The sequence below is a fragment of the Podarcis bocagei genome (assembly GCF_964188305.1).
Source record: "Podarcis bocagei genome assembly, chromosome: 1".
NCBI lineage: Eukaryota > Metazoa > Chordata > Lepidosauria > Squamata > Lacertidae > Podarcis > Podarcis bocagei.
The window spans coordinates 116,046,082-116,189,593 of NC_138125.1; the positions used below are offsets into that span (position 1 = coordinate 116,046,082).

Here is a 143,512-nt window from a genome sequence, read left to right on the forward strand (position 1 = left end):
GTTCAACTCTTAACTCTTAGAGAAGGCACCATTTTTGCAGCCTCAGAACCCGTCTGCAATATGGCATAATGACTGTCCAACCCTACAGGGTTGTTGTGCGTATTGAGGTCATTTATGTGAAACAAATGCTACAGTCAAACCTCGGCTGTCAAACGTAATCCGTTCCGGAAGACCATTCGACTTCCAAAATGTTTGACAACCAAAAACTGAAAGCTGAAGCCTCAATACAATGGGGAAACTCAAAAACAGAAGCCGCACAGCACGTTCAGCTTCCAAAAATCGTTCGATAACCGGAACAGTTACTTCCGGGTTTTCGGCGTTCAGGAGCTGAAACATTCGAAAACAGTCTCGTTTGAGAACCGAGGTTTGACTGTACAGTGATACCTTGGGTTACATACACTTCAGGTTACAGACTCCGCTAACCCAGAAATAGTACCTCGGGTTAAGAATTTTGCTTCAGGATGAGAACTGAAATCGTGCTCCGACGGTGTGGCAGCAGCAGGAGGCCCCATTAGCTAAAGTGGTGCTTCAGGTTAAGAACAGACCTCCAGAACGAATTAAGTACTTAACCTGAGGTACCACTGTAGTACTATTATACACCATGCCCCTGTCTCCCTGAAAAGCAACGGCATTCTAAGAAAGCCAAATTCCCACTTTCCTCACATTGGCCAAACACAGCTGCCATATTGTTTTCAGCATTGCAGAGAATCTAGGCAGCGGCATAGTGTGTGGGGTGCCAGGGGGTCCGTTGCCTTGGGCACATAATTGGGGGAGAACCAGGCAAATATCTCTGCCGTACCCACCCTGCCTAGCTCCAGCAGCAAGGGCTCAGGAAAGCAGAGGGTAAAGAACGCACTTGCCCCAGGAACTGGCAAATGTTGCTGTGCCCCTGAATCTATGCCATGATTCTTTCTAAATAAGTGGTTTTAGCGGGAGGTCAGTTTTGGTTTTCGTTTTGAATAGGGCTGCCATACATCCGGGATTCGTCCATCAAAAACAGCGTCCGGGTGGAATTTCCGAAAATACAGTGGTACCTTGGGTTAAGTACTTAATTCGTTCCGGAGGTCCGTTCTTAACCTGAAACTGTTCTTAACCTGAAGCACCACTTTAGCTAATGGGGCCTCCTCCTGCCGCTGCGCCGCCGCTGCACGATTTCTGTTCTCATCCTGAAGCAAAGTTCTTAACCTGAGGTAATATTTCTGGGTTAGCGGAGTCTGTAGCCTGAAGCTTATGTAACCTGAAGCGTCTGTAACCCGAGGTACCACTGTATGTCCTTGAAAACCCGGGTGTATGGCAACCCATGTTGGAAGGGTTGGTTTTCGCTCAAGAACACTTCAAATCTTTGGGAGATTTTGCAGAAAAAAGCTCCACAACTTTGCCCCACCCCCAAAAAAGCTCTATAACTTTTGAAATATGGTAACCCTAGTTTTGAAGATCATGTAACTGCCGCCAGTGCCTGACCAGATATTGATCCCATCACTTATAAAGGGCCCGTTCTTTATCGGGCAATGCTTAGCAGCACAGAGTGTGGACAGTTCACAAGCGTAAGCATAAGAAATTATCCCTCTGCATCTGCCGACACGTCACCCTTTTCTGCTCCACCAAGGTCAGCCGAACAGCGAAGTTTCTGCAAGCACCCTGGCAGGGGGAAACTCTACAGGCACTTTGAAACAGCCTTGACAAAGGCCACGGAAAGGGCAGCCGCCGCCTCTGCGGGCGAATCTGATTCCAATGTGCAATTCAAAATCCTACCCTGAACGTTTTTATTCCAGCCCAGTGTGCATTTCAGCGTATCAATTTGTGGAAGGGCACCAAGGAAACCAGCCAGGGAAAATGCTGAGGGGTTAGTGAAGCAATTGCTTTGAACATCTTAGGGCTTGCCGCCTGCGCACTCAGAGAGCCTCGGAGCTTCGCTTCTTTCAAAGGAGCCTCGCTCCATTTCTACCTTTGCGATGCTAAACTGCCTCGGAGGGAAAGAGTTTGAGGGGAGCTTGAAAGGAGCATTTGGGAACTCGCTCAAGGTTTCAAACGAGAGCTGCTGCTTTGGTTGGCCTGAGCCATTTTGTTACCTGAGGCGAAGGACAAGATGCCACTGCTATTCCTTGCCCTACCCCACCCCAAAAGCTGACAGAGCTGAGAACTGCTACAATTCTGGCTATGAGATGATATCTTCTTCCTCCACGCCATGGCATGCAAAGGTTGGTCCTTTGACACTTTGCTGCTGCATCCCCCCTCCCAGCATTGCAGTTATATAGGGCAGCTGCCTCATTGTGCCTAATGGTAGGGCCGGTGCTCCTAGAGCACAGATCCAACAAAGTCAACCCATTTGTGCAAGGGCTTTGGCCTGCACAATGCAATATCCCTTCCCTCTCCTCCCACCAGTGCAGCCCAGTTTTATTCTGGGGTTTCCCCAACCCTCAGGAGCACATTTCAGCCATCACAGAGAAAGGAGACAGTGCAGAAGTGTGATTGCACAAGTGGAAGTCTTTGCATGAGCAGGGTGGCCTCACTGGGTGCAACCTGTAGACTTACATATATATATATTCCTTCAATGCCAGTATAACATTGCTGTAAACTGGGGTAACGACTCAGGGCTGCAATACCTCAAAGACTGCCTCTTTCCATATGAACCTACCTGGAGTTGTTGTTTTTATTATTATGTATTTTGTGGTTTTATATCTTGATTTTATTCTGTGAACCGCCCCAAGACCCCCTGGTATAGGGCAGTTTATTAACAACAACAACAACAACAACAACAACAACAACAACAACAACAACCAATGTGGTTCTACCCAGATTTTTATATTTGCACTGTTCCTGAGAGCTTGTACAACCCATGTTACCTGAACAAATCAAGACAATTTGCAAACTCTGCAATGTTGAACTACATGTTATGCAGGAGCCATGAACAGGGTCGTCTCCAAGCGACCTGTTTCTTGAACATCCATCCTGCTTTGTTTGCAGAATTTGGCAGGGTGGTTAGGCGGCATCAGTTGTTTACCAAGCATTTGTTCTGATTTGTTTGCAGGGAAGTTATATATTGTTGTGAAAAGGAAAGAACACACTTTTGAGAGCATTTTCCTGTGACGTTGCTAATTGCAAAAAAATCTGGGTTGCTGGGGGGGTTTTTTGGGGGGTGCAGTTTTTATGTGCAAAAGTGCCAAATTGACTTTAGTTGTGCAACCCAAATTTGCAAGGATGTGATTGAATCCCATTCAAATATAGTGACCTAGATCATGACCTAGATCTTCCAGTTTGTTTATTTTCACATAAAAGCAGGCATTTTTAGAGTTTTCCTTTGCTTAGATCTCACATCGACCACAAACTCCTTTGGGGGTCCTTAGGCACCCCCCACCTATTTCTCAGAGATTTCCTTGGTTGCTATCGCCTACCTAAATGATTTTAATAGACTTTCACCCTATCAGAATTCTGCATGATTTTGAGGAGACAGATAAATAAATACGATAAAGGTTCTATGACCAACCTTGGCATCAGTTTTAGAAGAATGCTGCAGGCTTGTTTTGTTTTGCTTTTTATTGCAAAGAATTCACCTTCTGTGGGGGAAAGAAAAAAACAAATTGGTGGTGGTGGAATCAGGCCTCAGAGGTTGATGTTTCCTTAAGCTAAATGAAAACAGCATTAGGATAAGGCAGTAAAATCTGCAAGAAACATAAATGTGTACACAAGGATATCATAATGCTGAATTGGTTGTTCAAATAATTGTCAGACATCTAATTTAGGATGGGGAAGTGAAATCATACATCCTTTAAAATGCACACAAATTCTTTTTTTCTTTTTCTTTTTAATAATAGTCATTCATTCAGAAAACAATAGGAAAATTAATGTTTATTTCACTGTTCTCTGGTACTCATCGTAAATCTGACCCCACATGCTGCTTTCCCTTTATCGTCTCCATCCAGCAAATGAACACGTTATTATGTTTATGTGCGCAATTCAATTACAAAGAAATAGAAAATGGTACCTAGAATCAATAGCCTATTACAGTACTGCAATGATAGGTCATTTCAGCTCTGTTTAGTCTATTGAAATATAAGCCTGCACTGTGTGTGCTTGGAAGTTCCAAAGTACCAAAGGAAAATTCCTGTTGACTTCACTGTTAGGCTTTCTAACGCCAAAGTCTGCGAAATGCTAAATTTGGGGGGGCCTACAGGAAGAACTACAGGAAGAATGTATGGTCTGAAGCTCAACATCAAAAAAACGAAGATCATGGCCACTGGTCCCATCACCTCCTGGCAAATAGAGGGTGAAGAAATGGAGGCAGTGAGAGATTTTACTTTCTTGGGCTCCATGATCACTGCAGATGGTGACAGCAGCCACGAAATTAAAAGACGTCTGCTTCTTGGAAGAAAAGCAATGACAAACCTAGACAGCATCTTAAAAAGTAGAGACATCACCTTGCCAACAAAGGTCTGTATAGTAAAAGCTATGGTTTTCCCAGTAGTGATGTATGGAAGTGAAAGCTGGACCATAAAGAAGGCTGATCGCCGAAGAATTGATGCTTTTGAATTATGGTGCTGGAGGAGACTCTTGAGAGTCCCATGGACTGCAAGAAGAACAAACCTCTCCATTCTTAAGGAAATCAGCCCAGAGTGCTCACTGGAAGGACAGATCCTGAAGCTGAGGCTCCAATACTTTGGCCACCTCATGAGAAGAGAAGACTCCCTGGAAAAGACCCTGATGTTGGGAAAGATGGAGGGCACAAGGAGAAGGGGACAACAGAGGACGAGATGGTTGGATAGTGTTCTCGAAGCTACTAGCACGAGTTTGACCAAACTGTGGGAGTCAGTGGAAGACAGAAGTGCCTGGCGTGCTTTGGTCCATGGGGTCATGAAGAGTCAGACATGACTAAACGACTAAACAACAACAACACAGGAAGAACTGGGAAAAATCAGCTCACTGCTGGAACCAACAAGGCTAGCCAAACTCCAGCTCACAAGGCTTATGTGCTTTCCAAGAAATTCAGAAATAATGTTTATCCCTTTATCAGATAACCTATAGGCTGTGGGAAATCTTTTCTGCATCGTGTGACCATGCTATCAACTTTAAACTGGTTAGGGAAACACTCACAGATGTAAGACCACACTAGGAATGGGCGGATCAGTCTGTTTCTGGTCTGGGTCATTGGGTTCATTCATAAATCTGATCACTGAAATACATCTGGGAATTAAAAAAAAAGAAATCTGCACAAAGGGTTGTCCAAAGTAGGACTTCATGAATGTCTTGTCTGTACAAAGATTCTGGTTTGCACAACTGAAAGGAAATTCTTACCGTGAATTTCTATTACCAGAGACTCTGGGAAGACAGCCTTTATGCTGAGCTTGGCTTCTCCCACTGACTAGACAGGCAGGGTCACATGAACATCCTTGCTGGGGTAGGAGCCATCCCACAGTCCCCAGACCAGCCCTGCTTTTCAAGCTGGGCAGATGGGGTCCTTGTCACTGTAAAGTCCTGCGCCGCTCCACGTGTTTTTAAACCTACTTTTCCTTGGATTTTAAGATTTTTTTTCCTTGCTGTGGATTCCCTCTATTTCCCTGCCCCCCTCAATTCTTTTACCTTTTGTTGATTAGTGGATCCCTTTTCCTTGCTACTTCCTGGTTCTTTCCTCAGTGAGCAATGGCAAGAAACCCCTTTGGAGCCTCAAATGTCCTTTGGAGATTCCCTTCCCTCTGGACCAGCCTCCAAATAGAGCGGTGGCCTGGATAAGGACCCATGTGCTGAGTCTGAATCCTGGCCTTCTGGCTAAGTATCCTTGTGTCTCAAAATAGAGGCCAATTATCTGTTCTGGATGGGATCACACTTCTTCTGAAGGAGCAGCTATAGAGCTTGGGGGTACCCCAAGATACCTCTTTGCCATTAGCGGACCATGTGACTTTTGTGCCTAGGAGGTGCCCATCTGGATAGCCTGATCACTGCAGCCCATGCATTGGTAAGCTTGAGACTTACCAACAATGTACCCTATATGAAAACTCCAGCAGAATGCAATGGTTAGACTCCTGGGCACTGGTGGAGGAACGCACCGCCCCCGGCACCATTGGGGTACCATCGCAGCTGCCCCCCTGGGCACGCGCCACGCACCCCCGCACCACGGGCTTCACCCCAGTGGACACCACGCCCCCGCGACGTGCACCAGCCACGCCCCCACCTGCTCTCCACCACCGGTGCTGGAGCATACTGCTTTCCCACTGCTTCTGGGTGCAACACAGAGGCAGAATGCTGTCCCTTTGCCAGGCTGCAGCCGCTTAGAATTCCATGTACCCATTGACTAGTGCTTAAATACAGTGGTCCCTCGGGTTGCAGACGCTTCAGGTTACAGACTCCGCTAACCCAGAAATAGTACCTCGGGTTAAGAACTTTGCTTCAGGATGAGAACAGAAATTGCGCAGCAGCAGCGCGGTGGCAGTGGGATGCCCCATTAGCTAAAGTGGTGCTTCAGGTTAAGAACAGTTTCAGGTTAAGAACAGACCTCCAGAATGAATTAAGTTCTTAACCCGAGGTACCACTGTACAAGGCTGCTACAAATTTTTAAACAGCAACATCCATTTATTTGAACTGCCACCGTCGGTCTTCCAAGCCTTCCGTTAACTTGCAAAGGATATGCTCTATAGGGAGCGGGCACCAGGCCTGTTGGCAGACCAGCTCTGCGTTACAAAGATGTCTGCAGACGGGAGATGAAAGCTGGCAACGTTCACCCCGCCATGTGGGAATCCCTTGCAAGACGACCGCGGTGCCTGGAGACAGACCGTCAGGTCGTGCATCCACAGCAGTGACCAGAGGAAGAATAACTGCTGGGAGGAATGCAAAGAGAAGGGACGCCATGGTGCACCTGCATCACAACACCATGGGCACGTTCACCTGCTTCTGCTGCAGCAAAACATGTCTCTCCTGTATTGGTCCCTACAATCAAAGTGGAAGCTGCAACTTTCCAATGGTTTCAATTCACCTCTGAAGGCGCACTCTTCAATTGCCTCCCAAGACAGACGGATGCCAACCAGTTTACTTGCATAGCAGAACAGCTTCAGTAAGACACCACAAGGTGGCAGTCATCTATAAGTCAAATTTATGTGAAGAACCGATTTTCAGATTTAAAAAAAAAACCAGTGTTAATTAAAGATTTTCTTTGAGCAGTGTTTTTATTTCCCGCTCCTCCTGTGTCCACAAAAGGTTCAGAGGCACTTTCTGTCAAAATAGGGTTTACAGCGCTTGAAACATTTACATCGCCTGCACAGGGAGCCTGGAATAGAGGGGTAGAATGGGATGCACAAATTAAAATGGCAGCTGTATAGGAAAAGAACTAAGCCATAAGAGGAATGAGTGAACGCAGAAAAGTACACATGCTTACTTTTCACAACATGGAACAGATGAGCACTACTAACTGTATGCTATTGTACTGGACAGGATTACCGAGCTAGCCTCTGAGGTGGTACCAAGGATGCCCAGGCTTACTGGCCCTGGAAGCAAGGCTGTAAAGCAAAGAGAATTTAACAGATGCAATTTATTTCATTGGAATATCTGTGCAATACCAAGTACCATCAATAACATTACATTTATCTGCCATTTTTCCAAGCTCATTTGTCTGAAATGCACTTCTAAGTTATCACTGTAGTATTGCATGTTATTTTTATGAAAACCTTGTTTAGTCGTTTAGTCGTGTCCGACTCTTCGTGACCCCATGGACCAGAGCACGCCAGGCACTCGTCTTCCACTGCCTCCCGCAATTTGGTCAGACTCATGCTGGTAGCTTCGAAAACACTGTCCAACCATCTCATCCTGTCGTCCCCTTCTTCTTGTGCCCTCAATCTTTCCCAACATCAGGGTCTTTTCCAGGGAGTCTTCTCTTCTCATGAGGTGGCCAAAGTATTGGAGCCTCAGCTTCACGATCTGTCCTTCCAGTGAGCCATGAAAACCTACAGGTACTAGATCTCAGTGCTTTTTTTCTGGGGGTACACATGCCCCTAAACATTTTGTGAATCTTTGTACTTTTGTCCATTTGCTGAAATTTCCCCCCCCCAAAATTGAACTATAAAATGGTGTTATTTTTGAGTCAAACTTTTTTAAAGAAAAAAAGCACTGCTAAAACTTAAGTGGAAAAAGTCAGATGAAGCCTGTGTGAAAAGCTGGTATATTTTTACATGCTTTCTTAGTACTAATGAATCAGTATTTCTGTAACCATCTTAAGTTTCAGTTCAAGAATACTAGGCTTTATAGGTGTCTTAACACAAAGCTATCTTAGGCCTGCAGGTTACACACAGCTTTGACAAAAATGAGTTGAACGGAAGATCTAGTACATGTAATTATTGCTACTCTGTGGATCCATGCAATTTGTTCTGAAGTGAAAGGGTTTTTAAACAGTATGCTAACACTCTGCAAAGGCTGCCAGTAAATGGGCAGATGAGACACAACTCAACAAAATGGTTCATTAACGATGCAGAGTATGTTACTATTACACTTTATGAAAGCTTTAAATATTGATGATTTTTCTTCATCTGAAGTGCTTATCTGATGCCTTTCAGTCGGCACACAGGTAAAGTTCCTAAGTCTACATAGATAAAATGCAACATCAGTTTTCACTGTTCTCAAGAACTAGAGATGTCAAGTAGCAATTACAGAGCTATGTGACTCCACCTTCGCTCCCACATCATCTAGCTTAAAATGCCAAGATACCAGAGGATTAATAATTCCAGAGGGGTACCTGTATGCCAGCTGAGAGCACAAAGTAGGGAAGCCAAATAAAAAAGGAAATCTTGTTGCACTTCAAAGATGAATAAACTCCTTATAGGTGTTCATGGACTGATCTGCGTTCACGCTATTGCATAGAGAATAACCTCTTTGCCCCAGTAGCTAGCTCACGTTAAGAACTCCATATAATGTAGTTTTAGGTATCTGCCATGATAGAAAAGTGAGAAAATAAAGTCTACTTCATTTGCACAATTTTCCAATTGCAGGGCTGCAGGCAGATAAATTAATGAAGCAGCAGCATTTAAGCCATATTGTCACAGTATCTGGAGGGGGAATTTGTTGTCAGGACTAAATTCTAGGCACCCCTGCTGGTTGGCACATTCCTGCAAAGTATCAGACAAGGTTGCTTTGTATTCTTGCCGTTATTCATTTCGTTGTACACTGCTCAAAAATATGTATGTGATTTAGTGAGCAAACCTATATTCCCTGACAAGGGTAAGAGAGAAAGATCTGTCCTGGGCCCTGCAATTATACTGCTGCCAAGACAGGAGAGAAGCAGCACCTACCTTTCCCCCTCTTATTGACTGCAGTGTGAGGGAATTTACGTTCATAGCCCGAGGGCTGCTTTAGCGTTAATGGCCATGGCCAGGGGAACAGAGGCACTCTGGATACAGTGGCATGGCATCCTGCCAGCAGTCCTCCCCCTCTCAGCTGGCATTTAGCCTGCTTAAGTCTCTAGGTGAACCTAGGATTGCTCCCCAAGTTACCTAGAAGGTTTTGTAGTGACATTTGTACAGATCTGATGTTTATTTGAATTGAATGACTTATATAAACTAGAGGCAGCTCACAAATCAATAGCACCACAATTTTTTTTATTAAGAAAGATACAAAAAGGTTTGACACTTGCAGATTAAGAAACAACCTGTCCAATCAAGTTTATATAAACACGATTGTGTTTGGAACAACATTCAAATTAAAGTATTTGGTTTAAAACTAGCAAAATCTATGCCAGCATTTTATGCAGCAACCTCTAGAGAGTTTATACCACATTTCCAGGCGAGAAATAAAACCATGAGAAATTACAAACAGTGTTACCACGTCCTGAAACCAAGACTTGCTTGTCAGGTAAAAGTTCATTTTTACTTGAACCATGCATTCACTATAGAAGGTAAGACTATTAAACACTGGTTTCAACAGTTTAACATCTTAAGAATAAAGTATAAATCCAGCTGCCGGTTAAAGTGCAAATTACATGTGTGCCAAGTTCTTTTTCAGAAGGCAGAGGTGATGTTGAAATGCTGCCATTAATGGTTATACAACTAACCAGAGGCACTGACAGCCTATTACAAGCTCCAGCTAAGTTTAGTTCCTTCTGCTACCAGCCAAACATGTATTCCAGAGCTTTGGAGACAATGCTTTCATCTTTCCTTGGAGTCTGTCTGTCAGAAACCACCTAAAAAAGAAACACACACAAAGTAGCAGATCTGTATATTCTAAATGAACAAATACTAATTCCTTTAATCCAGCGCTAAAGGTGACTTTTTCACAGTATTCCCTAAATACCTGGTAGTCACTGGTTGATGCTTTGTAAGCTGTAGCAAGAGGTCTCATAGTAGAGATTCTTTGAGCGCTTGAAGGCTGCACTGGTGTGCCCAGTGTTTTCATTGGTGGCGTAAAGGCTGAAGATGGGGACGATACAGTGCATCTGTCTGTGCTTTCCATCACATTCTGCAAACAGAGATCAAGTAGTCCATTCAGACAAAGTAGTTATCAGAGTCCAAGCATTTTTGGAAGCCTAAGAAAGTAAGGTTTCATCACTAGAACTAGTCTCCCTTCTCACTGAAGAGACAGTACAGAAGAGTTCACTTACTGGAACTTGTCTGATTACCAAACTGTGCTAGTGAAATATGTCAACAGTGATTTAAAAAGCCATGAGGGCCTGATACCAAACACAGACATGGCTGAGGAATACAGGATCATTAGAAGCTAGAATTCTAATGATACTTTTGAGGTAGGCTGACATGGTAAAGGTTAGAGTTTGCGTTTTTGAAATATGATATATATTGACATTGAAAAGCTAGCTATTATGTTTGGCACTCAATCTATAAAGAAGATTTTCCTTTAATATAGCGGCCTCCAGATATGCAATATGACTATTAGTTCACCACTCTATCATTCTGGAATGGAAGCAAAATACTAAATACAGTACCCAAAACATTGTAGTCAGCTTATCTACCCAATTCTCCACATTGTTATTCCTATAATGTCCTGTATTGGTAGTTCCTCATGTTATCACATCAGGCCAAACTTCAAATTAAGATCATTGAGGGACTCTGCTAAAGTGCATTGAGGCGCTCGGCTAAAGTGTATTGGCATACAGAAATTGCCAATCTGTGCAAGACAAAAATGGTGGTCATGGGATTAAGAGTCATCCACACTTTGTGACAAAGTCCAGAATTTTTATACAGTCATCTTATACTTGCTTAACTTACACAATCACAACTTTGCACAGGTGGTGGTGAGTAAATAAATAAATAAGTAAGTAAGTAAGCAAGCAAGCAAGTAAATGAATGAATGAATATTAAATCAACTTACTTTATCTATACAAGGCTTCACTCCAATCATGATGGATTCACCAAAAATTCTTCCATCTTTACTCAAGGCTTTCCGGGCTTGCAATTTTGACTGATAGTGAATATGCATCCAGTTTCCTGTGTTAGACATCTGTAAAGTTTAGTAGGAAGCAGTAAGATTTAGACAGTAAGCTAAGCATAATGGCTGAGCTTCATTTTTATATATATAAAAGAGGTACTAATCTAGACTTACAACATGCTTTAAAATGTTTCCATACTGTGCAAACTGTAGTAGGATGTACGAAGCAGATGCTTGAGGAAACCTGAAATATTGACAGGAAATAAAAAACAGAAATAAAATTTAACCACTCAAAATTCAGTCAACGTTAAACCACTGGCAGTGTATTCAGAAGGGCAGATCAGTGTCACCTGTATCTCCAAACACTGCCAAACCTGCTACCTATTTCCCATCCCTACATTTTAGTTTGTCTCATGGAGTAAGATGGGAAAAGGAGAGAGGTCAAAACACAGCACAGTTTAGCCCAAGTACAGTACTAGAATACTGAAGTCCAAATACTTCTGTTTAGCATTGATTATAGACCAGGATGTGTTTCAGTGTACAGATAGGAGAGTAAAGATGAAGAATTAAGATGTTTAGAATGTGTCAATTGTCCTATTATATAAACTTTACTATGTTAATAAACAATGAATCTCCTAAATTAATAAAACATGAATAGCCAAGACCAAACACCAAATATAAGAGGAATCTGAACAAACATCATCCAAGCTGTATGAACTGCAGAAATCCACATGTCTCATCTCTTATATTTTTTATCATCATCCTATGCCCCAACATAACTTGAATCCCAGCCCCTGAAAAGCTTAGGTAAGCCTGTTAAGACCCATGTTTAAATGCTCATCCCTGGCAACATAACCACCTCTCAGTCTTACAGAACTGCAGCTCACTTACCCAAACACTGTTACCCAAGTGTCATCTAGATGATCATCGGATGTTAGGGCATCTCCTTGAGTATAGAATGGATCTAGTTGAGCTGGTGACATTGTGCTCTTCCTGGGTTGTGCAAGAGTCGCTGGACTGAAAACACTGGCACCTGTCAAATTGTGGTAAAATGCACCTCAACTATCACTATAGTTAAAACTGAACTAGGCATTTTAATTTGAAACAAAGAGCAAATACCATGCATTAACACAGAACTCAAGTAACAAGAATCAGACTGTTGTTCACATGTTAGAATAGTAGGAAAAAGCTGCTAGTGTTGACAATGGCATCTCAAAAGCCAGTAGAATAGCTCAACCTCCCTCTATAACTAACGTTCTATACAAGAACGGTTCTAGGAGCAAGCTATCCCATCTTCCATTAAGCAGATCATATATACTCTGGATCCCGTTCGCATCCAGAGGTACCACTGTAGCAGAATCTCAGACCAATATTTTCACTTCTGAAGACAAACTGTATCTGGCATCATGACAACAACTTTGCTACTATCTCTCTGCCTACTTCATAACAGAAGCCAAGGCTCAGTTAATGTGCACCAGGCTGTCAGGCCTACAGGAACATTTTACACTGCAAACCTATACATATTCTCTCATAAGTACACAGTATTTTTTGCTCTATAAGACTCACTTTTTCCCTCCTAAAAAGTAAGGGGAAATGTGTGTGCGTCTTATGGAGCGAATGCAGGCTGCACAGTTATCCCAGAAGCCAGAACAGCAAGAGGGTTCGCTGTGCAGCGATCCCTCTTGTTGTTCTGGCTTCTGAGATTCAGAATATTTTTTTTCTTGTTTTCCTCCTCCAAAAACTAGGTGCATCTTATGGTCTGGTGCGTCTTATAGAGCGAAAAATACGGTGAGTGTTATTGATTTTAATGAGGTTTACTCCCAGGGAGATTGGTATAGGATTGCAGCCTTTGTCAGTGCCACATGCAGATGTCTGGTTTGCCTATAGAAAAAGCATATGATTAGCATGCTAGAGCACTATATGAAGCAGTATGATGTCCTACCTGTTCCAGGAGTCACTGGCATAGATCCAACAAGTGGACTCTGTGTCACCGAAAAGCTGACCTGCATTAAAGTGCAGAACTTGGTTTGAAGCTGTTTTGAAAGTCAGAAAATTAACTATTCTGCACCACTTAGATAACATTTCCACAGTAAAAATCATACAATATTATAGATTAAAAACTTGTACAGGCATGCATGTATCTACTGAACTGCTGTGAAAGGGGGTATCTTCTATGTCCTTTTTAGAACTAACAAAACTGAATTGACTACTAAAAGTATAAAGTTAAATGGTACATGGTATTGGGATTCCTTTTACACACGTCCTCCAAATCCCCATTTTGCATCCCAGCTATCATATTTAGCCCCAGTTGATATACTACTCTTCTGCAGTATTGAGATGCAGACAAGGTTCATCATCAGCCACAGAGGGTAAAGTTAGGCAAAACTAATAGATGGATATTTCAGCCTACATATTTTCCAGCAACATAGCAATTATAGTGTGAACTCATCTCTCTACATCTCATCTACCAGGCTGACCCTAGTAACAAGCTGACAGTACCATTCCAATTGCCATATATACATATACATATACGCATGTGCACACACACGCGCACACACACACACACACACACACACACACACACACACAGAGTGCAATTGCTTGTGCACCTTTATTTGCCTTTAGAACTGATGTATAGCCCACTAAAAATTAACATAATGATGAAAGCAAGTTTTTAAACATTTTCCACACTGAACATACAAGATGACACACACTCTAAACTGCTTAGCATACTGGAAGCACTTAGTTTTTCCCACCCACAGCAAATGTATCCAACAGCTGAAATGTCTATCAAGCTAGAGAAGAATGAGAATTAGTTACCACAAACAGGTTTAACTTTGCAACCTCATTAATGGTCACTTACGGGCCTTCTTGAAGTCAGAGGTGTTGATCCAAGACCTGGGCTGGCTACTTCATCATATATACTTCTAACTGGTGGAGCACCACCTTTATCTTTGTGTGTTGGAACTACTGGCTGTGGAGGAGATCCACCTATATGAAATACAGCACAACATTACAAGCTGCTGGTGTGTCCTTCTTTCTGATCCTAAACATCTTTTTACACCCAAACCAGGTATACAATTCTTCCAAAACTAGGCTTTATTAGGAACGGACATGCATTATGATTTAAATGAATGAAACCTTGGTAATGTAATCAACTGCTGGCATAGTATTAAGGTAATTCCTGCCATTTATTGGGAATTAAAATACAAATCCATTTTGTTGTCCAACAGGGCTGTCCAACAGGTCGATTGCAATCTACCAGTCAATTGTTTCCCTGGTCGATCCTGGACAATCGTGGGACCCCGGTGCCCCTCCCCCAATAATTCTTCCATCTTTGCTCAAGGCTTTCCGGGCTTGCAATTTCGACTGACAGTGAATATGCATCCATTTTCCTGTGTTAAGACATCTGTAAAGTTTAGTGGGAAGCAGTGGTCCCCCAAAAAGCTCAACAACTTTGATGGGTAGATCACTGCCAGTTTTTTTATAGTGGGAGTAGATCCCAGTCTCTTGGAAGTTGGATACCCCTGGTTTATATGATGCAACATCTCTAGCAGCACCATCAGATTACCTGAGGAGGAGCACTTTGAGAAGGGTGGGAAATTCTCTCTCTCTCTCTCACACTCACACACACACACACACACACAGCAAGGGGGAAAACATGGCTGGCACTTGCAAATGGGAAAGCCCTAGTTTTCAATGCCTTAATTTTTAAAAATTAAAATTCTAACAATGAGGAAGTATTCACTATTGAATTCTTCTGTCTGAAAATATTCACAAGTATTCCAATGAAATAATTTCCAGTAACAGTTTGAAATTAAGTTCAGGGCATTTTACTGTGCGTCGTCCCCATCCCCCCCATCAAGTAGTTCACTTTGGGTTATTGGGTGGGATGCAATATTTATACAGCGTATGAATTTAATGTGACATACTTCTAAGGCTTTGCTTATGAAATACAAGTAAAACACAATGAATCTAATCCAAATACAGTGGAACCTCGTGTTACATACCATCCTCTTAGTGAACATGTTGGGTTACGAGCTCCGCTAACCTGGAAGTAGATGCTCCGCTAACCCGGAACTTTGCCCCAGGATGCGAGCGGAAGTCGCACGCCAGCAGCGCGGCAGGCGCCATTAGCGAAAGCGCACCTCATGTTACGAGCAGTTTCGGCTTAAGAACTGACCTCCAGAACAAATTAAGTTCGTAACCGTCTAACTATAGACGGACTCTTGATAAGGCAGGAGTACATCCAAATAATGAATGGGATCTAATTGGTTTTGACAGCAGCCTCCCTTCTTTGCAAGTGATTTTGGGTCTAACAGCAAATAAAGGAGGTCAATCACTGTGCTTCAAACATGCAATAATGGCACTTTATTTAGCCTCTGATCCTTGGAGCTAAAGGCAAGAGGTACCGGTATATTTGAACTGTAGCACACCAAAATGGATAGGCACACTCTTCCCCTACCACCCCAATACTAGAGGTTTCAGTTCAGAACCAACTTACCAGCATGCAATGGTGACCTCACTTCCATCACACCAACAGAAGGGCCGCTGAAGGATCGAGGCTGTGGTGTCACAGGAGTTGGTAAATCGCCCATCAAAAATCCAGGCAGGAATTGAGCACCAGCACCAGGCTTGGGAGAGGTAGGGGAACCCAATGTCATTGGCTCAGTACCTGCATTGGGAAAGGGTGTGCATGGCTTACTAAGTCTCCACAGACTGAATGATCTATCTATCCCCAAACACAACTTCAGAGAAACACTGTAAAAGGTGATCCAAAACAGTTAGCTAACCAACTCATTTAAAGGTCTAGTCATCTAAAGAGGTCAACACATAAAGAAAAACAAGGAGCAGGCAATACCTTTAACAAAATACAAAATGGCAGCATCAATGTAGCTGCCCCATTTTATCTAACAATGCTCTGAGGGTAATTGACAGAAAGTGAACTAGCCTGAAGATCTTATTTTAGCTTTTCAGAAGTTTCAAGATTATTGTTGTTACTTTTTCTTAACGATAATTATATTGCTTTTTATTACTTTGAGAGTTTGTTTCTATTAACAGCAAGCAATGCTTAATTTTCATGAAATAAACACAGGCAACCCTCATTTACGCAGGGGTTACATTCCAAACCCCCATGCGTGCCATTGCACCTTCAGGTCAAGAGGAGACCCTCCCCGAGCCCGAAGATGATGCCCCCTTCAACCTCTGGGGTCTCCTCACAAGCTAGAGGTGCAGCAGGGCTTTCCTGAGGCTCATCAAGCCTCTCTCCCCCCACACACTTATTGATTTCCAGGGCCACTCATATGCACGGTTACACGTGAACTGAACACGTGTAAATGGGGGAATCCCTTCAAACAACATCACTCATATGCTTCACAAGGAAACAGGAATTATTATTATTAAATTTGTATCCCACCCTTTAACTACAGATCTCAGGGCAGTTCACAAGATAAAAATCCACAGGGTCCAAATATTACTTCCCCTGCAGGACGCACCTGAGCCAACAGGCCTAAAGGTCAACGTAACTTCCCGACCAGGGGCCGAGGTGGTCGTCTGAACGCGCATGAAGACATCTTGGGGTTTCATGGCTCCCGGCGATGGGCTGGAGAACCAGGGCGCTTATCTCCCCCCGCCCCCCACTCGCCCCAAAGCAGTCAAGGAATCCCGCGTTCCGACGCCAAAGTGACGTCACAGCCACCGGTCGCCAGGAAGAGGCCCCGCCCCTCCCCACCCGAGGCAGAACTGAGCCACGCCCCCTCCCACGCCACGGCTTCAGGGCGGCCGTTAAACGGCCACAAACTTCTCAGGCGGGGAGAGGAGCGGCAGGAGCCGGAAAGCGAACCCGCCGAGAGAGACACCCTCAAGGCTCGGCCCAGAGGGTAAACTCACCCACGGAAGAGGAGGAAGGCAGAGACAGCTCCATGGCGAAAGCAGCCGCGCGACCCACTACACACACCCAACTCCTGCCCTCAGCTTGCCGCTTTCAAATGCAGCGCAAGCGCAGCGCCGTGGTTGGGAAAACGTCACTTCCCTTCCGAGAGCGAGCGAGCGTCTTCACTTCCGCCATAGAGAGGAGAGCGACGCGGTCTTTTCTACGCATTTCTTCTCTCTCTCTCTCTCTCTCTCTCTCTCTCTCTCTCTCTCTCTCTCTCTCTCTCTCCGAAACACACATTCTCACTGCGATGTCAAAACACTTAACGTTTTAAGGCATAGCAAGGGGGTGCTAATAGGGGGACAAGAAGGATTTTTTTAACGAGGCTGCGATTTGTGTGTGTTCTTCTGCCCCACAAGAGGAAGAAAAGAGAACTCAGGATGCAGCTCTGCACTCCCTCACTTGGAAGGAAGCCTTACTGAAACCAACATTTGGGCCAGTGTTTCCCAAGCTTGGGTCACCAGCTGTTTTTGGACTACAACTCCGAATATCCCTAGCTGGCAAGATCAGTGGACAGGGATGATGGGAATTGTAGTCTAAAAGCAGCTGGAAAACCAACACTGCTTTAGACATTTGCTAAATTGCCTTGCCATGTTCTTTCAAACTCAGGTCTTTAAACATGTTCAGTTTAAGTTCTTGAATGCTTTCTGCGCTAATGATGGTGTAATTAAATTGTTGTCGCCCTCCTATTGCAAATGCAATATGAGTTGGGTTGAGGAAAGGAAGGCTGATGCTGAGAAACAGGAGCATTACTCACAACTAAAAGTGCCTGAACTGGCGGTGACTGACCAGGGACAAGACCTTGGTTTGGGGTCCAAGTGGACGGCTCAATCAAGATTTCAGTGTGTGTGTGAAAAAGACAGATTCAATGCTAGGGGTCATTGGCGAAGGAACTGAAAATAAAACTTCCAACATCGTGTCGTTATACAAATCAATGGTGTGACTGCGTTCGGAATGATGTGTTCCAGTGGCCTCAGCTCAAAAAAGGCAACCAAAATGATTGAGGAGATGGAGCAGTTCTTGTATGCAAAGGTGCAAAGCTTAGATAGGTTTGTTTGTAAAACAACCAGTGGAGAGACCATTCAAAAAGAGGGAAATGACACTTTTGGATTCCCATTCTTCACAGCCAGAAGGAAATAAAATGCATAGGTTTCATACTGGCATCCAGCTTCAGACCTGAGTCTTCTAGCACTTTTCCTCCCCAGCCTTTTCCCGAAAGACCTGAATGCAACTCCACTTCGAAGCTGGCTTGAACCAGAGCATTTATGTAGAATGGAAACACATTGCAGCATTTTGTTACAAGTCTCACTCGTAATGTCTTATCGAACAGTTTGTCTCTAGAACATCCCTCATGTCTTCTTTCTAGGTTACGTAGAAGCAAAGGCCAGGTTGCCAGGGCAACCCACGAATTCACTGAACAAATCCTGTGATGTGGATGTTTAAAAATAAAGATCATTTTGTTGAATCTGGTCAAATCTGACTGCTGATTGTGTGGGGATCTGCTGTTAGCTGCACAAGGGGGTAGCTAGTGTATAATAGAACATGAACAACAGAGGTCATAGGGGCCAAGGTCCCTTCGCCCTCTCCCATAAAATATTTGACAGAGCCAGGCCCCGACCAAAGTTGATGGGCATTGCCATTCAAATGGGGGGGGGGGTGTCATGTCATATCATGAGATTGACTATGTGAGCGTGTCATGTCATGTGATCAGTTACCTCCCCCCCCCCCCCCGGCCCCATATTTTATTCAAGTGGGCAGCCCTGAGAGAGGTTCTGTGGAAGGCCAAGGAAGATGCTAAGCAGGACAAATCATGATGTGGATACATCATTCACTGGATTGTCGTCATTTTAAGATGTACTAATAGCAAACCTATGTGCTGAGTTATACCCATGCAGCTAAAGCAACAATACTGAAAAACAAGTGGTATTTCTTTTTTTAGAGCTATTGGACCCTGCTCTTCAGCCAAAAAGGCTCCTTGACCAGCTTACAATCAAAACAGGACAGTCCCTACCTGTAGACTTACAATATAGTCGAATCTTGGATCCCAAACGCCCTGGAACTCGGATGTTTTGGCTCCTGAACGCCGCAAACCTGGAAGTGATTGTAATAATAATAATAATAATAATAATAATAATAATAATAATAATAATAATTTATTATTTGTACCCCGCCCATCTGGCTGGGTTTCCCCAGCCACTCTGGGCGGCTTCCACAGAAACCAAAAAACACTAAAATATCATACATTAAAAGCTTCCCTGAATAGGGCCGCCTTAAGATGTCTTCTGAATGTCAGGTAGTTGTCCATCACCTTGACATCCTATGGGAGGGCATTCCACAGGGCGGGCGCCACCACCGAAAAGGCCCTCTGCCTGGTTCCCTGTAGCTTCGCTTCTCGCAATGAGGGAACCGCCAGAAGGCCCTCGGCGCTGGACCTCAGTGTCCGGGCAGAACGATGGGGGTGGAGACGCTCCTTCAGGTATACTGGGCCGAAGCCGTTTAGGGCTTTAAAGGTCAACACCAGCACTTTGAATTGTGCTCGGAAACGTACTGGGAGCCAATGTAGGTCTTTCAAGACTGGTGTTATGTGGTCTCGGCGGCCGCCCCCAGTCACCAGTCTAGCTGCCGCATTCTGGATTAGCTGTAGTTTCCGAGTCACCTTCAAAGGTAGCCCCACGTAGAGCGCATTGCAGTAGTCCACGCGGGAGATAACTAGAGCATGCACCACTCTGGCCAGACAGTCCGCGGGCAGGTAGGGTCTCAGCCTGCGTACCAGGTGGAGTTGGTAGACAGCTGCCCTGGATACAGAATTGACCTGCGCCTCCATGGACAGCTGTGAGTCCAAAATGACTCCCAGGCTACGCACCTGGTCCTTCAGGGGCACAGTTACCCTATTCAGGACCAGGGAGTCCTCCACACCAGCCCGCCCCCTGTCCCCCAAAAACAGTACTTCTGTCTTGTCAGGATTCAACTTCAATCCATTAGCCGCCATCCATCCTCCAACCGCCTCCAGGCACTCACACAGGACCTTCACCGCCTTCACTGGTTCTGATTTGAAAGAAAGGTAGAGCTGGGTATCATCTGCATATTGATGGACACCCAGTCCAAACCCCCTGATGATCTCTCCCAGCGGCTTCATATAGATGTTAAAAAGCATGGGGGAGAGGACGGAACCCTGAGGCACCCCACAAGTGAGGGCCCAAGGGTCTGAACACTCATCCCCCACCACCACTTTCTGAACACGGCCCAGGAGGAAGGAGCGAAACCACTGTATAACAGTGCCCCCAGCTCCCAACCCCTCTAGACGGTCCAGAAGGATGTTATGGTCGATTGTATCAAAGGCCGCTGAGAGATCCAGCAGAACCAGGAAACAACTCTCACCTTTGTCCCTAGCTCGCCGGAGATCATCAACCAGTGCGACCAAGGCAGTTTCAGTCCCATGATGAGGCCTGAACCCTGATTGGAAGGGATCCAAATGGTCCGCATCCTCCAGGCGTGCCTGGAGTTGTTCAGCAACCACACGCTCAATCACCTTGCCCAAGAATGGAAGATTTGAGACTGGGCGATAGTTGGCCATACTGGCCGGGTCTAAAGATGGTTTTTTAAGAAGCGGTTTAATGACCGCCTCTTTCAGCAGATCTGGGAATGTTCCCTCACAGAGGGAAGCATTCACCACCCCGCAGAGCCCATCGCCCAGCCCTTCCCGGCTTGCTTTTATTAGCCAGGATGGGCAAGGATCAAGGAGACAGGTGGTTGGTTTCACGCGTCCAAGCAGCCTGTCCACATCCTCGGGGGTAACGGATTGAAATTGATTCCATGCAACTTGACCAGACAGAGCTCCAGCACTCTCCCGCCCCAGCCCTGCTCCCACGGTGGTGTCTACCTCCTTCCGAATATGAGTGATTTTATCTGCAAAAAACTTTGCAAAATCGTTGCAGGAGATCTTGGGGTCTTTACAAGGCCCCGGTGGTAAAGGTGGTTCCGTTAAATTGCGGACCACCTGAAAGAGTCTCCTGCTACTATTTTCTGCAAATGCAATAGAGGCGGTGAAGAAAGTCTTCTTCGCCGTCGCTATCGCCACTTGGTAGGCTCGACGTTGAGCTCTAACCTGTGTCCGGTCAGATTCGGAGTGAGTTTTCTGCCACCGATGCTCTAGCCGTCTCAGTGATTGTTTCATCGCCCTCAGCTCCGAAGAAAACCACGAGGCTGTCCGGGCTCCATGCAATCGGAGAGGGCGCTTTGGAGCCAGACAGTCAATAGCCCTGGTTAACTCTGCATTCCAGCGGGCCACCAGGGAATCAGCTGAAAGGCCATCAACATGGGATAAAGCTGGTTTGTTCTGGTTTGTGAACGTTCTTTTGGAACCTGAACATCTGATGAGCCTTCCGCGGCTTCTGATTGGCTGCGGGAGCTTTCTGTAGCCAATCAGTAGCCGTGATTTGGTTTTGGAAGTCGAATGGACTTCCGAAACGGATTCTGTTCGACTTCCAAGGTACGACTGTAAAATAAAATGATGCACAAGGGAAAAGCATTAGGGAGGGAAGAGCAAAATCAAAACCCAGTCATTCCTTTCTAGTTATGCCTATAATGACCAGCTGGTACAACTTATGGGCAGGATGTGCCTGATGGAGCTTGGCCTCCAGCAAAGCTGATGAAATAAGCCCCGATTCCTACCTCTCCCACTGAGGCCCCTGCTTTTGACTATGCATTTGCTGCTGGTCCTGCCAATCCTTATTTGCCTGCTCTGGAGTCTTGTCCCTGCCTGTTTTGAACCACAGGTCCATCTCTACCTTACTCTGACTGACTGTCAGACTCACCTTGGGTTCTGGAGCCCAACAATCTACTGCCTGATCCCACTGAGGTCTAACACACCCACACCATAGTTGCACATTCTGATAAGAATTGACTCTTGAGATAAAACTGGTCCTGAACAGAATGCCTTACCAAGGAGGCTGAATTATTTTATAAACAGGTAATACAGGTGAAATGGGCTGGGAACAGGTCACATGAAAAATTGACTCCTCCTATCTATGCCTACCTGAGCTGTAAGAGGCTTTTTGGAGGCCCTAATCCAGGTGCTCCCAGAAGAGTGAAGTGAGGCTGGTGGCTACAAAAGAGAAGGCCTTTTTGGTAGTGGCACGTTGGCAATGGAGTAGCCTCCCAGAGGGGCTTCTCTTGGTATCTCCTCTATGGCACCAGGTGAAGGCCTGTTTACTCACCCAAGCTTTTAATTGGGTTTTAAACATAGGCTTTTTTCTTTTACTGTTTTAAATTATTTTTGCATTGTTTTGCTAATAACCTGCCCAAAAAATAATTATTGCTGGTCAGCTATAACATTATAATACAAATACTAATGTGAAAGCTTTAATTCTGTTATCCTAAGCAAACTTTTATCAGTAGAAAAACATTCCAAGTGATGTAACCTTGCTGGTGCTTTTGTTACTGTTCTGTATTACTTGTAGATTTCTGTGTTTCTAATTAAACAAATACTTTTAAAAAAGGGATGAAACAACCACCAAACCAATGAGGCTTTGCAAATCCATTTTGATTCTTTATTGTTCTATCCCCTTTTTTGAAAATTAAAAAAACCACAGAATATTTATTTTGAGGTGTTGTGAACTTAAAATTATACAACAAATAGAGTGAAGCTAACTTTATAACAACAGTTTTAGAGGTGTAATTCAGGGCATCTCATTACAACGCAGTAAAAAAAGAAAAACCAACAGCTTCTCTCAGTACAGTGCAAGCACAAAGGCTATTTTTTCCTCTTTCATACTTATATATTGTTTTAGGTTTCCATGCTTTTATTATTGCACTGATGGTATTTGTGGAGTTGCTCCATGAAGCCAGGATTTGGACAGATAGCAGGTCTTGCATTTTTCACCAAAGTAAAGGCCCTGGAAAAATTGAGTCCTTCTGAGTGCATTAGGAAGCCTATGATGATAGCTGCTGCGCGAGAGACTCCTGCATTACAGTGAACTAGTACCACACCATCCTCCAAGAGAAACAAAGAGAGAAAGAGAGTGAGAGAGCACATTTAGAAAACCATTATCAATAACAACTGATATCATGCCATTTTCTCTACAGGTAAAAAATTCTAAGCGCCAATCCAAGAACAAGTTGTTCCACCCATATATATATATATATATATATATATATATATATATATATATATGCTTTCGTAGATTTTCACGGGTACAGGAATGCAGGTTTTGGTGTCTTCGGGTGTCTTCCCGTGTAAGAGTTGGGGTGTCTAGGCGACGTTTCGACGAGGTCTCACTCGTCATCTTCAGGCTGGTGTTTTCGGCTTCTTGTTACTGGAACAGAGCAGGATCTCAGTGTTTGAGTTCCTATAAATACACACCACACCCCCTCAACAGTATTTATAGGAACTCAAACACTGAGATCCTGCTCTGTTCCAGTAACAAGAAGCCGAAAACACCAGCCTGAAGATGACGAGTGAGACCTCGTCGAAACGTCGCCTAGACACCCCAACTCTTACACGGGAAGACACCCGAAGACACCAAAACCTGCATATATATATATATATATATATATATATATATAGTATCATCAAATGTAGATCTTACAATATTACACACATTTGCCTTCTGTTTCATATACTGATCTTGAATTTCTAGTAAGCGGCATGCACTCAAAGATCCTTCCACTGAACAGATAAGTGAGTACTATCAGTCTTGCCTGTACTGATCACTCGCTGGGTGAAGTTGGTTAAAGGGAGGATCAATTCCAGTCATCCTATCTCCCAAATAGGTGCCTGATATCTAATCAGCTTTTGCTGATTGTATAGAAACTAACAGGATAATTTCCCGTTCTGCCATCTGTGTTAAATTAAGTACCCACTTCCAAGTTTAAACTAACTACCGTTTGTCATTATGTCCAAACTGGGAACTGTGGTTAGTTTCAACTGTGATTCATTGGAACAAATCAAGACCAGAAAGCATGGTTTCTGTATCAATAAATCATAGTTTAAACTAACCACAGTTTGCCCTTTTGGAAAGTATCCACAAACCTGCAGTTGGTTTTAACCAACTTCTTCTGATCTCTACCTCAGATACACACCAAAGGATGAGAAGGGAGAGCCTGTCTCTGAGACCAGAGTGGAGTTGTTCACAATCTAATGCTTTATTAATTTGTCCTGCTTTATTTGGTGGAGAGTTTTAATCAGAAGTGAATAAATTATGTTATTTTTCCTACGGTAACAAAAGCATCTTGTATTATGAAGCATTAGTATAGTTAGAAAAGATTATATGGGTATTCTTGAGTATAAAGGACTAATCAAACAATTAAACCTCCGAGGTAGAACAGTGACACTAAGCTACTTTGAATGGCAAATCTAATTTAGAAGGAAAGTGGAAACCGTAACTTGAAACCTCAAGGAGGGCATGAAATGAACACACGTTTCAGGTAACTTGTAAACAATATGCTGTGTTCCTTCCTTCTAAAATAACACAAAGCTTGATGGAGCAGTATTATCTTCCTCAATTCCAGACTATGTAAATAATGAAAATCTCACGGAATCACCTGGAGTTAGATTTGAAAAGCCAAGATATTGTCAGCTTTTAGCATCAAACATGCTGATTATGGGAAATGGATCAAGCTTTGTTTTCCTTGAACAAGTGGTTATGTACAAGAAGTGCCTTTCAGAAATAATTGTTCTAATACAGTGGTACCTCGGGTTAAGAACTTAATTCGTTCTGGAGGTCCATTCTTAACCTGAAACTGTTCTTAACTTGAGGTACCACTTTAGCTAATGGGGCCTTCTCACTGCCGCTGCGCCACCGCTGCATAATTTCTGTTCTCATCTTGAAGCAAAGTTCTTAACCAAGGTACTATTTCTGGGTTAGCGGATTCTGTAACCTGAGGCGTCTGTAACCTGAAGCGTCTGTAACCTGAAGCGTCTGTAACCTGAGGTACCACTGTATAGAATTCTACCTTTCCTTATCAAAACGTATGTGGGGGAAATTATATTTCTGTTTGCACACCAAAACTTCCTCTCCCTCTCCTCTCTCCACCTGCCCTCTCCAAATCTGCTTCAAAGGGTTGCGAAAAAACTTAAGACAGATTATGGGGAGTTGCGGTGGTGGACAGGGAGATGAGAAAGAAGGGCATTTCTGCTGTATGGCCAGAAGTCTTTGTGCTAACGGAACTACCTCACAGGTGTTGGCATCTCTAGTAATGCTTGTTATGTCCAACACAGTGTGGTCAGATTTGTCAATAAATGCCATGGAGATGTCAGCAGATCCATCAACATCAGCAAAAAGGAGAAACTTCTGGATCTACATGCTGGATTTCAACCTGGAGGACAGTATCACTTAGCTTCAGCGACTGAAGGCTTTCTGAGCCTTCCATCCTCAAAGTTCTGTAACGGCATCATTATTTCATTTTGATGGAACAGCTAGTTCCATCTAGTTCCTTTTGGAGTTCCATCCAGCTAGTTCCATCCAGCTAGTTCCATTTGGAGAATCCAAAACATTTTGCAACATAAATTTAAAATACCCTGTTTTGTTAATCACAGTATTCATTTAGTGATTAACAGGTCCTTAAAGGGATCCAGAGCAAGCCTGTGTGAAGTACAATTTGATGTTTCTATAACAGTATTTAAGAGTGGAAGCTCAAAGAATTTTAATTTATCTTAAGAATACGTGCAGTGTAAAATATGTACATTGTTCACACACACCCCGCCTCCAAGCACTCATAAATGACACACAGCAACAAGTTACCTTTAATTTGACTTGCTCAATGAATTCAAAACATTCAGGGAAATAGGAGGCAATGTCAGTCTCTGGCAGGTCAAGAATAGGAATGGTCTTATATATGTAGTCATTGGGGAAGGCATTCGCAACTCCATAGGCTACGTTGAGAACGTGGGTAACCTAAAATACAAAAGAGAAATCAAGACAGAGGCAGCTTTGCAACCTCTACATTCTGGCATGGCTGAGGACCTCAGTCAACAACAGCTGAGCAATCTTTCACAAAGGCTAACTTGCTTCCATTTGATTTCTTGAACCCAAGTTCGAAACTGCGATGAAATTAAATGTTTTGCTATACACAAATATTAAACCAGGCCCTACAAAGCTTAATGAATGTGACCTAATGGAGCTGAAGAATAATGTAAGACTAAGAGCAGCCCATTTTAACCCGCACTTAATCCAATGCAGACACAGTCACCTGAATCCTAAACATATTAGTTGAAAACTATAGGGGCAATTAAAGCATCAGAACTAAATCACAGTGAGTTCAGTACTGCCTACTTTTGAGTTAACTATACATAGGATTGCAGTTTAACATTTGAGTAGAACTTACTGCCATCTAAGTGTGTGTAGGATCCATTTCAGTTATCTTCTGTCTTGTATAAGGAGTCATATAGTCTTACATTTTGCAATTCCGTCAAATGCTGAGCAACATAAGTTTCAAAGAAACTAAAAACAACAACACCCTACTGCCAGATATCCAACATTCACCCCCCACAAGGCCATTGAAATCAATGGGTGTAAGTCACTTAAGTCCATTTATTCCAAGGGCTCTACTCCGAGTACGACATAGCTGGCGATGCTCCTTTGAAAAGTTTGATCTCTTTAACACGAGACAGCTTTTTAATAATGGTGATTATGTTTTTAAAACCCACATAGCTTCATTACCCTGTATTTTTGCATTGTCTCCAGGTCATGGGCAGCATCTTGTGACCCTGTGAGGAGAGAACAACATTTTATTCGGTAACCTGGGCAAGGAGTAAGAAACAGAGCGCAAGACCACCCAGCCTATTTCTGATGAAGCCACGGGCTTGTTTCAAATAACACTAAAAGGTGAGTGGCAGAGGCCATAACATTTTACAAGAGCTAGGAAAGATGAAACCCTTAAATGTCTTGCAAGTCTATTAAAGCAGGCAGATCAATATATAAATACAGGTTTCCTAATAATACCCATATGCATCCGTTTCTTGGCTCCACCTACGTACCAAGCAACAGCCAGGGTTTCACAACACCAACTTGAAGATCCAGACTCAGGTCTTGCACATAACCACAGCCATCCCCATCGTTACCATCCGCTACTTCCACCACGTGCATCCGAGCATCCTTCCAGGTCTCTATGATTCTCTTCCCACTCAGAGTAGTCACTCTGGTGCATTGTTTCTTCAGATTAGTCCTGGAGAAAGATTTGATTTCCTGGGTGAGCGAGTGCATTACATGGGCAAAGAAGCCTTCAAGCTAGTAGTAGCAAAGGAGGAGAAAACAGGGGTGGGGGGTGAGGAAAGAAAGCCTCTTTGCCTATGGCTCTTTCTTTCCGTGGTGGTGCGTAGATCTTTTCCAACCTTTCACACAGTGCCTGCCCTGAACGCAGTGGCACCCTGCCTAGGAGAGTCAGTCTGCTAGAAGCAGGCTGGCAGGCAAAGAGAAAGAAAGCTTGTGTACTCTATTCAGCTTCCTTTTTCTAAGACCTTTGTGTAAGGCGGCTTTCGATTGGCCACAGGGAAGTGCTTCTGGATTGGTTCAGAGCCCTTTTGTGCCAAGCAGAGAGAAATCTCTCCCGGCTGCCGGATGAAATAACACACAGCCAGCCGCGCACACTGAGATCTGCTCACACTTTTTCTCGTTTTCCATATCTCTTTGTGGCTGGCAAACCACAGTGTACAGACACCTTTCAAAATGCAAAGTTGAAACGTGCGCTGAAATATTGGGGAGCAGGATGTTCCTCTTATTTATCTGTTTATTGGATTTATATACGACCCTTCATCGCAAGATCTCGGGGTGGTTCGCAGAATATAATACAAAATAAAAAACAAGTAAATAAGTAAAACAAAACAGCAAAACAATACCCCCCTTTCCCACAGACACATTTAAAAGGCTGTAAGATAATAAACAAGAAATGGAGGCAGTGAGAGATTTTACTTTCTTGGGCTCCATGATCACTGCAGATGATGACAGCAGTCATGAAATTAAAAGACGTCTGCTTCTTGGGAGAAAAGCGATGACAAACCTAGCATCTTAAAAAGCACAGACATCGCATTGCCAACAAAGGTCCGTATAGTTAAAGCCATGGTTTTCCCAGTAGTGATGTATGGAAGTGAGAGCTGGACCATAAAGAAGGCTGAACGCAGAGGAATTGATGCTTTTGAATTATGGTGCTGGAGGAGACTCTTGAGAGTCCCACAGACTGCAAGAAGATCAAACCTATCCATTCTTAAGGAAATCAGCCCTGAGTGCTCACTGGAAAGACAGATTGTGAAGCTGAGGCTCCAATACTTTGGCCACCTCATGAGAAGAGAAGACTCCCTGGAAAAGACCCCTGATGTTGGGAAAGATGGCGCGCACAAGGAGAAGGGGACGACAGAGGACGAGATGGTTGGACAGTGTTCTCAAAGCTACAAACATGAGTCTGACCAAACTGCGGGAGGCAGTGGAAGACAGGAGTGCCTGGTGTGCTGTGGTCCATGAGGTCACAAAGAGTCGGAGACGACTAAACAACAACAGGATAATAATCAGCCAAAGGCCTGGTTGAAAAGGAGCGCTTTTGCCTGGTACCTAAAAGTATATAATGAAGGCACCAGGCAATCCTCCCTGGGGAGAGCATTCCACAAACTGGGAGCCACTACAGAAAATATCCCGTTCTTGTGTTGTCACCCTTTTGATCTCACAATAGCTGTCAAGCGTCCCTTATTTGGCAGGACAGTCCCTTATCCCAGTGCCATGTCCCGCTGCTGTCCCTTATTGATGATGTCCCTTAAATTTCCCGGGTTTCAAAGGAAGCAGCTCCTCTCCCTCCCTCCCTCCCTGCCGGCCAGGGAGGAGGGAGGCTCCAACTGTGTTGCTTGGCTGTGTTGCTCACCCAATAAGGAGTCTAAGAACGACTGGAGAGTGGAGCTTGCCTGCCTTGTGCCGATCAAATCTGCCGCGTTGCCTGGGGACTCGCCTTTGCTCAGTCCTTCCCAGCGGAGAGGTGACGGTGGTTTTCCTTGCTGCATCCCCTTTGCCGGGTTGCTGCGCTATGGGAACCACCACTTGAGGCTTCGTTTGGCTGCTGGTTGACTAAAATCCCTTATTTTGCTGATCCCTTATTTTCAAGGCTGCTGGTCCCTTATTTTCAAATCTGTAAGTTGACAGCTATGGATCTCACACAGAGGAGACACACAAAGAAGGGCCTCAGAACGCAGAGTCTGGGATGGTTTATATGGGGAGAAGCAGTCCTAGAGGTATTGCAGTCCTGAGACAGAAGGGAAAGAGAAAGGGGAGGGCAGCATTGTGGATGGAATTCCCACTGAACAAAATGTTTATTGAATGTTTAGAAAGGTTAGTTGGTGGACGTGGCTATTTTGAGGAGCATGATGCTACTGGGGAATAAGAGTTGGGTTGTAGCGTAGCAGCGCTGAAGAGAAGAAGAAAAAGACCATCTTGAGCCCAGTGGAAAAGTTTGTGCAGTGGTGGCTGGTGCCCTTGGGACTGATAGAGCAGAAGACGGGGAGCTGAACAGTAGGTGGAGCCAGAGAAAACTGATGCTAGTTTTGTCCCCATCCTCTTCCCTGCTGAGTTCTACAAGGGCAACTCTGAGACAAAGGAGGAGAAAGCTGGCAGGCAGTGACGGATGAACTGGTTGCAAGCAGGAAGGTAGGCAAATGGCTGATGGAGGGCAGGATGATGTTGGTGGGCCAATGTCCCATTCATCCTAATGGACCAGCCTCCATTTATTTGTATTTATAGTTCTACCAGTGGATTCCAGTGATTGATGCCCTTGGGAAGTGCTTATGAGTTACAGTGGTACCTCGGGTTACATACGCTTCAGGTTACATACGCTTCAGGTTACAGACTCCGCTAACCCAGAAATATTACCTCAGGTTAAGAACTTTGCTTCAGGATGAGAATAGAAATTGTGCTCTGGCAGCGCGGCAGCAGCGGGAGGCCCCATTAGCTAAAGTGGTGCTTCAGGTTAAGAACAGTTTCAGGTTAAGTACGGACCTCCGGAACGAATTAAGTACTTAACCTGAGGTGCCACTGTATTGAACACCAGTCACTTTAATTTGTGACAATTTTAATTTGTGACAACCTTAATTAGTGACAAAAAATTATTTTTATATCATTGTAATCTTCCCCCTCCAATTCCCCGAAGTGTGCTCTGAGCTAATAAAAAATAAAAATAAAAAATCGTCCCACACATATGCCTGCATGGCTTCTGATCGCATGAGATTTTGCTGCTTAAGTGGACTAAATTCTTATGCATCGGCTGATCTTTCTTTTGCACTTACAGCCCATCTTTCACCCAATGGTCTTAGGGTGGGTTACAAAAACATCAAAATTAAAACAAGTGCAAATTGAGGGAGCAAGGGGATGGGGGTCTCCAAAACAAGAAGACTAGTGCCTCTATGTTTTCTCCACCATTGCTAATAGGAGCTTCGGAGGGTTGAGGAAATTTCCTTTGGGGAATCACTGGGGGGGGGGGGCAATCCAAATCATTTCCCTCCATGATTGCTTTTAGGAGATCTGCAGTCAGATTGTTTACATTTTTATTTGAAAGTAATTTCCATTGACCTCAGTGGGCTTACTCCAAAGTAAGTGGTGCATAACATTGCAGTCTCTGTTGTGAATCTCTCATGTAACTTTTGTTTGGCCCTCAGGAAGTTTTATTCCTTGAAAAAAAGAAACCTTTGCATGTTATTTGAGCATACTACTCAGAGATCCATTACTAAAGAATTAAAGCATAACTGAAAAATGAAAAATCAGGGCAAATGTTTCTCCTGCGAAGCATAATGCAAACTGATTTGAAAAAGCCCTTAAGCATATACTTGACTTCAAACACATTAGCAGTTTGCTTTGACTATAGCATAAGAGACTACTCACATTATTAATTTTTGGTGCTTTATTGCATCAAGTTTTAGCAATGATGCCTTGGTGGGAGTATATCAAGTCCTATGTGAGAACTATCTATGTATGTAAGAAAAGAAATCTGTTCTGTGTTAGATTTCCCTCCCCGTGGTATTTTCCAGGATCCTATATTTGCTTAATTAAAAAACAAATTATTATAAATACCATCTGCTGTTATCACCTGCAGCCATTTTTCATTAACCAACAAATGTTTATTCATTTTTAATCTTATGTGAAAAGCAAATTAAAAATAAATAAATAAAATCTCACAGGTGTAGATTTTCCTCAAAGTGTTAAATCTTCACATAAGTGCTGTTTCCACTGTAATAATAATAACCACCACAAGGTAACCATAATTATAACAACCCTAACACATACCTGGCAACATCAAAGAAAATACTGTTCTATGTATTTGCATATATTTATATGTGAATACAACATTATAATATAATGATAGGGGTTTTCTATGAAATGATATAAAGTTATGGAAACCAGCAAACCATTGCATAAATCAGAAGATTTAAGACCAGGAAAAAATAAAGAAATGTTGAAATGAAATCCTATGATTATGAGACCTTCTCTTCTGACTTTAGGAGAGTTATTATAAAAGTGTGTTCCAGATTTTGCATGTGACTGGTAGCTGACTGCAATAATTTATTAAAAACCAGCCGTCAAGATGCATACAACTCTAGCCTTCATTTATGACTATGGCTTTAGATTTAGGTTTTCAAATCTAGTTAGCATGCAACGTATGTGTTCTTATTATCTTACTGTAGGGGACAAGAGGAGATAACTTACAAAAAAATAAAATTATAAGCTGTATTATGCAACAGCACTGCAGGGGCTGGCTTTCATTATCCCCCAAGACACTCAAGCTTATTTAACTAGGGACATGTGTTTTATTTGTTTATCCATTTCTCAGTCACCTTTCCAACATACCTTATGCACAGATTGCTTTTGTGCATTTCCTGCCTTTGTAGGCTGAATTCAATACCAGAACTGCCTTATTTTCTGTATTAGAAGCACTTGTAGGCGACATATTCCAAAGCTAGGGAGCCATGCATCAGCTGATGCAGCAAAAGCGCCCCCTATGCTGCTGCAACACCTGATATGTTGCATAATTTCTGGGGTATGTCAATGGACTCCTCCATGGGCACAATGCTCATGCCAGTGAAAATATGCCAAAATGGCTAAAATCAGATAGTTTCATGAGTGGGCTAGGGACAGCACAGGGGGACACATACCATGTTCCACATTCGGGCCACAACCTGAGTTGTTCCCGTCAATGGTGCAACTTAACATGGACTAGCATCATAGAATTATAGAGTTGGAGGGGACCCCGGAGTCATCTAGTCCAACCCCCTGCAATGCAGGAATCTCAGCTAAAGCATCCATGACAGATGACCATCCAACCTCTGCTTAAAAACCTCCAAGGAAGGAGAGTCCACCATCTCTCGTGGGAGTCTGTTCCACTGCTGAACAGTTCTTACTGTCAGAAAGTTTCCCCCCCGAATGTTTAGTCGCAATCTCCTTTCTTGTAACTTGGAGCCACTGCCTTGAGTCCTATCCTCAAGAGCAGGTGTGCCCCATCTTATACTGGTGCAGCTAGTTATTCTTGCATAAGTATAGAACCTGACATTTGTCCCTATTTAAATTCATTTTGTTCGTTTAGGCCAGGCATGTCCAAAGTCCGTTTTGTGGGTCTAATCTGGCCTGCCGGCTGGTTCAATCCAGTCCCTGTGGCAGCTCAACAACTTTGGTCGGCCCTCATGCGTGTTCACTTCATCAGATCTGGCCCTCTTTGAAAAACATTTGGGCACCCCTGGTTTAGGCCCTGCTCTCCAATCCATTAAGGTCACATTGAATCCCAATTCTGTATTCTGCGGCATAGGCTACCCCTCCCAGTTTGGTGTCATCTGAAAATTTGATAAATTTGCCTAACAAAGAAACTGACTCAACCAGTTCAACAGGTTCCCTCTATTACAAATCTTGCAGACACCAAATTACATGTTTGGTTAGATCCATGAGCATCATCCAAACCAACCCCCACCCCCATCCTAAACAATACTGTTATAAGTATAAGAAAGGTATGCTGGAAAGAAGGAGGACTAAGGCCAGTCCTCCATGAGCTTCTGGGAAGGCCCCAGCTCCATACAGGAGACCTGAGCAGTGTGTGGACCCAGACTCTTTATCTAGCCATCTGCACCCATACTATCCTACCCATATCTTAAGATCTGCTCTCCTGTTCTGCCCATCTCCATGACTGGTAAATTGGGTGTTCATATATTAAACCCTGCTAGTGTGTTTATGGAGGTCATCACTGCAGTGTTCAGGTTTGCAGTAAAATCGCCCCCTGCTGTCATGGGCATGGCCATGAAATTCAGACAGTTGTTTGAAAGCAGGTGTGTGGGTTATGATTGACAGTAAGCGGGTGGAAAAGAATGTCAAGAGTGTCTGTTGAGGGATGACAATTGAGAGTGGAGAGCATGGCTGTGACCAGCAGAAAGACTGAGGGGGAAATGCGATGAGGGAGATACTGAAGTAGCTTTAAAAAAAGTTTAGGTGGCTATTATGAAACTTAAAATGGTTGTTTTAGGAAACGAAATAACTGAGAGAAATTGAATTTGACAGATTCGCCCATCCCTGCTCAGAAGTTTGATGACCATAATGTTCACAATGAGGCCCTCTGACTTTAATGGGATTTACTCCCAAGAAATATGCATGCACAGGATCACAACTTCAGAGTGTTAGGAAGAGGGTCTCTGGGAGTAGAATGCAGTCTGCAAGTTCTATCGTATGAAAACTTGGGAGCAAATAATAAAGACACTTTAAAACTTCCAAACCCAGACCAGTTAATGCTATATGACTGGAATGCTATCTTTTACCGGCTTAAATTTATGACACAGCCAGATTAAGTCTAAATGAAAAAGTATTCATATATATTTTTTTTAAAAAAAATTATTCAATTTTCACAAATTATAAAATCAAACACAATACAAACAAACACACACATAGACAAACAAATATAATTTCAAATCCTTATTCTCTTAAAACTTACTTCACCGACCTCCTCATACCTCCCCTTTCTGCATTCCAATTTCAAATATTTAGTTCAGCAAATCCTCACCCTTAATTTAATCTAATTGTAATCCTTTCTTTTCTTTTAACCTAATCTTTACAGCTGTAATCCGCTTACTTCTATAGCCGCAACATTTTAACACTCATTAATTTTACAATGTCTCTTAAGATAGATCTTAAATTTCTTCCAATCTTCTTCCGCTGTCTCTTTTCCCTGGTCTCGGATTCTGCCAGTCATTTCAGCCTAAATGAAAAAGTATTCAACAACTTCTCAAAGATACACAACCTGTCCCAAACCTAAGATCTCATGTGGAAGTTCTCCTCTGGCTGCTCCGGCTTACAAAAGCGAGATGGGTAATGACTGGGATGAGAGCCTTTTCAGTGGTGGACCCAGTTATGGAATACCCTCCCCAGGCAGGTTCAGAAAGGACCAACTCTTTTATCATTTAAATGGCAAATTAAGACTTTTTATTTCTCCAAGGTTTTTCATAGATGATCTATGGCAGCTGTTTTTGTTGTTGTTTGATTTTATCATGATCACAGACTGCTTTTCCTTGCCGTGGCTTCAATTGTTTTGTTCTTTAAATGAAGGGTTTCTTGCAAACTGCTTTGATGCTTGGATGGTGTAGCCCATGTAAGATTTTAAATACTACTTGCTTCCTCATGACACTGGTTTGAATTTTGTTCTGCCTTTTGTGTTTCGATTTCACCACTCCTATGGAAGTTATTTTGATACTGCCTGGTCTTGTATTTCCACTCTTTCTATGTAAATTGCTAGACTCATCTACACAGTTTCATTGCCCAGCTACACCCAGAGGAGGAGAACAGAAGCAAGCAGGAGCAACATTCCTGGCACCTTCTCAGATTTTTCTTAAGTCAATTTCCTGATCCTCAGCCATATCCCCCCAAGCAAAAGGTGGTACTTCAACAGATAGCATTTGCTTTTTCAGAAAGGGCATTCATAAATTTTAATTATTTTTTATTTGTTCTTCCAGTAGCCTTTCACGCAATCTTAGATTACTCCACCCGCACCCTCCGCTACTCCCCCCCCATTCTGAGAACGTACACAGGTATTTAAAAAAATAAATCCCAGGAATTACTGGAAGTTCGGATCTTCTCACTACCGCTTTATTCCACTTTTAAACTTTTATCCAGTTCCATATTTTCTTATAATGCAGGTAGGGACGCGGGTGGCACTGTGGTCTAAACCACTGAGCCCCTTGGTTTTGCCGATCGGAAGGTTGGTGGTTCGAATCCCCGCGACGGAGTTAGCTTCCATTGCTCTGTCCCAGCTCCTGCCAACCTAGCAGTTCGAAAGCAGACCAGTGCAAGTAGATAAATAGGTACCGCTGTGGCAGGAAAGTAAACAGTGTTTCCATACGCTCTGGCTTTCGTCACAGTGTCCCATTGTGCCAGAAGCAGTTTAGTCATGCTGGCCACATGACCTGGAAAGCTGTCTGTGGACAAACACCGGCTCCCTCGACATGAAAGCAAGATGAGTGCCACAACTCCATAGTCGCCTTTGACCGGACTTAACCATCCAGGGGTCCTTTACCTTTTTATAATGCTGGTTCTGTTTTCTTTCTCTGTGGCATTCCAAGGGTAACTAGGAATGCAACCAAACTTACAGCTACAGAATCTCCATCATCCTACAACTTTTGCCAATTTACTACAAGTCTTCAAGCAACTGCAGAAGCAGAACGACCAGTCCAGATACCAAACATATTAAAGAATCTCCAAAGTGATCTGACTTGAAAACATAGGTGCTTCAGATTCCCAAGCTAGGCAGGATGATGGATATTTCTATAACCAAAGTAATTTACTGAATGGCCTATCATAGTTCAGTTGGTTAGAGTGTGGTGCTGATAATGCTAAGGTTGCAGGTTCAAACCCTGTAGCTGTATATTCCTACACTACAGGGGGTTGGATCCTCAGGGTCCCTTCCAACTCTACAATTCTGTGATTCTGTGAACAGAACACATATCCTCTAAGCGTCCCTATTTTCCAGGCACAGTTCCAGATTTACAGAAGCTGTCCCAGTTTCTGATTTGATCCCAGAATGCCCCCCGTTTCCTTAGGACGTCCCTATTTTTAATTAATTAATTAAAAATAATTTAATTAATTTTTATAATGAAATATTTTTAGATTGTCTGACTATTTTACTGTTTGATTATTTGATTGTTGTTGGCTGCCCTGAGCCCGGCTTCGGCTGGGGAGGGCGGGATATAAATAAAATTTATTATTATTATTATTATTATTATTATTATTATTATTTTCATCGGAGAAATGTTGGAGGGTAGGGAGTTACTATTGGATCCCTGAACCATCGGAACGCAGCCCTTTATAGGGAAGTTTTTACTGTTTATACCAGCCACTCTGGGTGGCTTCTGACATATATAAAAACATAATAAAGCATTAAACATTCATGATTTAATGATGTTGTATTGGGGTTTTACTGTGTGTGTGTACACTATTTTTTTGTTTTTACCATTTATTTATTTTTTACTATTTTTTGTTTTCACTATTTTTTTGGTTTTTATATATTTGTTTTATATATCAGCCACTCTGGGCAGCTTCTAACATACATAAAAACACATTAAAACATTCGTGATTTAGTGACACTGTATTGGGTTTTTACATGTGTGTGTGTGTGTGTGTGTGTGTGTACACACACACACACACACACACACACACACACAATGTGTATATATAATTTTTACTATTTTTTGTTTTTACCATTTTTTAAACTATTTTTGTTTCTATACAGTATATTTGATTTAATGATGTTGTATTGGGTTTTTAAATATTTTTAATTTTATATATATCTATCTATATCTATATCTATATCTATATCTATGGGACGTGGGTGGCGCTGTGGGTAAAACCTCAGTGCCTAGGGCTTGCTGATCGCATGGTTGGCGGTTCGAATTCCCGCGGCGGGGTGAGCTCCCGTCTTTTGGTCCCAGCTCCACCTAGCAGTTCGAAAGCACCCTTAAGTGCAAGTAGATAAATAGGTACCGCTTTCCAGCGGGAAGGTAAATGGTGTTTCCTTGTGCTGTGCTGGTGCTGGCTCGCCAGAGCAGCTTCATCACGCTGGCCACGTGACCTGGAAGTGTCTCCAGACAGCGCTGGCCCCCGGCCTCTTAAGTGAGATGAGCGCACAACCCTAGAGTCGGACACGACTGGCCCGTACGGGCAGGGGTACCTTTACCTATATATATATATATATATACATATATATACACACACCCCAATACGTCATTACATCAAATATACTGTGTATGTCCGGGAATCAGCGTGTTTTCATGTCTCCTTTTATTTAAAATGCATCTCTGGGTTATTTGTGGGGCATAAGAATTTGTTCATCCCCCCCAAAAAAATAGTTAGCCCCCCCCCACAAGGTCTGAGGGACATTGGGACCGGCCCCCTGCTGAAAAAGTTTGCTGACCCCTGGTCTAGAGTCTAGAAGACCAACCTGGCCAGATAGGCGGGGTATAAAAAAAAACCATAACAAGAACGATGATGATGGAATAGGACATCCCTATTTTCACCAGAGAAATGTTGGGAGGGCGTGCAACATACCAGATTCCAAACCCGCCCCGAAAGGAACACGAGAGCGAGCTTCCCCTGCTGCGCGCCTGCCAGCAGAGCAGGTGTCCCTCTAAACCTGCCCCGGCTGCCTCCCGCAGCCCCCGCCACTTCCTCGTTTCCCACGTGACAGCGAGAGCGCCTCACCTTGGAGGGGCAGCAGAGAGGCGTCTGGTCACGTGGGGCGCCGGAGCCCAGCCTCTCTGTGGGCAGCGGCCGGGTGGAGGAGGAGAGGGAGGGGGGCGAGAGAGAGAGAGCGCCTCCGCTGCTGCCGCCGCCGCCACGCCTAGCGAAGCCCGAGATTGGCGGTGGCTGAGAGGAGGGCGACGACGAGGGTGGCGGCGGCGACGGCTGGCCAAGCCGGGCCGCGGCTGCTGCGGCGGCGCTGTGAGCGCGGCTGAGGGGGCCGAGCGGGCGGGGGAGGCGCGTCGGCTTGGCGGAGGCGAGTGCGCAAGCGAGGAGCAGCCGTCTTCCCCTCAGCCGCCGCCTTCAGCGCGAGCGACGCGGCCCAGCGTCCGCTCGCTCTTCCTCGGCCGCCGCCGCTGCCGCGCGCGCAAAAAGAGCCTAACCACCCTCGCGTCAGGATGTCGCGCTCGGTGCTGCAGCCCAGCCAGCAGAAGCTGGCCGAGAAGCTGACCATCCTCAACGACCGCGGCGTCGGCATGCTCACCCGCCTCTACAACATCAAGAAGGTGCGCGGGCCCGGCTGCGGGGCTGGGGAGGAAATGGCCGGGGGATGCGGGGCGGCTGAGGGGAGGCCTAAACTGGCTCTCTCGCGCCTTTCCCCGAGAGCGAGGGGGAGGAAAAAAGGAGGCCGCCGCCGCCGTAGTAGTGGCATCTTAGTCAGCGAGGCCTTCTGGGTGTGGGGACTTGTTCGGCTCCGGGCGGAGGCGCTTTCCTTTGCGCCAAGGCCCTGTGGGGAGGAAGGAGGGGTGGAAAATGTGGGACCGGGCCGCCGGATGCACCATCTGGTTTGATCCATCTGGTCTTCCTCTCTCTCCTCCCAAATACCCCGTGGAAAAGGAAGATGTATCGGGAAGGGGGAGGTGGTTTTTTGGGGGGAAGGACCTCCTCCTCTGCCCTCCCCCCCCAAAAAAATCTCGGCCAGGTCAATTTTTTTCAGTACCAACCTCCCCCCCCCCCGCGCCTTTTCAGAAAATGGGTTCAGAGGAGGGTCGCCGCCACAATTCCCTGTCGAGTACTGTATGTGATTTAAAATGACTTGGGCGCACAAATCGAGGGAAGGTAGTAGATGGAGCCTGCACTGTGTGTGTGAGTCATGCAACGGCAGGGGGGCAGGATTAACCTCTTCTTATGCTGGCGGTCCAAATAATGACAAAGCGGGTAGGGTGGGGGGAATACGATTTGGACCCTTTCTCATTGGAAGCGAAACTGGATTTGGAACATTCAGGTGGTTCCGGTGAACCTTCGTGCGGAAGGTTTAAATAGCAGGTGCTTGCTTTGGTTCGTTGGATGAGCCAAAAAGAAAAGGTACATTTTGGAAAGTTAAGATATTGCTGACAGGCTATGCTTCTGGTAGTTTTGGCACACTCTGTAAGCAACCCACAGTATTGATGTCCTGCACAAAATCAATGCACTGTTCTCCCCCCTGCCCCTCACAGAGTGCTTTAACAATTGCGCAGTGTTGTGAGAGTTGTCAGTTGCAAAATATTAAGACAGAATGTTCAAAAATAACAATTGGTTGTTTTTCTGGTCATGATTTCATCTGCTGCACCTGTACAGAACTATGAAAATTATAAAATATTTCCAAAATACTCATTTTTCTTAAGTGAGGTTAAAAATTCCACCCCAGGCATATTATTGAAAATTAAGTCCTAGTGAGTTTAATATGAATGTTCCTAGGGTCACTACAAGGTTTGATTTTAAAAAAAGAGAGAATTCACTGTCAATTTTCTTGACACTGCATAGTGTTATTTTTATATATTATGTATTGCCAGGGTCTTTAAATTTTCAAGCTGCATAAATCTGATTGATTTAAAGACTTCAACTCTACAGAAAGAGAGATGGTGTTCTTTTTTCATGGGCAGCAAAAAACTTTTTGCGTATTACATACTGCCTGTTGACTGCTGGAATTGTTGCAAGCAATTGGGATTGGTGAACTTTATATTCTGCAAGTTACATATATTCTGAAGTACATAGGATTACTTAACACAGGTTATAGAATCCTAGAAACATATATTTGCAAAGTTGGAAGGGATCCCCAAGGGCCATCTAGTCCAACCCCCTGCAATGCAGAAATTTCAGCTAAAGCATCCATGACAGATGGTCATCCAACTCTGCTTAAAAACCTTCAAGGAAGGGGACTCCACCACCTTCCGAAAGAGTCCATTCCAATCAGCAAACAGTTCTTACCAACAGAAAGTTCTTCTTGATGTACTTTCTTGTAATTTGAAGCTTTTGGTTGGGTCCTACCCTCTGGAGCAGGAGGAAAAAAACTTGCTCCATCTTCAAAGTGACAGCCTTTAGATATTTGAAGATGGCTATTGTAATGGCTATTGGATTAATTGATCAGAGGGACTCTAGTTTTTAAAAAGAAGACAGGATGTACAAGACTGAAGTCCGTGCATTCTGGATTTTTAAAAAGTTATACGCCGTTTAGTGTGCTTTTAACAAAAGTTAAAGGTGCCTTAATGAAAAAGTTTCTGCTAATGATACTTGGTTAGCATGGAAATGTTGCTCTGTAGGCTTGTAAATAATAGCAACATGACAGGTCATCTGGCAAGTGAGAATGCAGGAGACTAAGCATGTAAACACTACAAAATATTCTCTCACTTTTTGCCTTCAACATACTCCATATCAAAGTCCCATTAAGCACAGTGGTGCTTACTTCTGAGTAGAGATTTATTGGATTGGATTTAGTAACTCTTGTAAGCTTATTTGTAAAGGAGTATCAGAGGGAGTGAACTTTTTTTTTTAAAAAAAAGCCTAATATCAAAGTAGCTTGTATAGTATGTACTCAAAGCTGATATGTTTTTGTTCTAAATCATGTGTGTGTTGTTGAAATTTTGTACTATCTTATCTTTCTTCCTGTAGTGTAGACTCAAAGCCTGAATATTTTCTTTTTTTTGAAAAATGAAAAAGGATACATGACTTAAAGGTGTCAACCCTGCTAGCATAGCATGACTTTGAATGTCTCTCCTTTTCAACTTCCAGCTATAGTTAGTTAATAACTTAATTATAACATTCACCAGAATTGCAGGTCCCTCATCTCACCTCACTGTCACAAAGTCTTGAGTAGAAAATAAGGCCCATCATAAACAGCTGGGCTTGAAACAGTTATTTTCATAGCAGATCAGAAATTCATTTTGTAGTTAATGCGGATTGCATTTTTGTATCTGAATTTTTATGAAATTGCTGTGGTAATGAAGGGTCAGTGTTTAGAGCAGTGGCTTGTCAGGTGTCTTTCTAATGTGGTCTAATAGTAGATGGAGCAAAAAGAATGGCATTCATGGGATTCTGAATAGCACAGTCTTGTTATTTCTCATGCTGTTGAAAAGCCCTTTTTTAGTTTTCTTTATTTGCTATATAGATATAGATATACAGTGATGCTTACACAGCTGATTGTTTTGTTTACAACCTGCCCCCCGAAGCACTGAATGTCTTTTTAATTATATTTAACTTAAAAGCCATTTCAGATTTTAAGCAAAGGTGTCATCCCATAAATCTCCATGTGTTCTTGGAGGCCTATAACCATGTTGCATACGTAATATAACTATGCCAGGTTGATGGAAAACTAGTGATTTTCTTGTCTGTTCAACTCTCTTGGGCATGGGTTGTCACTCAGTTTGTCCATTAATATTACATTCTGGAGTAGTGAGATCCAGATCTCAAACAAGCTTGCACTAGAGTCTTCCAAAACCTTGCAAAAGCCCTCTAAAAGCAAGGAGAGAACTTTTCTAAGTATCCTTTCTGCTTTCCACACAGCTAATTTACTGCAGGAAGAAAGGACGTATCTCCACTACCACTGTGTATTTTTGTTTTGTAGGGGTTTTTTAACAAGAAAGGTTTACTACGCAATATGTGGTATTGCGGTTAGATAAATTGGTTAAGATTTTTTCTTCATTTAGAAAAGAGGAAGTAATTGCTGCTGAGAGTTGGCCTGTTTTGGCCAAAGTTAAGTTTTGAAACCCCATTGATTTTCAGTTTTTCTGCTCCCTATTGTATAATTTAAAAAACTGACTGGATTGTTGTTTTTTAATTCACACCTAATTTATATGTGTATATTATTACCTCTCCTGACTTAAAATGAAACTCTTCCCCACCCAGCCCATTCAATTCCTGCCTCAAGTTGTTAATTTTATTCTAACTAGAGCAGTAGAGTTTGGGAATGTGCTAGCTGCAATAGCTCAGGCTCACAGTCTTTTTGTTTAATGTAATCTCTTTAGCCAAGAAGAGTTAATTTATCTGTATTTTCAGGGTAATATAAAGTACAGTGTTGATGAAATAAAACCACCTATTTTATGTTAACACTGTTCACTTAAAAAACAGCAGCAGCAAGAATACTCAAGATAACCCTCTAATGCACTGACTTGTAATAGCTTGTAAATCAACCTTATTTGAAAAGAGGGAGATGCAATGGCTGTCTCTGGATTATCATCCAGGGCTTTATAAACCATGGTTATTCAAGCTGTGGCTGTGCACTTCTCCCTTGCTTCTCCTTTCCCACTGTTGCATACCAGCCAAGTTCATTATTTCTTCTGAAACAGAACTCTTGGCTAATGTCAGTTAACCAGCTAGGTGAATGAAACAGGGTCACATACTGGTTTATTAACAGATATGAACAGAGCAATCCTAACAGGCAGCTATGTCATAGAACAGATAAGATAGCATAGTTAAGCTGCATTCTAACTGTTCTTACCAGAATGGCAGGAATTCTTTTTTTTTGGGAAGAGCAGTGTAAACCAGAGGTCAGCAAACTATTCTTGGGGGGGGGGCGACTGTATTTCTTTGGGGGGGGGGAATGAACGAATTCCTATGCCCCACAAATAACCCAGAGATGCATTTTAAATAAAAGGACACATTCTACTCATGTAAAAACAAGCTGATTCCCAGAACGTCCGCGGGCCGGATTGAGAAGGCGATTGGGACAGATCCGGCCCCCCGGCCTTAGTTTGCGTACCTACCTCTGTGTAAACCCTCATTTTCTGCCTGTCCATTGGCTCCTAGAGGGTAAATTCAGTTGCACCACCAAAAATACAGGTGTAAGTTTAACCAAGCTCTGCGGGCAGGACCAGTGAATGAAGGGAGTTAATAACATGCAGTATGACTTTGTTTTAAATTTCTCCCTCCCTCTGATACAAACATTCCCACTCTTGACAATGTCTTTCCCCCCTCGCCACACTGGCACAATGTACGCCAGCAGAACTTTGCCTTGGATACAGCCAGCTGAGTTATTTTGGTTTTTTAAAGCTAGCTCAACCAGGGCATGGGGAAATATGCATTATTCTAACTTCCCCAGTCATATCAAGGTGTTAGGTTTGCATCTGGTTCAGACAAAATGAGAAACTGGCTTTTTTCAGCCTGCTGAAAAGGGTTCTTCACCACTGCTCTAAGCAGTGATTTGGGGTGATTTTTTTTCTCAACGCTTTTTTCCCCTTTGGAGAATTTTCCATTTCATAATTTCATTAGTAGCAAAGAATAGGTACCAATTGCAAATATTAAACAAGCATGGCAGTTCTAAAAAAGACAATTAGAATGAATGTTAAATTAGTGAGTTAGAAAGTTTTCCGATGCAAACTGAAAATTTTTGCAGTGCAGATTACGCTTATTTGTATAAGAAACTTTTCAGGAAAATCCACATCGCTGGCTAATGGAAGAGCTAATTGTTAGTATAGAAGAAGGAAATATATTTACTTGGAAATACCAAGATATTCATAGTTTACTAGTGAATGATTTTTTTCTTCAAGCACAATTCACAAATTATTTTCCAAAGTAATATTCTTATTTTCCAGATGAAGTATTTCTCCATGCCTATTTTCTCATGGGAATAAATTGTTTCTAAGGCACAGCTCTTGTTGTTCTTCATTGGATATACTGTGGCAGTTGTAATCATCTTCTCAAACTTGGGCCTTTAAAAAAAAATTGTAGCCTTTGTCATCAACCTCAGCCTACCAGGATCTGCTTTAGGTGTAGCTAGAGGAATGAATGTGTTAGTCTTCTGGTTTTTGATTTTTAAGAAAACAGCTCCAGTATCCCTGTTACTACCGTATTTTTCGCCCTATAGGACGCACTTTTCCCCCTCCAAAAATGAAGGGGAAATGTGTGTGCATCCTATGGGGCGAATGCAGGCTTTCGCTGAAGCCTGGAGAGCGAGGGGGGTCGGTGCACACCAACCCCTCTTGCTCTCAAGGCTTCAGGAAGCTATCCGCTAGCCGTGGGAGACGCAGCTTGCCGGCACCCAGAAGCTTGGGGCGCGCTAAGCTCAGCACGCCCCAAGCTTCGGACCTACTTTTAAGTTGGTTTAAGAATTGTAGCCAGTGTGTTTTTTCTGTACTGTATAGGAAACAGGCATGTTAACTAACTCATTTGAAAACCATCCTATGTAAAGGTCAGACACATTTTTGAAGGTCATAGCTGTACAGTATTTTGTATAAAGGTAGCATTAGGATTCCACTGTAATGACTGTTTGTTTTTTCATTCTTGGCTACCGTTTCTATTTCAGGTATGTAATATTTCACTGATAGTTGCTCTCCTAAAAATTGCATGTTCTGTTTGCTCTAAACTTTGTTTCTTTCCAACCTATCCCTCTTGCTCAGAACAAATATATTGGAAGCTGATGTGATACAACATATTGTGCATTGGAAATTGTTGTACACACATTTTGAGCACCATATATGTAATAGAAATAGTGTCTTTTAGAATGCTGCCTGTAAGTAGAAATATTTAATTATGCCGGCACTTGACTTTAACTTTGTTGAATAGAAGTACCGTATTTACTTGAGTCTAATACACCATCGAATCTAATGCAAACCTCAATTTTCAGAACCTTGAAACAAAACAAAAAAAGTATTTTCTGGGAAATGTCAATGTGCCATTGAATATAATGCACACCTTAATTTCCGCTCTTAATTTGGCCAAAAAAGGTGAGCATTTGATTTGAGTAAATATGGTAGTTTGCTTTTCTGGACATGATGCTTGTGGGAATCCAAGAATTTTTTTGTTTACATGTAATCTTCTCTCTTTTCATTGCAATGCTTCCCCAGCAAGGACAAGTATGGAAGGTTTGCAAAGCTTTTTCACCTTCCCTCTGCCCGCTTTCAGATCAGTCTCATACTTCATGACTTCTGTCTCAGTAATTCACAACACAACTGTAGAAAAGTTAATAAGTGGCCATCTTGGCATTTCACTATGTTGTGTAAAAATGCATAGCATGTTATAATTTGCATGAGCCACAAATTCTCTATTAAATTAGAATTTTGTATCTAGGAAGGGGTTTTGGAACAGAAACGGGATTGCTGCACAGCGTTCTTCCTGAGTATGTAACAGTGGTGTGTTAATGACACAGTTCAACTGTTCACCATTTTCTGTCCCAGCTTGTCTTAACTATATGTTAGAATGTAGCACTTTTTAAAAGAGTTCTACTTTAGAATGTAGCACTTTTTAAAAAAGAGTTCTACTGTTAAAAGGGATCACAAATTTATTATGTAAACAGCTAGCCAGCTGTGTAGGAACAGAATTGTGTGACAGGTGACTTAGAGAGTAATATCTTTTTTGAGATCACTGAAAGAGTAGATAAAATTAAAATGTCCAAATTAATGTACAGATGGAGTCACTATTCAGTCTGGGGTGCAGTCTGTTTTATACATGCACATTAGTTACAGTCTACCAGCAGTCCAATTACAGTCCTTCAGCAGATGTATGCAGCCACTCTATACAAATTAAATTCATGCCCTAGGAAGCAAGCTGATAAGAAAACAACATGTGGCAATGAAACTTGCCTGCTGTTTGTGCCATTAATAGTCAACTTTTTTCTTGCCACACACCTCACTAACAGTAGACTTCAGTGGGGAATGACAATACCAAATCCACATAAATACTTGCTTTTTGTGATGGAAGTAACTCTTTGTGGGGCTGTGGCATGTTTGTAGGCCTAAATATAGTGAATGTGGCTCTAGGTTCAGAAGCTGTGCCTAATGATAAGCTTGTTAAAATAGTTCTACTCCATTTGAACTACTCCAAGTTGTTTAGCGTATTAGAGAGAAATCACAGGTGAACTATTGTTAACTACATATTGCTTGGTTCTTTATTTCAGATAAATTATACTAATAATGCAATAAGCGCAGCACTGCCTTGTATAGGTGGTGACAGCTAGAGTTTTCTACCAGTTGATTAGCATCACTAAATACATGGTGAACCTACCTCATGCTTTACTTCTAGCCAAAGTTTCCATTTCTTCTTTTAAGACTGAACTTCCCCTTCACTGCTGTTCTGCACTAACTGCTTTGAATTTCCATGCATTTTTTCCAGTAGAAGAGCATCTCTGTACTGTGTCACATTACATAGTCCAGCTGTGAGAATCCCCACTCATTTTTTTCACCTGCTCACTAAAAAGCTAAAGAAGTCTATCTAGTTTCTAATTGAAGATCAGCTAAAAGTATATAGTATTTAGTGAAAAGAATATATGTTTAGTTGTTTTTTCTTCTTCTCATTTTCTTCCATAGGCATGTGGAGACCCAAAAGCAAAACCATCATATCTTATTGACAAAAATCTTGAATCGGCTGTCAAATTCATTGTCAGAAAATTTCCAGCTGTCGAAACACGCAACAACAATGTAAGTAATGATACAACATTGTAAATATTTGGATTTGCTTGATAATTATTACCTGGCAGTTCTTCTAATGGCATTGCCCATTGGGTGGGATGAGGGAAGCACCGAATGATATTGACACTGGTTAAATCTCAGTGGTGTGTTGATAATATGCCAAAAGAACCAGTACTGTATAAAAGGCAGATGTTCCACAGCTGCAGCTTTTTCTGTTGACTGAATTATGGGGAAAGTGTCCTGGATTGAGTTTGAAGATTTACAGTTCTTATAAAGGAACAGAAGCATTGTGAAATTTGGAATATACTAATCCTAGACAGTGCAGGGCAGTTTTTCTGTAATCAGAATTGCAGTATGAGTATTTGTAAGATGATGAATTGATGGCAGAAATTCATATAAGGCTTTCAGTTGCATGCTACATTCCTTGGAGTGAGTGCTGTCAGTTAGTTTATTCTACGGACAGTGCATTGAAAGTCTACGTGTATACAGCTCAGTATATTAACAAACCCATCGTGGAATAAAGCTCTGAGGTTCTTCTTAAGAATGTAAAGTGCTGTGTATCTTCGCAGAAGATGGAAATGGCTTACTACTGGAAAACAGTTGGCCAGGAGGCTTCCAGTTTAGGTAATCCTCCAAACTGAAACAGTTCCAGTTCTTGTGGAGTCAGTCTTAGAACTAGATGACTCTGCATGTCTCAGGAAAGTTGGAACACAAGGGCATTACTTGACTTAAAACAATCCATAACCTGTGACCTTCCATAAGTTGCTGTACTCCAGCTTGCATCATTTTTTACTACTGGCCGTGCTGGTTGGGGCTGATAGGAGTTGGAATCCAACAACTTTTTGGCGGTCTACAGGTTTCTCATCCCTGCCTTGTTCAGTTTCCTTGCTTGTCCCCAGATAATTTGGTTTTGCTGTTGCTGTGTTGTTCCTTTTATATTGACTTTCATGTCTTGAATTAAAATGGGATCAAAGCAATTTAAGACTGTTTACAACATTAATTGAATTCTGGTTGTAATGCAGTAAACTCTTCATAAACTAACTGTGATTTCTTTATAATGAGAATTGAGAGGAAGATATTTTTACATGTTTGTTTTCTTCTCAGAGGTGGAAAGGGGAGGCAGGTAATGGGTTTGCATGTTCTCTGCATGCAGGAGTTTGCATGAGTGCTTGAGAATTCAAGTTTCCAATACAGTTACTAAACCCTGGTAATTTTAAGTGATCTTCCCTCTCTTATGGTCATTTATTAGATAACGTTAAAATACATCTAGTACTTTTTATTTCAGTGATACTGATTGCCAAATGTCAAACAGTGCCAGTTACTAAGCAGAGATATTTTGCAAACCCATAATTTCATATGTGACATCATATCTTCAAACATAATGGCTTACATCCAAAAGTGTTCTGCTAGCAAGAGAGTATTATGTGCTCATGGAAGGGTTGTTTCCGATTTAGTGGAAGAATAATGTAAGAAAAGTGAGCTCTAGTCCAGAGAAGTCCTTCCTTTTTGTGTAAGTTCTTATGTAAGACTTTACACAAGCACTTCAATACTTTTTTTATAACCCACTGGAGCCTGTATCTTCCTCATTCACCTTGTTTCTCATACAGTAATGCAATGCAACTGTGATACTGTTCTATGAGAAGTCTTGCACAAGACTTCACAGAATAGCAATAATACTTTTCCTCTTTTTGTTCAGAGTTCTTTGGATCAGAAGGATGCAGTGGGTGGGATCCAATGAAGTAATTCTGTTGGCACAACGACTTCTGTCTGCACAACATAATTTTCCCTCCCTCCCAATCCACCTTCTGCCCCTGCCCAATCTTTCTGGGGTTTACCTCAACCCTCCAGAGCAGACTTGAGCAGGTGTGGGAGGTACTGCAGAAAGAGGAGAGGGAGGGAAAATTCTGTTGCGCAAATGGAAATCCTTGCGCAAACGGAACTACTTTGTTGGATACCTCTCAGTATAAATATATATTTGACAGTTGAAGTTCTACTGATTTGAGTAGCAATTTTCTGTTCCAGACATGGATCTTTGGTGGTTGTTTTTTTTAGCAGATGGGCATTGTTAACTTAGTTTCCAATTTGCATTAAAAATATTTACTTCTAACAAAAAAATGAAAACTGGATATCTAAAGAAAGTATTCAACTAGGGTAAATTTAAAGAAAGTGGTTGTATCATTTAGAACAGAGCTAATAACACTTATTTTAGGACTATGTTAGACAAGTTTTACCTGTTTGATATTGTGTATCAGACATGAATGTTATGAAGTTCACAAGATTAACAAGAATTAACAAGAAATGCATCATTTTCAAAGGTGGAAGAGCTTGAGTTAACGCCGGCATCCCCAACCTGCGGCCCTCCAGATGTTTTGGCCTACAACTCCCATGATCCCTAGCTAACAGAACCAGTGGTCAGGGATGATGGGAATTGTAGTCCAAAACATCTGGAGGGCCGAAGGTTGGGGATGCCTGATTTAACGCCTCCTAAGTATTCAAAACTTTGTTTTGAAGTGTGAGAAATTGAGTGAAAGTGTCTTTCCCTTTGGAAACTTGTGGGGAAACGTCTTGGTAGATGCTGTCAGTTCCCCTTTTGTGTGTGTCAGGATCTTCCTGTAGTTCTTAAAATACTGACTTTCTCCCGTGAGGTATAGAACTCCCATAATTGAATATCAGGATCTAGAGTACAATTAAAACCAAAAAAAGTATTTGCTGGCGAATGTAAATGTGCCATCAAATCTAATGCGCACCTTAATGTAGCTTGATTGTAGGTGAATTAAAGTTTTTTCTTTGGATAGAAATAATAGAAAGTTGCAACTTTCTAAAGGAAAATGAGAAATAAGTTTTTGACTGTGAAACTGTTTTTTGAGTTATGGTACAAACTGCAAAAAGGAATTTGCAGTAGTTATTGTTATTATTTATTACCCACACTTCACCCCAAGTTCCCAGGGTGGGTTACAGCAATTAGAACATTGCTTAATGAGATAAGAATAATTTGGAGAGTGGGGTAAAGGAAAGAAATGTAAAAGGACAGGTATCTAAGGACTCTTAGTAGTATGGGAATAAGCAGTTCATCCAGAGTTCTTATGCTCTAGGACTGGTTTTCAACCAGTGTGCTGGGGTGCCCTGAATGATGGTAAGGAGTGCCACAGGCAACACTGGTCTACATCCTTCCTTCCCTCCCTCCCTCTGATGCCCTCTCATGTCTTTGCCTCCCAAAGGCTTGCACAACTGTTTGTTGCAGCAGCCCTTGCTACAAGCTCCCCAGGCGAATGCTGTCTCTGGGGTTGGCCAGGGGATACTGGTTATCATGAGCTCAGCCAGCCTCAGAGTAAGCAAGCAAGCAGGTGAGGGAGCCCAGCCAGCCAGTCCACCAGACCTTGCTGTTGGGAATGAACAGACAAGTGGGAGGCTTGGCAGGCAAGTGCTGTGTTGGCCTTTCTTGTGCTTGCTGTGTGCAAGGCCTGCCTGGAAGCTAAGTGTCCGGTGCTGAAGGGGAGCTTTACCGCCATGCAGGCCTGGCAGCACCCACTGCTGTCACTGCTGCCTCCCAAGGTAGAGTTCTGGCCTCATGTTCACCTTTGGCCTGTCTCCGTCGGGCCGCCAAGGCATCCTCTTCCCAGGCCCCTGAGGAGACAGCTTTCTCTGGGGTGGGTGGTGCAGAGACTGGGGGCAGTGGTGACAGCTGCTTGAAACAAGGGAGCCGTGGACTCAAAGGGGTTGAAAAGCTCTGCTCTAGGATATCCTGAAATCAAACTGTAGTAAGTGTGCCATTGTAATATTTACATTGGGGGGTGTATATTTCTGGTATGCCATCTGTCTTATCTATAAGAAGACAATTGAAAGGCTAAAACCTGTGGTGATGTAAAGAGTTGAGGTACACTTCCCCCCGTTCTGATTTTCTCAGTTTCTTTTATTGAGCTGTTTTGGGTTCCTGATACTTTCTGTACTCCAGCTCCCTTAAAAGCAAAACCGCTGAAATCTTCCCCTTTTTGAACTCTCTCTTGCAGGATTGTGTTAAATAATTTTAAACAATCAGTTGCTGTTTAACTAGGAGCAAGCTGAGATGGTACTTTAATAGGGTTTATATCTGTATTTAAGGAGAAGCCCTCAGGCTAAGCATTCAAATGAGCCATTCTGGAATACTTGCTGTAACACTAAAGATCCAAGCTTTATTTTAATATTAGGTTGAAATCCTGTAGACAAGATCTTGAATGAATAATTTAAAACATTTGCATTTTTTCTGGCAGTGTAACTTGCAGAACAATACTGATATTATTTGATTAAATATTGGACAACTAGCCTACTTAGGCAATTTTTAGAAAGCTATCTGAAATCCCACATGTAGAATAACTAATCCGCCTTGACCCTCAACATCCCCCCCCATCTCGGTGCTGAGACCAAAAAGATGTGTTGAATCACAAAGCCCAGTGGAATTTTAGATAGGGATAGAAAATAACCAAACAACCCATTGAATATTGTCCACTTTTTACTTGGCTTGCTTCTTTAAAGCAATTTTGCCCTGTTCTTTAACTGGAAAAGCTGTCTGCGGGGCTTACAAAGATTAGTAGTAAGAGAATCCCTGCCCTCAGGCATACAATATGAAAGATATAACACTCAGTGAAAAAGGGATGGGGAAGGAGGAGGGAAAAACAAACTCGGGCAACAGTTTTTAAAGTTATAGTCAGCTGTATTGTAGAACCAGCTAAAATGGAAATAGTTCAGGTAGCCTGAGAGAATAGCTACCACCAGGTGACAGTGGACCAAAAGCAGCTGGTTCTCAGCAGTGGTAACAGAATAGTAGTCAGATATTTGATTGTATTAGAACTGTAAAAAAAGAACAGGGTTAATTATACTAATTACAATAATTTGTATTAACCTTTGTTCCTGAGGACTTGTGACTTGTGCTGTTCACATACAGTCCTAGGTTATATGTACAGTAGGCCGAGTCCACTGTACATATAACGTTCACACGCTCACTCACTTTTGGTATGCTATCTGTCTGATGTATAAGGCCAGGGACAGACCCCAGCCCTGTTTCAAACTTGCAGTTGGAAGAGTGGGAGGGCAGATGCTGGTGGGGTGCTCCAGGCTCCGTAGCAGCTCAGCAGCCAACCAGTTGCAAGTTTTTCTCCTAATGTTGGGGAAAAGGTGGTCATCATTCAACTCCCAAGTGATCACAGACCTCTGCAGCTCTAACATTGGTGGGATGACTCATTCCTGTCATCACACATGTTGTGGTAAGTGAAATTCCTGTTGCACTGGAATTTCCAGCTAATTCCCCCCTCTCCCCCTACAAACTACTATTGAAGTCCTCCTCCCTTTCAAAAGCAGTGTGTCATGCAGTGTTTGGGAGGCCAGAGAGGTTAAAAAGAAAAGGGGTGTGTGTGAGTCTAAAGCTCTCTTGGGATCACAGGACTGGTTTTGTGGTTCTTTGAATCTTGGCATATGTTGCAGGTGGGCTGGCGTAGTTTATAGATCTAATTGGACAAAATTTCCTGGAAAAAAATCTTTACAAGTAGTCTGAGATGGGGTCTAATATTTTCATCAGCCCCCTATCTGAAGGCATGTAATGACTAGCATCAGTAAGATTAATTCGGGAAAGCTATAAGTAAATACTGTTTAAAGTTGAATTACTTACCAGTCTTGCTTTTTGGCTACAGAAAACATAAAAAGCACAAAACATTTAAAACTGTGGTAAAAGGCTGAGTGGTTTGAAAGCTTTGGTGAAATAAATATTTCTTCACTAAGTGATAAATATTTTCAGAAAACAACCTTAATTTTTGATACTTTTCTGTATAAATATTCTACTATAATACATAAGGATATAGCCATAAGATTGAATAATGTACATTGATACACCTAACCGCTCTTTGTTTCATTACCAGTCTAAAAGTGTGTACATTTTAATGTGGTTACGCTACTGTCTTATGCTGTATAATGCTCAGTGTGGTCTTTCAGTGTCTTTTCCTTGACCCTCCCCCCCCCGTTCTTATTTATGTCCAGCCAGTACGATGTTATCCAGTTGCAGAATGTGTGTGTATGATTGAGATATAAGTAATATATATGTCAAGGGAGAGTTATTTAGCTAGATGCATATGAAAGAAGGTGACTGTGGAAAGGCCTTTAATCATATTAGACTTTTTATGTGTTCATGAGTTGGAGAACCATACAGACCCTCCTGAATTTGGGCCCGCAATATTTACCTTTCATTTTTCTCAAAAGGTAAACTTTTATCAAGATTCTGTTGCTGATGCCACCCTCTTTTAATATTTTGATTATTCTATGGTATCAAAGTAGTTGAACTGGTCACGCATTTCTTCCTTACATAGACCCAGACATGAACAATGACAGCATTTCCAGTACAAAATACACTGAAGTCTAATTGGCTCTACATACTATTTAAACATAGATTATGCTGAACGTTCTTTTACATGCAAAATATGTAAATTTTATTTTACATAAATATGTTGCCTGCATGCTCCATTAGACTTCAGTCTATTTTGTACTGGAAATGTTCTTAATTGCTTTTTGACTTTGATATATGATGTCTATGTAAAGACAAAGTAGAAATGAATGGCCACACTGACCTAGATACACAAAAACTAGAGTGGGCAGGATTTTTCATTTTTACAGTAGCCAGGAGTCATGAGATGCCAACCTTCAATTTCATAGTTCTGTTGACTGTGAGAACCAGCTTTTTTTATGAAACAGGGAATGCTTTCCATTTTTGTGATCCATATCTGTATAATGAAAATTGAATTTGGGTAAAAGTTTTCCCCCTCTATTAATGTCAAATGGAAGAATATAATTTTAAAGTGTGATATTTATCAATGAAAATATCAGTGAAAATCCCTGTGTAACTTTGTGGAAGACATTGTCTATCTAGTTTATGCTCACAACTGTGTGGCATAGATGTGTGTTTTTTAAACATTTGAAGGGCATGAAATTATTAATTTTTAAATTAATATAGGAAGTTGAAAGTTGTTCTAATTCTTCGCTAGTCTTTTGTGTAACTTCATTCTTTCCCTTTCTACTGATTAGTTTGTATTCTGCAGGAATAACACATTTGAGCACTGCTGAAAAATACTGTGTGAAAATCTACTTTTATAACTACTGAATATCCTTGTATTCATAGTCTCTCTTCCATTTCCTCACCAGTGTCTAACACGCTATCCTCTTGCTTCTTTTTCATCTTTGTTTCTTTTGTTGCTTGTGTTTTAATGTATATTGTGTTATATGGGACTGCTTAAAGAACCGTGACTGTATTTTATGTTTGTATCTACATTTTATTTTGCATGCTTAACGTGGCTTTGCCTGGATATTCTTTTTGGTAAGTTCTGAATTTAAAGCGTATTGTTTTCTCCGTAGTAAAATCTGTAAACTCTGCTGTCACCTCTTTTCCCACCTCAAGAAATCTGTCCTTATTTTTTTTTCATGCTGATTTGTGCTCATAAATGGTTTTGCTTTGTCTAATTACTCGTATAACCAATTCCTTTTTAACACTCTCTAATCTCTAGTACTTATAGTTAATAATTTTGGTACTAATGTGTACTAATTAGCTGGTAGTTGGCGCTTATTAGAAGAAGCGTTTAGTTGCAGGCACCATCACTTTCTAACATGCTTGGAAGGATTGCATATAGCCCAAAGGTGTATCCTTGCTTCTACCTTCTGCCCCTTGGCCCATGTGGATAGGGAGGTATGCATGTGCAGCAGTGTGCTGCCAGTTCCTGGAATGGAAAGCTAGCTTGTTTGCTACTTGCCCATCTAGCCCTCCCTCTCCAGGTCAGAGTCTGGCTTGGACAGAGGTCAGGAAGGGGAAGCAGTGCACTGGCTTCCTGTTTTCTTGACAATTGCCAGCAGAATGGTAGATGCTTACATCAATGGGAGGGAGAGTGACTTATTGAGCTCAAGATAGGAGGAATTGCGCCCCATAGTTTGTTCATATATTAAAATCACAACCATGAAGACCTTGCTATTGGAGAAATGCACTAAACATTTGATCACTGCAAAAAATTGTGTAGCTGCTTCTTGCAAGTATGATTCCTTGGCTTTCTTAAAATTATGCATTTGTTTCCAAGAACTGTTTAGTTTATATGTGTGTGTGTGTTTGATTTGTAGCAACAGCTTGCTCAGCTGCAGAAAGAGAAATCAGAAATTCTGAAGAATCTGGCTTTATATTACTTCACGTTTGTTGATGTTATGGAATTTAAGGTAAGGCACCTGAAGTACAGATCAGCTGCTCTTGCAGGCCTTGGTAGAATTTCACAACCATTGAGTGCAGATTAAATAATTTATTATGAATTGCTTTTTAAAAGTGCTTTCTATGTTAAAGTAATGGATATTTTTTAAATTGTTTTTTAAAAAACATATTGTTGTTATTCGCTGAGGGTGTGTTGTTTCCCTCCCCCCCCCCCCAATTCAGGAAAAAAAGTCCAGTAATAATTTCAGTAAGCAGTCAGATTTTTCCTTTCCCTTTTTGTTTTCAAGGACCATGTCTGTGAATTGCTGAACACTATTGATGTTTGCCAAGTCTTCTTTGATATTGTAAGTCCATGAAAGTTTTTAAAAAGTAAATTGAACTGCAATTCTTAATACATTTACTAGCAAGCGAGCGCAAGTGAACACATTGGGAAATTACTTCCAAGTAAACATGCATAGGATTACACTGCGCAGCTGAGATAAAAATGACCTGAGTCCTAAATAGTTTAGGCCTTTATAAATCAATACAAATACTAAGAATTGTGCCTGGAAATGGACTGGGAGTTGAAGTGGCTGTTTAAACATTGGTCTTGACCTATTCCTTTAACTGCAGTAAAGGTAGAAAATGGTCAAATGATGCCGTAGCTCATTTCCAATGTATTAGTTTTGACTGGGAGTTTTGGTCCTCTATGTATGCACTGCTTTCTAACATAATTCTTGGAAATATTTGAAAAGGCCATTCAGCCTGGAGTCCTCTAAGAGTGAGTCCATTGAGCTGTGCTAACCTATTACACATTTTAGTGTTTAGAATGTGCTACAGTAAATAAAGTTAATATATTTAAGGTGCTTCTCTGTGTTTAATAGGTGGTAATTTTAAGTTGTTTGAGACTTTTCAAATGCATATGAAATGTATGAAGGATTAGAACTTGAAGATGATATGAGTAATCTGTTACAATACAAAACCTTTTTTTATATTTCATTTCTAGACTGTAAATTTTGATTTAACAAAGAACTACCTAGATTTAATCATAACCTACACAACGCTAATGATACTGCTGTCTCGGATTGAAGAGCGGAAGGCCATCATAGGGTTGTACAACTATGCTCATGAGATGACACATGGAGCAAGGTAAAAATGCATAGCACACTGAATGTCTTTTTTGTGATGATTGGGAGCATGTTATAAAATACATTTTCCTTAATCTCGTTTGTTGCTTTTTTTAGTGATAGGGAATACCCACGTCTTGGCCAGATGATTGTGGATTATGAGAACCCTTTGAAGAAGATGATGGAGGAATTTGTGCCACATAGTAAAGTATGTATAAGCCTTTTTCCTCTTTCTGAAATTTTGTCTGACTGTCTTTCCCCCCTTTTTTCTGAAAATGAATGTGTGTAAGTTTTTTTAAAAAATAGAAAATTGAGGATAAGCAGTTTTTAATAAAGTTGTCAAGCTTTCCCCTCTTTCTGTGTGCATTTAAAAGAATTAAATAGTTCATTTAGCACTATAATGGAAAAGTCTTCAGGATATTTCCATATAGGGTCCTTTTTACAACCCAAACCCATGATAGTTTGTAAGGTTAATGGCAATTCTGAAGATGTCTACTTAGTAGAGGAAAGGTCCATTGAATCCATTGGGGCTTATTCCCAGGAAAGTGAGTATAGGATTGTAGGCTTAAGTGTGGGAATAAGGTACCAGCACACCGAACCACCTCTTCAGACACAAGTGTGGGCCTGAAAAGGTCAAGTTGGGGATGTGCATGCACAATCCCTGCTGCAGTGTTTCACTGCACACCAATACTACTTCAAACCTTCCCATATTTAGAAAGAAGGTCTGAAGGGGGATTCTAAGCACATTCAGGTGAATGCACTTAGAATTCCCCTTCAGACCCTCTCAAAATTAGAACACCTGAAAAGGGGACTGTGCATATAAACTTCCCACTTTTAGCCCTTGTACATTCTCCACAAAATCATGAGGTCTGTTATCTTCACTTCTTCCCAGTGTTGCTCCTTTCTGTCCTACTCTGCCATGACTATCCCCATCCTTGCAAAAAAAGCAGAGTAGGAAATAAATATTCCGTGCCCATGACAGTTTGAAGCAAGCTTCAAGTCTTTGAGAAATGATCAAATTGGTTCTTCATTTACATATATTTAGCTAAAGGAGGCTTTTGGTTCAGCTTAGAAATTGACTGTAGGGATAACATGCTTATACGGTATCCAGATTCTCTTAATATCAACCTAGTTATTTAAGAACTTACAATTTGCACTTTAAAATAATATTTTAAATTTTAAAATCCTTTGGCAAAGGTTCAAGTATGTGAGACAAGGAAAAAATATATCAAGTCCCAGCATTTCTCTCATACAGCGTTGGATAGACATGAAATACATGACCATTAGATGCTTGAGAGTACTGTAATAATGGAATAGATTAGAAAATCTTAAATTGTATTTATTGTACTTAACTGCTAATCGTTCAAAACAATATGTTTGTATTTACTGTGTTCTAGGCTCTTTCAGATGCCCTAATCTCACTCCAGATGGTCTATCCTCGACGAAACCTCTCAGCTGACCAATGGAGAAACGCACAACTCTTGAGCCTCATCAGCGCTCCCAGCACAATGCTTAATCCTGCACAGTCAGACACAGTACGCTACTTTACTTTGATTGAATTCTGTGGAACTTAAAGTTTGTGAGGTTTGCTTTTGAAAATTCCCAGCTGAGGTTATTCATTCTCTCTCTCTCTCTCTCTCTCTCTCTCTCTCTCTCTCTCTCTCTGTGTGTGTGTGTGTGTGTGTGTGTGTGTGTTTAATGAGGCAAGACTCCCCCCGAAGGAACAAGTGTGCATTTTGGGGGTACTTCTGGATCTACTGTTACTCAGGGCACAAGTGGCCTCAATGGCACACAGTGCCTTCCATCAGCATCAGCTGGTGGCCCAGATATGACCCTTACTTTTGCTGTTTGCAAAAGAGTGTTTGCACTCTAGTAACCTTTAGATTAATTACTGCCATGTGTTATATGTGGGGCAGCTGATGAAGATGGTTTAGAAACTGAGGCTAGCACGGAATTTGGCAGCCAGATTTCTGACTCTAATCTGAGTGTCTAGCACTAATTCTGTCACAACTGTGCCAGTTACCAATTATTTTCCAAACTCAATTCAGAGTTATGTTTTTGATATATAAAACCTTATGCACCTCAGGACCCGAATACCTCAGGTGTTACCTCTGCTCATATGAACCTACCTGAGCTTCATTCACCATCAGAGACCCTTCTCCATGTGCCTTCTCTGAGGGACGTGTGGACAAGAAGTGGAGTCATAAGTCATAATGGATATGGGCAACTTTGTCCTCAAAGTGTCTTGCAAATGTGTTGCAGCATTATACCAAAGGTTCTGTTGCATCTGCCCCTGGGCCAGATTTCCAAAGCTCTGCTGAATGACACTGAGAAGATGCAGAAGAATAGTTGCTTCACCACAAAGTAGGCCCAGTAATAGTCTCTTGCTAGTGTTTGAATAACCTTCCCATGAGTTTTACTCTACCTGTCCTCCATGTCTCTTCCCACTGCCTCAAAGCCAGAGTGAGTAACAAGTGGATCTCAGATCATTTAAGATCATTTTGATCTGTGTGCCTCATCAGGCGGCTAGGTCATAGCATAGATTGTCCATTTGTTCCTGGAACCAAAAAGATGTACCATAAGCTCCTAGAGTTAGAACTGTGCCCAGCATATGGACCGTGCCAGAGTGTGCCCACACAAAGGATCAGGAAGAGTTGGTTTAGAGCAAACGTGGAGAAGCCCTGAAAGTGTACTTTAAACCCTTTTGTACCCCTGAAGCAGCCCTTCCCTAAATAAATGATTTCACTTAGAGAGCTGTTATTATTTCATCAGCCTTGTTTAAAGTATTGTACCCAGAGCTCATGTGTTAACTAGATTGCAATGTGTCATTTTCTGATAAAAAAATTCCTTCCTGTAGCACCTTAAAGACCAACTAAGTTAGTTCTTGGTATAAGCTTTCGTGTGCATGCACACTTCTTCAGATACATTATGATTCCAACACGGCTACTGGCACAGTTGTGACAGAATTAGTGCTAGACACTCAGATCAGAGTCAGAAACATTATGGCAGACCAACACGGCTACCCATCTGTAACTGGAATCATTTTCTGATGACAGCTTGTTTTTACAAACAGATGCCATGCGAATACCTGTCTCTGGATACAATGGAGAAGTGGATCATATGTAAGTTTGATGTTCTACTGAAGTGCTTCCTGTTTCTTTACAGCTGTTTTCATGTATAACGGAGCCACGAAGTCAGTTCAGATGTAACAGTGCCCACCTCTTAGCCATGGTTAAGAGAGCAGGAGCATTCATTCTGTCTCCCAAGGCCCAGTCTTCATATGTGCAAAATTCACTCACAGCTTACCAACATAATCGTAATGAAGGTTTGGTCTTTATCAGGATTCTTTAACAATTTTCAAACCCGGTTTTAAAACAAACTGTGCTTAGCAATAACCATGGCTAGCATTGGTATTGACTTAGCTATTAGCTTAGTGAAGACACTGGGCGGCAGTGTGCAGGGAGCTCATATATGGGAGCTAGGCTGAGGCTATTCTGATCTCATTATCCCATTAATAAAAGGCAATGTTACAATTGTGTAAGCTCTAAGTGCTGAGGTATTGGAATTTTGTAAGCATGTTCCAGAGCTAAGCACTTCTAATTCCATTGGTATCTATGGGGAAGTAATAGAACTTTTAACTACTTAACTTTGGCTGGATTTTGTCCTATGGGTCAAAACATCACATCAGCAGATGCAATTGGACTTGCCCCTTCTCTTTTCCCACCCATCAAATATGTTCTGACAGGTTCTCCTAAATCGCCAGAGGAGTTTTTGAAGGGTGGGAGCAGGAGCTGCTGGGTGGAGGAGAGAAAGACTCCTTTGCATTTGATAAAGTTCTTTGTGCAAGTTGACACCGTTGGCTGTTTTGTTACTGTATTTGGCCAGTTCAAGAGTACTTATACATGCTGTAGAATTTCATTTTGCAGCATGAATAAATGCAGATGATGTGCTAGAAAAAAGATATACTATTTATGGGTAAAATGCACAAACTTTGTTTTGCTATCTTATCCAGTAGGGCGGGACCTGAGCCTCTCTTTCAAAAATTGCTTCCCATGTTGATGTTGCAAATTTATAATCAGATTTATCAGCATTTCTTTCTACTGTGCATTTTCTATATTAAGCCTTTATTCCTAAATTGATTATTGTGAGCTGTTAGGATACTTAGGCAGTTAGGATACTTGGGCAGCATCCAAACATTTCCACTGGCACAAGCACTTTTGGCCATACAATGGAGCTTCCTTTACTCATTCATCCCTCATGTGTCCCCTTCCTAATATGTTCTGGGTTCCCCCACCCCCCACCCTCTGGAGCAGATTCAGATAAGTGGGGAAAGGAGAGGGCAGGGAAATTCCGCTGCACAGCCAAAAGCTCTTGTCCTAATGGAACTGTTTAGCTGACTACAGTCCATTGACTGTTGAATGACAAGTAGGTTGAGGATTTACCTGTTCGTTGCAGTAAAATAAATCTATGGGGAAGACCACACATGTGACAGAGCAATCTCACTTGCATGCAGAAGCTCCTTTCTGTCTCCTGCCCGTCACCTTGTTGGGCTAGATGGACCAATGGTTTAACTCATTATAAGCTTCCCATGTTCCTATAAAACGGTGGTTCCCAAACCTCCCCCCCCTCCATGGACCCCTTGAAAATTGCTGAGGATCTTAGTGGAGCACTTAATGATTTTTCAGCTTGTTATAGCAATTGTAACACACTGTGCTAGATGCTGTATGATTTTTAATTGTGTTTTTAGTGCTGCTTATTTCTTCTTACATTAGATTTTATTGCATTCCATGGAATTGTAGTACAGGGGAATCCCCACTTACATGGGGGTTCCATTTTGGGCCAGCCGTGCGCATCACCAGGATGTGTATAAGTGAGGATTACCCCATTTCGCTTCTGGCCCTGTTCCACCCCCTTTTTGCACCGTTTTCTGCGTGTGTGTCAGCTGGAGCGCACATGCATTCAAGTGGGGAGACACCTATACAGTTAAATGCAATATAAGAAATAGGACAAAGAATTAAAATACCATTAAAAATCAATATGAATATTTAATACAATGGATGTGTCATCTCCTATCTTCAACTACAAATCCACTGAATGCTGCAGACCACCTTAATGAAGCTTGTGGACCACTGGCGGTACAGACAACAGTTTGAATTTGTCACCATGAGTTTTACATAATGCTGATTTCTCTTTCTTTTTTCAAAGTTGGGTTTATTTTGTGCCATGGAGTCCTGAACAGTGATGCAACTGCTTTGACCCTTTGGAAGCTTGCTCTTCAAAGCAGTTCTTGCTTGGCTCTGTTTCGGGATGAAGTCTTCCATATTCACAAAGCTGCAGAAGACTTGTTTGTAAACATAAGAGGGTACGGTTTTTGAAATATAGATATAGATTAGATGTTATTGCATTCGCTATATATATGCATATAGTGGCAAATGAGAGATAGATGAGCAAGAGAAATCTTGTGGAATTCAGTGATATCTAGGGTTGAGATTGAGAAAGCAGCAGCATATGCTCTCCCTCCTTTTACTTTACTCCACCTAAAATACCCCACTTTCCTTTACCCAGGTTCTTCATTGTGCTTGAATTGGGGTTTTTTACACCTAATTCTTGGAGCTGCTTTAAATTTAAACTTTGCTTTTGGTTGCATGCCTTTCAACTTTGTTCAGAAATTGAAGCCTAGCTCCACGTTCACTTATTCATAAGTCTGAGATGGCATTTGATCTAAATACAGGACCTTAACACTGGTTAGTTAAAGGCAAGTTTTTCTTTCTGATGCAGTTGTAGAGAGATGTGAAGTCTCTATCACCAATATGTTTATACATTTTGTTTACACTTGCAGCTATAACAAACGTATTAACGACATACGAGAGTGCAAGGAAGCGGCTGTATCACATGCGTAAGTGTACTGTAAAATATGTTTTTATAAAATACTACTAATTACGTGTTTTAGTATTTAGCCAAATTATACAACTCTGTCAGCAATTTTGAAAGATAGTTGCTTAAAAGTACCTCATGGCAAACAGAAGAATCTCCTGCTTGTTTTGGGGAGAGAGTTGCCAGTTTCTCTTTCCTCATCTGCTGCTCCTACATACTTGGAAGGTCCATCTCTCCGTAGCTGGTTTTGCTTCCTGTTCACCAGCTGGATCTTTCAATCCAAGCCTATATTTTATACGATGGATTCCACTCTGTGTTTCCTTACATTGGGAATGGAGAACTTCAGGGCCAAGGGCCAAATGTGTCTCTCCACACCCCTATCTGGCCCTTTGAACTCTCTCAAAGTCACACACACACACACACCCTCACAGGCCACATCCCTTGCAGTTCTGCTTTGCACTATTCTTGCCTGACTGGAACATGTCCTTGAACTCTGGTAATGCTGCTTGGATGGAGGGCAGAGTGGTTACTGTGTGTACCCTACTGTACAATGGTAAAATTCATATTAAGTACTCTGCCCGCTTTGACCTCTGGGCCCATCCACTCTGGGCATGTGGCTCATGGAAGATTGCCCAGAAAAGAATTCAACCCTGGGATGAAAATCATTTCCTACCTTTGCCTTACATAGAGTTGTAGAGCTGGAAGGGACCCTAAGGATCATCAAGTCCAACCCCCTGCAATGCAGGAATATTCAGTTGTCCCATACAGGGATCGAACCTGCAACCTTGGTGTTATCAGACCACCTTCTAACCAACTGAGCTCTCCAGGCACGGCTGGTCAGATCTTGGATATTATTATTTAGTACAGGGGTGGCAAATATGTGACCATCCAGGTACTACTGGACTACAACTCCCATTATCCATGACTGTGGGTCATGCTGTCTGGGGCTGCTAAGAGCTGGAGTCCCCAAAAAATCTGGAGAGCCACATGCTTCCCACCTCTTTTCTCAGACCGGCTTGCTGCATACGTTACATAAAAGTCAGAGGCAATGTTCCAGCCAATATAAAAAACTGCCAAAACAGATTTTACATAACTGTTTTCTTTAAATCTTTATTTCCACTGGTAACATGAAAATGTAATGGCCTCACAAATGTATTAAAACTTGATGTTAAGGAGCAGTATGAGAGGTGGTTTTTAAACACCATTTTTAATTGAGAATGGACTGCCATGGACCCTAAGCACAACTTGAAATGATTTGTGAAATATAGTATATTGGTGATTAATTGCAGTATTTGTATTCTGAAAACAGTGGTTCAATGCACAGAGAAAGACGCAAATTTTTACGGTCTGCACTGAAAGAACTAGCTACTGTCCTGTCAGATCAGCCAGGACTGTTGGGTCCCAAGGTAAGTAAGCTTAGTAAGTAGGAGGGAAATTATTTACGGGCACAATCCACAAAGTTCATTTCCATTTGCTGTACATTCACTTATAATATCTGCAAAGGGAAACATTTTAATGTGTGTTTGGTTTTTTCCAGGCACTTTTCGTCTTTATGGCATTATCGTTTGCTCGTGATGAAATTATTTGGCTTCTACGACATGCAGATAACATGCCAAAGAAGAGTGCAGATGATTTCATAGATAAGTACGTTTCATATCTGGTATATTTTAAAATTCAGATTTCTTGCATGATATGGAACCCGCTGTTGCCAAAGCACTTTGGTATAGTGTACTACTACTTGTTTTTCTTCTTATTCTTCAGGCATATTGTGGTCTTGATTGCATTGATATATGGAGGCTCTTTCCTTGACTTGGTTGATCACTGTTATTCCTAGATATGTTAAAATAATGTTTCCTTTCGCTGCTGTGGGATTTGAAAACAAAATTTCATTAAGATACATTTGTGAGTGTAATGAATGCAAAGCCATTCAGTTCAGAATAATGTGCTGGAATTCATATAGCAAAGGTCTCGTGTCTATCTAGCCACGTCCCCATACTCAGCTCCTTTAAACAGTCAGCATGCATTGGGCAGGGTAGTGATGAAAAATGCCACATTGGCCTTAGTCCAGAGAGCTTACGTAGAAGCTTCCCTAAAAAGATTTCAAACATTTTCTTTGATTCTTCACATGCCTGCTGCTACATTGTAGGCCTGCCTTGAAATGACATTAAAAGTGCAGTCCTATACATGTCTACTTAAAAGTAAGCCCCATTTAATTCAGTGGTATTCACTCTCAGAAATGTGTGTATAGGAGTGCAGGCTAAGTCTTAAAAGCAGCTTATCATTCCTGTGTGTTTGTGTGTTCAGATCACAAACAAAAGCTGTGCTGAGCGTGCAACAGTTAGTTGCATAACTCTCTAGTCTAGATTGTAACCATTTCCAAAGGGATAACTCTTAGTCTGTTTCAGCAAAAGCAGCCGAGTCTTGTGACTCCCCAAAGTACATCCAATAATTGGGGTATAGTTTCCTGGTGTAAATATGAAGCAAGTTGTACAGTCACTTTTTCTAAATAAAGAAAAAAATTGTCCAGTAGCACATTAGAGACCAACTAAGTTTGTTCTGGGTATAAGCTTCCGTGTGCATGCACACTTCTTCAGATACTTACCTGAATCTAGATTCATTTTTCTGTCTTTGCAAATTGTGTCTGTATTGAAACTTCACTTTTATATATTAACAAATAGTTGAATGCCTTTTTCCCCCAGTCAGCATGTGGTTCTTCACATACATAAAGTTCCATAACTGATTTACGTTTACAAATTGTAGAAAATCCTGATATCGCAACAAAATAAACGAGTAGTGGCAGGCCTTTAATAGTTGCCCAAGCTTGGTCTGCTAAGATAATACCTTCAAGATCAGTTTGGCGATAGTACTCCAGGATCCTGGAGGAGTGTTGCCTTCTCTTGTGGCTGTTCAGCACCCAGCAATCTGCTCCCCAAAACAACACATAATTTTCTAATCAGAGCAATGTAAGAGGATGTGTGCCGTGCACTTTTATTGATTGTCAGTTCTAGAGGATCAACAGAAACATTTGTCCCGTAGGTTGTTTTCAAAAGTGTTTCTTTTGAACTTCAAAGCCTGTTGTGACCCAGCCCTTAACATTTTCTGCAAGTAGCTTCCTACTGGGCTTGAAAACAAGAGTGGTGATGTCAGCAAAACCATCCCTCTTTGTTTTCTTAATTCCACTGCTTCGCGCCCCCCCTTCCAAATATATCTTTTAATAGCTGTTTTCTTTAATTATGTGGGCTCACTGGGGCAAAGCTAGAGAGCTTTTTCAGTAATAAAGCAAATGTGTTTGTTTACTTAATTATGGCCTTCCACATGTAGTTTCCCTGCTAGCGTTCTCTCTATCTCACTGAAAACTTGGATATACTTAAGTAGCAAATAACCATGATTTAAGGACCAATAAATAGCCTGAAAATGAGAATTTCACACCATGACATTTTTCACACATGCTTACATTAGTCAATATTCTTTGTTTCTCTTTCGTTCCTAAGGCACATAGCGGAGCTGATTTTCTACATGGAAGAGCTCAGGGCACATGTACGAAAATATGGCCCAGTTATGCAAAGATACTATGTGCAGTACCTATCGGGCTTTGATGCAGTTGTCTTAAATGAACTTGTGCAGGTAAGTGGTGAGGATATTGCTATAAAAAGGTTACAAGTACTGAATTAAGTACTGACTTGTTGATTTTCATCCTGAGTGAATAAATGCTAAGAAGTTAAAATACCCTTTAAAGTATCCTGTAAGGTGTGAGCTTCTATTAGGGAACCCAAAGACTAAAACAGGATATACGGGTTCCATAGAACCTACATATTTTGTACAGACACCAGTCAATCACAGATACATAGTTACTATCAATCACTGAAAAATGACTACCGTATTTTCCCCTCTATAACATGCAGATTTTTTCTCCTAAAAAGGAAGGGGAAATGTCTGTGCGTGTTATTGAGCGAATGTGTGGTCCCTGGAGCCGAAAAATCAGGCAAAAATCAAATCGCGCTTCACGGAGAAGGGAAACCTGAAAAGAGGAAGCGGCTGCTTTCCTGCATTCTGCCTCAGGGTCTTACTGCCCACCCTCTTCTGTTTTGTTGCTGTGTTTGCTGAAACGGAACAAAGAGCAGGGAAAGCCCCTCCCCTCCAGGCAAGCAGAGGGGAAAGCAGAGTGTCGTTCCTTCTAATTCCTCTCTGTGCTCCGGTGCTGCTGGGGGAGAAGGAGAGAGGGGGAGGGAGAGAGAGAGAGGGGGGGCGGGAGGGAGAGAGGGGGGAGAGAGAGAGAGAGAGAGAGAGAGAGAGATGGCTGGCTTGGGTGGGGAGAAACTTTTGCCTTTCTTTCCTCCCTCCCGTTAAATCCCTCTCCTGCATTCTTAGCCAGCTGCTTCTCTGCACACCCCTCTCATGTCCCTTCTTTGTTTTTCCTTCACTCCCCACTTAAAATGTGGTTACAAAGCATAGATCCATATGGATCCTCAGGATCTTTGCATTGGGTCACCCCAAATTCACCATCAGATCACATAGCATGTCCATGGCTACAGCCTGCACCAAAAAAAATCACACACCCACTGTTGCCTGGGGCTGCAATGGTGCAAAAACGTGGTTACAAAGGATGGATCCACAGGAATTCTCAGGATTTTTACATTGGGTCACCCCAAATTCACCATCAGATCACATGTCTGTGGCCACAGCATGAAGCACAAAAATGATACATCCACTGTTTCATTCAGAATGTTTTTTCCCTTGTTTTCCTCCTCTAAAAACGATGTGCGTGCTATGGTCAGGTGCGTGTTATAGAGCAAAAAATACGGTATTTTACTTTTTCATTGCCCACTAGATGGAGCTCAGATTTTATACTACACAACAGATGTTCAAAATTTAAACTAGTAGTCATCCTGTAGGGATAAAGCTGCTTGTATTTGGGAAGAAATAATCTTTTTGTTAATTTTCAATAGCATGTAGTTAAGATGACATTGTAATGAGGGAAGGCTGTTTGAAAACAAAATGGAGTCAGTCAGCAACCAGTGTCTCTTCTCTGTAGTTCTCAGCCCCTTTAATTGTGTACATTATAGCATTTGTTTATTACATCTGGATGGGCAGGGGAGCTCTTTAAAATGATCTTGCTTTCACAAATAAATATGCAGGCTCCTATTATACAGCGCTCATAACTTCCATTATTTTGGACTACTGCTAAAAATGTGCTAAATTCTTGATTCCCTATATAGAGAAACAAATTACAAGCATCATAGACTTGGTGGATTAAGTGACATTAGGTGGATGAAGTGATATTGTCACCCGTGAAATAATACTAACCCCAGTTTGCAACCCTATGTCAGAAAAACAGTTTCCACACTTTAATTGCCCAAGTGAAAGTCTGAAAGTTTGTGGGCTGATTTTGAGGTGGTGCAGGGAGAGAAAGCAGGCTTTCTGTATACAGCTGCCCTTCTTCTCATGTACTTCACACTCAGTACTCTCTCATACATAAACTATGTGCATCTTAGTCCTACATGTGCTCCACTGGCACCACTCACTATTTATCCCGCTACTTTTTAAATTTATGTCCTTATATTTATATCCCACGTTTCTTTCATTGTGGAGCCTGTGTGCTATTCAGGCAGTGATAAGGCCCAGACCTAATTAAGTGGTGGCCTCATGTGCCTTCATACCATAACCTGTGATCTCATACACAGACAAGCACCAGGCTGAGGTCCAGATGGAGCTGCACAGAAGTTTCCTGCCAGCCACATATCCGTTGATGTGTTCTCCACTTTATTGTGATGTAGTGATAGTTGTGTAGCTGGCAAAATAACAGTAGCGTCCTGGTTTCTGATTTTTTAGAATCTTTCGGTATGCCCTGAAGATGAGTCCATCATTATGTCCTCTTTTGTAAACACCATGACCTCCTTAAGTGTGAAGCAAGGTAAGTTATGTATATGTAAGCCATGAACTTAAACTATGTCTGCCATAGCAAAATTGGAAATAGTGTGTCTTAAGTGGGTAACATGAAGTCCTGCAGATTTTGTTGGGTCGACTCTCAGCACCTCCCTACAGCTTGGGCAATTGCAGGGAAGGTGGAACTTACAGTCCAAGACAATCTGCTGCCTTAGAGAGTACTAATTCCTGTACATATTGTGGATAGATATGTAACATTCAGATCCTCTGTGCATTTCTGCATATAGAGGGCACTGCCATGTTCATGAGAGGAGTATACAAGCCTTGTGAATTGCTGCCTCCTTCTGATGACTTTTGGAAACCCTACATTTGCTATCCATTGGCTTGTGAAAAACTAAGGTTGCAATCCTATATATACTTGCATGGGAGTTAACCCCATTAAGTTCAGAATGGACTGGACTGTAAGGCATGTATACTTTTGAGACCGTAATCCTACACATGCTTACCTTGGGAATAAATTATACTAAAAAGCGTGGGTCTTTCTTCTGAGTAAATACACATAAGACTGCTCTGTAAATAAGATATACATGCCAGCTCTCCCCACCCCTCCATTTTTTGTTGACTTTAAATATGTGTATTAAGTGGGTGAAACATTTGTCCAAATGGTTTTTTCATATTTTGTTTTTCCACATGTTGCAGTTGAAGATGGGGAGGTATTTGACTTCAGAGGAATGAGGCTCGATTGGTTTAGATTACAGGTAAGAATTACTATTGTGCATTCTTCAAAGCAATATTGCTTTCCCTGTGTTAAAGAGTAGATCAGTTTTAAATCAAAGTGATTTAAAATAATTGATTTAAATATTTGAGTTCACATTTTGAAATTCATGTATTCCCAAACAGGCATTCAGGAAGGGAATGGTTCACAGTATGAGCAGGGTGTTTTTCATAAACAAACAAACAAACAAAACAGCTAAAAGGAGGATAAAGCCAAGATCATGGTGGAGAAAAATATGTAGGCTGACTTTGGCTGAATTTGAGTAAATTCAGTAGTAGACTACCATTGCTTTTGCTACTGCCCATAATATGAATGATGCAAAGTTGTAAAGAAGGATAGATTAATTCATATGTGTTGTTCAGAAAAGGCAGGCATTGTGAAAAGGAGATGACATATTCAAAAAAACCTGTGCTGCTTTTACTTTTTAAAGTAGAATGGCACATGAAATACCTGAAGTAGCATATATCAATGTACAAATTTAATCTGAATTGAAAACTTTTTCAAGGATAAACTTCAGGAGACGTTTTCACACACACACCCATTGTTCAAAGCAGGAGCACAGAATTACATCAAACAGTTTCAGGAAGCGTGAAATAGAGTGATAAGGATAGAAGAAAAGTCTGTAATAACAAAGCTGTACGGCCAAATCAGAGTTGAGAAGGTTATGTCCTGTTCTTCAACACTTTATTACACATACTCAAAGAGAACCTTTGTAGAAAGGTCACATTGCCAGACACTAAGCCAGTCATTTTTCTTAGATGTTGGTTAGGAGATAATGTAAAAGGCCTGGTTTTCCTCAGTTGTTCAAAGAAATTGTAAAGGCAAACAGAGTTGGAAGAACATACATTCCTTTTTATGCAATGCTGGATTTAGGTTTGCTTTTAAAACAAAAAACCCACCTTCCAAAAATAAGACAATACGGTATATGCTTCAAGCTCTGTTTTTTGAAATTGGGCCCAGTAAATCTTTGGCTACAAACTAAGAGGAATTTTTGAACAACCAGCCCTTTTCAAGTAACATCTGCAGCAGTAGCAAAATAGTATGGCATTACTATGCCCTGATATTGTTTTGATCCTAGTAGGGTGCCACTTTGAAAATACAGTGGTACCCCGCAAGACGAACGCCTCGCAAGACGGAAAACCCGCTAGACGAAAGGGTTTTCCGTTTTGGAGGCGCTTCGCAAAACGAATTTCTCTATGGGCTTGCCTCGCAAGACGACAGCCCATAGGGAAATCTCCGGGACAGCGGGGAAGCGCAGCGCGTCTTCCCCACTGTCCTCGGACCACCGCCCGCCGCGCGGCATCGGAACGAAGCTCCGATGCCGGGCGGCGGGGGGGAACGCCTCCTCCCGCCGCGCGGCATCGGAACGAAGCTCCGATGCCGGGCGGCGGGGGGGGACGCCTCCTCCCGCCGCGCGGCATCGGAACGAAGCTCCGATGCCGGGCGGCGGGGGGGGACGCCTCCTCCCGCCGCGCGGCATCGGAACGAAGCTCCGATGCCGGGCGGCGGGGGGGGACGCCTCCTCCCGCAGCGCGGCATCGGAACGAAGCTCCGATGCCGGGCGGCGGGGGGGGACGCCTCCTCCCGCAGCGCGGCATCGGAACGAAGCTCCGATGCCGGGCGGCGGGGGGGACGCCTCCTCCCGCCGCGCGGCATCGGAACGAAGCTCCGATGCCGGGCGGCGGGGGGGGAACGCCTCCTCCCGCAGCGCGGCATCGGAACGAAGCTCCGATGCCGGGCGGCGGGGGGGGGAACGCCTCCTCCCGCCGCGCGGCATCGGAACGAAGCTCCGATGCCGGGCGGCGGGGGGGAACGCCTCCTCCCGCCGCAGCGCGGCATCGGAACGAAGCTCCGATGCCGGGCGGCGGGGGGGAACGCCTCCTCCCGCCGCAGCGCGGCATCGGAACGAAGCTCCGATGCCGGGCGGCGGGGGGGAACGCCTCCTCCCGCCGCAGCGCGGCATCGGAACGAAGCTCCGATGCCGGGCGGCGGGGGGGAACGCCTCCTCCCGCAGCGCGGCATCGGAACGAAGCTCCGATGCCGGGCGGCGGGGGGGGAACGCCTCCTCCCGCCGCGCGGCATCGGAACGAAGCTCCGATGCCGGGCGGCGGGGGGGGAACGCCTCCTCCCGCCGCGCGGCATCGGAACGAAGCTCCGATGCCGGGCGGCGGGGGGGAACGCCTCCTCCCGCCGCGCGGCATCGGAACGAAGCTCCGATGCCGGGCGGCGGGGGGGGAACGCCTCCTCCCGCCGCGCGGCATCGGAACGAAGCTCCGATGCCGGGCGGCGGGGGGGGAACGCCTCCTCCCGCCGCGTGGCATCGGAACGAAGCTCCGATGCTGCCGCGCGGCATCGGATGGCTTTCCTGAAGACTTGGGGTGGGAGGAGGGTTTTCCTTCCCACCGCCAACATTCAGAATGCTGTTCTGAATGTTTGCGGTGGGGAGGAAAAACCCTCCTCCCACGCAAGCCCCGGGAACAGAGGGAAAGCGCTGCGCGCCTCCCCCTCTGTTCCCGTACCTGTCCTGAAGGCTTGCGGTGCGGAGAAAAGCCCTTCTCCGCACCACCAGCCTGGCAAGCGGTTTCCCTAGGAACGCATTAATTGATTTTCAATGCATTCCTATGGGAAACCGTGCTTCGCAAGACGAAAAACTCGCAAGAAGAAAAAACTTGCGGAACCAATTAATTTCGTCTTGCGAGGCACCACTGTATTTACCTTTTCTTCAACAAATATTATAAGCAAGTTTTGTCTATAAATATGAATTTGACTCTTAAGTATAAGTAAAGCAACTGAAAAATAAGGCTTGCTTAGTGAATCCTCAAATAACCTCTTTTTGTGGATCCGTACATTTTTTTAAGTCCCAGTTTCAAGAATGAGCAAACCCTCAGCATGTTCCAAAAGTAGATAGGGAGGAGTAAGGCAGCTGAGAATGGGTTGTATTTTAAACTTAACTTGCCCCAAGCAAATTAGAGCAAGCTACAGTGCTACCGTGTGTGTGTGTGTGTGTGTGTGTGTAGATTTTGCTCATTTTTTAAAAAAACTAATGCTTGCATTCAAGTGAAGGCAGATTTTTAGATGAGAATTAGAAGCTGGATAATGTGAATTGTTACTTTTTTATGTGTCAACAGGCCTATACTAGTGTATCTAAAGCTTCGCTTGGCCTCGCAGACCACAGAGAACTTGGAAAAATGATGAACACAATCATTTTCCACACAAAAATGGTAGATTCCTTGGTGGAGATGTTGGTGGAAACATCTGATCTTTCTATATTTTGGTATGTTGTTAAATATACCAAAGCTTCCTCGTGGTTGTGACTTTTGTTTTGTTTTGCTCTTGGGGAAGAGCCAATGTGCAGTCAGCTGGAGACTGTCTTGTATTTCTCAGGTCTCCTTCTGCAGCCGCAGCAAGATAACATATTCTGTACAAAAGAAAATTACAAATACCTATCTCTAGGATTTCTGTGAAGGGAAGGTGCAAATTATGAAGTGCTATGAATGTTTAAAATGCAGTGGGAGTAAGCTTAATGGAACTCAGTTGGGACTTCTGAGTAGATGTGTTTAGGATTGCCTGGTTAGTAAGTTCTACATGCTGTAGAGGGTGGAAGTGAGTAATCCTAACCTATGCTGGGTCTTACTAGTCCTTTTGGAAATTTTAGAAGCAGCTTATACTACCCCTAAGGGTAACTTGGGGGTAGCATAATCCAACACTTTGCACCCCCCATTAATTTCACCACCCCACATCAAGTCATTGATTTTGCTGTGCTACAGTACGCATAGTGGGAGGTTTAAATAATACATTCTTTCCCCCCTGCTTTCAGTTCCCTTGGTAATCTAAAGTGCCATGAGTGCAACTCTTATATTATTAGGATCTGGTACAAGTGCATCTAATTGCTCAAGTTCAGTGATTGTGTGGACATGGGATAAAATGGCTGGCATTTTAAATTTTTCATGTGCTTAGTTGCATCTGTTAAATTGTTTTTTTGTTTTGTTTTTTTTGTAATTACTTTGTCCCAGTGGAATGAAAACTTAACCTGTGTTTCTGAACAGTTTCTATAGCCGTGCTTTTGAGAAGATGTTTCAGCAGTGTTTGGAACTGCCCTCTCAGTCCAGATACTCCATTGCATTCCCACTGCTTTGCACTCACTTTATGAGCTGCACCCACGAGCTGTGCCCAGAAGAGGTAAAGAACCCAAAATCTTCTCTTTGATATTGGTTTTCACAAGAAGAGAGTAAGGTAGAGAAACATAAGTAAATTGGGGGCATGGGATAGAGAAGTGTGGCAAGTAAGTTGAAATTTACAGCTACAAAAACTTGTTTCTTAACTCTGGTTTTTTAGGGAGCCACATTTGATTAAGTGGACATTTTAAGTTGTATACACAATGAACAGTATCCAGTGCTCCTGTTCTGCTAGTTCAAGGGATGTGCAGATACAGAAGTGAAATTTTCCCTCCTCACCTTTCCCCTGCATCCCCTGTGCACCTTCAAAATCAGCTCCAGAAGGACCCTCCAGAAAAAGGGGGGGGGGCACAGGGGGAGAAGAAGTAACGGAATTCCTGTGGTGCCAGCAGAGCTCTGCTAGAGCAGCTTTGGATACATTTATTTTTTTAAAAGCAAGCTTTTTGGATCTTCAGCAGATAACTTCTGGTTGTGAGGCTTGATTTGTTGCTGTTCCATGGTTCAGTGTTTAAATGAACTTAGTGCAAGCATGTTTCACTTGATAATGATTTTTTAAAAAATGTTTTTAAGCACCATGGCAACAATTTAGAAAAACAAGGTTTCTGTTTTTATCTTGATAGAGACATCACATTGGGGACCGTAGTCTTTCCCTTTGCAACATGTTCCTGGATGAAATGGCTAAGCAGGCTCGGAACCTTATCACAGATATTTGCACTGAGCAATGTACTCTAAGTGACCAGGTGAGAATTTAATTTTAGTCCCATTACCCTGCTGTGGCAAAGTTTCTGTATGGGTCACTGAAATAATGCACATTCTTTGTTTAGTCCCTGCTTCCATTTCCCTCCCTCTTTTATTTTCCCTGGGTTTATTTTTAGTTTGCAAGCCCCTTGGTGTAGAGTCATCACATAAATGTGCCATCTCCTTTGTTCTTAAAATATGATAAAGTTTTCCATAAGGTTCTAACAAAGTTCTGCTCATAATATTTGTAATAGAAGGCTGTTCTTCTCCTGTTCTTAACTAGAAGGAATAGTAACTATATTGAAATCACTTGAGTTGGTATTGAGTAGTTTGCAAGTAGTCGGTATATTGGAAACAAAATGAACAGTTTAAAATCGAAATGCAAAGTTTGATTTATTTAATGGTGATGGTTTTTGTGAACTGCAGCTCTATTTTGAAACTAACTGCATTTTTTTTTTTAAGTTGCTGCCAAAGCATTGTGCCAAAACCATCAGTCAAGCAGTAAATAAAAAGTCAAAAAAACAGACGGGTAAGAAAGGAGAACCAGAAAGAGAAAAACCAGGAGTAGAAAGCATGAGAAAAAACAGGCTGGTGGTGACCAAGTGAGTCTTTTTCATCCTTATCTTCTCTTTTGAATGTTGCTTAACAGGCAGTCTAACTTCTTGAACCAATTCACTGGCATTTTGTAGATATAATTTTTTAAAAAAATGCTCTTGTGGGTCGTATCCAGCTGATGTCATCTGCTGACAAGAAGGCATCAGGCATTAGAACACTAAGAGAGGAGGTTTCCATCAATGGCCTCCTCCAAATCTGCTGCAGACTGGGAATTACTGGAAAATATATCCCCCCCCCCCAATTTCACTGACTGGTACCTTCTGTCAGTAGAGAAACACCAATTGGATGCCATCCTATGTGTTTATATAAAAATATGTCATGCACTCCTATCCTGTAAAACAACCTTACCTTTATGAACAGTAATCCTTTTCTGCATTCCCATTTAGCATGCTAAAAAAAAATGGGTGAGGTATAATAATCCAGTCTTGTACGTATATGACCTATGCCATTGTTTTTAGCATAGGCAAGGGTAATATGTGGCTGTGCTTTAAAATACCTTATATATCCTTACCCATCTTTAATGTTTTTTGGGTTGAGATGGAAGGGGGCTGTAATAGTTATGGCTTTGCTTATGTGGCTTACATGTTTGTGTGCATAATTTTTGTTTTGTCTTTTGCAGTCTAGACAAACTGCACACGGCACTTTCTGAGCTCTGCTTCTCCATCAATTACGTTCCAAACATGATTGTGTGGGAACACACCTTTACCCCAAGGGAATACTTAACATCACACCTGGAAATTCGTTTTACCAAGTAAGTGGTACCAACTTGCACATTTGATACTTAGTTGTCTTGAGTACTTTTAAGAATACCGTATTTTGCGCCCCATAGGACGCTCCGGCCCATAGGACGCACCTAGTTTTTTTGGGGGGGGGAAATAAAGAAAAAAATTTTTATTTCCCCCCCAGGTGCGGGGCTGGAAGAACCAGGTTGGGGAACAGTGGGAAGGCACGCTCTGCCTCCCTGCTGTCCCCCGAGCTTGTGGGGCTGGCGATGGGGAGAAGTGCGCAGTCCCGGCACGGCAGGCAGCTCTGCGCCGCCATCCCGAGCGGGGCGGGACTTAGCGCCCCGCTCGGAATGGCTGTGCACATCTGCCTGCAGTCCCGGCACGGCAGGCAGCTCTGCGCCGCCATCCCCAGCGGGGCGGGACTTGGCGCCCCGCTCCCGATGGCCGCGCAGAGCTGTGCTGAGCCGGGGACTGCAGGCAGCTCTGCGCAACCCTCAGAGCAGGTCTCCCGAGGGTTGCGCAGGGTTGCGCAGACCCCTCTCGCTCTCCAGGCTTCAGCGAAAGCCTGCATTCGCCCCATAGGACGCACCCAGATTTCACCTTCATTTTTGGAGGGGAAAAGGTGCGTCCTATAGGGCGAAAAATACGGTACTTTAACCTGCTTTTCATCATATAATCCCATTAACACAAAATTTCCCCAGTGATAGAGGAGGTGGAACAATGTATCCCTAAAATCAGTTAAAAATTTCATGAAGTCACCCAGAGCTCCTCATGCAGCTGCAAACTTAAAATGAATGTCTGGTCTGGGCAAAGTTATATATTGTACTAATTTCAAACTCCACAGTCTCTGTGTGTCGTCTGATAGTTATCAACCACACAACAAAAGGTTTATTCTGGCACTTCCTTTGTACCATGGCAGATGCTTTTTTAGTGTTCCTCCTTCCACAGTGCCAAGATCATATGAGGGACTACCATGTTATGGCCTAGTGCTTGTGATGTTGCTCAAATGGTGTGGGAGCAGATTCCACACTGCAAAGGGAGCTCTGTGCGATTCAAGTCTTTAAAAAGCAATTGTGCACTAAAGAGTCAGCAGTGCTGGATTCCCAAAAAACAGACCATTCTGCCATTAAAAATATGGTTAGTTTAGTAGCCCGTATAAACATGTTTTTGCTATTTATATCGTGACTATTTCTCAGTGTGGGTGGGTTGGTTGCTGCTGTGCCATTTTTATTTTTGTTATGTGACAGTTTCTGATAGAAATCTCTGAAAGCATGCTTGTGTCAGGGGCAAGCTTGTAAAAATAACTAGCAATGTTCTTTCAGCATTGAGACTTATTTGCTAGAACTTAATAAAAGCATTCATTTTAAAAAATTTATTCTCGTCCAATATAACCAAATAATTAATCTTGAGCTGACATTGCCCTTCTTTTTCTTTTGCTCCAACTTCCATCCAGCCTAGTGGTTGCCCATACATAACAGTTTCTACCTGCTAGTTTCAAAATCCCCAAAATTTAAGGAATCAATCCTATTTTACAAAAAGAAAAATTGTGCATGCATAATTCTAATTATGTACATTAAAAGTTGGTGAGTGGGAGATGGAAAATGAAAGATTCATATCCTGCTAGTATGTGGGAGCTTTTAGTATATTGGCCGTGCCGTTATCTGATTTAATAAGCAAATAGTAGACTTGCATCTCAAGGAAAAAGAGGAACAGATAGGAAACAAGAATTTTAAAATTTCTCACAGCTGTAACTGTTAGGACAAAATTGGTACAAATTTTAAACAGCAAATCTGCCTTTTATACAGGGGTCAAATAGATAGCAATACTGTAGTTCAATATAAGATTTCTGAATTTCCCTCCATACATCTTTCTGTACTATGGCTGTGGGGAGTAGCTTTCTTCAGCTCCAGTTTACAGCTTTCTAACACCCAGCCGCAGTGTGCTTTCACTCTATGTTGGCAATATTCAGCAAAGTCAGAGTAGACAGCAGATAATGTCAGAAAAGTACAGGTGCCATTTGGTGCAAATTTATCCCAAATTTATCCCAAATGGTCAGTTAACACTACATGCCAGGTCTGAAGAGTGATGGCTCACCTTGATATTAGGCAGGACATAGCGCTCATGGTTCACTTCAGTAGCATGCTAATAACTTTCTTTCTTTTCAAAGGTCAATTGTTGGCATGACTATGTATAATCAAGCAACACAAGAGATTGCAAAACCTTCTGAGTTGTTAACAAGTGTGAGAGCCTACATGACAGTACTCCAGTCAATAGAAAATTATGTACAGATTGACATCACAAGAGTGTTTAATAACGTCCTCCTTCAACAAACCCAGCACTTAGATAGTCATGGGGAGCCAACCATTACCAGTCTGTACACAAATTGGTAAGAATCTGAGATTTCATCCTGTACCCCTTTTGCTTTGTGAGAAAAAAAATTCATGCAGAAAAGAAAAAAATCTGGGAGGAGGAGAGTGTCAAGGTGAAAGTGAGGCAAATTGCATCTTTTAATTTGAGCTGTGCCGCGCTTCCCCATGCAACTTGAAATTGAGATAATGTCGAAGAAAAACTGAATTGCATGCCACTTGAACAATGGATGCCAATAAGCAACAACGTTTAGCTTTCTATTGCATACTAAAAGCAAACTACACTTTTATTTAAAATGAAGTTGCTGACTATTCAAGGGAAACGTCACTGAGGACTATGCAATTCTTAATACATGTGTGTTGATGTGGCTTTACATGGACTTTCAAGATCAACTCTCAGTGACAAATTCAGTGTCAATGCAGCTTTCATCAAAGTTAAGGTGGTAAATGAAATTAACAGTAAGGAATGTTTGTAGTCTACTGTGAAAATAGATAATTCTTTCTTTCATGAAGGTATCTGGAAACCTTGCTGAGGCAAGTCAGTAATGGCCACATAGCCTATTTCCCAGCGATGAAAGCATTTGTGAACTTGCCTACTGAAAACGAACTGACATTCAATGCAGAAGAATATTCAGACATATCAGGTGAGTTTTCCCAAGGCTCAGGGTGGGTGGAAAAGCCAAGTCTCATTTTTATACCAAACTTTGGAGACAGTAAGCAGCACTACAAGTCCCCCTTGCTGCTTCTGACCCTCACTAATATCTAGGGAGAACTAAGGCTCTTATCAGGCCTCTTGGCCTCTGGTAGTACAGGCTAAGCTAGTTAAGACGGAGGGTTTTCATTTTTATTTTCACCTATTTAATATTCATACTGTACTGCAATACATAGCTATATTACAGATGTTGAATCTTGAGCATTTGAAATAGGATCCTGAAAATTTAAAATGTGTGACATGCAATAGCCTTTATAGAATGAATTAATAAAATATAGTTTGTTCATTAAATTAAGACAATATAATTGGTTTGCAGCAGAATAAATGCTTTTTCTTCCTCAGAAATGAGAGCCCTGTCAGAACTCCTTGGTCCATATGGCATGAAGTTCTTGAGTGAAAGCCTTATGTGGCACATTTCCTCACAGGTTGCTGAACTCAAGGTAACTTCCATTGCTTCTCTTTGGTCATTGCTTTTATAATTAAAAGCAGAAGTTGCTTTATAGCAAGAATACATGGCCTGAATCCAAAGAACTACTTTAGACTAGTCCAAGCATTTGTACTTGCTCATCAGAGTTTTGACCCTTTTCCTTTCAATGAGGAACACTCACAACATACTACAAACAGACGTTTCAATTCTCCTCACACACAAAAGTCATTTGTTATGATGTGCCATTGGTTGGAGTGACTTTTTAAGCAATATATGTCTAAACACTCTGCACAGAAATACTGGGGAAGATCTTCGGATCTGCTCATGTGCACTCTATTTCTTTGACCCCCCCTTTTTTTTTTGAATGTGCATGAGCCTCAAGTCAGTTTAGATTGTATCCTGACCAGCACATAGTTTGTTCCTTGCTGTCCTGGTGCAAAACTTCAGTCATTACTTGTGTTCCTGTATGCTGCTTCTCCAGAAGAGATGACCTTGGTTTGGGGGGTCTCTTAATTAGCTTATAGTTTAGCTTCTACTAACAGAAAGCATCAGGAAATGGGGAAGTGTCTCTAGCTTTGGTCAGCAGGGATAATAAACATGTGCTCCTTGGCCTAATTTTATGTGGTTAGGGGAGTCCAGCGAAAAGGATAGGGAGTTGGGGGAAGGATAGGGGAAGAAGCCAAAACAAATGGAGTGAGTACGGAGAGGAATGCACTTGGCAAGTGATTAATTCAGGTGTTGAGCCAGAGCAAGCTGTCCATCCTCCACAAGCCTGTTGGACAAGGAGGGAGAGATACAGAGAAGAGGGTAGTAGAATGGGGGGGGGGGAGGGGTGGCCCACCTATCACCAGCTTGCAGCTCTTGAAAGGGAAGAGAAATCCCTTTGGGATGAGCCAGATTGGAAAAACCCCTAAGTTCTGTATTGAACTCAGGGGCTTTCAGTTGTCTGCCCTTAGTTTACAGTGAATAAATGTAAACTCGCTGGGGGTGGAGGGAGAGAAGGTTTCTTTCATAGAGTTGAGACAGTGATTAGGAGATTAGTCCAGACCAGTCACAGAAAGTGTGTGCCTCTTCTTTACCTTGTGAGAGATAATCATCCACATGAAAACATATGGAAGGGAAATCCTAAAGCGGAACTAAGAATGGCAAATCGTATGCAAATTGTGTCTCACCCCCATGTTGTTTTCATTGCACATTGTGCAAAAGACATTCAAACTGTAATAATTCCATTATTCTACAGCAGCCCTGCTCAAGTTTAATGAGACAACTGGAGCAATAAGTGCTTTGTGGAACAGAAGAGAGCCTTTATTATCACACTGTATGCTTTTTGTTTGGTGCATAGCTGGGCCTTACCTAGTATAACTAGTCAGATAATGGGAACATCTGGATTTCATGAGCTCTGCTTCCTGCTTGCCACGCTGAAATGTCCTAAAGCACCCGCTTGTTACTATACTCAGATCTATGCCTGACCTGAGATCTTGCTTCGTCTTAGAAACTTGTGGTTGAGAACGTTGAAGTGCTAACGCAAATGAGGACCAGTTTTGATAAACCAGATCAGATGGCAGCACTCTTCAAAAGATTGTCGTGTAAGTAACTAGCAAGTAGTGCCATTTTAGTTTATGCTCCTAACTGGGAATCTGCATATAGCTTGAAGCACTGGAATTAGTGGGGGAGCATCTGCTACAGCCCCCAAAAGTGCATGCTGTCTTTTGTATAAATGTCTCCATTTTAAGGCTGTAACGTACATACATGACACAAACCTACAGATGCATATATATAAAGCTACCCACATGCATATACATCCCCACTCATGTACGTGTGTGTGTGTGTGTGTGTGTGTGTATATATGTGTGTGTGTGTGTGTGTGTGTGTGTGTGTGTGTATATATATATATTTGCTTTCGTAGATTTTCGTAGATTTGCACCCCCCTGCAATCCCTACACAGATCTGGCTGGCACAGGGCACAAAACCACAGCTCGCCCCTATACACGAAGCCAAGCCAGAGCACAACTATTTGCAGTACAGCCATCTTCTCAGAAAAACTCTTCACAAGCTCAAGAGGTCAAGACACGAAAGCTTTAGCAACTAATCCACACCTAATGACCCTCCTAAGTGGTACTCAGAATATCACTCAAGAAATCACTCAAGATTTCCCTCAAGTAATTAATGAACAAAAGAAGAAAAGGCACACTAACCTGGGAACTTCCTCTCTGCCCAGAACGTTGGAGGCTATACACCACACCCCCTCAACAGTATTTATAGGAACTCAAACACTGAGATCCTGCTCTGTTCCAGTAACAAGAAGCCGAAAGCACCAGCCTGAAGATGACGAGTGAGACCTCGTCGAAACGTCGCCTAGACACCCCAACTCTTACACGGGAAGACACCCGAAGACACCAAAACCTGCATATATATATATATATATATATATATATATATATATATATATATATATATATATATATATATATATATATATATTGGTAGTCACATTAGTAGCCTTTTTCATCTATTCATGCCTTATAATGCCTCAGAGAACCTTTTGATTTTGGAAAGATAACCTAAATGTTTTAAAACTGATACGTTGCCTACTGAGGAGCTCCTTTCGGCTGGTCGCCATGTTCTCCCAGATTCTCATAATGCTCAGCCAGCAAGGAGTGAATTGGTGGATGAACGAACTATTCAATAGCTGTTGGAGCACTTTTGTAAAGGAATTAAAATTGCCTTTTGGTGCCACGTGAGGAACATTATTGTGAGTCTGGTGTGCCTTTGGTACTTAATGATGCTCCCCCCGCCCGTATGATGTGCCAAAAAAGTTGCTTCATCAGCAGTGGTCACTTTAATTTGCTGTTAATATTAGTCTGTCTGTGGCAGATGCCATGACTGGGTGATGCTGTGACTCACGCAGACACACACACACACAGAGAGAGAGAGAGAGAGAGAGAGAGAGAGAGAGAGAGAGAGACTTGAAGCTGGTGGACTGGTGGAGAGGCAACTATGCATGGCCTCAATCTCCCACAGACATCAAACAGGGAGGGGCAGGGAGAAAGCATTCTTGTTCCTGGAATTTTCTTCTTTTCCCCCCTAGCTGTTGATAGTGTTTTGAAGAGGATGACCATTATCGGTGTTATCTTATCTTTCCGGTCATTGGCACAAGAAGCTCTTAGAGATGTAAGTACTGCATTTGGCATTATAACTTTTGTGTTAGACATTTAAACACATGCAAGCCTAAGAATAGATAAGTAAAAGTAAAAAGTGATTAAATCGCTAAATACTAGCACATTCCAAGGCATTTAAGATTCTGTGTCTGTGGGGTAGGTGAAGTAGAAGCTCCTCCCCATTACATACTCCATTCTCAGATCTATCAAAACCCCAGAAAGAGATTTTTGGAACAGATGTTGGCACCGCTACAGATACAGAACCCCAAAGTGAAAATACGTTGGCTGTTACCTGACTGCAACCCACTTGTCCCATATAAAACAGCTTTATTTGCAAAAGCCGCTAAAAGTATTTGTGCAAGCCACATAAAAGACAACGCTGTAGATTGTGCAAGGGATTCATTAATTTAATTTATTGTAAATGATTGCTTACTTCTGGATCTTTCTTAATTAGGTTTTATTGGATTTGCTGGTTTTGTAAATGTATTTGTAATGGCTTTTAGTCAAATACAATAAATGATCAATTGATTGAATAAAACACAGCTTGCTTGTGCTGTGGTGAAAGGATTGCAACACTAAATACGAATAATCAAATCTTAATTGAAATTAAGTGTGTTGCATACGTATGCTGAAAGAATCAAACCTTTACCATTTCACATTTTATTTTTTTAAAAAAATAAAGGAAATTAACGTACAGTTGTATTAGACCCAAAGCAATAAAGTATTCAAAACTCTTGTTAGCCGGTGTTTTTCCACTCCTGCTGCAAGATTCTGGCATGATGCTTCCAGGCTTCTTAATGCATAAACTGAGGGGAGAGGGTAGAATAAATGCAACAAAGTCATAACATGCTGTCTTAGGAGATACAGTAGCCAAAAGTAACAATTTTGTTGCATGCTTCTTTGTCTTAGGTCTTATCATATCACATTCCTTTCCTTGTAAGTTCAATTGAAGACTTTAAGGATCACATTCCAAGAGAGACAGATATGAAGGTAATTGCTTGTGAGAATAATGGGGTTTGTTTGTTTTTAGTTCGTTCTAAAATTGTATATTATGCCAAAAGCAGGAATGTATAGACAGATGTAGCACTTGTATATATTTCTGTAAACCTCATTAAAATGAAATTAATATAGCTTCATACTTCTGTGGTTAGTTATGATTCCAGTATTTTTCTTTTGCAAACTGCTGGGAGTCACTGGTTTATACTAAAGGAGCAAGTCATAAAATAAAAAGGACACAGCATTTCAGAGGGAGTAATTCAAAAAAGTGTTTCAAACAATTTAGTTTTTGAGTTGATCAGCATCCATTCTCCTAAGGGATTATGAAACCCTTTTGCGCTTTAGGCCTCAGAACCTAGTCTTGGTAGACAGCATTAATTTAATGCATTATATGCTTTGGCTTAACAAAGTTTTCTGTTTGTCCAGTTTGAGAACTTGTTGGAATCTTAAAAAGTTGCTGTTGAATATGGTTTCGGAGAGTATACAAGTTTTTGGCAGAGGGGCATGTGAGAGAGATGACAGCCAGCTAGCAGAAGTGGCGCTAATGGAGCTTTTCACTATAAGCTAGGTGTATTGCTGCCACCAAAGGTGCTTCTGTTCTTCCATGGTTCCATTCTCATGTGTAACTTAATGTGAACATTGAAAAGATTTTACAATGTCTGCTTTGACAAATTCCACAAAATTATTCTGGCCTTTTTCACTCTGCAGTACCTTTCTCTCTCTCAGGTTGCAATGAATGTATATGAGCTCTCATCAGCTGCGGGACTGCCTTGTGAGATAGATCCTGCTCTGGTTGTAGCACTTTCTTCCCAAAAATCAGGTATGCTGCTGCATAACGTTTTTGGATATTGGCTGTGTTTGCATGTAATGCTAAGCCATGATATCGTTCTATATGGAGAAAGGATGTCAAAGAAACTATACTTGCACACATTGAGTATCAAATATACATGTATTCTGCAGAACACTTGGATCACTTCACATAATTTAACCAAGATGCCGAAACTGAGGGTTTGTCAGCTTAAATATATGACAATTACATTTGTATTTGACTGAATGTTGCAGCTCTGATCTCTAGTTACATTTTCTTAGTATTTCTCAGGGTTAATAGTGATAATACTACATTGAAATGGCTGACAATGCTTCTGTTATTGATGAGTGACTTTTTATGGCTGGCTCCCTCACATGCCCCAGGAGCCAACTCCTAGGGGCCAAGGTCCCTTTGCCCCCCTCCCCCGCAAATACCCCCCCCCCCAGTTTATGGGAATTGCCTTCCAGTGGTATGTATGTGCCATGTCATGTGATCAGTTATGTGGGGTGGGGCTTTATTCAAGTTGGCCCAGGAATGTGAAATACTGGTATAGAAACTACTTTAGAGGAGTAGTAGTCATTTATGGACAGCTCTCAGTTGGTGGCCATGCTGAGCTAGTTCCTATGTGCAGACATTCTGAGCAGCTTTCAAAAGGAAGCCTGAAATAACTTTGCTGACCACTGGAGTTAATAGGAAAGAAACCTCTTGCAATTGCAATTTGTCATTAGGTTACTTTTGATTGAGCTATAAAATCTTTGAATAGCTGTTAGATAAATTTTCTTCTAGGAATTAAAAAAATGCATCATATTTTTCTTAAGTTACGTTTTCCTTCCCTGAAAATGTGTTGGGGTATGCAACCAAGATACTCTTGATTTATACAAAGTGATAGCTGTTACAGACGAGTATTGTTATGCCGCACTTGGTGGAATAGGAATAGGAATAATAATAATAATAATAATAATAATAATAATAATAATAATAATAATAATAATAATAATAATAATTTATTTCTACCCTGCCCATCTGGCTGGGTTTTCCCAGCTACTCTAAAGTACTGGTCTTTGTTAGCTCAAACCAAATAACACAGAATTTGGCTCAGAAACATTACCAATGCTGTGAATGGATGAAGTATTAGTTTAGGAGTTTTGAACCCACCCAGGTATAATGGATCTCCTAAATTTCTATTTGTTTTCAGAAAACATTAGTCCAGAGGAAGAATATAAAATTGCCTGCCTTCTGATGGTCTTTGTGGCTGTCTCCTTACCAACTTTGGCCAGTAATGTGATGTCTCAATACAGTCCTGCCATTGAAGGTAATATTCAGACAAACTGGTGTGAAAATTTATTCTGGGGGGGGAGGGGGAAAATTATATTAAATGTTCATCTGAAATATTTATTTGCTTTCACTTTATGATATTGGTGTTTGGTCCTTTTTGGTGTTGAATAGTACATCAATTTTATATCTCACAATGGTTGCTTTGAAAGAGGAAATAAAAATCTCTCACCTCAAGTCATACTTTGGTTCTAGGGATCCTTACCAAGAATGTGTTCTACCCGTTGCACATAAATGTCCTATTGATTAGGAAATGTTAAAACTTGACTGGAGGCTTTTGGGGGCACAGGAACAATGCTGAGTACTATTTGGAAGTCATATTGAAACTAGTTTTCATACTAGATATTTGCATTAGAAGCATTCATAATTCTCATATTCCTGTGCTAGTTACCATGTTGCCCTGTCTTTACTCGAATACACACACCGTTCTATTTGCACCTAGCAGGATTCAGGTCTTCAGAACAGAACTTTGGAACTGATAAATTAAGAAGAAAACCAGAATTCAGTCTTTGAAACAGATTTTGGAATAAATGTAGCCCCGCTTTATGAGTTCCCTGGAAATTGTTTGTTATGCAATCATTGGTATAATGATTCCACGATTCCCATTATTTCCTATGGAAACATTTCTAATACAAGATTAGTCCCCTCTGTTTCCTCCCTCTCTCCATGGTTTCTTCTTGAAATGGCTGCAGCCAATCAGCAGAAGAGAGGCATGGGGGGGGGGGGAATGATTTGCCAAATCTCTCCTGTCCCTGATTTGTTTCATTTTTCCTGCTTTCTGAGTCATCTGATCTCACTCCCTCCGTCTTTCCGTGGTTTCTGCCTAAAGATGGCTGCCACCAACAAAAAAACAAAAAGGAAGTAAGCAGGTTGGCTGTTCGAATAAGTGAATCTGTGGAGCATATAGTGAGGTTTGGGCATTATTCTTTCAAGTATGGATAAGTGAATTTTTGGATATTGAGCGTGCAGATAGCAGGACCTGTGTGTAATGTCTTTTACTCTATTCAAAAGGTTCTTAAAGATCTTTACTTCCTCCTTATTAAATGAAGATTATCCATATTATATTTGAAAGTTAATCCCTTGCTAAACTTAACTCTGCTCCTATTCAAACGACACGTTCCATTCAGCTAAAATGTTCAGAGTGTGAGTGAAGCTAAAGTAATATCACAAATGTGTTTTTGTTTAGGTCACTGCAACAATATCCATTGCCTGGCCAAAGCAATCAACCAGATTGCTGCAGCTTTATTTACCATTCACAAGGGAAGCATTGAAGACCGTCTCAAAGAATTCTTGGCTGTATGTACAGTTTTTATTTTGGGCTGACCTGCTCCAGAAATCATTCATTTCCACCAAGGCTTTCAGCTGTACTGCGATTAACATTTACAACCTTAATTTTTGATTTCAAGCCAACAACATTATGGTGGCTTTTCCTATATGGTAGTGATTGCAACAATGACTGTAAAGGATTTGAGTCAATATTGCAAGCATGTGTGAACTTTGTCTTGCAGAATAACTAGTCTGATCAGGGATTCCAGTACACAAATTGAGCTATACAATTGGTCTGTCCTGTTCATTTCATTGTTGTGGAATGCTCCACATCCATAACCCCATTGCATTATCTAACATTACAGATCATGTCATGTTAAATCTTATATCTGAAATTGCATGTGTCGTGAAATTAAAATGATTTGTAAAGTGGCTTTAGATGAGTAGAAAACTTACTTGCTATTTGTGATTTTTTTTTAGCTTGCATCCTCTAGTCTACTGAAAATTGGTCAGGAGACAGACAAAACCACTACAAGGAACAGAGAATCTGTTTACCTACTGCTAGACATGGTAAGCTCTCATTCCAGTGATTGTTCCAAAAGTTTTATCCTAGGTAAAAGAGACTTTGACAAGCACTCTGTGGAATTCAACAAATGGTCAAAATACTGTTGGGCAGCATAGCAGAAAAATTACTTTAAAAAACAAAAATCATGAAATGCTTTTGAACCCTACTCTTTTGAGCCTCTCTGCATTTCCTTCTCCTCCTTGCTGGTAGCTTGTCATTTTAGCAGCATTGGGATTTCCACTCCTTACCAGGTTTCTGATGTGATCTCTACTCTCACTTTAGATCGTCCAGGAGTCTCCATTCCTGACCATGGATCTTCTGGAGTCTTGCTTTCCATATGTCTTGCTCCGAAATGCATACCATGCTGTGTACAAACAAAGTGTCACATCATCTGCCTGAATATCTGCTTTAACTGGAGACAACCTAAGCACGCATCTATGTTGCCTCAGTTTTACTTGTGTAAACTGTGGAGCTGTTTTACTTTATGGCCTGGCAAAGAGTTTTGTGGATTATAAACTTTTTCCCAATGCAGTTGTATTTCTGACCAGTGGTTTCTTAATATGGTTGTACTACAATATAAGCTTGGCTGATTTTAGGTTGCACATTTTGCTGATTTGTTTTCCTTTTTATTTTAGAATAATCATAATTATGTTTTAAAAGAGAAATACTATTTCAACTATGTTTTTTTCTTCATATCCAATCGTGCAGGAATCATAATGGCTTGTTTATTTCCAGGAAGAACTCTATTTAGTGATTATTTTAGTGTACCTAGCTTTCATCTGTGTGTAAATTATTTCATATAGGGAGAGTTACAATCTGTACCTATTGTTCTTATCAGAAACAAGACTTGGATGTGCATTTCTGTGAATGACAACATTTCTACTTTTTTTTCTTTTTGAAACACTCACCCAAATTAATGACTGATGCTATCTAATATTAAAAATTGTTGTAAGACTGCTTAGATAGCAGTCTCCTCCATACAATCTTAAACAGCAGCAAGTGGTTTTGTTTGTATAAAGCTTACATAGTGGAATTTTTTAAAGACTAATTTCCATGGTGCCCCGTTGGCATTAACACTACATTGTACCCTGCTGTATAATAAACGTTCTTAATGCATTTATCAAATGTTGATAAAATGTTAGCCCTTTAACCACTTTTTATATGTTTTAAATTTTTGAAATTCAAGTGTACCTTCCATTACATACAATAAACACTACACTGTATTACGTGCTGGTGACTTTCCTTGGGTTTTTTGCTAAGTTGACTGTTGAAAATTCAGTGTTCTAAGCATCGAGCAACGTGTGTTGACTCAGTCTACAGATTGTTAAATGTGCATGTTCAACCCATTTTTGGATCTTCGTCAGTGCTGTCTAACCACATTAAAATTTGCTTTACCTTAATGGCTGTCACCTAACTGACTTAAAAATCAATAGGCTTACAAACATCTCACTGCTGGCTTGCTATCTATGTCTTTCCATATTTTTTTCAACTTGGTGATGGTGGGCTGAGACATCACTTTGACATGACTTCGCCCATTTTTTGGCATAGGTTCATCCAGCTATTGTCACCAAACTTGCCATGAGGGTTCCTGAGGGTGTCTGGTGTATCAGGTCCAAACTCACAAATTACACTATCCATTTAAAAAACACAATATATTTTTTGGCTTCTGGAGGTTCCTGGGCAGCGCCAGGCACTCTCTGCTAACATGTTATTAAAGGGAAAGGCATACCTTTTGACTCCTGCAGAATGTAATGATACTGTAGTGTCTAAATCCACTCAAATTAACTCACTTTACTGCATATTACAGAAACTGAGAGTGTACAAACATAATCTGTGAATAAAGGTGAAATGACTCACTGAAGAAAAAAAAATCAGGTCAACATTCCTTAGGAACTAGTAGCTTGGTGGTTGTGGTTAACACACTGTCCCTTAATATCTATTCCGTTCCTTCTGCCTATTCATGGTCTCACACCATCTTACCTCTCACCCCCTTTTCCAATTTGCCACCACCCCAGTTCTTGTGGGGGCAAAAAAGAAAAGAAAAAAGTTTGACGGGTAGATAGGAATTCAGGTTTAGATTATATTTGAGAGACTAATGGTTTACCCAAGCAGAAATTTTATCAAAGCAGTTGGAGATGTTAGAACATGTGGAATGGGAAGTGAAAACTAGAATTTGTATTGAAAGATGTAACAGTTTGAGATTTTCCTGGGGAGTGTTCAAAGACAATAGAAAATAACATCCTGTTTCCAAAAAAAAATAATATTCTGTATCCAACTCACTCTATAGTCCTTCTAGAGCATTGCCTGGTCAGGATGACCCACTCAGTAGATGCAGTGTCAGTGGAGAAATTTATAAACTGACATTAATAGTGAAATGGCAGGATATGAAAAGGAATTTGGAACTGCTGCTGAAGAACTGGCTCTGATTATGGTCATAAATTAAGAATTGTGCTCCCAAGTGAAGCCCGTCTCAGCCTTTTCCTTGTGGTGATTCAGTAAATATGTGAGCTGTTTTGTATTTCATTGAGAATGGATGTTGCCAACGTCTTTGAATCAGTGGTATGTTTGTTAAGATTCCAGTTTTATTACGGTGGTGGCTTCAATGTATTTTGTAAATCATCATGGGTGTAGAGACAAGGAGTTTCTCTCTTTCAAAAATGCAATGGATATTCTCCCTCAGTAGGGATTATCTATTCAGAACATGTGAGATTCAGGTCCAGAGGGTAGCGAGGTTCTTAAATTTTTTTCCTTCCTTGCACACACTTCATTCCAGCCACTGTTGAGGTGCTTTAAACAGCAACACCAACTTGAGTTCAGCATTGACTCTCTTTCTAGGGGACTCATTTAGGGCAAGATGGAACAAGAACTGGCCCAAATAAGAATGGACACTGCCATTCCACATAGGAGTTTTAAGTGCCCAAGCAATTCTTGATAAATCCTGGAAAATCCTTCTAAAAGGAATTTCTAAATCTTAACAGTTATGGAGAAAGCACGGGCATGTCAGCCTGTCTTGAAACCTCAGAAATGTGCTCCAGATGGTTTCCTGAAAATGAGGGACTGCAAACAGACTCAGTGGTTTACACAGCATCACTGAAGTATTGTACATTTACCATCACTGACCTGGCGTATTGCCTGTTATTAATTACCTGCCCTTCGCCCTCAAGTCCCCAGGCAGGTTCCAACAATTAAAACAAATTCTCATGCATTATTTTTTTTAAAGTAAAAACCCTATCCATTCACAAATGTTGCAGATCTACTCATTTAAAAGCTAAAATCTATATATTGTGATATAATCTGCTCTGGATTGCAATTTAACACGCACTAACCATGACACTGATGATGGTTTGTATGTTTTGCAATCTCTTCTCCCCAGTTGATGTGATGTCATTCTCCTCTGTCTCTGTCATTGGTTATGACTTGAGTATTGACACAAAGGGGTTCAGTTAAGTTTGAATTAATAACGAAGGCATTATTCACCTCCTCTGAAGGAGAGTGGAGTTGGACTTACTGTGATAGCTACTGGCCATGATGGCTACAAACATCTTTTGCGTTCAGAGGCAGTATGTCTCAATTAGCAGAGGGGCGGGAATGGGAAGAAGCCATTTGCCTTCATGTCTTGTGGGCTTCCTGTAGGCATTTTGTTGGCCACTATGGGAAATCCTGCAGGGCTTCTCCTTTATGTTCTTCATTTTGATGAGTTATGAGGTGCAAGTCTGGGATGTAGAGTAGCCATGGAACAAGTGGAGAACAATGGAGAAGATTTGGGGGCATCAGATGAGCTAGTCGGCACCCTATTCTCCATACAATTTAACATCCCTCAAGTTTTTCCACACATTGCACAGCCCCCTTAACTTACTTGCACCAGTCCAATAATAATAATAAAATTTTATTTATATCCCACCCTCCCCAGCCGAAGCCGGGCTCAGAGCGGCTAACAACAGTAAAATAATACAACATTATAAAATCATTTCATTATAAAATCAGTTCAAATCAAAATAATGGCAACCATTGGGCTAGAGTTCTGTGAGGATTGCCAAAGGAGGTGGTCAGACTGTGCCCTAGCCAAAGGCTTGGTGGAACAGCTCTGTCTTGTGGAAAAATGTCAGGTCCCACAAGGCCCTAGTCTCTTGTGACAGAGCGTTCCACCAGATTGGAGCCATAGCCAAAAAAGCCCTGGCTCTGGTTGAGGCCAGACTAACTTCCCTGTGGCCCAGGACCTCCAAGATGTTTTTGTTTGAAGACTGTAAGGTCCTCCATGGGACATACCAGGAGAGGCGGTCCCGTAGGTATGAGGGTCCTGTGCCGTATAGGGCGTTAAAGGTTAAAACCAGCACCATAAACCTGATCCTGCATAAATAACGGGATGCGGGTGGCGCTGTGGGTTAAACCACAGAGCCTAGGACTTGCCGATCAGAAGGTCGGCGGTTCGAATCCCCACAACGGGGTGAGCGCCCATTGCTTGGTCCCTGCTCCTGCCAACCTAGCAGTTCGAAAGCACGTCAAAGTGCAAGTAGATAAATAGGTACCACTCTGGCGGGAAAGTAAACAGCGTTTCCGTGCACTGCTCTGGTTCTCCAGAAGCGGCTTAGTCATGCTGGCCACATGACCCGGAAGCTATACGCCGGCTCCCTCGGCCAATAAAGTGAGATGAGCGCTGCAACCCTAGAGTCGGCCACAACTGGACCTAATGGTCAGGGTGTCCCTTTACCTTTACCTATGCATAAATAACACAGAAACTTAAAGCTCACTCACAGAAGGCCCCAGGTTCCATTAAGAACATTGCAAAGTAGGGCTGGGAATGTCCCCTGGCCGAAACCGTGGAGAGCCTCTGCCAGTTAGTAAGCAATACTCAGCTAGATGAACCAATGGAGTCTAACTTTTATTAGCCAGCTTCGTGTCATGACATGGCATTGATGTCAGACACAGCCATTCAAAAGGGGGGGGGGAGAAGAAACCTTTTAAATTCCACATGGAAGCCAAGAGGAGAAGCTGGCAAAAACCACAGAAGGCAACTGGAGAAATGCTGTAATAAAAAAAAGAACTCTGCGGAGTCAGGATTTATAGCGAAGGAGAAAACGTTCTTCCCCAAGGTCTGTATATGTAATAATTCTTGTAGATCTTTAATTGACAGCATTGTGAGTGGAAACGCACTGGGGCTGATTTTGTTTTTATTTTGATAATTATGTCAAACATCATAACAAGTACCAAACAAGCAAATTTCCACCTGGCAAATGTTTTTAGTAGGTGGTGGGAGTTTTGGCAGGGAGGAAGGGTGGTTAAAAGGGGGCAGTGTGTTCTTCCTCGTTTACTGAACAAAACTGGTTTATTTTTAAAATACGTACACAGAGATGATTACTACTCTCAAAATTATAAGCCAAAAATCACTTGTCCAAGGAACGAATCAAGTGGTCCTGTAATGAAAACTCCAGGGAAGAATTATTATTTTTATTTTATTTTATTACCCCAGCTTTTTCCCTGGTGGGACTCAAGGTAGCTTACAGATAGAAACAAGAACTGCTAAAAACATTAAACATTAAAATGCAATCAAACAATGATAGAATTAAAACTATATACCGTACATATGGTATACGAAACCTACTTAAAACATGAAAATAATTACAATAAAAACAGCATGGCACCAGCCATTTCATTAAATGCAGTTAATTTCCAAAATTAACAAGAAGGTCTTCACCTGCCAGCAGAACAACAAGGAGAGAGCCAGTCTAGCCTCTCCGGGAAGGCAGGTCCAGAGTCTTATATGTAACACACATACACAGACATAATCAATACACTTATTTAAAAGGATTTGTGGACTGTGGAAGCCTACAATCATATTTTTCTCGATTTAAGTCAGTAAGTGCTGACACACACCCCCCCCCCCCGCCCCTGCTCATGTGTCTAAGAGTCTGAGTTCATGACTTGTTCTAGGTCTGCCTATATCACAGGCCTACACGACAAAGTTGAACTTTTAAATATAAACTTTTACTTTTATTCTGAATTCATATTAAAAGTACACATGCCATTGTACAAACACATACTAGAGGTAAAACCAGGGCGAGGCAGCATGGTAGTTGGGATGAGAAGGCATAGTGATGAAAAGTGGGGAAAAAATCCTAAAATAGGATTTCAAATTGGTTGGCATTGGTCATTGACACTCTTGTCTGTTGGTTTTCAAGCAGATTGAATGCTTATTGAATGCCATCCCCTCCACATTATATTTTTTAAAGTATTATGGTCTGGACTTAACCTTCTAAAAGTCACATTTGATGTGTCAGGTTCCCCCTGCCCCCGTAACTACTATCATTAAAGGAAAAGAAATATGGCAGTTGCTAAATATTTCTCCCCATCACTAGAAGGATTACGACCAAAGTTTAGCAATCTCTCTTAGAATTTGTAACAAGGGATGCTTGTTCTCAATGGCTGGACGCTCTCTCTGCACTTCTGTCTGCGAAACACAGAAAGCAGCTGCCTGTATGGATTTGTCAAAAACATTATGCCAGATCAAATTTATAGCCTTGTTTGCATATGTTATTACTTGAATGTATGCAGGATACAATAAATGTGTAGCCAGATGTTAGACTTTAACCGTTTAACTAGCAGAGAGAGTATGGTCCAGGATGGGGAATCTGTGATTCCCCCAGATGTGGCTGGATGACAGCTCTCAAAAATCTGTAAGCACTGGCCATGCCGATTGGGGTGGGTGGGAGTTGGAGTCCCAACAACATCTGGAAGGCCCCTGGTCTAGCGTTCAGAGCAGTAAGCGTAGACCTGGGAGTTAAAATTCCCACTTTGACTTTGGACTCAGCTACATTAGTCAAAAAACGGTATTTTTAATGCATTATAAACACGCAACACCAGAAGGCGCTGGAGAGCAAACATTTGCCATTTTCCGGAGGTTTTTTTTCTTTTGTTATAACGATTTAATTTCTGATTTATTTATAGTGTTTTTTTCCTGTGTGCAGCTCTACCCCTGATGTGCACTGTGCACACTCTCTGTCTAACCTATGTTCACAGAGTTGTTGCTTTTAAGGAAGGCAACAGCAGCAAGAAGCATGCCATCTTCAGTCCCTTGGAGGGAATGATAATACCTCCAGGATTCTCCAATGGTTTGCTTAGGGCTGGGGAAACTGTGGTTCTCCAAATGTTGAACTACAACGCCCATCATTCCTGGCCATCAATCATTCTGGCTGGAGTTTATGGTAATTGGAGTCCAATAACTTCACTGAGGCAGAGGGGCGACAAGATGGGGAAGGCTGGTGTGTGTTCACTGTAACTTTCCTATCTGTCATGGCACAAACCTATCAGGAACAAGGTTTGCCCCTTAAGAAGGAATCATTATTTCAGATATTCTGTTGTAAATGTAGGTGTTAAGGGGATTGTGCGATCTTCTTCTGAATTTGCGACCTACAACGGCATATGTCCTGTTCTCAAGGTCTGATTGTCTCAATTACGTAATGAAAGTTGAATGCATTATTGTTGCCTCTTTTTGTTTCAGAAAATTTGAAGAAGGAAAGAATTTGAAATCGGTGTCTGTTAAGTTAAATGTAGTTTTAAGGCACCAGAGGCTATTCTGTGGGAATAACAGAAAGGAGGGCACTATGGAAGCGTTGTGTGGACGCAAATGAAAACCATTGCAGGGAAAGTAGTTTCTGGGAAATGACTGCTGTCTAGACTCTCAAGTGTGTGGTGTCTGTGAATATTTTCCTTGGTTACCGGAGACAAGAGTGATAACATAAAGCAATCAGACTTTCAGATGACGCAAGTTGGAATTTACTTCAGAAACGTTGGAAACACTGTAAAGGCCCAGATGTAACTTGAGAGAAAAGCACAGAGATCTATAAACTGGGGCTGGACAGAAGATAATGCCCCCCCCCAAAGATATCAGGGCATGGTCTAAAGCAGGGGCTGCCAGCGTGGTCCACAGAGGCTTTTTCTGGCATCCACAGTGTCCTGTCTCTGACCCCTTGGCAGTGGCGTAGCATGGGTTGTCAGCACCCGGGGCAAGACAAGTAATTTGTGCCCCCTAACCAGTGGATTTGCGCCCCTAACCCGTGGATTTGCGCCCCCTAACCCTAACCCCCAGATGTTGCGCCCGGTGCGGCCGGCCCCCCCTGCACCCCTCACGCTACGCCACTGCCCCTTGGAAGAAGAATCCTGATGCAACCAATAGAACAGGTTGTGGTATGTGCTTGGTTGCATTGTGTGAGTTTATTTAGTGGCCAGTACATTTTCCTCTGGCTTTCAAATGTTACCTGTGGACCCAGAAAGGTTGTCCAAGGTCAATTGATGCTGCCACCTTGTGGAAACTAAGCAGGTTTGAGTCAGGCGTAGGTCAGCAACAAAAGCAGGGGTCAGCAAGGTTTATCCATGGGTCAGATCGCACGCATGTGTGAGTGAGCGCACCTGCGATTTTCAGCGCATGCGCAAACGCGATTTTCAGCATTGCGGAAGCGAGTCCCTGTGCCAGTTTAGTGCAACACGAGCAGGCGGCTCAGTTCAGGGGCGGATGGCGGGCCGGTCAAATGACCTCCGTGGGCCACTTCCGGCCCATGGGCCTTCGGTTCTGCTGATCACCCGAGGCCAGTGAAATTAAATCAGGGTTGCCAGCACATGGGGCAAGGCAAGTATTGTGCCTCCTTAACCCATGGACCGTTAGCACAGGTGCCAAGAGGTTGTGCCACGGAACAAAAACCATGGAGACAGCTCTACATGTGCGCTTGCTGCTCTCCCCCTGAGAGCGGTGTTCACAAATGCCAACACAATTGCGAAAAACACGGAAACAAAACTACATATGTCATACCTTCCAACATTTCCCCGATGAAAACAGGGACGTCACATTCCATGATGATGATTTTGCCATTTATACTCCACACATCTTACTGGGTTGCCCCAGCCACTCTGGGCGGCTTCCAATATATATAAAAACAGAATAAAACATTAAACTTTAAAAAAAACAACCTTTCCCTATACAAGATTGCCTTCAGACGGCTTTGGGGGGTCGGATAATTCCACACCATCCAATATTTTTCCAATGAAAATATGGACATCCTAAGGAAAAACGTGACATTCCAGGATCAAATCAGAAACCGGAACAGCTTCCCTAAATCAGGGATGTCCCTAGAAAATAGGGACACTTGGAGGGTCTGCATATGTATTTACTGTAAATACAATTATTCTGGGCCTTAGGTGGGTGACTGTGAAGAGCCTACATATTACAGTGGTACCTCGGGTCACAGACGCTTCAGGTTACAGACGCTTCAGGTTACAGACTCCAGTAACCCAGAAATAGTACCTCGGGTTAAGAACTTTGCTTCAGGATGAGAACAGAAATCATGCAGTGGCAGCAGGAGGCCCCATTAGCTAAAGTGGTACCTCAGGTTAAGAACAGTTTCAGGTTAAGAACAGACCTCCAGAACAAATTAAGTTCTTAACCCAAGGTACTGGAAATGGAGAAATGCAATTCTACAAATAAACATACTGCAAAATTTTGCTCAGTTCTCACTTTGGGTTGAATTATTGTCAAATTGAGAAAAGGGATTTTTACTGCAGTATCACGGCAGACAGATAACCATCTGGCGAAGTGGAATGAATTATCCTGCTGTACTAGCCACAGATAATTAAGGTGAGCTGAAGTTTGTTTAGAAACTGCTGAGGTGTTAGCCAGAGTACAAATTGACACTGTCCCTAAGCTGTGTTGACTCTGCCCTGCTAGTAGAAAGCACTTACTGTGGGGCTAAGGTAAACAGATTGGTTAAGTATACACCAGGAGCTGATCTACATGGTGAAAAGAGCCATTTAACCACAATTTAGAAGCCAATATACTTTTTTCACTTTTTTTTTTAAGGCTGAGGAATTTCATCTGGTGTAGGTGCAACTCCAGAGTAAGTTTTAAGGACATAACCATATACCAGGAATGGAGAACCTTTTCCAGCCAACGTTCTCCCATGGGCAATGCTTCGAGGGCCAAATGCAATTTTTTTGGTGTGGGGCCACAGGCAAAAGTTGGGGAAACAAGGGATCTAAGTCTTACCTTTATACATTAGGCCACACATTCCAGACGTGCAAAGTTTGGAAGTTTGCAAACACACTCACCTGCACCTACCTCTGTCTCCACTTTGTTGGGGCATACGCACACCTAACTGAGGTGTCCATGCATGGTGGTGGAAGGACGTGGAAGGCAGGACCTAATCATTGATGGTGGTTGTAGATCAGACACAACAACAACAACAACAACAGCAACATATTATTTATACCCTGCTCATCTGGCTGGGTTTCCCCACCCACTCTGGGTGGCTCCCAACAAAGTATTAAAAACATCATAAAACATAAAACATGAAATTAAACTTCCCTAAATAGGGCTGCCTTCAGATGTCTTCTAAAAGTCAGATAGAGATAGTTGTTTAATTCCTTGACATCTGATGGGAGGGTGTTCCACAGGGTGGGCACCACTACCAAGAAGGCCCTCTGCCTGGTTCCCTGTAACCTCACTTCTCACAGTGAGAGAACCACCGGAAAGCCCTTGGAGCTGGACCTCAGTGTCCGGGCAGAACGATGGGGGTGGAGACGCTCATTCAGGTATACTGGGCTGCGGCCATTAGGGCTTTTAAGGTCAGCACCAACACTTAATTGTGCTCAGAAACATACTGGGAGCCAGTGTAGGTCTTTCAGGACCGGTGATATATGGGCTCGGTGGCCACTCCCAGTCACCAATCTAGTTGCCACATTCTGGATTAATTGTAGTTTCTGGGTCACCTTCAAAGGTAGCCCCACATAGAGCGCATCACAGTAGTCCAAGTGGGAGATAACTACCGTATTTTTCGCTCTATAACACGCAGATTTTTGCTCCTAAAAAGGAAGGGGAAATGTCTGTGCGTGTTATGGAGCGAATGTGTGTCCCTGGAGCCGAAAAATGAGGCAAAAATCAAACCGCGCTTCAGGGAGAAGGGAGCTCCGTGAGACAGGAAGCTGCTTTCCTTCATTCTGCCTCAGGGTCTTACTGCCCACCCTGCTCTGTTTCGTTGCTGTGTTTGCTCAAACGGAACAAAGAGCAGGGAAAGCCCCTCCCCTCCAGGCAAGTAGAGAGGAGAGCAGAGCGTCCAAACAAAGAGCAGGGAAAGCCCCTCCCCTCCAGGCAAGTAGAGAGGAGAGCAGAGCGTCGCTCTATCCTCTCCCTGCTCCGGAGGGAACAATGTTTGTGAAGGGAAGAGAGATTACAGGTTCGGCTTAAAATTCTGATTTGACTTCCTGCTTTTTGTTTTTGGAGACACACAGCATTCAAATATGCTTTCTTCCATTTAAAAGGATGAAATCCTTAAACAGTGTTTTGCCTGTAAATTCATGTGATCTGGAAGATTACAGTGTCTGTACCTCTTAAGGGATGGCAAAGCTTAGGTTTCGCTGCTAAATAGTTCTTAATGCAGTTAAAATGCTTTCTTCTGTCATGCTGGTGGGAGGGAGAGGGAGAGGGAGAGAGCGCACGCTGGCTGGCTTGGGTGGGTGGGTGGGGGGAAACTTTTGCCTTCCTTTCCTCACCTTATAGCCCTCTCCTGCATTCTTAGCCTTCTGTGTTTTTCCTTCCCTCCCCACTTAAAATGTGGTTACAAAGCATGGATCCACATGGATCCTCAGGATCTTTGCATTGGGTCACCCCAAATTCACCATCAGAGCACACAGCATGTCCATGGCTACAGCCTGCCCCCCCAAAATCACACACCCATTGTTGCCTGGGGCTGCAATGGTGCAAAAACGTGGTTACAAAGCATGGATCCACATGGATCCTCAGGATCTTTGCATTGGGTCAGCCAAAATTCACCATCAGAGCACATAGCATGTCCATGGCTACAGCCTGTCCCCCCCCCCCAAAAAAAAATCACGCACCCACTGTTGCCTGGGGCTGCAATGGTGCAAAAACATGGTTACAAAGCATGGATCCACAGGGATTCTCAGGATTTTTGCATTGGGTCACCCCAAATTCACCATCAGATCACATGTCTGTGGCCACAGCATGAAGCACAAAAATGATACGTCCACTGTTTCATTCAGAATATTTTTTCCCTTGTTTTCCTCCTCTAAAAACGATGTGCGTGTTATGGTCAGGTGCGTGTTATAGAGCGAAAAATACGGTAGGTATCTCACATCTGCTCTATGGCCATTCCCTTTATATTCAGACATGTAAAAACACTTTGTAAATATGGCAACACTGTTACTACATTGCAAAGCAGAAAAGCTTTACTAGCTAACATCCAGAGCCTGATAAAAATCCTGGAGCAACCATGAACTTGATGGCAGTGAACTTGCATCTCCTCAAAAACAACCTTGGATAATATCAATCTATAATATGCCCATCTGATTTGCTGTTGATGTGGGATGGGATGGCTGTTTGGTTTTCACACACGCGCACACACAAAATCAACAGATGTTTGTGGAAGTTGAATCCCAGTAAAACATTCTCTTCGGAGCTGTGATTTAAACATTCCTGCCAAGTGTCAGCCTTGGGTGAATTTTTACAACCATTTGTATTAGCAGATCTGTAATGGATTCGCAGACAGATTTCTTGCAGTCCTGTCTTCCTCCCACTTGCCCTAAGTTCTCTGCAAAACCCACGGTAAGTCTCTAACTGGAAACCAGGTTTGCAGTTTGAGTCTTGGCAGATAGAGAGGTGGACTACAGAAAGCAACACAGAAAGCTTGTGAAGGGAAGATGAAGCCAATCTCATCCCTTCAAAACAAGACTGAAAAATACCAGATCCAGGCCCAGCATAAGCATGCCACCCCTGGGTCCAACTACTGGCACTTGCTCAAAGATATTCCCACAATGCACTGGTGTGACACCACATGGGGGCATTATGGGAAATTTCAATAGCAGCTTCCACACCCTGTTGTCCTGTGCTGTTCGGAGCACCGGTGTTGTCTGCTCCCTCTAAGAAATCTGACAAAGACTCACCTGCAAAAGGTGGGAGGGGGAAGGGGAACACACACCAAAGCTTATTTTACCAAGGGTCTTTGCAAACTGAACGCTAGCCATGATTAGATCAGCTAGGTCCATTTAAAGCAATATAATAACTCCCTCAACGTAAAGCGTCTTTAAGGCTCCTGAAATCTGTGGGCTTGAATGCTGCTTCACTCTCTGATTTATATAAAATGGTTTCAGAATGTGTAAATGATAGGGCTGGCGCTTTTTTTAGTTGATTAAGAAGTGAAATTAATCACTCAAAAAAGCATTCTGATCAGCTAAAGAAGTGCTTTGGATTAATTGGGACATACATTTTAAAAACAGTTATTATTGATATTTTTAAAAATATTAGCACATAGTAAAAACTATGGATTGCAAGTACCATCCATGAGGAGTCCTCCTTGTTTCTCACACAGGAGATTCTCGGTATGCCTCTTCAAAGATGGTTCTTGACGCAGTGCATACCTGAGTCTTCTCTTAAAAAACAACAGTATGCCTTAAACAACAACAAAAACCTTGTCTTATTTGTGCCCAAATTTATGCAATTTAATATATGAATGGCACAGTAATTTAATTCAATATATTAAAGGCCACATCTGCACCAAACTTTTAAAGCACTGTTGTGCTACTTTAACACCCATGTCATGGGAATTGTAGGAGAGCCCTATTCCCCTTAACAGAGCTACAGTTTTCGGAATGGCTTAACACTCAGTCTTGTGAACTCTGGGAATTGTAGCTCTGACACGGGAAGAGGGGATCTCCTAACTGTGCTCTTTAACAAGCTACAGTCCCCTTGAAGCCATGACTGTTAAAGTGGTGTAACAGAGCTTTCAATGTAGGGTGCAGCTTAATTTTCCTTGTCCCTGTTAATGATCTTCCCCACCAGCAGTCATGGGCGTAGCCAGGATTTATTTTAGCGGGGTGGCTGGTTTTATGTTGGGGGAGAGAACTGAGTTACCTGCAATGCAAATAGTCAGTTTGTTAAGTATTTTTATTTATTCCGGTTCCAGTTCATCAATATCAGGCCTGGAACTGGAAGAAGAAATGATTTCCTTGAATCAGTGGATTGATAATTTGTTGTTGTTGTTTAGTCGTTTAGTCGTGTCCAACTCTTCATGACCCCATGGACCAGAGCACGCCAGGCACTCCTGTCTTCCACTGCCTCCCACAATTTGGTCAGACTCATGCTGGTAGCTTCGAGAACACTGTCTAACCATCTCTGCCGTCCCCTTCTCCTTGCGCCCTCCATCTTTCCCCCAACATCAGGGTCCTTTCCAGGGAGTCTTCTCTTCTCATGAGGTGGCCAAAGTATTGGAGCCTCAGCTTCATGAGCTGTCTTTCCAGTGAGTGGATTGATAATATGATAACATAATAAAGAATGTATAGGTTAGGATATTTTGTATATATATTCATATATATTTCCCCCCTTTACACACTCTTTGTATCACTTTATAATTGAAAATTTCGCAATAAAATATCAATAACAAAACGTATTTTTATTTATTTACTTGATTTAGGGGGGGCAGCTGCCCGCCCCCGCTATGCCCATGCCAGCAGCTAGGAACTCTTCTTGCACATCTCAAGGGAAGCAGAACTATCTACATTTTTCTATCTATCCATCCTTCCATCCCCTTCTAACTTTTCCCTGCAAGTCAAATCAATGAGCACTGTGTATTATCGTGGGCGCTTTGGGAAAGACGCGGCAGAGGCAGAGCAGAGGGTATCAGTTTCCTCTGGGCCGGATCAGCTGGGAGAGAAAGAACCGGCAGAAAACAAAGGCATATTTTAAGGGGAGAGAGAGCAAAGGTGATTTCCTGTTATGTTGTCTCTCCCGGAGAGTTCTGCCGCCCTCCGATGAATAGTTTCAAACTGCTCCCCCAACCGCTCCGCCTCGGGTGTGTGTGTGTGTGTGTGTGTGTGTGTGTGTGTGTGTGTGTGTGTGTGTGTATCTCTGCCATGGAGCGGGACACTGGTGCCCCCCTAGGTCATTGCATTCTCTGCCATGCCCTGAAAAGGAGATTAGCTGGAAGCTGGAAAGAGGGGTGGGGGTGGGCTGGGGTGAATTGCTGCTGGTGAGCGAAGATCTGCTTTCTATTTTCTCCCCTAGATTAAATGCATCTGGATCCACGTGGAAAGAGCTTCCTTTGGCCACTGCGGAGCAAGTTTTCCCAGAGATATTTATGGGGGTGGGTGGAGAAGCGGGGATACAGCCAGGACAATGAAAAGCCTCTTTTCTTGCAGAGAGGGCAGCTGCGGCAGACTTAAGCCAGAAAGAGAGAGAGAGAGCTCCCTTTATTTCAGTTGCTGGAGAAAGAAAACAGAAAGTTCAAACAGGATTGTTTAAGCAGAGATGGAGATCAACACCTCGCCGTCGTTGTTTTTCATTAGGGATATTTATGGGGAAAGGAAAGCGCGCGCGAGCACGCGCTGCTGCTTTTTAAAGTAAAAAAATGGTTTTTGGAAATCCAGCCTGTTCTCTGCCCCCCCCCCCCGCCTTTTAGATTTATGCTCCTTCGACGGTGTGGGTGTCCCGTCCGCCACCTCGGAGACCCAATCCCTTCACAAGGATCACCTTTATTTTATTTTCTGGCAGCCGGAGGCAGAAACGAGAAAGCGACAGATGGAGAGGAGCGCGCGCCTGCAACTTTCCAAGGGGATAAGCAGAAGAGCCAGGGGTGGGAGACGACAAACAGTGACTTATAACTGATGGGAGCGGATGCGAGCCTCAGGTCATGCAGTTCCTCGCTCCTTCTCGTCTTCCACCCCCCAACAACCTCTTTCCTCCCTTGCAAAGGAACAGAGAGGCGGCGGAGAGGGGTGGGACCAGGAGCGCGCGGCGCAGAAAGAGGAGGAGCCGGGGCTCCTTGGCTAGGAGGTGGAAAGTGAAAAAGGGGGCTGATTCCACCAGCCGCACACAAGCGAAGCCGGTCTCGCCTGTGCAGCCAGCAGCCCGAGCCGAGATCGACCAGCAGCGCGATTTCTCTCTCCTCCAAAACTTTTTCTTGGGCGACGTCTCCAAGTCCCTCGGCGCGCCTCTCCAAAGTCGCCTTCCTTCCCGATGTAGAGAAGAGGAGCGCCCACCCCTTGTACCAGCCAGTTCCCTCCGATTTCCACAACCCCCCCTACCTCAACCCGGACTTTTCCAAGAGGGGTCGACCTGGTCCCCGAGAGAGAGAAGGGGGCGGACCCCGGAGGAGTCCCTCCGCCGCGCGGGGTCAGGAAGGAGAGCTCTCTCGGCGGCGCGAGGGTCTTGCCCCGGAGGGGGGCGCCGCCGCGGAAGTCTCCGCCGTCGGGCTCCTCCTCAGCGAGGGCGATGGTGGCGCTGCTGCTGCCGCCGCCCGCCTTGCTGGCCGCCCTGGGCGGGCTGTTGGCGAGCTGGGCGCCGCCGCCGGCCGCGGGCGCGTCGTGCGAGCCGGTGCGCATCCCGCTGTGCAAGTCGTTGCCCTGGAACATGACCAAGATGCCCAACCACCTGCACCACAGCACGCAGGCCAACGCCATCCTGGCCATGGAGCAGTTCGAGGGCTTGCTGGGCATCCACTGCAGCGCCGACCTGCTCTTCTTCCTGTGCGCCATGTACGCGCCCATCTGCACCATCGACTTCCAGCACGAGCCCATCAAGCCCTGCAAATCCGTCTGCGAGAGGGCCCGCGCCGGCTGCGAGCCCGTGCTCGTCAAGTACGGTCACGCGTGGCCCGAGAGCCTGGCCTGCGAAGAGCTGCCCGTCTACGACCGAGGCGTCTGCATCTCCCCGGAGGCCATCGTCACGGCCGAGGGATCCGGTGAGTGACGCGCCCGACGCCACTGCCATTTCCGCCCCGCCGGCCTGACCTCCCCCCCCATCCACCCCACCTCCCAGAACACACTCACACACACTTCCAAGACGCCCCCATGATCTCTGCCCCCTACCTTAAACCTTCTGGCACTCCCTTCCCCAGCAACTCCCATCAGAGGCGCCCTCCAGAAATTGTGCACTCCAACTCCTATCAGCCCCAACCAGCGAAGCCAGTGGTCCAGGAGGATGGGAGTTGGCATTCCAGCACGAATCTGGAAGAGAAACAGGATCCCTTGTGCTGCATGATCCTGCAGCAGATCTTGAAGTTTCTGAAGCCCCCTAATCTTCTCCTAGGATCATCTAACCAATACCGCCTTGAGTATTGTGAAATAGAAAGGCAGTATACAAATTAAAAGTGATGATGATGATACGCTCAAGTTTTTCTGGGTCCACCAATGCCCCCCACGCCTGGGCAGAAGCTTGTCTTACTGCATCCATCCACTATTTACATATTTCCCCCTCTCCATTTAGCCATCACTCTCCTTCATTCAAAGTAAGCCAGGCCAATCCTTCCAGTTTCCATGTCCAAAATTTAAACAGCTTGTTGCGCAATTCCAACAACAAAAAATCTCAGTGAGGCCTGCTAACCTTGCCCATTTCAGATTTCTCCCCCCCCTTTCAGTAATCCAATTTGATCCCAGAAAACTCAAGCCAAAAGCACTGTGGAATCAGCCATCTTTCCTCACCTGCTCCCCCAGTGCTCTTTGATCTTCTTCTGGTCCCCTGGAATGTGTAGCTTCCTGTTCTGAGATGGCTGCATCATAGATGTCCACCTCCTGCTTATAACCATTACTGCTCACCTTACCTGATTTTGGCAAACCACAGCTCTCAATACTTCTGAAACCCTCCGGCTTTCATCACCTGAGACAGTCCTCGCTCATACCGTTCCATACTCATTCCCCCTCTGCATCTGTGCTGGTGGGGCACTGCCCCACCAACCTTTCAGCCTGCCTCACCCAGCCTGCACCTTCCTGCTGGTAGGGTAGTGGCCCTGGTTGTCAGATTCCCTTCCTCCTTAATCTCAGTGTTGCCCTTGTAGAACTCAGCAGGGAGGAGGATGGGGACAGTTGACTCTGGCGCCACCTACTGTTAGGTTCCCAGCCTTTGGCCGACCACTCCCAATGGGCACCAGCCAACAACACAGCCTCTCTGGTTTCAAATGATTACCGTATTTTTCGCTCTATAAGACGCACCAGACCACAAGACACACCTAGTTTTGGAGGAGCAAAACAAGAAAAAAAATATTCTGAATCTCAGAAGCCAGAACAGCAAGAGGGATCTCTGCGCAGTGAAAGCAGCAATCCCTCTTGCTGTTCTGGCTTCTGGGATAGCTGCGCAGCCTGCATTCACTCCATAAGACGCACACACATTTCCCCTTACTTTTTAGGAGGGAAAAAGTGAGTCTTATAGAGCAAAAAATACGGTAAGAAGTCAGCCAGCCTCCTTTAGTTCCTCACGTTCTCTCCTTCCATCTGTGTTATCACCGAAGGTTGTTATTCAGGGGTGTCACTTATTCGTTCCAAAGGTTGAAAGTTTGCTTCTTTAAGCGGTTGATTTGTTCAATTTTGAAAGAGGTGGTTTACAAAAGGTGATTAAAAACAACGCGTCCAGCAAAAGCCGTTTAAAACCCCAGCTGTTGCTTTAAAACAGTATTGCAACCATCACACCAATACAGTTCACCTGTTCCTAAAACCTATCAGCCTCTCCCCAAAGCCTTGAGTGAAAAGAAGTGTCTGAAGATGCTGCCGGAAACTGAATTAGTGCGGGCAACAACCACGCCTCCAGGGGGCGGGGAAATCACAGGTAGAAGGAAACAGGGCCATCACAAAGAAGGCCCTGCCCTCGTGTCACCATGCAATGGGCTTCTGCTGTTGGTGGGGCCAGGAGCAGGCCTCCCCAGCGAATCTCAAATCCTGGGCCAGCACGGGCAAATCTTTTCAGGAGTGGGGTTTCCATTATATTCTGTGGAAAGAACTATTGGGGTTAGATCAAGGGGCCATATAGAACAGCATCAATCATGAACTAACTCTCTCTTATAAAAGCCCTCCTGCATAGGGAATGCACTCTAACTAACCCCTTGATCATTTTCACTACCCTTTCCCACACATTTTCCAGCTCTAGATGTCCTGTCTAATACTACCAGTATATAGCCAGACAAATCGATGTTCCTCAGAATAAAGAACACCTAACAGTCTTCATCACTTGTAGTCAATGTTCAGTCTCATTCCTTTTGATGCCCATACATTCCTTGTACTTTCTCTCTAGGATCGAGTTGACAGAAATCACATGGCAAAATTGTTCTTAGACTGACTCACTTCAGACCACATCATGGGGATCATATAACTGAATGCCCTCTTATAGTGAACAGCAAACAATTTCCCTTCGTATAGAATACTAGATGCCAAGGGGGGAGAGTGCTAGACTTTTCATTGTGCAGGTTTTTCTATGTGGGGGTTTGTTCTACGTCAGGTATAGGAAATTGGATCTGGCTGGTGGGCAAGATCCTGACACGCCCCCCCCCCATCTTTGGGCCACTTTTTACATATGGCCCGGGCTGCCCATCTGTCAGTCACCTGGCTTTACCATGGCATTAGATCAGGCATAGGCAAACTCAGCCCTCCAGATATTTTGAGACTACAATTCCCATCATCCCTGACCATTGGTCCTGTTAGCTAGGGATGATGGGAGTTGTAGTCCCAAAACATCTGGAGGGCCGAGTTTGCCTATGCCTGCATTAGATTAAGACAGAGGGTTTCAACCTTTTTGAGCCCATGGCGCTTTGACCAACTGCTTTCTTTCTCTGGCACCCCTGTGGGGCTCAGGAGCCCAGTTACGTCAGCTCTTGCCTGCAGAACCAGCAGCTCCTCACCCCTCTTTGAACACCCTCCCTTGCGGAGCATTCCCTCAGGCTCCTCTCCTCTCCTTAAGAGTCCTCTGGGCAGCTGCTACCACTGTCCCTGGTCTCTGAGCTGCTGCCTCACCCCAAAGAGAGGTGCCTCCTCTTGCCAAGGGGCCTGGGAAGATGATGCCCCCCAGCCTTAGTGGCCTGATGGAAAAAGAAGCATGAGAGGGCATCAGAGGAGGGAGGGAAGGAAAGAAAGAGGGACAGAGGCCAGTGTTGCCCACAGCACCCCTGACCATCACTCAAGGCACCCCAGGGTGCCATGGCACACCGGTTGAAAACCACTGGATTAAGCGTTTCTTTTTGCAGCCCACCTTGAATGCAAGACCCACTACAGAGGAAGATCCCTGTAGCTGGACCCAGCAGCTGCTGGTCAGCTGGTGGCAACGCTTGCTTTTCACAGCGACCGGTTCCACTTGGGCCAAACCAGTCCCCGTGGGGCTTGCATTTAGCACCAAGTTTAAAAGGTGCCAAAGGAAAAGTTTGGAGCACACTCTGAGGCTCCCGGTTGCTTCTTTGCAGCCATTGCCTTTTACCTGCCCCACAACTGACAACACATGTGATTTGGAGGGGAAACAGACTCCTGGGCCAAATTAGATGTTCCCTTACCTTTGCTTTACATTGTGGGGGATCCTTAACAAATGTGACTCTCTAGCCCTCTTCAGGAGTTTTTATTTCTGATCAGGGAATTCCTCGTGTTGTCTTGGTGGGGTCCTTGCTGTCCTCCAGGAGTTTGAGACATGGGAAGCCTCATCTGCTCCTGGAGGTGTCGCAAGTGCTGCAGAACTTGCAGAAATCAGGGTTTTGCACCATGTGGTGAGTCTACATGGGTAGAAGCAGACTCCTCACTTCTAATGGTGGACCTTCAACTCACAGTGGTGGCAGAGCTGGGGGGTTGGAGCTGATGGGCTCATTCCTGCACCAGCCCCACCACACATGTCTAAAATTCCCAGATTACAAGAATTCCCAAAGACTGCTTCTGTTTGCAGGTTGAAGTGATTGCACCCAAGAAGTCACAGCACTTCCATATTTTGTCACGTTCTGTTCCCAGCTTGCCCCTTCCTGCTGTTTTCTCTAGTCTCAAATCCTTTCCTAAACTCAGGAAATCATTGAGGATCTAAGCTCACAGACTGTTAAGGTAAAGGTAAAGGTACCCCTGCTGGTACGGGCCAGTCTTGCCAGACTCTAGGGTTGTGCACTCATCTCACTCTATAGGCCAAGAGCCAGCGCTGTCCGCAGACACTTCCGGGTCATGTGGCCAGCGTGACAAGCTGCATCTGGCGAGCCAGTGCAGCACACGGAACGCCATTTACCTTCCCGCTGGTAAGCGGTACCTATTTATCTACTTGCACTTGGGGGTGCTTTTGAACTGCTAGGTTGGCAGGCGCTGGGACTGAACGACGGGAGCACACCCCGCCGCGGGGATTCGAACCACCGACCATGCGATCGGCAAGTCCTAGGCGCTGAGGTTTTACCCACAGCGCCACCTGCGTCCCTCACAGACTGTTAGATAGACTCAAAACAGAATGTCTATGGAATCCAAAGGTGGCTTTTCACCACCAATTATTAACCTACTGCTTAGAGGGCTGAAACGGATGTTAACTATAAATACATATAATGTTCCCCAGAAGCCTTTTCAAACCCCGCCAGGGGCAAAACAAACAAAAAACAGTTTGGGGAGGGGTAATTTGAAACAGAAATATGGTGAGGGCGTGCAGGAAGGGGTTAAGTACTCTCCCTCCCCCCTTGTGATTTCTCTGCTTCTCACCATTCCAAGCAGGACTGATTGTAAAGAAAAAGAAAAGGTGGCTGGGGTTGAATTGTGCAAGTTTCATGCAACATCTTGTTTGACCCTTGAGCTAATGGTGGCAAAATCCTAGAATAGTTTATTTTTGTTAGCGTCTCACTGGCATGAAACCCCATCCCCTTTTTATACATTGTGGGAAGGAGAGACCTGTAGCCTTACTTCAGGGGGTAATAATAATAATAATAATAATAATAATAATAATAATAATTATTATTATTATTATTATTATTAAAGACCAGTGCTGGAAACGGGGAAGTAATTTGCAGAATTAAGCAAAGAAACAAAACAGGGAAAATGGTGCTGTTGTTTTAAAAAGGTCAAACATTGCTATAGGGGAGAGGAGTAAGTGCTATTTTGTGGAACAAGGAGTTGTGCTGCTTATAAGAAATTGCGCTATGAGTACTATCAAACAAGTAGGCATCAAATAAACCTATGCAACCTCTCCTGCTGAGAGCCAGTATGGTGAAATGGTTAGAGTGTCAGATTAGGACTGCTCAACCACGTGGTGTCCATGGACCAATCACTATCTGTCAGCTATCTTCTTACAGGGTTGTTGTGATTCTAAAAGGGGCACTGTGCTGAGCTCCTTGGAAGAATAGCTTGATAGGAATTCAACAATTAAGTAAAGTAAAACATAGTATTGCCATTGATGTGCTAGCTGAGAGGGAAGTCCTGTTGGATTTCTAGGGGAAATCACGTAAATTTCCTGTAACCAAAGTGCTAAACTCAAGGATGTATCTGCGCAGTTAATTTGGGGAGCAAATCACCTGGGAAGGTTCTAATCTCCATCCTCCCACAACTGCTGCATAAATCGAGATGACTTTATTTCCCACTAGCACAATGTGGCTCAGGGCAGAAGCCCCATGAGTTGCACTGTGAAGACCCAGAGACAGGATTGTCCCAAAGGAAGGAAACTTCTTCTTCATGCAACCCAGTCTCACTTTTCTGTATAGCTTCCTGCACTTGGTGGCTGTGGTGTTGATGCCGCAAGAGCAGACATTGACAGGCATGACTGTTGTGTTACTATGGCAGGAACAGTAGCAATGGGATGGGCAAGAATTCTCACTTCCCTCTGATCTCTTGCAGAATTCTCACTTGTCTCACACAGAATTCTCGGTTCCCTCTGATCTCTTGCAGAATGCTCACTTCTCTCACGCAGAATGCTCACTTCTCCCACGCAGAATTCTCGCTTCCCTCTGATCTCTTGCAGAATGCTCACTTCTCTCACGCAGAATTCTCACTTCTCACACAGAATTCTCGCTTCCCTCTGATCTCTTGCAGAATGCTCACTTCTCTCACGCAGAATTCTCGCTTCCCTCTGATCTCTTGCAGAATGCTCACTTCTCTCACGCAGAATTCTCACTTCCCTCTGATCTCTTGCAGAATGCTCACTTCTCTCACTCAGAATTCTCGCTTCCCTCTGATCTCTTGCAGAATGCTCACTTCTCTCACGCAGAATTCTCGCTTCCCTCTGATCTCTTGCAGAATGCTCACTTCTCTCACGCAGAATTCTCGCTTCCCTCTGATCTCTTGCAGAATTCTCACTTCTCTCACACAGAATTCTAGCTTCCCTCTGATCTCTCACAGCAGAGCAGTCTCCTAAGATCTTGCCATCAGATGCAATTCAATCGGCTTAACCATCTTGATGTCCCTCTCTATCAAAGGAATGGCATCCACCCTCTGCTTCCTTGTCTTTTGGTGGTGGCAGCATTGGCATCCTTTGATTTCACTGGCTCTTCCAGCAAACAGGTTCTCCCTAGATGGTGGAAGGATGGCACCGGAAAAGGAAGTACTGGGATTAAATTACAAAAGTGGGCAATAAAAATTTATGGGGTTGAAGACATGCAGATTAATTTGACCAAGCTTTGTTGTGGTGGAAAGATTATCAACCTTTTTAATTGTCAAAGCAATAATGAGGTCGTATATTTATGATGGTGATTGTCACTGTAAGGCTTTGAGAAATCTGTTGAGTTTTGCAGGCTCAGTCCTGTGTATCTCGCCTTTTTCATAGCTAGTAAAGAAGGCTGTTAACTATTTTGGGCCCACCTTCAGATATTCATCTTTTCCATTTTCCAAACCTGTACATGGTGGTTTTTTTTGTTTTTTTAAACAGGCTTCTTAATTCAACAGGGATGAGAGATCTTCTGAATCAAGGGGGGGGGGGAACCTTCCAGACTCCATGCAGATCTTGCAAATACAGGGCTCTGAAAGGCCCCAGGGACATGTGGAATAGACACATGAAGGTATTTGGGATGAGCACATATAATGTGGGCCTTCATATGGTCAGGTGATGAAAAGGAGCAGCACAGATGGGAAGAGTCAAAAAAAGCAGAAGTTGTGGATGAGGGTTGTCCTTTTACAGCTGGTCCTTTTACAGCTCATGCCTTCATTGTGATAGTTCGTTCTCTGCCCCCTTGAAGTGCAAAATGCCTGTTGGCTCCACGCTAGTTTGCTCTTGCATAGCTTATATCAGGGATAACCAGCTAGGTGTCCTCTGGATGTTGTTCAACACCAATTCATAGCTGTCAACTTTTCCCTTTTCTTGTGAGGAATCCTATTTGGAATAAGGGAATTTCCCTTAATAAAAGGGAAATGTTGACAGCTATGCACCAATTTCCCTGAGCCCCAGTCAACCTGTCTATTGGTTAAAGATGATTTTATGTATTTATTTTATATAAAATCATTTATAAACCTCAAAATCACCAAGTAGTGTGCATGAATACAAACATGAAAACAATAGAACAGAGCCATAAAAACAGCAACAGTCAGAGGGCCACCATGTTTGCTACCCCTAATATCCTGCAGTGTTGGATTCAGACCCATTTAAAACATCAGTCATTGCTGATTTGTCAAAACGTCCACCGTTTCTCTGCTTTTGGCTCAGCAGAGCAGCTTTACTTGGTCCCCATCTCCCTCCTCAGTCTAATTCCAACTCCTCCTTCTCTCTTTGCCTTGTACTTTGACATCTGCTCTTCAAGCTCCAGCCATTCTAAACCTAACTCCCTGGGTCTGTCTGTAGACAGAGTACAGACTGTTGTTGCAGCTGTCTTGGGCTGATACCTGCTGGGAAGGTTTCAGCGCAAGTGGTTTTGAGTGCCCAAGCAAGGAGGGAGCTAGTGAATGTCTCATATTGAGGTTTTTGCAAACATCTTCCTCCCGTCATGTGGAGATGCTTCCCAGCGCTCCTGAAAAACAAGATCTGCACTGAAACCAGCCTTGGCAGAGCCTGCAGCCATTTAAGAGCAGTCGCATTCAAAAGCGCAGAGAAGTCGTTTTCTGTCAAATTGCCCCAAAGTTACCTATTACGAAGGACCAGAAGGAGCACAATAGTTTCATTGAATGATTCCAGCCTGAAATCCATGAAGACTTTCTTTCACTGAATGGGAACATGATGACATTCTAAATTCTGATTAAAAAAATTAAACAAACACGCCAGCCACTATGTAGAAGTCATCTCTCTCTCTCTCTCTCTCTCTCTCTCTCTCTCTCTCTCTCTCTCTCTCTGTCTCCCACTCCACCCACTTTCCCCCAAGGAATATAATTCTGCCTTCTAAAAGTAGAATAAAACATTTCTATTCTAGGTAGTTGCTAATTTGGATCTGGTTTCTGGAGTTGAGAATGTTGTCTGCACAGAGTAACCAGGGGTGTAAAGGTGAAAGGTAAAGGTATAGGACCCCTGGTTGGTTAAGTCCAGTCAAAGGGGACTATGGGGTGCGGCGCTCATTTCGCTTTCAGACTAAGGGAGCTGGCGTTTGTCCACAGACAGCTTTCTGGGTCATGTGGCCAGCATGACTAAACTGCTTCTGGTGCAACGGGACACCGTGACAGAAACCAGAGTGCACGGAAACGCCGTTTACCTTCCCGCCGCAGCAGTACCTAATTATCTACTTGCACTGGTGTGCTTTTGAACTGCTACATTGGCAGGAGCTGGGACAAAGCAATGGGAGCTCACTCCATCAAGGGGATTCGAACCGCCGACCTTCTGATTGGCAAGCCCAAGAGGCTCAGTGGTTTAGACCACAGTGACACCCGCATTCCACTTGAGATGTAGGCTGAAGTGCCTAGAGGAAGGAGATCAGTGTATGAGCATTTTTGGCCACAAATCCTGGTCAGCCTGATGGGCACATCCGATGTATCATTCAGCATTGGCAGAATCTGGGGGAGCAGTGTGTGATGCCAGATGAGGCCACAGTCCCAGGGGCTCATTACATGAGTCTGGCATTTACCGCTACATTATGAGGTAAAGGACTGGAGGAAGAAAAATAATAATCATACAGCTTACATTGGTTAGGGGCCACCATATCGTTGGTTCATGAGTTTCCTGAGGAGGGCACAACTCAGCATCATGACGCATGTTTTGTGTGCAAAAAGGTCCTTGGTTCAAACCCTGCCAGCTCCAGGTGGGGCTGGGCAAGACCTGAAACCCTTGAGCAGGGGCATAGCGTGGGGAGGGCCAGGGGGGCCATAGCCTTGGGTGCTCGATTTTTAGGGGGCACAAGCTAGGTGCCCCAATGCAGGGATCTCTGTTCCACCCTGCCTGTTCCAAGTCTCTGGGCCCCAGAGCCTGGCCTAGCCTCACCGCCCCATCTCCAGCTCCCTCGCTGAATGACCGCCCATTGGGGATGGGGGGGGGATTCACCTACCAAGAGCCACATTGGCCAGCTGGACTCCTCCCTGTGTGGGTGGGGGGGGGCCAGCAGGCTGTGCAGCACAGTCCCACTTGGCTCCAGTGGGTGAGGGCTGGGCTGGAGCACAGTGGCGTAGCGTGGGGGGTGCAGGGGGGGCCGACCGCACCGGGTGCAACATCGGGGGGGGGAGGCGCTCGCACTCGCAGCTCTCTGCCCCTACCTGGCTCACTCACACTCTCTCACTGCAGTGCTGGCTGTGCGAATCCGATCCGAGCCGTTGGGCCGCCGCCCACTGTGGAGGGGGTGGGTGCCAGGCGTGCGGTGCGGAGAGAGAGCGAGGGACTATCTGGGGGAGGGACAGTGTAGCGGCCGCCCAGCGCAGCACTGAGCGCGGGAGAGAACCACACCAGACCAGACCAGGCAGCAGGAAGAAGAAGCTGGCAGCGGCGGCAGGTTAGGGGGCGCAAATTACTTGCCTTGCCCCGGGTTAGGGGGCGCAAATTACTTGCCTTGCCCCAGGTTAGGGGGCGCAAATTACTTGCCTTGCCCCGGGTGCTGACAACCCACGCTACGCCGCTGCTGGAGCACAGGCTCCCCGAACGCTCAGTGCCCCGCATGAGTGCACCCGGCAGTGTTGACGGCGAGGACTGGGCTAGCAGATGCTCGAAAAGGATGCAGTGCCGCTGCCCTTGAGAGCCACTTGAGACTTCTGAATCCGGTGATGCTTTTGTTTTTCTCTCTACTTTTTTCTTTTCTCATGCTCAGTCTTTACTAATGTAGCAGTTAATGCTCTGGCTGCTGATTCCGAGTTTTAGGCAAAGTGCAATATACACGCATACACATGTTCAAGCAGCCTCACTGCTTGGGAATTCTATGAAAAATCAGTGCATTTTTGAAACGTCAGGGGCAGATTTAAGGGAGTATGACCCGTTCGGTCACGCTGGAGCTTTGGGGGCACCACAACTATGATGTGGAATGGAAGGCGGGAGGCAAGGGGGCATCACTTAAATTTGAGACCCCAAGGTCCGCCACTGGAAAAAGTTCAGTCAGTTCTTTTCTTTCAATTGTATCCAATTGTATCCAAGCTTAGATGGAAACTTGCTCCTTGATCTCAGGAACCAGTGTACACATTTGGGTGATGAGCTCTTTAGGTGTCCAGTTGCATAGTGAACAAACAACTTTCCAAAACATCTAGGGCAAAATTCAACTAACAAGTCCATCAGCCGAAGTCCTGTGCAAGGACCTCTGCTTGCGCAATTGGGTTTCCCCCCTCTCAACCCTTTGTGCCCCCACAAATGGCTTGGGGGAGTTCAGGAGAACCCCTAGAATAGTGCATGGGGGAGAGTAGAGGAGGGGTTGTTCTTGCTGGCAATTTGAAATTCTTGTCCTGATAGAATGATCGCCATTGCACAATACTGAATTCCTCCCTTAGTAGATATAATAGTAAAAATATATATCTATATCTCACATGCTGAAACACTGTAAACAGTGGCTGCATTGTAAATGTGGAATACATTAAGTAGCATACTTTTTCCTAAGCAGAATACTTCCTGAAATACTTTAGGGGAAAAATTGAAATGTGGCATTGTGTCTTCTACCCATTTATATCAGATAATCTGCAACAAGTTAACAATTTTGTTACGTGCAGCTTCAACATCTAATTCACTGACCAACAGACAGTGCAACAAAAGCTTTATTTGATTAACTGGTGTGCAATTTTAATCGTAAATGAACATTTCAACTAATAGGGTAGCAAAGTTTGTTTTTTGGTCTATTTTGGTTCTGATGTACTGTTGTCATAGGGAAGGAAACTGAAAATATTAAGAATGGTCCTTTCTTCTAGCAATGAGAGGAAACCTTTGACTAATTGTGCTGCACACGGCAACTTAGACTTCAGGATCTCAAAGAAGACGCTTGTATTTTTGTAATATGCAGATATATTTAAACTTACTTGATGGGGTGATTTACCATTTAAATGAAAGTTGATTAATGAACATGTTTTAGCTGGCTGATAGCCCTAGGTTGGTTGGTTTTGAATACTGTTTTGTGATTTTTTGTCGCTGGTGTTGAGAGCCAAAGCTCACCTGTGTAAATTCCGAAATAAACAGGCCCTGGTCACCTGCTTCCAAAAAGGAGTAGACAGACTGCTGGAACTGACCTTACCTACATAAGCATTTCTCCATGTGTGTGGTGGGAGATAGAGGGCATGCTCACCACTGCCATAAGTCACGGATACGTGTTTAAAAACAAATAGGTTTGCTTCAGCTTTTTAACACCTCATCTTTTTCTTGCTTCTGTTAAAAAGAATGGCTCTGATCCAGCTCTGCACACAAGCTAGGCTGCCCAGTTGTCAATAGTAGCACCCAAAAGTGCTCTGAGTGTGCAGCCAACTCCACTGGCCACCAGGAGACCTGGGATCATACGCTTGGTCCCAGATTTTAAGCCATTGTCTACATATAGGGAGCCCCCCCACCCCCCCACATTAATATAGTCTTCGTTATTTTCTAATATTTAGTGTATTAAAATTGGAGCGTTTTGATGTGGCTGTGTTGACATAATCCAATATTAAAAATACTAACATTTCTTTACATATTTAACAATTCATGCCAGATTTCCCTATGGAGTCTAATAATGGCAACTGTAGAGGCGCCGGCAATGGTGAGTACATTTTATCTAATCATTTCTTCTTTTTCTTATAAAATCATAGAATGGTAGAGTTGGGAGCCAGTGTGGTGTAGTGGTTAAGAGCGGTGGACTCGTAATCTGAGGAACCGGGTTCGGTTCCCCGCTCCTCCACATGCAGCTGCTGGGTGACCTTGGGCCAGTCACACTTCTCTGAAGTCTCTCAGCCCCACTCACCTCACAGAGTGTTTGTTGTGGGGGAGGAAGGGAAAGGAGAATGTTAGCCGCTTTGAGACTCCTTAAAGGGAGTGAAAGGCGGGATATCAAGTCCAAACTCCTCCTCCTTGGAAGGGGTCGCAAGGGTCCAACCCCCTGCAATGCAGAAATCTTTCGCCCAATGTGGCACTTGAGATTAAGAGATCTCATGCTCGACCAATTGAGCTATCTGTCTTGAGAGCAGATCTTAACAATGCAGTGATGCAATACCGTCTTGATGTGTCACGACAGCGACGTGTTAATGCCATGATGTGTCGTGATCATGTCATGACAGCAACATGATGGCTGGAGGGGTGGGGATGGTCCTTTGATTGTTTCTGCCCACAGAGCCAGACAGGCAACAAGAAAGATATCTGGAGATTTAAGAAAACAGCAAAACCTTAGAGGCGCTGAATGCAAGTGAACTCTATCCTTCATGTGTCAAAGAGCCAGGGCATGAATGAAATGCAGCTGCTGAATGGAGGTTTATGGGTAGTTCTTGCTTTATCAGGGTCCTGCAAATCTACTGTCCACACGGCTAATCTCCATGTCTCTCCCGACACAAAATCCCTTTCCCCATCAACTTGAGAGCACTCTTGGGGAGTGAGGGTTATTTGTACAGATGTGCAGAAGGACAACTTCCACGTCTGTTCGGTGTAATGTGTGAAAAGCCTCAATGCGACGTTGAAATGTGGGAGGGAAGACATGGGTGGTGTCCACAAATCATGGCTCTCTGTTCAGTTGAGCCTACATGTGTGCTGTGATACTTTCCCTGGGTGGGACAGTGGAAGTGCTTGATACTGAGTCCATCTTAATCAGTATCTTCTACACCTCTGGAGGCTTGGAGGGCAATAGATGGCAGAGGACTTGCATAGATACAAACAGGCCCCATGGCAATTGATGCACAGATAGTTATTTCTTGCCTGGGATGATGAGCAGTTCCATTATTCCCCACAGAAGTTACGCCTGTGCATCGTTTGCAGATGAAAGCCCTGTGGGACCTCTTAGAGGACCATGGAAGCCCCCTCACCCTGCAGGCCAAGGTGGAGGTCGAATGCAAGTATGAGTTAAAGTTGGGTTCTGCTCAAATTTGGGCTAGGGGTTGCCGTATTAGGATTGCTTAGCATTCAAATATGTACACTATCCTTTACTGAAATGGCATCAGGACTCCCTTGAAAGTGGTATTTTATGCTATGTGCCTTGCCCCATCTAAGAGTAAAATTATACAAATTGCTTTCTGTGATGGAAGTGATGTAAAGAAGCTTTTAAAACCTTGTAGTTGAAGTGTTTTTCCTGAGGTTCATTTTTTAGAAATTAGGTTCTTTCTTGGACAAAGCTGGGTTTTAGCCTGCCTGTGGATCTATTGTAAAGGAGAGTAGTGATAGTATCCAGTATGGGATTCCCTAAAGCTAATCTCCATTGGGCTTTACAGCAAGTTCATCTTGAAATATCAGTGTCTCAAGTTTTTGAAGCCATTCTCTCTCCAGCACCTACCAGAGCTCACCCTCAATTTCCCAGCCAGCAAATCCTCCTCTTATCTTCCCTGTTCCATCATGCCTGAGTGGCTGTGGGCCAAAGTCCAGTGCCCCTTCCCCAAACCAGGATATATTCTACTGTCCTGATTGTATAAAAAACATACAACATTGGAAAATATGGAAACAATGAGGAGAAGTAGGACTGAGATGTGGAGATCCAGACCACGGGGAGCATCAAAAAATCAATAATTATAATTTGGACTATAATTTGGTCTTTTTTATTTTAGTTTTTTAATTTAAATTGGAGTATTATGGTTGGATATATTAATTGGATGTTTTTTATTGGAAAATCAATAAAAATGATTAAAAAACAACAACCACCACATTTTATAAAGGTTTTATAAAGTTGGTGGTCCTGTGGCCTTTTGGGGCTGCAACTCAGGCGCTGTGTTTATTCAGTAGTGTGTGACAGAATGCCCCTCTGCAAAGTGGACGGCCACGTTCCTTTTTGCTACCGCTATTTCATTGCTTCTTTTTTTGCCTAGCTTACTTTTCTGCCAGCCTGCCCCTTTGTGCAGTGATTTTGGACAAGGCATCCCCCACATCAAGAGCACTGCAGGGAGAAATGTATAAATTTGTCTTTTAATTAGTTTAGTGGCAGTGCAAAATGCTCCCAGTTCAACCCCTGACACCTCCAGGTAAATGGATCATAGAGTCACAGAACTGTAGAGTAGGAAGGGACCCCAAGGGCCATCTAGTCCAACCCCCTCCAATGATGGAATCACTGGCCTGGATTCAGCATTGTCTTATCACCAGCAAAAGGGCCATTGTGCTAGCATAAGGGTAAGAATGGGACACAGGTGGCGCTGTGGGTTAAACCACTGAGCCTAGGATTTGCCGATCAGAAGGCTGGCGGTTCGAATCCCCGCGACGGGGTGAGCTCCCGTTGCTTGGTCCCTGCTCCTGCCAACCTAGCAGTTCGAAAGCACGTCAAAGTGCAAATAGATAAATAGGTACTGGTCCGGCGGGAAGGTAAACGGCGTTTCCCTGTACTGCTCTGGTTCGCTGTGCTGCTCTGAGTCATGCGGGCCACATGACCTGGAAGCTGTACGCCGGCTCCCTTGGCCAATAAAGTGAGATGAGCGCCACAACCCCAGAGTCGATCACGACTGGACCTAATGGTCAAGGGTCCCTTTACCGAAGGGTAAGAATAATGGTTGTGCAGTATGAAATCTGATGCAACCGTTGCACTAGAAGCAGTGGTGTAGCGTGGGCCGCAACATCTGGGGGGGGCACGCTCGCACTCATAGCTCTCTGCCCCTACCTGGCTCACTCACTCTCCCTCACTGCAGTGCTGGCTGTGCGAATCTGATCCGAGCCGCCGGGTCGCCGCCCACTGTGGGGGGGGGGTGCCAGGCGTGCGGTGCGGGTTAGGGGGCACAAATCACGGGTTAGGGGGCACAAATTACTTGCCTTGCCCCAGGTGCTGACAACCCACGCTACACCACTGACTAGAAGAAGCTTGTTGTGCAACAGGAAGTACTGGTATTACAGTAATCTATTGCACACTGGCCATGAATGCCACGCTACTTTCCTGCCCTTCTTTTGCACAATAGAACACAATTAAAAAACTGCATTAAAAAAAACATATGGTAAAGTCTTGGCTTGTTTAATTCCTTGTTTATTTGCAGTTGCGGGGTGCATTACTGCACGACTTCCCCTCGTCGTGAAGTTGTGAAGTAACACATCCTGCACCTTCAAATAAACAAGGAATCAAACAAGCCAAGACTTTACCATGTGTGGTTTTTTTAATGCAGTTTTGAATTGTGCTCTGTAGTGAATACTGCATTTAACTTCCACACAAGCTCAGCTAGTGCCCTGCTCATGTACTTTTGCTTAGCGTGACATTGAATGCCTTGGCAGGGCTGGCAAGGGTCTCTGCTGGAGTCATATAACTGTTAATAGTATACAGTAGTGGACCGTCAAGATGGGGGAAGCAGTTCATTTCTTGTTTGTGTTACTTTCTTATATGCTCACCCACAAATCAGTACAGTGGTACCTCAAGTTACATACGCTTCAGGTTACAGACTCCGCTAACCCAGAAATAGTGCTTCAGGTTAAGAACTTTGCTTCAGGATGAGAACAGAAATTGTGCTCCGGCGGTGCGGTGGCAATAGCTAATGTGGTGCTTCAGGTTAAGAACAGTTTCAGGTTAAGAACGGACATCCGGAACGAATTAAGTACTTAACCCGAGGTACCACTGTACTGTCCTGTTCCTATGTTAATCTGTCAATTAAAAAAAAATTGCATACAAATTCAAAAACATATTTCTAATGCATCTTCTCTCAAACTGTGAAGTATATTTCAATGCTCTTTTTAAAATCTGAGAACTGTATTCAGAACAATCGGGAAGGGCAAATTCTGGTGGAGAATCAAGTTCTGACCCACACATTAGGAAGGGGCCAATTTGTATAGGAACTTACAGAAGTTGGAATTCCTCAAGCAACACTCATGGTCAGCACAGTCGTACCTTGGAAGTCGAACGGAATCTGTTCCGGGAGTCGGTTTGACTTCCAAAACATTCGAAAATCAAATCACGGCTTCTGATTGGCTGCAGAAAGCTCCTGCAGCCAATCAGAAGCCTCGCAACCCGTCAGACGTCCGGGTTCCAAAAGAACGTTTGCAAATTGGAACAATCACTTCCGGGTCTGCGGCGTTCGGGAGCCAAAACGTTCGAGTACCAAGGCATTCGGGATCCAAGGTACGACTCTACTGGGTTAGAGAGATCAATAGCCTGACAGCTTATTTTTATCTGGTTTGGAAGTGAATAAAGATATGCAAGGACACTTGAGGTTAGGGTCAAAGGATGCTTCTGCCTTTTACCGAATCAGACCACTGGTCCACCCAGCTCATTATCATCTGCACCAGGAACAGGAAACCTGTGGCCCTCCAGTTGTTATTGCACGGCAACTCCCATCATCCTTGACATTGAACCATGCTGGCGGAGGCTGATAGGCATCAGAATCCAACAATATCTGGATGACCACAAGTTCCCCAGAACTGAAATTCGCCTGCCATGCAGGGTTTTCATAAGGCACAGATGGGGTACCTGGTGTCCTCCAGACGTTCTTGGGACTCCAGCTCCCAACAGCCCCAGACAGCATGGCCAGTGGTGAGGAAGGATGGGAGTTGTAGTCCAACTGCATCTTGAAGGCCCCAGATTCCCCATCCTGGGGATATAAGAATTAACAATAAGAAAAATGTATGTGAAGCACTTTGAGCTATTCTAAGAAGTGGTGTAGGAACACAAGAGTATTATTACTTCTGCGTTTTAAGCACTGCCCTCCAGTGAGGATTAAAGAAAAAAACCCCTGGGCTGAGCATTTCAAAAGAAAGTTGGAGGTTCTCTTTGGTGTGTTATTTTCGCTGGTGAATAATGTCTCTGTGCAAAATCTAATCAAGTCAAGTCTCATCCCTGGCAACGTCAGCTGGCAAAACCTTATGTATAAATATTACCCCTCTTCCTTTGGCTAGGAAATGACATTTTTGTCTGTTTCATAAGCCTTTCTTTTTTTAAAAAAAGGTTGCTTAAAAGATTCTCCAGATTTCTGTTTTTTAAAAATAATATTTTAGATGGGTGTAAATACTTCCCTCGCCCGAGTTTTATGCAGCCAAAGAGCCATTATATTCTTAGGAGTATTTATAGTGATCTTTTCCATTCCTGCTCTGCCACTCAGAGGTCCCCTGCTCTCTCACGTGACTCTACCCATCATTCCTTGCTGTACCTTACGCCTAGAGACACTCCCTCCCCGTCCCAAGCACCCCCATGATGGGGCCTAGCCCCAAACCCATCTTTTCAGTGAAGTTTGGGGTTGACCTTTCAGCTGGTGGTTAAATGGAAGGGTAGTCACAAAGGGTGGAATGCAGCTGCCCCCTTGCCTCTTTCGATTTGAGATACAAATTTTTGAAGATTCATGCGAAAAACACAGTGGGCATTCTTATCCTCTCACTAGTTACAATATTCCCTGATACTCGCTTCCAGTTGGCCATTCTCCCCCCGCCACATTCCTGCAAATGTATGTGTGTTTGTTGTGCTTGCTTTTCACATTTAAAAAAATGCATGTATTTCCCACCTTTTCTGAGGCCCTTTGCTTCCTCTCTTCTTCCTTACTTTGACCCATTGCCCCCATTTTCTGCCTTAACACATAGCCCAACTCCTCCTGCCTCTTGGGGACGTCTCCCTCCCTCATCAATCCTGCTTGCTCCATAGTTTATTCTTTCTTTTCTGCTAGACTTGCTCCTGCCTCCAGCCTTCAGCCACTCTCTACTTCCTCAGGGTCCTTCCTCTTCCCTCTCTTCCCTGCTATTTTCTGGTATAGACCACCAGTTGGTTGACCGGGTGAGATTTGCCTGCTGGGCAGCCTAACCAGCAACCATTTGATAGTCGAAAGTGAAAATTTCTAAGCAGCGAGAGGGAGGCTTTTGGTCTGATGGCTGCCTATGTTATAGAGCCAATCAATCCTTGGTTTCACTTTTCTCCACTGTTGGTATTTGGTCGGAGGCAGTGGCAGACTTTGGGCTTTCAAATTTCAGCGGTGCCCTGTGCGATGCCAAAATTTGGTGCCCCCTGCCCCTTGCCTTCCATTCTACATCATTGTTTTGGCACCCCAGCAATGCCCTCTTGGCTCAGCCTCCAATACGGGTGAACTGGTCACACTCTTCTAAATCTGCTAAATCAGTTTGGGGGGGGGGAGTAGATATTGGGTGATCACCAGTGTAAGTTTCCCTCTCTGCTTGTTTCCTTCCCCTAAGCTAGGGATTATAGAATTGTAGAGTTACTCCAACTCCCTGAAATGCAGGAATATTTATTTATTTGTTATTTGTTTATTTATTATTAAGTTTACATACTGCCCTATACTGGTTCACAGGTATAAAATCACAATATAAAAAACACAAAATACACAATCGAAATAAAAACAGGAACAACCCAATAACCCCTTGCAAATGGTAAAACAGAATTTAAAACACACACATGCAATATTTGTAATAAAACATGTAAAAATAAGCACCCACCAGGTATCGCCAAAGAGTAGATTAAAAGATCAATTTAACTGTCTTTCAAATCAAAACATTTTAGCCATCTCCCCCAATTGTAACCATTCATAGAAGCTCTTTGATCTATTAATATGCAGCTGTCCCATAAGGGAATCGAACTTGCAACCTTGGCATCATCAGCACCACACTCTAACCAACTGAGCTATCCAACCCCTTTCTTGTGCTAGTGGTGGGCAGGGCCTGAGGCAAATGCAGGCCCAGAAACCAATGTGCCCCATTCCTTTGTAGCAGGCTATGTCAACCCCTCTCATTCCTCCATCCAGGAAAACAAGAAGCATTATCAGAATTCAAGAACACCCTCCAGCCAGGCAAAACCCCCCAAAGGATGTGTGTGTTTAGCAGGGGCAGTGAGGAATGTGGCCTGGGGGTTGGGTAGCCCAGAGGGCCAGCTACAAAGAGTCTTCATACCTGTATCCTAACCTGCCAGCTGTTTGATGACACCCCTCTTCCCTACATTGGCCAAGTGCTCCAGAAATAAAAGGTGGGGCAGATACAAGGCACCTGTAGCGTTATGTAGATTGGTGCCTGGATTTTTCAACTTTCAAATTCCCAAAATGACAGGTGCTAAAAAGTTATAGCATGACCTGGGAATTCAAAATATATTTTGGTTAAATTAACATAATTTAGTGAAATGTGTGTAAAACCGGAAAATTGCATAGCAATCATTAAGAACGATTGTCAACCATTTGCAGGTTATACTCATATTATGTTTACTAATTATTATGTAGGAAGCGGGAGGAGTTGTCTTGTTGTTTCGGTTTAAATATTTACTTTTGTTTAATCCTGTATTTTATTTTGTGAGATCTTTTGATGAAGGGTGTTATATACATACGTTTAATATATACATAATAAAATAAATAAACCAGTCGTTTAGCATTACCTGACATTTCGAGAAGGTAAAATTGAGATTCTGTGGTTTTCCAGTTTATGTGTACTTTCATCAAGCATAGACTTACCAAGCTAAATGTTGTCCAGTCACAAAAATAATAGCAGATTCCAGTTCCTCACACCCAAATACGTATTTTTAAGACTCCCCAGTGAACAAAATTTGCAAAAATTAAGTTTCACTCCCTAAAATGACATGCCCCAGCCTGCTTTGGTTTTATTAACTTCAGGCTCAGGAATAAATTGGTTTTTTGCTTGTACTTTTTTTTGGGGGGGGGGGATACTGAACCTTTAATAGTTTTCTCGAAGAGGGAATGTTAGCTGTTGTTGCTGGCGCTCACACAATCCAACAGGGCATGGGCTTCCACTGCAAATGACTTGCTACCATTTCAGCATATATGAATAAGTTCTGGAAAGATTGAATAGTGTGGCTTACGGCTTTTGAGTGTTTATTTCCTCTGATGCAAGGAATTTCTGTTGTGTTTCTCCCCCAGAGCGCTGCAAATGCAAGCCAATAAAAGCAACCCAGAAGACTTATCTTCGGAACAATTACAACTACGGTAAGCACAGCGGCCTTCAGCTACCTTTGAAGTAGGGCAGAAGGTACAGTGGAAGCAGGAAACGGTTGATAGAAGTGGTTTCCTTGGCATTTGCCCTTGCCACTCCACACCCTCACGAGGCAAGTGATCGCAGCCAGAGCTGCTGGGGAAAATGAATTAATTTTAAGTGCCTGTCAAATGGCTCCCACACCCTTCCATTTCCATGTATAGAATAGAACAGGGGTAGGCAAACTAAGGCCCGGGGGCCAGATGTGGCCCAATCGCCTTCTCAATCTGGCCCACAGACAGTCTGGGAATCAGCGTGTTTTTACATGAGTAGAATGTGTCCTTTCATTTAAAATGCATCTCTGGGTTATTTGTGGGGCTTGTCTGGTGTTTTTACATGAGTAGAATGTGTGCTTTTATTTAAAATGCATCTCTGGATTATTTGTGGGGCATAGGAATTTGTTCATTCCCCCCCCCCCTGCCCAAATATAGTCCGGCCCACCACATGGTCTGAGGGACGGTAGACTGGCCCTCTGCTAAAAAAGTTTGCTGACCCCTGGAATAGAAGGTAGGTTAGGCTGTGAGGTAGGTTAGGCTGAGAGGCAGTGCCTGGTCTGAGGTCACCCAGTGACTGGCTTCATGGCTGAATGAGGATTTGAGCCCTGTTCTCCTAGGTACTTGGTGACACTCTAATCGCCACACTACATTGCCTATAGGATTATAAAGATGGTTCTTGATGGAGATATGGGAGAGATGCATTCCCACCCTCTCCTAGCTGCTGTGTTAGCTCAAGGCATTTCAGAGGCAGCAACAGGGAAGGTGAAGGAGAGCTGACTTTCTTAGCTTCTGCCTTTCCTATTGACATGTCGTAGCTTTTGTGTAACAGTAGAAGCCATGATGGAAGGCTGGGGTCTGCACTTTGCCCCGGACTTTGTGCTTTCCTTCGAAGAAAGCCCTTCTGGAAAGAAAGTTAGGAAGCATAAAGTGTAGTCCTAACTAACCCCACTCAGAGAGTCCAAACACACATGGACAGTCCCTCTCCCTCACTGAGAGTCACATCTCCACCTGACCATTCAACTCTTAGTTTCCAGCTTAAACTCCACACTCTCCTGATGGACTGAGCAACTCTCACTGGTTGCTGGCTTGATCTCTGAGTCAGAGGAGGGCAGCAGGATGTCTTAGGCCAGAAACACTATGGGTTTTGCTTGCGGAAATGCTTCCAGTTGATTAGGTGCTTCTGGGTCTGAGTACTATTCCCTCAGTCCTATTCTAGACCCCTGGCCTCATCCTTTGAAGAAGGGGAGTCTGACCCCAGGCCATGACAGGATTGGGCACAAGTGCATCCATCCCTCCAAAATGGAGGGCGAAAACCCCCAAAGGACTAACGAGGATGGATTACTAGGCACAGAATGGGGAGAGGAGGAAACTGGCAAAAGCGAGCATGGAAGAGAGTGGTTAGAGCATTGCCACATGTTCTCGTTGCAATGGGGGGTGGCTTTTCCACAGGGAGCACTGGGCTTATGGCATGCACGTCCTGCTAAAACACGAGAAGCTCTACTTGTATTGCCGATCCACCAGCTTTTGGAGACATTCCCTCGATCTCTCAACCTCTTTTTTAATGGTGTTTTCATTTTAATGAGGCTGATTTATTGTGTGTTTTGATTATGGGTGTTTATCCATTTCAGCGTTTCAATTGGTTTGTTTGATAGTGTAACTACGGATGGTTATATTTTGTGTAACCATTTTTTTTTTAGACTTCGTAAAAGTATACAAAGTAAAAGCTGCCATAGAAGCTGATTTGGGCATGAAGAAGTATATAGACAGACAAACAAGCCACTGTGTTGCAGGGCCCCCGCGTGGAATAATAATTAGCACGATAACAAAATAAATAGCACCATAACATGACGATAAGACTTCCATTTAAAACAAACAAGCAGACACGACATTGGGCTCAGGAGCATATAAATATTCAAAGGAGTAAAAGCTTTAGGCTGATGCAGCTCTGGCTGCCGTAACCTTAACCCCTCTTTCTGTTATTTTTCTCCAGTCATTCGAGCTAAAGTGAAGGAGGTGAAGACCAAATGTCACGATGTCACTGCAGTAGTGGAGGTGAAGGAGATACTAAAGTCTTCCTTGGTGAACATTCCTAGGGACACTGTAAACCTGTACACAAACTCTGGCTGCCTCTGCCCACCTCTCAGTGCTAACGAAGAATACATCATCATGGGTTACGAAGACGAAGAGCGCTCGAGGTAACTGTTCTTTCTCCCCCGCTTGCTATGGGGGGCCTTCCTGAAGAGGGATGCTACATCGGTTTGTACCACTACATAAAAGGTCCCATTGCACATTGGGAACTAGCCTTCCAAAGGTCTTTTAAGTATGCTGAACAAGGCCTCATCTGAAGATGTATCAGTAATCAGGCTGATGCATATGGAAGAAGATGCTCCCTGACGCATTGGTCCACACTGCGCAAGGCTTTAAAGTGTGGAAATGAAAGTAACATAAGTACCTTCCCCTCAGCGAGTAATGGAGCTGCCAGAAAACATTTCTAGGGATGTAGCGGTATGGGGTAAGGGGGGGGGGGCGGCAATTACCAGGGAAGAAGAGTTTGAAGAAGAAGAAGAGTTTGGATTTGATATCCTGCTTTATCACTACATTAAGGAGTCTCAAAGCAGCTAACAATCTCCTTTCCCTTCCTCCCCCACAACAAACACTCTGTGAGGTGAGTGAGGCTGAGAGACTTCAGAGAAGTGTGATCAGCCCAAGGTCACCCAGCAGCTGCATGTGGAGGAGCGGGGAATCGAACCCGGTTCACCAGATTACGAGTCTACCGCTCTTAACCACTACACCAGAAGTTGAGTGGTAGTCCATAGTTGGCCACAACTGCTATCATTCCTTACCATTGGTCATGCTGGCAAGGATAGATGGGAAGGCATCATACTGGTGACCTCTGTCTTCATAGGTTGCTTTCTCCCCTTCTTGAACATAAAGCATTCCCTTTGTCCCTAAATATATTCATTATGCTTGTGTGTGTGTGTGTGTGTGTGTGTGTGTGTGTATCACATCACATCACATCACATCACATCACGTCCTCATATCATTATCATATATCATATCATATCATATCATCATATATTACGATGCATTGTTGACGTTGTTTTCCTGTAAATGTGTAGGTTGCTCTTGGTAGAAGGCTCCATAGCTGAAAAATGGAAGGATCGACTTGGTAAAAAAGTCAAGGTAAGACAAAGTTTCATGACTTGTTTGATCATGTTTGACCTAAGCTTGCAGAGGGATCCAGCCTTTGGCATCACTCATCAACACACGGGGAAGACTTCCAGAGCAAATGAAGTTCTCCTTCTCAGTGATCCCAAATCTCATACCATACTCTTTATTCTGAAAAGTATAAATGAACATGTAAACATGCCAAAGATTGCTGTAAAGAGATTCCACCCCCAAATATATTAATATTTATTCATGTGCCATAAAACGAAATATGACTTAAGACTAAACTGAGGCCCAAAAACCATGTCAACATTCAAAATAAATGTGAAAATCATCAAATTAGTACCAGTGTTTTGTGATTACACCTGCTATGATGATGATAAAAAAATGCACATTACTACTTGTTTATATAATAAAGCAGTTTGAATATAAGCCTGACAATCGCCTTTAAACTCTAAATGGCTTAGAAATAGGATGCTTAAAAGACAACACACCCCTCCTACCCCAAAACAACTCTGCCCATCCCCTGAGGTCAGCCGGAGAAGTCTCTGTTTGCTTGGGAACTAGACAAATAAAAGATTTCACAAGGCAAAAGGATCCTGGAGCAAATATATCCTTTTGCCGGCATCGGAATGCCATCAAGATAACAGACAGGCACTTTTGCAGCCTGGAATCTGCAACAGAAAACATTCGCCTTCCAACAGCACCTTGGAAGGTAGCAGGGTGTACAAATATCTCTCTGATCATAATCCAGCCTTTATTTATTTAAAGCTTTTAAAACTTTTTATACCAGCCTTTTATTGCTGGGTGGTTTACAAGATTTAAATATGACACCCCCCAAAAAAACACACCACTAATGCATTTTTATATATAAAAAGAGAGCAAGAGAGAAAAAGAGAGATATGAGGTCAGCAGATAAAGGTTTAGTCAATGAAACTTAAAAGAATGTGAAAAGCGTTTTATAAGCCCAGACACATAAATAGCTGTTTGCCTGGTGCTTAAAAGAAAAACAATATTAGTGCCAGGCAAGGCCCCCTCCCCCAGAAGGGCATACATTCCATAACCAGGGTGTCACAGCTGAAAAAGCCCACGCCTTATGCTTCGCTTTGGAAGTGAAGGTGTCCAGGGGAAGGGCTTCTGCAGATGATGTTAGAATATGGTTAAGTTGATATTGAAGAATCAGCTTGGCACTGAGTCATTTAGGGCTTTAGAAGTAAAACATCAGCACTCAGAACTGGGCCAGGAAGCAGCCAGGTGACCAGAGAAGCTCTTTTGAAAGTAACGAAATGATGCCTGTGATGCTGTATCCAGTGCAAGTTCCGTGCACACAATATTGGAACTTCCTGTCCCCTCCAGTCCCCTCCATGCTCTCAGCTCTGTGGGAGACTTTGTATGCTTCTTTGCATGCAAGGAAGCCTCTGGACCCTTCAAATAGCCAATTGGGTCTAATATCCAATGCAGCAGCTCGACTGGTGATTGGGAGTGGCCATTGAGACCATATGACACCGGTCCTGAAAGACCTACATTGGCTTCCAGTACGTTTCTGAGCAGAATTCAAAGTGTTGGTACTGACCTTTAAAGCCCTAAACGGCCTTGGCCCAGTATACCTGAAGGAGCGTCTCCATCCCCATCGTTCAGCCCGGACACTGAGGTCCAGCTCTGAGGGCCTTCTGGCGGTTCCCTCACTGCGAGAAGCCAAGTTACAGGGAACCAGTCAGAGGGCCTTTTCGGTGGTGGCGCCTGCCCTGTGGAATGCCCTCCCATCAGATGTCAAGGAAATAATCAACTATCTGACTTTTAGAAGACATCTGAAGGCAGCCCTGTTTAGGGAAGTTTTTAATGTTTTATTGTGTTTTTAATATTCTGTTGGGAGCCCCCCAGAGTGGCTTTATAAGTAATAAATTTATAAAGTAATAAATTTATAAGTAATAAATTGCTATTATTATTACAAATTTCTTTAAAGAGGACAAGTCTCTGGTTACTGTCAGCAGTAAACCCACTGCTGCTTTTGGCCAGGTGGATTAATAGCCAATACCACCCCAGTTAACTCCATTTGAAAGTGGATACAACACCAGTGAACAGGTTACCAGTGGTTTCTATCCATTGCTGCTAGTTATATCTGACCATGTAGAGATCCTTTTGCTGCCTCCGTTCAAGTTGTCACTGTTCTTTAAGCCCCATATCGGTTTCTCTCAATTGTGTTTGCTCTTCTGTTTCTTTTGCCGCTGCCAAGAATATGAAACAATAGTTCATTGAGTTTACTCAGTTTGTCCCTTCAGTGGTTTGGAGAGCATTAAGTCGGGAACTTCAAGTCCCCGTTTTTTGAATGACTTGGCTTTTCATATGCACTTTGTATTTAATGTCATATTCTCCAAATCCTTGCTCTGAAGCCACTTTTTCAGCATCCTGACCCCAGCATGTGGGATTAGCAACTTCTTAAAACAATCTCAGCTATGAATCTGTAGTGTTGCATTTGCCTTTTAGCGAGGGCCAACAGATTAAAAAAAAGATTTCTGGAATGATGAGCTTACAGGGAGGCAACCAGCGTTGGGTGAAAAACAATGAGTCTCGACTGCCCTTCTGACAACTAGCAAATCTATAGATTAGAAGATATAGGTCCAAAGAGGAGAGGAAAATGTTGTTGTTTGTTGTTGTCGTCCCCCCCCCCCCATGAGGCCCAAAGGTCAAGGAGTGCAAAAGGCTACTGTCTGCGTGTCACAGAGATACGTGGACCACAAGGGAATACAGAGTCCAGTCCAATAAAATAAGAGTCCTGTCAGCCTGGGTGTGGCCTTCTCCTGACTAGCAGCTGGAGATGGAGTGCAAATAAACTCCCAAGGAGAGATAATGTTCTAATGACAGTCCTGTCATTTCCATCAGGTAGATTCTCAGGAGGTGGAGGAACTGGAATTTGCAAGAAAATATACTTTAAAGTTTGCTCAGCAGCAGAGACGGATAGCACCCTCCATTTTGGCTGACAGGATTACACTGTCATCACTTAGTTCCTTCATCCATTGTTGACCACTCTGTCTGACAGATATAGCTGGAATCTCCCCCCCCCTTTTTTTGACACTGTGCTGTCAACTGATAAATATATAAATAAAGGACCTACCTACATGACTCTGACACAAAAACCCTGCGCAAACACTAAATCATCCCTGACAGATGGCCATCGAGCCTCTGCTTATAAACCTCTAAGGAAGGAGAGTCCACCACCTCCCCAGGGAGACCATTCCACTGTCGAATAATAATAATAATAATAATAATAATAATAATAATAATAATAATAATAATAATAATGTTTTATTATTTATACCCCGCCTATCTGGTGGCTCCCAACAGAATATTAAAAACATGATAAAACATCAAACATGAAATTAAATTTCCCTAAACAGGGCTGCCTTCAGATGTCTTCTAAAAGTCAGATAGTTGTTTATTTCCTTGACATCTGATGGGACAGCGTTCCACAGGGTGGGCGCCACTACCAAGAAGGCCCTCTGCCTGGTTCCCTGTAACCTCATCTCTCACAGTGAGGGACTTGCCAGAAGGCCCTCGGAACTGGAGCTCAGTGTCCGGGCTGAACGATGGGGGTGGAGACGCTCCTTCAGGTATACTGGGCAGAAAGTTCTTCCTAATGTTTAATCTGAATCTCCTTTCTTGTAACTTGAATCCATTGGTTAGGGTCCTGCCTTCCAGAGCAGGAGAAAACAAGCTCATGGTGAAGGATAGAATATATATATATATATATATATATATATATATATATATATATATGGAGAGATTAAAATTTGAAGGAATCCAGGAAGACAGAAAATGCTTGAAAAGAAACCCACAGTGACAGTTCCTGGAAGGGCAAGTGTGAACATGAGATGGGTCAAAACATATAGTCTTGGCCCCCAGCCCTAGAAGCCACAAGTTGTGGTTTGTCCCTCATACTATGGTCGCTGTCTTGCCCAGCTGTTGCACTCACATCACTTGACGGCTTTCTCTGCTCTGTTTTCTCAAATGGTTCAACAGGTGGCTTCACTTAGGCTTTATTTTTTTAAAAAACAAATAAAACTAAAGGCCCTTTTCTGGCTGAGTCATCACGTTGGTGTTGGCCAGTTCATTTGCACAGTTAATACGATCGCTAAGGTGGCCTGGGATTGCTTGATTAAAAGCATGCTGGAGGGGGAGAGGGCAATGTTTAAGAATCGTGTGTCTATGCACCGTTCATTAATATAGATGTATCCTATTTCTTGTTTTCTTGTGTTTCTAATAACACCCCTGGGGCTAATCTTACAAACATTCTTGTGTGTATAAATCATGCAACGACCTCAGTCTGAGCTGGACCACTTGCTGTGGTTTAAATAGGCTGGTGCATATAACAAAAATGGAATTGCTACCTCTTCCACCACCCCCTACCCCCAAAATAGATTTGGGGCAGGGTTTGGGGTTTAAACACAGTAGTTAGCCAAACAAAGAGGTAATACCCAAAGGTGTCGTTGTGTTAGGCTGTTGCATCAAAAAGAACAAGGAGCCTTGTAGCACCTTAATGACAGACATTTATTTGTTTATTTAGATTATAGTTTAGTAATTATGCATTGTAATTGTTAAGAGTGAATTTCTATTTCATCATTATTTGCTGATATTTAATTTTATTGTATTCTAATGGATTGGGTTTTTTTTTAATACTACTTTAATTGATATAAGTTGTTTATTTTAAAGTTACATTTTTATTATGACTCGTCTTGTATTGGGTCAGATTGTTATAAGGTGTGTGTGGTCTTCATTGCACATTTTGTTGCTTCTTCTTCGTCAGATGCAGACTGAAGCATACAGTACAAAATACTGCCTCTGTTTTTGCATCTCAAACTATCATCTTCTTCAATTATAAGAAGCCACCTTTGGTTCAAAATAGTGGGAACCAACTTGATGTAGTTAATTAAAACTGTTGATGTAGTTAATTAACTTGATGTAGTTAATTAAAACAACTGCTGCTGTTTTGCATTACACCAGAGGCGGGAATGGACTCCATCTCCTCTATCCCTGTGCTAGTTGGGGGCTGATGGAAGCTGGAGTCCACTAAGATCTGGAGGCCATGGAGAGCATGGCCAAACCAAGTGAAGATGAGTTCCAATAAATAAATAAAACTAAAGGCTGAATGTATATATATATATCTATAATATCTATATCTATTACATCTATATCTATTACATATCTATAATATTGTCACTTTGGCATGTTTTATGGTGCATTTGACTCCAGCTGCATTTAAATTATTTTGTTGCAAATTTTATGGTTATCTCTTGTATACATTGCTGTTTTTATTATGTCACACTTTTTTTTTTGTAAGCCACCTTACACTGAACAGGTAATGGGCACATATTTCAAATACAGTTTTACCTCAGGTTACATACTCTTCAGGTTACATACGCTTCAAGTTAAAGACTCCGCTAACCCAGAAATAGTGCTTCAGGTTAAGAACTATGCTTCAGGATGAGAACAGAAATCGGGCTCCGGTGGCGCGGCAGCAGCAGGAGGCCCCATTAGCTAAAGTGGTGCTTCAGGTTAAGAACAGTTTCAGGTTAAGTACGGACCTCCGGAACGAATTAAGTACTTAACCTGAGGTACCACTGTAACTCAAACAACTGCCCTTCTTTCAGTCCTATCCTACCCGACAGTATCCCTCCTCAAAGGATGTTTATACTATAAAAAATCCAGGGGCAGTTTTAGCACAAACTTTTTCCAAACTAAGATTCCAAGAAAACATTACACTCACCATGGTGATAAATATCTTCATGGTGTTTCCTCGCCCACTCAGTATAACAAGGAAAGTTCTCAGTGCATGATTTGTCCCACAAACTGCAACACAAGACAAACCCTGGCTCATTTCTCCCCAGTTTGTTTTGTTTTTCAGCGGCTCTTGCCTCATTCCTTTGCAGTTGTGGGGAGCATCTGAGGTGAGGTGGTCACCGATGATTAAGGAAGGGTGCTATGTTCACCCAGAACACCAAGCCATAGTTGAAGTAAACCGAGGTTTATAAAGTCAACAACAAATCATGATTTCAGATTGTGGCTTCTTGGTAGCAAATAAAGCATAGTGAAACATACTAAGCCAGTTTAACAAAGCATAGCTTAATAACTCATGGTTTAGTGTTATGTGCAAACCCAGAACATTATGTGATGGTCGCTAATTACCATAACCAATTGCTTGGTGGAGAATCATTCTGGGCAGATTTTCAGCAAAAGATGAATGTGACGCCAACCCATCTGCAACTATAAAAATATACACTCTTATTATGCTTATATAAGCAAAAGTATAGGTGAGATCTATTCGCAGTTTTTAAAACAGTTGTTTCAGTACTAAGAACCCACTTTTACAATGTGGATCCAGAACTTCATGTGCTAGACCAGAAATGTCAGGAGCTTGTCCTACTCGAGAGTAGGAATTCTAACAAGAAACGGAGGAGAGACACTAGATAGACATATTCTCACTGAGATGTTCCTTTTAATAAAAAATGAAATATGAAAGCAATTCACCTTCACACAGAGATATAAAAGGTTTTTTGTTAGCATTTAAGCATAGTCTGAATTGTTTTTATTCAAAAGATGAGAAGCAGCACATACTTTTTTGAGGGGAGAGGGCAAATGCAGCTGCAGTTGTTTTGGCAAGGAATTATTCCTCTTGTTTTACTATAGAATTTTGATTTTAAAGGGAAAGTCGGACATTATTTGGTAGAACTAGTATTGACGTAAATGCTGACATAGCAATGCATGGAGGCGGCCAACATTTCTAAAAAGAGGCATGTATGTTTCCTTGGAGATCAAAATATTAATAGGAATGATACACCATTGTAAAGGATACAGCAATAAAACAGAGTTTATTGAAAAAGAGGGAGGGATCAAGCTCAAGCAAACTCTTAGAAGGAGAAATAAAAAAAATTCCTTCCTGTAGCACCTTAAAGACCAACTAAGTTAGTTCTTGGTATAAGCTTTCGTGTGCATGCACACTTCTTCAGATACACTGCTCTTGGTATAAGCTTTCGTGTGCATGCACACTTCTTCAGATACTTCTTCTTAGAAGGAGGCGAAACCTGCATCAGGACCTCCTCCATGAGCTTTGTAGCAATGTTTTTAAAATAGACGTTTGTTTGTTCTTATTTTTCAGCGCTGGGATCAGAAACTCCGCCATCCTGGGAAGGGCAGAAATGAACCTGGACAAAGCGATTCTGCTCAAAAATCCAGCAGAAGCACCAACCCGCGGCAAAGGCACAACTAGATGCAAAAATGTCACATGTCAGGAAAAAAATAATAACAGTCCATGGACTTCTATAAATTAAAAGACTTGCCTTGTTGGAGCAGCAAAGAAGAAATTGCACTATTGCACGTTGTATTCTATTGTTTACTATGAGATCATGTTGTAGTCCAGATTAGTTTTATCTTCTTCTTGTGTTTTCTGGCCCCTTGTATTTGTAGGAGTATAGACACGCAGAATTTTTTATTTTATTTTTTGGTATATTATCCTCACAAATATCTGTGGACCATTTCTATGAGAGTGGTGTTTTTGTTTTTGTTTTGAAAAAAAAGGCAAATGTGACACGGTTAGCAGGTGCCAGAGCCATCGTCAACTGAATCTGTTTATGTGCTCTGAACCCATGCAATATTCAAGTTGCCCCATTCTTTTCAGCAGAGGGACTTGATGCGTTCATGCATTGTCTTCTATGCGTAAACCAAGGGTAGGCCACCGCAGAGGTCTGGAATGGAAACAGTGACACAGGGTTGGGTCAGATTACCTTCTCTGTAGGCAAAAGCTACGTGCAGCGAAGGAGTGAGATTGTGCCTTATATGCCCTCTCACCAGGCACACTGGTGAGATGCCCCAGCTTGCTGCAAATTATTTACATAGGGCTTTTCGTCTGAAATTCAGTATGTGCAGGCCCCAAGTGTATATCATTCCAGGCTGGGGAGAAACTGTGTGATTCAGTCGTTTGTGCCACTGAGATCTGGGCCGGAGGGTGCATTTTAGTTCCCCTACCACGCTCGGCGTCTATATTTGGGAGTCGGCGAAATCGTCTGAACTGGGTCACAGTCACACAGACACTCAGATCCTGACATTTCCTGGGTTTGAAAAACAAAAGGGCCAAATGTATACATGACTTGGGAACTGTGAGGGTTAACAGTCAAAATTTCAAAAGAGAAGACAAGATGATTTGCAAGTTTAGCCAAGTGGGCAAAAGAAGGTTGGACCAAACATAGCATCACATTTTCTGCATTTTGTAATTAAACTGAGAAAGGGGGAGGTTGTGTTACCCGTTAAGAGTTCACCCTCCCACACCCTCAACCCGTTAAAACCCTTGTTGGCAGTATGGAAAAGAAGGATTATACAAAGAGATTATACCAAGAGCTACCCGTACCTATTGGAGTAGGCCTGTTAAATGTCGATTCCTCTTCAATAAACCACTCACATTAAGTCTAGCTTTAAAACGTTAACCATGACGAATGCCGCACAGAGGACTCATTTCTGAATGTCTTAATCCTTGTGGGAAAGGTTTATAGAATTGTGAAGTCTTGCCAGAAGTTATGTTAAACCTGCTCCCCCTGCCCCTTCTTTTGTTCTGGAGCCACAGGAGTAGACTATCTTCACCAGGCCTCCTTTGGGGCAGAAACCTGCACTGTGTCATTTCCACATTGTAGTTCTGATTGTGTTTCAGCGGCTCCATTCAACAGCAGCGTTCGATGGTCAGCATTGGAGATGCATAACTGAATAACGGCCACTGCTATGAAAATTACGGCCAAGCACCATGCCACGTTTCTCAGTGAACAGAGACTTTATCCTGACTTTCGTTCCCCACCCGCTTGCAGGAAACATACATTTTAATAGCTTTTTGACATATTTCAGTTCCGATCGTCGCATCCTTTAAGCTTTCCGTAATGGTGCCAATAGTTGAAAAAAAAGTAATTCTGCCTCTTCCTATTATTATTTTTATATTAAAGTACGGAAATATCAGTAGAATACTGAACTAAAACAAAACAAATATTTTAGCAGAAAATAAAAACATTTATGTTACAAACTGTCAGCCTTCTCACTAATAGCAACGGTGCCTTCTGCTGGAAATGAATTCCCTGAAGGGTACTTGAAGTGGGATAGGAACCCCCACTGATGCCTGGTGCGGACCAAAGTTGAGCTTTATTTAGAGGAGCTGCCAAAATTCTGTAGCTGGCTTTTTGAGAGATGGGCAGTGGCTCCACCTCCTGCAATGACCAACACGCCCAGCGCTGACCTCCAGCTTCCCTGCTGCTTGAAAGCCCACCCCACAATGCCCAGCAGCCACTGTGCTGCCCAACAGCCTGCCAAGCACCCAGTGTGTCCCACCCCCCAGCTAGCTACGCTAGTTGTGCTGCTCTGTTGCAGCAAGAAACAAGCCAACCCCAAGGAGCCTTGTGGCATCACAGGCCTCTCTGCCCCTCGAGACTCTTCTGAGGCCACACCCACTTCTCACGGGCCATGCCCCTCACCAGCATTGCTTTGTGCTCTCCTTGAATGTTTATGCCTGGCTGGAACATGTCCGCAAAGTCTTCATAATTCGTTTTGCTTGCCAGGACTCATTATTTGCCAGTGGAATAACAGCAGGCGATAGACCCTGGGAAGGCCACATCCAAGATCTAGCCATTCAGAACAGACCCAACTTGGTTAGGGCTCTTCAGGTGGTGGTGGGTGGGGGAGAATGAGCATGTTCAAGCATCTTTGGGATGCTATTGAAACAGAAATGAGAGGAGAGGAAACTCTTCTTCTCTAGTCCTGTTATCTGTCTTTCACTTGCTGCCAAACCCTTCTGGGGACCATCACACCACAGCTGATGAAGGAGGACAGTGGATAATGGCACTCTATAGAACAGTGGTTCTCAACCTGTGGGTCCTCAGATGTTGGACTACAACTCCCATCATCCCTGAGCTCTGGCCTTGCTAGCTAGGGGTGATAGCAGTTGTAGTTCAACAACATCTGGGGACACACAGGTTGAGAACCACAGCTGCTTTCCCATCAGACTTTGAAAGAGTAATAAGTTAGGTGTCCCGGACAAGAAGATTTATTGCCTTACATGCCTAACCCAATTTTCTCCCATCATGGAACCCAAATGATGGCTCCTCGAGGGCTGCTGATACTCCGTGGCACATTGCCTCTAACATGGAGCTTGCACATAATACACCTGCCGGATCAGGTGATGTCTCCACCTAGCAAGGCTCATGCAGGCCTCAATACTGAGAAGACTCGCTGAGGATTTTTCAGAACATATGCTACTGTCCTATTCTATGGATTTCAGTCCAGGGCTTCTTTCAGACATGGGTTCCTTTTCTCTATAAAACAGGTCTGGGAGCACATCGTTCATATGTGGACACCCCCAGCCCCCGATATATCTTAAAACTCGTCTGGCTGGAAAAAAATTAAAATATGTTACGACAAATGCAGATGGGCTGAAATCAGCTGATAAAAATGCATGTGACAGCCAACTTGGACCATATGTCAGTGAACTGTGGAAACAGTGATATTTTGTCATATAGCACAGACACAGAGACATGGGTGTGATTGGGTCCAGGGGGACGCAGAAGATGCCTGATTAAAACCACAACCTTTCCCCACATCTGCTTACGATTACTTCAGGGAGCAAATATGCAACGAGAGTCTCTGCGGATAACGAGCAGGATGCTGCTTTTGCATAAACGATAAATTCCTATTACCGTATATCCCTTCGGGTAAAATAGCATGAGGACTAAGCCCTTTACGGTTGACATCCCAAATCATGGCCTTATTATTGGGTTTGCAACATCCAGAGAGACTGCCCTGCAGCTTGCCCATCTTGGAGTCCCATATGCCTAGACCAGTGTTTCCCAACCGGTGTTCCGCGGCACACTAGTGTGCCGTGAGACGTTGGCTGGTGTGCCGTGGGAGGGAGGCGGGCGAGTCGGGCGGTGAGAGGTGGCGGCGGCGAGGATCCGCGTCGAGCCGGGGGCGGCTCCGCGGTGGTGGTGCCGAGGTTTCTCTCTCCATTCTCCCCTCACACACACACACAGGAAATAACACAGGATCAGCTGACAGGACCCAGCCAATGGGGCGGCGGCGGGGCAGCGCGTGCAAAAGGGAGGAGCGCGAGACAGCGGACGAGGAGGAGGCCGGCATGTCCGGGCAGCAGCAGCAACAACAGCAGCAGCAACTCCCGGCGACGGCTCCTCAAGCCCCGGGCAACCCTACTCCCTCACCGGCCTCGGCCGCCCTCCTGCTCCACCCGCCGCTGCCTCCCCCGCCGCCACCGGCCACCTCGGCCCCGCCGCCGCCCCCTCCTCCGCCCGCTATCGCCGCCGCCACCACAACAGCCGCCGCCGCCTCAGCTGCCGCCGTCCCTCAGTCCCTCGCTTTGCTGCCTCCTCCCCCCCACCCCCAAAGCTTGGAGGTTCCCTGGCAAGGGGGAGGGAAAAAAATTGAAAACTTTCACTTTCGTGCGTCCCTCCCGGCGTGACGCTGCGCGCTGACGTCACGGGGCTGTAATGGTGGTGTGCCGCGAGATTTTTTTCATCAAACAAGTGTGCCTTTGCCCAAAAAAGGTTGGGGAACACTGGCCTAGACCACCCATTTGTATTCAGACCTCCTGTGCTTGGGTGAGTGGGAACAGCAGCATATCTTTCAAAAGTTGTGCATACACCATACTTTTAAAAGCCGTTCTCCACCCTTGAAAGAATTCTGGGAGCTGTAGCCACCTCCTCACAAAGCAGTGTGCCAAACAGATTCTGGGCACTGGGCTTTATAAAGGAAAAATGCGGAGACTACAGATGTTGCATTCTTAAGGAAATCAGCCCTGAGTGCTCACTGGAAGGACAGATTGTGAAGCTGAAACTCCAATACTTTGGCCACCTCATGAGAAGAGAAGACTACCTGGAAAAGACCCTGATCTTGGGAAAGATGGAGTGCACAAGGAGAAGGGGACAACAGAGGACGAGATGGTTGGACAGTGTTCTCAAAGCTACCAGCATGAGTTTGACCAAACTGTGGAAGGCAGTGGAAGACAGGAGTGCCTGGTGTGCTCTGGTCCATGGGGTCACGAAGAGTTGGACACGACTAAACGACTAAACAACAACAACAAGTTCAGCAACATCTGGAAGGCTGGAGGTTTCCCACACACAGCATAATGACTTTGGCCATGGTCTTCCCTTCCTCATACAGAATTCTCACTTTTTTTCAGTTTAGCACAAGATGGCTGTTTTCATTTCACAGGGAGATTTTTATGTTGTTCCAAATGCAGATCTCTTCATTGTAGTGCTCTTTGTTTTCTAGCAAGTGAAAACCCCGATCCCAAGGAGATTGGACTCTTTCCTGCAGTCTGCTAGTGTTTTTTGTCCCCCCCCCCCATTTTTTTTGTAATTCAGGGATATATCCTTTGAAATGCCTGGTGGAAACAGTCTCTATCATGAAGGAGCCAATTAGTCCCAAATGCCTTCAAGTTGCACTTTTGAAACCCCGTGATCAGGGCGGGAAATGACTCCTAATACAGTGGTGCCCCGCAAGACGAAATTAATTCGTTCCGCAATTTTTGTCGTCTAGCGAATTTTTCGTCTTGCGAAGCACGGTTTCCCATAGGAATGCATTGAAAATCAATTAATGCGTTCCTAGGGAAACCGCTTGCCAGGCTGGCGGTGCGGAGAAGGGCTTTTCTCCGCACCGCAAGCCTTCAGGACAGGTACGGGAACAGAGGGGAAGGCGCGCAGCGCTTTCCCTCTGTTCCCGGGGCTTGCGTGGGAGGAGGGTTTTTCCTCCCCACCGCCAACATTCAGAACAGCATTCTGAATGTTGGCGGTGGGAAGGAAAACCCTTCTCCCACCCCAAGTCTTCAGGACAGCCATCCGAAGGCTGGCGCGGGGAGAAGGTCTCTCCGCCCCCCCCCCCCACGCCAGGCTTCGGTGCATCCTTCAGAGGCTGCTGCCATAGTCACGCGTCACTTCTCCAGCTGGGAGAGGGTCGCGGGGGGCTGGTTTAGCCCCGCGCGCGCTCTCCCGGCTGGAGAGGTGACGGGCGCCTATGGAGGCTCCTGCCATAGGCGCGCGTCACTTCTCCAGCTGGGAGAGGGTCGCGGGGGGCTGGTTTAGCCCCGCGCGCGCTCTCCTGGCTGGAGAGGTGACGGGCGCCTATGGAGGTTCCTATGGAGCTGTTCCTGGAACAGCTTTCCGAAGTGGGGCGGCTGGGGCAGGTGACCCCGCCCCCCGCCCCACTTCGGAACAGCTGCAAAAGACGTCAGGGGGAAGCGGGGAAGCGAAGCGCTTCGCTTCCCGCTTCCCCCGGACCTCTTCTGAAGCAAGGGGATGGGGGGAGATAGCGATCTCCCCCCAGCCCCTTGCTTCAGAAGAGGTCCGGGGGAAGCGGGGAAGCGAAGCGCTTCGCTTCCCCGCTTCCCCCGACGTCTTTTGCAGCAAGGGGCTGCAGGGAGATCGCTATCTCCCCCCAGCCCCTTGCTTCAGAAGAGGTCCGGGGGAAGCGGGGAAGCGAAGCGCTTCGCTTCCCCGCTTCCCCCGACGTCTTTTGCAGCAAGGGGCTGCGGGGAGATCGCTATCTCCCCCCAGCCCCTTGCTTCAGAAGAGGTCCGGGGGAAGCGGGGAAGCGAAGCGCTTCGCTTCCCCGCTTCCCCCGGACCTCTTCTGAAGCAAGGGGCTGCAGGGAGATCGCTATCTCCCCGCAGCCCCTTGCTTCAAAAGAGAAGACCCGCTGTCCCCGGGGCAAGCTTCGTTTTGCGAAGCAAGCCCATAGGGGAATTCGTCTTGCGAGGCAAATCGCGGACGAAAAAACCTTTCGTCTAGCGAGTTTTTTGTCTTGCGAGGCGTTCGTCTTGCGGGGCACTACTGTAATGAGGATTACTCCAAGCTTGAAAGTTTATACATACCACTCTCATCAAGCCACAGCATCTGGATTTTAAATATGTTTGGAGCATGCCTTCAACGTTTAGAGAGCCGTCTATTTTTAAAACAATGTTCCTATTGTTGGCTTGGGCAGGCATAAGTTAGGCTGCCATTTCTGCAAGCCTGTAAAAAGGGAAATGGATAAGGGAATGATGACATGGCTGGGGCTGCTCCTATATAGGCCTTTATGCCTATATAGCTAATTTATGCCATGAAATGGGGAACTTTTGTCTCTTCAGAAGTTGTTGGACGCCAGCTCTCATCAGCCCCAATGACCAGGGATGATGGGGTTTTGTAATCTATCATCTGGATGACTATTTATGTCAAAAAGTGTAGGGGCTAGTTTCACACCTTTTGATGTCTTGAACGCTTCCAACAGGCATCCTCTCGCACCCGCTCTAACTCTTGCTTCAGTGCCACGATATACTTCCCCGAATTAATAATAATCGTCTATATTGGCATTTGAGAGTTTCTCCCACAATCTGTTGTGGTTAATTGAGTCAAAAGCTGTTGATAGGTCAAGGAAGGCAGCAAAAAGTGTGCATTTCTTTTGACTGGTATATTTGTTCATAATGTGAGGCAACATAAAGCATTGGTCAGTGCTGCTATATCCAGCTCTAAACTATTGGATGTGAAAAGACTTTGACCATTCAAAAAAGCACTATGCAAATGTTTTCCTCACTTTATAATATCCCACCTGTCCTCCGAGGTCCTCAGGTTGGCATACATGGATGGATATAACCCATCCCATTGTATCATCCCAACGACCTGAGGTGAAAAAGAGAACAAGAGAGGGTGGTGGTGGTTTAAGGTCACCCAGTGTCAAGGCTGTCAAGGCTTTGGGAAAGCTTATCCTCCTCTGGCTGCAGCAAGAGCAGAGAAAACAAGGTAGAGTCCTTTTTAATGAGTTTTATTCAATCCTAATAAGCGAGAGACAAAAGAACGCAACACGCCTTAACAATGGCGTTGCTCCAATCTGGGCTTCTCCCTCCTCTTCCCTAGTAGCAGCATCTTCCCTTACAGTGGCCACTCGTGGTCAAATGTCTTTGAGTCCTTCATTCCTGCATTCTTAACAAACGTCACATTCTGGGAGAAGGGGGATCAGAAATACTTTCCAGTGACAACGTATCATGTGGCTGCCCAACCGCAATTCTCCCCACTTTCTTCTAACACTTCTCAACTTTTCTGTTCATCTCTCTCTCTGAGCTGTGACTTTCCTCAAACCCCCCGAAGCCCTGCTGTCAATCAAGGCTGTCTCCCTCTTCTTCTGCAGCACCAGGAGAAGTGTGTGGGTGATCTCCACCATTCCTCCTCCTCCATCTCGCCCTCTTGAACCCAATCCCTGACACTCCGTGACTGTCATGGTCCAATCAAGGATTTGAACTGGGGTCTCCACAGTCTGTGGCTGGTCCTCCATTATGTCACACTTGCTCTGGAGTAAATACTAAATGTTGTTATATGCCAAATTTGTTACTTAAATTGCACCTAGCCCCTTCCAAGTCCTATTACCTCTAAGTTTCTTGGAACTACCGGATCTGTTTGACTTTACAAAGCTAATGGGTTACTCCCATCAATAATCATATTCAGAAGAGACTCACTGATTTCAGTAGGTCTGCTCTAAGTATGACTTCAGCATCTTAAAAAGTAGAGACATCACCTTGCCAACAAAGGTCCGTATAGTAAAAGCTATGGTTTTTCTAGTAGTGATGTATGGAAATGAAAGCTGGACCATAAAGAAGGCTGATCGCCGAAGAATTGATGCTTTTGAATTATGGTGCTGGAGGAGACTCTTGAGAGTCCCATGGACTGCAAGAAGATCAAACCTATCCATTCTGAAGGAAATTAGCCCTGAGTACTCACTGGAAGGACAGATCGTGAAGCTGAGGCTCCAATACTTTGGCCACCTCATGAGAAGAGAAGACTCCCTGGAAAAGACCCTGATGTTGGGAAAGATGGAGGGCACAAGGAGAAGGGGATGACAGAGGACGAGATGGCTGGACAGTGTTCTCGAAGCTACCAGCATGAGTTTGACCAAACTGTGGGAGGCAGTGGAAGACAGAAGTGCCTGGCGTGCTCTGGTCCATGGGGTCACGAAGAGTTGGACACGACTAAACGACTAAACAACAGCAAAGTATGACTTAGCTATTGCTAAGAGACTCACTGATTTCAGTAGGTCTACTCCAAGTATGACTTAGCTATTGCCCTATGAAAATGTACTGTGCTCTGGCATCCAAGTCTCTTCCTCTGGATCACAACGGGAACTGCAGTCTCAAAGCCCAAAGACATTCAAGAGGAGAGTAAGGGGGAAATGGTCAGCAGCGGAAAACTGCACCTAAAACCTCGCTGCTAATTAAGGTTCTTGTCCAAGGCTGAACAAGCAAAGCAGCTGCTGGAGTTCAGGTTGCCTGCCATTAAGTGCTACCAGCTGAGACTAATTATGAGGCCTCCCAAAGGTAAGTTAAAACCACATAGAAATCATGTTAATTTGGGTAAAATTTATCTAAAGTGGCAGGAGCAGAATTTACTGACTGCAACAGCATTGACGATATCAGTTTACATTATAATGGTAGGTCCGTACTGATGAAGTTCAGCGTGCTCAGAGCTTTCTGTTATGCTTGGAGTACAATTTAAGAGTCTCTAATCTCAGATCTGTAAAAAGTAAGAATTTGTCTAAATTGCAAACATTTCCTCAGTGCTGTGTCATGCTAAATGCCAAATGTTGTAGTTTAATAAGCCTTCAGGAATTGGTTGACTCTTATGTAATCTCTTTTTTATTCTATACAGCAAAGAGGTTTATCCTCGTAGCCCTGTTTAGCTTCCAGCTATACCTATCTGCAAATGTTTTCGATATCTGCAAATGACTCACTCTGGAGCCGTGCCATGAGCTTCTATGGAACTTCAGGAAAGCTATTATGTACGTAGTAAATGCTTGAAGATTACATCCATAGATGACAAGGGCTTGTCTGTCTTTTAGATATACTGTGTCTGTCTGTGTGTGTGTGTGTGTGTGTGTGTATTGCTCTCCAGAT

At 43.5% G+C, this 143,512-nt stretch overlaps 4 protein-coding genes across 9 annotated transcripts; 2 read left to right on the forward strand and 2 right to left on the reverse strand.

The window, feature by feature from the left end:
- Positions 1–9,578: 9,578 nt before the first annotated feature.
- Positions 9,579–17,395, reverse strand: NUP35 (nucleoporin 35). 2 transcript variants are annotated; one of them, XM_081182859.1, is made up of 9 exons: positions 17,239–17,395; positions 15,854–16,024; positions 14,213–14,340; positions 13,292–13,352; positions 12,241–12,382; positions 11,524–11,593; positions 11,293–11,421; positions 10,261–10,425; positions 9,579–10,150 (listed from the first exon to the last, which is right to left on the reverse strand). In XM_081182859.1, exons 1-9 carry the CDS (start codon positions 17,270–17,272, stop codon positions 10,073–10,075), a joined length of 978 nt encoding a protein of 325 aa, XP_081038985.1. In that variant the 5' UTR covers positions 17,273–17,395; the 3' UTR covers positions 9,579–10,072. The 2 variants fall into 2 exon arrangements, with proteins under 2 accessions (XP_081038985.1, XP_081038984.1); XM_081182858.1 differs by lacking the exon at positions 17,239–17,395 and adding an exon at positions 16,845–17,001.
- A 5,410-nt stretch (positions 17,396–22,805) lies between these two features.
- DUSP19 (dual specificity phosphatase 19) lies at positions 22,806–27,738 on the reverse strand. The gene is made up of 4 exons (XM_081183789.1): positions 27,258–27,738; positions 26,941–26,987; positions 26,023–26,175; positions 22,806–23,273 (listed from the first exon to the last, which is right to left on the reverse strand). Exons 1-4 carry the CDS (start codon positions 27,481–27,483, stop codon positions 23,067–23,069), a joined length of 633 nt encoding a protein of 210 aa, XP_081039915.1. The 5' UTR covers positions 27,484–27,738; the 3' UTR covers positions 22,806–23,066.
- Positions 27,739–38,247: 10,509 nt separating this feature from the next.
- NCKAP1 (NCK associated protein 1) lies at positions 38,248–87,548 on the forward strand. 4 transcript variants are annotated; one of them, XM_081202302.1, is made up of 32 exons: positions 38,248–38,510; positions 45,042–45,059; positions 46,500–46,610; positions 54,726–54,812; positions 55,089–55,145; positions 55,787–55,929; positions 56,025–56,115; positions 57,305–57,442; positions 58,981–59,029; positions 61,113–61,269; positions 61,747–61,803; positions 63,091–63,187; positions 63,319–63,425; positions 65,273–65,405; positions 67,611–67,692; positions 68,364–68,422; positions 71,568–71,713; positions 72,486–72,618; positions 73,235–73,354; positions 73,815–73,954; positions 74,587–74,718; positions 76,860–77,078; positions 77,572–77,702; positions 78,113–78,210; positions 79,690–79,783; positions 81,286–81,368; positions 82,265–82,345; positions 83,078–83,171; positions 84,355–84,471; positions 85,678–85,787; positions 86,238–86,327; positions 86,605–87,548. In XM_081202302.1, the coding sequence occupies exons 1-32, from the start codon at positions 38,403–38,405 to the stop codon at positions 86,719–86,721; spliced, it is 3,399 nt and encodes a 1,132-aa protein (XP_081058428.1). In that variant the 5' UTR covers positions 38,248–38,402; the 3' UTR covers positions 86,722–87,548. The 4 variants fall into 4 exon arrangements, with proteins under 4 accessions (XP_081058428.1, XP_081058429.1, XP_081058430.1 ...); XM_081202305.1 differs by having other exon boundaries at positions 38,250–38,510; positions 54,720–54,812; XM_081202303.1 differs by lacking the exon at positions 45,042–45,059 and having other exon boundaries at positions 38,249–38,510; positions 54,720–54,812.
- A 14,251-nt stretch (positions 87,549–101,799) lies between these two features.
- Positions 101,800–135,619, forward strand: FRZB (frizzled related protein). 2 transcript variants are annotated; one of them, XM_081183168.1, is made up of 6 exons: positions 101,800–103,055; positions 115,056–115,103; positions 123,292–123,357; positions 125,390–125,594; positions 126,519–126,582; positions 133,718–135,619. In XM_081183168.1, the coding sequence occupies exons 1-6, from the start codon at positions 102,587–102,589 to the stop codon at positions 133,826–133,828; spliced, it is 963 nt and encodes a 320-aa protein (XP_081039294.1). In that variant the 5' UTR covers positions 101,800–102,586; the 3' UTR covers positions 133,829–135,619. The 2 variants fall into 2 exon arrangements, with proteins under 2 accessions (XP_081039294.1, XP_081039295.1); XM_081183169.1 differs by lacking the exon at positions 115,056–115,103 and having other exon boundaries at positions 101,801–103,055.
- The last annotated feature ends 7,893 nt before the right edge of the window (positions 135,620–143,512 follow it).

Bases quoted from the DNA above. Each gene is read 5' to 3' on its own strand.
- NUP35 (XM_081182858.1), bottom strand. From the start codon at position 16,935: ATGAAACCCCAAGATGTCTTCATGCGCGTTCAGACGACCACCTCGGCC. The intron at 16,025-16,844 runs GTGCGTCCTGCA...TTCCCAATGCAG, and splicing joins CTTTAGGCCTGTTGGCTCAG to GTACTGAGCCAATGACATTG. The intron at 10,426-11,292 runs GTAAGTTGATTT...CTCTGTTTGCAG, and splicing joins TGAAGCCTTGTATAGATAAA to AATGTGATGGAAAGCACAGA.
- DUSP19 (XM_081183789.1), bottom strand. From the start codon at position 27,483: ATGCACTCGCTCACCCAGGAAATCAAATCTTTCTCCAGGACTAATCTG. The intron at 26,988-27,257 runs GTACGTAGGTGG...CTCTCCTCACAG, and splicing joins GAAACCCTGGCTGTTGCTTG to GGTCACAAGATGCTGCCCAT. The intron at 23,274-26,022 runs GTAACTTGTTGC...TTTCTCTTGGAG, and splicing joins TTGAGCAAGTCAAATTAAAG to GATGGTGTGGTACTAGTTCA.
- NCKAP1 (XM_081202305.1), top strand. From the start codon at position 38,403: ATGTCGCGCTCGGTGCTGCAGCCCAGCCAGCAGAAGCTGGCCGAGAAG. The intron at 59,030-61,112 runs GTAAGTTTGATG...CTTTTTTCAAAG, and splicing joins AATGGAGAAGTGGATCATAT to TTGGGTTTATTTTGTGCCAT. The intron at 84,472-85,677 runs GTAATATTCAGA...GTTTTTGTTTAG, and splicing joins ATACAGTCCTGCCATTGAAG to GTCACTGCAACAATATCCAT.
- FRZB (XM_081183168.1), top strand. From the start codon at position 102,587: ATGGTGGCGCTGCTGCTGCCGCCGCCCGCCTTGCTGGCCGCCCTGGGC. The intron at 115,104-123,291 runs GTGAGTACATTT...TTTCTCCCCCAG, and splicing joins CTGTAGAGGCGCCGGCAATG to AGCGCTGCAAATGCAAGCCA. The intron at 123,358-125,389 runs GTAAGCACAGCG...ATTTTTCTCCAG, and splicing joins TCGGAACAATTACAACTACG to TCATTCGAGCTAAAGTGAAG.